This window comes from Phalacrocorax carbo, chromosome 5 (assembly GCF_963921805.1).
Source record: "Phalacrocorax carbo chromosome 5, bPhaCar2.1, whole genome shotgun sequence".
NCBI lineage: Eukaryota > Metazoa > Chordata > Aves > Suliformes > Phalacrocoracidae > Phalacrocorax > Phalacrocorax carbo.
In genome coordinates, this window is record NC_087517.1 from 14873684 (window position 1) to 15017862 (window position 144179).

Below are 144179 nucleotides of genomic sequence, written 5' to 3' on the forward strand. Positions count from 1 at the left end.
CACATGAACAGAGACTCTGCTTTGCAGGAGTGAATACATCTGTTGCACATGAAATGTCAGAAATCACATCCTATATTCATCCATCCAAGTATTTGTTCTGGAGGAGCTGGTACAGTTATTCACTCAAGAAATAGAAAACTACCTTATATTTTCTGACTGCTTGATACCCCATAAAACTCCATTTGAAGGACTCGTAGCAATTTGCTAATGGATGTAATACTTCCAAGTAGTTAGTTACCAACTATTTGCCAACTTATCAAACTGTACAACAGCTTTACCTAATACCAACAGTAGGGTGACCATCAAAAAAGCTCAGAGTGTTCTATATTTCAAATTTCCCCCCTCAAAGTTTTAGCCAAACTCCAGACTCCAGTGATTAAACCAAACCTTTGTGCATCTTTCCCTTCTGGCTGGGAAGCGATACTCCTTTCCCTCCTGTACTTTTTCACATTCCCCAGGGATGTCGTGTCATACCTTTTTGCTGCTGCAACTGCTGTGTGAACAAATCCAGGCTACACCTGATCATTTAACATAGTCTAAGTCCTGCATCCAGACTAACAAAATTATCCTAAATTGTCTGTGGCTCTGGGGTGCAAACAGCTGGTTGCTGGTACTTCTGATCTAGGGCTAGTATAGGTGGAGCCAGAGTGGATGTTGCTGCACCCAGGTGCTATACATGCCACAGCTGAAGCACAGACAGCTTTATTTCCAACCAGAGCTGAGAATACACATGCTTTTCATGTGGCAATATGGCTGCATATGGTCAGAAGCTCTAGGTAAATGCAATTTTTAAATCACTTTCTTTGTAATGAAACTTTAATGCTGTAGAAATCCATGGAGGAAATAGAGGAAAAGATCTTATTAGATACAAGAAAAGCTCACTCGTTTTTGATCTGTCTCTTGTACCCGTTGGAAGTAGATATATTTATTTACAGCACAATCTCAGCTCCACTGAAGTCAGTGGGAAGTCTGCCACCAACTTCACAGGCAGCAGGCTGGTGCCTCCAAGGGATGATCCTGTGAGCATGCTCTCCTCTTCTGCTGCAGAAGGAGCCACTAATGCGTGCCCTTTGGCTGCTTGCTGTGCTAAACCCATTTATCTGAACCATGACAGCATAAGAAGCAGTTTTACCGATTAACCCACTTTTGCTGCCATAAAACTAATCAAGCTGTTTCTTTTTATTTACTAGGGGAGCCTGTCTTAAGTTCCCAGATGCTCAGTTGTAGAGGGGGAGAAAGCAAGTTTTGCATGTTTAAAATGGAGTATTGTGTTCATTTAAGGAGCAGGAGGGGAAGGAAACAGTGAGCGATCCTTTCCCCGCCTGAAGATTGACAGCCTGGCAGCCTCTGAAACAGAAAAGTCGTTGTTTATTCCATCACAGCTACAGTGCCCACAGCTGTCAGGTCCAGCGCTCCCATACTGGCCAGCTCATAATATCAGGAAGAACCACTGTATCCAAAGTCATCAGGGACAAGCTGAACGGATCCATTGAAGCGAGGTACGGGAACCAAGCCAACTGATCAGGCCATGTTTCAGGCAGCGGATAGCTGAAGGTTGGGAGATCCTGGAAATCCAGGGGGGTTAAGATGCTTAACACATCTATAAGACTGTGCAATGAATCTTCAGGGAAAATAACAGTGCAAGAAAGCTATCAGATGCTACAGAGGAGGGTGGCTGGAAGGTCCTGCTTCTCTTTGAAGTGGGTTAGCAGTGTTAAATGTGGACTTTAAAGATCAGTTGTAATCTGAAACTGCAACATATCCCACTCCCAACCTGCCTTTCCTGGCTGGGGGTGATGAGCAGTGACTCCTCCCAGCAAACTGTGTGCAGATGGATGGAGAGGTTGGCAGGTGATGAAGTCCTAAACCATGGGCTTAACCTTCACATGGAAAGGTCTTGGGAGGTGCCAACTGGAGTTATCCCTGCTGCACTGGGAGAACCGTGGTGGGCAGGGACACAGGGGATGAGCGGAAAACACTATTCTTCAAGTTCTGGTGGTAAGAGGTCCTTAAAGCACAACACTTGCTATCCTTTTGATTTCTAGCAAGAACAGTTTAGATGAATGCCCATGGGAAGTACCTGCCCCCTCAGGGCCACAAAGCCCACCTTCCCCTTGCTTTACGGTGCTGAAGAGCACAGGTGATGCCGGTTCGCTGTAGGCAGTGGCCCAACAGAGGGGTTAAAGGCTGCTCAGCTTCCCCAGCCGGCTCTTTTCTCAGCTCCAGTCCAGGCAGACCTTGAGCCAGCATCTAAACAAAAGAGTTTTGCCCACAGCTTCCCTCAGCCAACTTCAAACTGCAACTTAAACAAACAGTCCCCAGCGTGACTCAGAGCACTGCTGCTCGCAGGCACGCAACCAGGACCTGCCCTGCGCCTCCACCAGCTGCCGTTTCAGCTAGTTGCAAAGTCCCCCTTGCTTCTGGTGTTTCCTAATCCACAGGACAAATCTCCTTCCTCCTTTAACTCCTAGGAACCACGACAAGCACCTGCTGGAAATATCAGCAACTCTTTGCTTACCAAAGAGCAACCTCGCTCCACTTGCTGCCCCTTTCAGTAACTGTTTGCACCAGCCCCGTTGCTCTTACCCTGTATTCCAGCTGGTGGACTATGGGAAAAACTAGCCTATGAAATGTTGTCTTGAAAGAATTAAGGTTATTACTGAGACTGGGACTTTTCAGAGGCACTGCAGCAAGCATGCTGAGGCTGGTTTTTACATTGAGCAAAGGTTTGCATTGCAGGGGGGCCAATCAGCCAGAGCTCAGGCAGTAAGGCAAGCCTTGGCCACAACTTCTGGCCCTGAACGAGCCATTTTTAGTACTTGCTAAGAAAATAAAATGAGATAATCATTTTAGTGGAGCAATGGATCAGTTAGTAGTCCTCCTAGATTTGAAACTCTGGAAATATGGGAGACAACTGGTTTAGACCCTATGTTGTTCTGTCCTTGTTAGCTGCAAGTGCCAGCAAAACTGATGAAGGTGGCAGTCAGCAGATTTGTAACAGTAACTGGTTCTTAATTGCTCAACAATTCTAATGGTTTTCATCTGAACTGGGCAAAGGAGCAAGCTGTAGACACTATGGAAAAGCTGAAGCAAAATAGGGGAATGTGAGAAGGAGACAGACACATTATAAACCTTGTGAATGCAAAAAAAAAAACCACCAACCAAAAAACCCCACCATCATTTTTGCAAGGGTTTTCATGTGCCAGCTGGGTGCCCACAGCAGGGAGTGGGGAGCACTGGTAATACTCAGGAAATCCTCCCAGGAGCCACAGACAGAGTCGCAGGAACAGTTTGCCTGAAAGCAGCTGGGATGTTGCTCGCTTTTGGGCTTTGAACCCAGGTACCAAGGATAATGAGGCAATGGGAAAAGCAGTGCACTGCCACTGAAATAAGCCTTCCATGAGCAGCAAACCCAGCGGGGATTCATGGTCCATGCCCCCTGCACTGTCCCACTGCAATAATCCATCTCCTTGCCATTCCCTGGGACATCCCAAAGAGCACACCCAGCTCCTCACCCCTCACTGTGGTCTCTTTCCAATGTGTTTCTCTCCCCTTTCCCATGTGTTTGGGCCCTTCAGTCCTTGATGCAGCCTCTAAACCAACTTCCCAGCTACCTCCCTGCCCTCCATCATCCTTTTTGCCTCTTGGCAGGTCAAAAGCCACCATGGGATGTGGCTATTCTGAAGCTCTGCAGGGCTAACTGGCGGCCAGTAACCACTGAGCAGAAGAGGTGGCCCTTGCTTTTCCCTCAGCGGAGGCATTAATAATATTCTCGTCTCTCCAAGTCATGGGTTTCTGCATTGAGCTTATGGAAACTTTTTCTCTCAGAGGCCTCCATCTGCCTACCTAATATGTTTATATGACCATGAAATTCAGATTACCATGGGCAGACTGAGAAACAGGCAGAGGGACTGTGTGGATGCATCTATCTTAGGGAGCTATGTTAAAAAACCGGAGTGGTACATTTATGTATTCCTGAAAAAAAATAAAGACATCTCCAATAAAAGAAAGGGGTTTTTTACTAGCTTCAAAAGAAAGATTTCTGGGGAACTAACAGATAGCAAATAGCTTTACGTGCATCATCAAATGTCTGGCAGGTGCCCTTAGAGAAAAAAAGACTATTTCTACATGCTCCGTTCACCCTTTGGGAGACACTTCTTCCTCAGACTGACATTTTGGTTACATTAATTCCCTGAGGCATTTTACAGGAGAACACGGCAACCTATTCAGTTGTTCAGGAGGTACTGAACTTTACGTAGATGACATTTGGAAACAGAGAGAGCTCACGCCTGGAAGCTCCAACTGCTTTGAAAGAAGCAAAGCTGCTGGACTTAATTATATAGAAACGTAAATTTGGTGTAGCAGAAATACCGAAACAGGGAGAGACGTTAGCGCAGCTGGGTTGCACTACCCTCAGCTGCAAAGTGTACTGGAAGTTCACAGTAATGTTGCTAAAAATGAAGGTGCAAGAACACTTTTTGCAGTGAAAGGTTGTGGGGAGAGCCACCTTCCTCTGGCTGTCTGAAGTCTGAGTGTGCTGTGGAAATAACATCTTAATGAATGTGAAATGTAAATGTTTTAAGAAACCCAGGATGTTTCCAAGGTCCCAGACTCCACAATGAACACAAAATTAAATAATCTCTCGTGCATTTTAGATAATGCCTCAGTTTAACAGGCTGAGGCTTAAGCAGTAGGGAAGCGCAGGCATGGATACCTTGCTCCTCATTAGCCCCTGCAGAGGAGCCGGTGTGAAGGAGAGCAGGTCCAAATAAGAATATGCCACATATATGAAAAGGTGCTGAGTCAGCCTATACCCTGTGTTTAGCATCATCAAACCACAGAGGAGCACCAGGGAAATAATGTGTCTCATGCTGACAGCAGAAGAGACAAACACGTGCACTGCCAAATGCAGTCGTGGGAGAGCTACAGCAACACAAGGAGATGAGTAAGCCCAAAACCCAAACCTGCCATCATCAGAGCAGCCCCTGGGAGATACTTCACATTGTGAATGTGATGATAAGTGGCCTTGAGTGGGGCCACAGGCGTTACAAACATGAGGCAGCTCTGTGGTCAGAGGAAGGCGAGCCTGTCCTGGGAGAGATGCACCCCCCAGTGCCCAAAGGAGATGACGACCAAGCTGGCCACCTTGGCCCAGAAGATGGGCCATAACCCAGGCAAGATGCTGGATCATCCAGCTCCTAGCCCTGCACTTGCGTAACTGACCACTTGGCTTTCACCTGCTGCTGATGGGAGAAGCTGGAATGCAAGGCTCCAGCCTGGGAAAGGGCACAGGCTCTTGGCCAGCATGAAAGGTCTTATTTGAGCCTGGTGTGCTCCAGCAACCAGCCGAAGCTGGGCATTGGGCCCCATCAGCTGCATTTACCCCATTAGACCTGGGAACAAAAGGGAAGGCATAATGCAATGCCATGGATTTGTAGAAACTGGAGCCAGAGGAACGAGTCTCAAGTATAAAGTCCGGGTATGACAAGTCTGTGTAAAGCAGCGGTTTCTCACTCGCACACACGGTCTCTCTCATTTCTGAGCACATCTTGAAATAAATTCTCCTCCCTGGAAAAATCTTGCCTCCCTTCTTCCCAGCCAGAGAGTGCAAATGGGTTTGTGAACCTTAGTACATCATTTACAGCTGCCATAAATCTGGAACAATGTACACTATCTGATGTGCAGGTCTCATTTATAAAGCAGGATTTATCATTTCACCCCTTAGATCTGCAGATGGGTTTTATTGTGATTTATGCCTGTGTCATGAAGGACCATACATAAGAATTACCTGGTGTTATCAAGGGACCTATTCTTTTTGGCCCTTATCTTTCTTCTGAAAGCAGAGACTACTTAATCACCGTTAGAAACACACTGAGCGCAGTGTCCTCTGTGATTTACCCATATACCTGTTTTCAGTATTATTAACTTGTGATGTTAGGACTAACCCAATGAAATACAGCACATGCTGAATTGCAACTATATATACAATTTACAAATGGCTCTTCGGTGACTGTGTTAGTAAATATAATTACAATCTTTTTAAAGGAGACGTTACATCAACATTAACTGAGTGCCAGTATCAAACTGAGATACAAGAAAGGCGCTTTGGGTCCTCTGAGTAAAATATTTAGGTTTCCACTGTTATTGGTAGAGGCTACACCTCCATAGCATAAACTGTAAGGAAAAATTTCCATTTCTGAGAAAGGTGGAGGCCAGACTTTCAGCATTCAGCCATCTAACCACCACTGATTTAAAAAGACATTAAAACACTACAGAGGATCTTGCCTGGAGAAGCAGAGAGACACCTAGTAGAGTTTCATAATACCCCATGCATTAGGCGCCTGTGTTGTTCACTAAGAGCTTGTCAGAATGCCACTTAGGTTTCCCCACATCTCTTCCAGTGCTGACTTGCCCTCAGAAATCAGGCCGATAACCTGTTCGTCCTTGAAAGCTAGTAAGTCATAGGGTCCTGGAGATGTTTGGTATCTTACAGTAATTGGAATCACCTTTGATGGCTGGGGTCTAACTGCATACAAAAAGATAACCTGTGCCCCTTAGGTGGGTTTGAAACATCTGCAGCAATTGCTAGGAGAGCTGCAGTGTTTCAATAGATCTGTTTACTCTCAAATATACTAACAGCTGAGTGAAGGCCCAAAACATGAAGCTCCAGCATACTATTCTGCAAGTGCTCCTTAGCCATGTAGTTCTGATAGTCCTTTTCTCTGCTTTTGGTCCAGAGAGATGGGGAATTTCTCCTCTTAAAATCTCATACCAGCCTGCGGTGAGACACTGTCTTGATGAGAGAGGTTGTTGAATCTCTTTCAGCCAAGGGGTGAATTAACCATTGGCTTCCTGCTTCTCCCTGATCCCAGCATGAGGAAACTATACAAAATGTGGCATCGCCACTGCCCTGCCAGCTGCTGCAACTGCATGTTGTAAGAGAAGGGCCCAGGCGTATTTGTGGCTCTACCTCTACAAACAGGTTTCGACAGGGGTTGGGCTTGAGCCGAGTCTTGGTCTCAAGCACCACAGACCTACCTACCATAAGGGCAAACCTCACATCTAATCACACGCTTCTTTATATGAGAGGATAATTAGGAAGAATAGCTCTCTTCCTCCTTCCATTTCTACCTCAGCAGTAAGATGTGCTCCCTGGGAAGAGGTTGGGGCAGTCAGAGTACCAAGCCCTCAGAAAGCATCAGGCGGGGAGATGCTACTGCTGAACCTCCTCCCATGTGCCCTTTCCTTCTGCCTGCCAAAAGCAGCAGCTATCTGCAGTGCTGGACCATTTCAGGGAGGGAGTTAAAGTGCTTTCAAGTAGCATTTTCCTCCTTGTGTCCCCTAGGACATTTAGGAGAGCAATGAGATACAGATCACAGGGAGCACTTTCTTACCCCAGGCTCCCTGAAGATTTTTTTTGACTTGCAGGAGAGGAAGTTACCAGGCATACATCCCTGCTCTTGCCTTGCCTGCCATAGTGGTAACTTCTTCCACTCTCACAGAGGAAAAAAAAAAAAGAAACAGCAGATTTCTGGAAACAAAGTTGGGAATTTGGGTCACCTAAAAGATCACACTGGGGGTGTCAGGGCTGGGTGGAATGGTTCACTTAAATGAATTTGGCTTCAGGAAATGACTCTTGTGATTTGAATCCTGGTTATTTTTTACATCCACACAAAGGTATGTGATGTGCTGGGACTTTGATCTCGATTACTGGCACAGAAGCTGCAGAGGGCAAGACATCAGGCACTGGGCTTAACTTGCTGCCAACCATGTGTGGATGCAAGCTGCTAGGAAGTTCTTTTAGGAGCTGGAGAGTGGCCTAAGCTGCCTGTGTAGGCACAGCTGCTTTGTCTGAGGTATTCTTAGTGCATGCCTACCAGGCTGAGCTGTTGCAGGGATTTAGGGAAAGGAATGCTAAATTTCTGGATGCCCAAGAGCTGTAGATGCATGTGACATGCTGAATGGTTCAGCCTGGATGGGAGCACTTCTGAGACCCAGAGGTCACAACTGTAAACATCTGGGGAGCTCCAAAGAGGGAGGTGCCTTTGGAGTTTACCCACCTGAAAGTCTGTAAAAAGCTGAATAGGTTTTTTTCCAGCATCACAGCATTAGATTTAGGCACCTTAATCCCACTTCAGGTTTAAGTCCTTAAGCAGATCTGGTTCATACCACTCAAATGAGCTTCAAGAATTTTCTTACTCTATGTTCAACTTCCCAATGACTCTTCCATTTCCTTTCAGGTTGACAGACACCCAAGTTTAGATCCTTAACTGCTAAGTAATGTACTTTTTTCACCAAAGCAAGTAGAAATCTTAAATGAAGTATAGATTCTTACCAAAATTTCAGCTTTCAGCAGTTCTTGGTCCATCCGTTTAAAAAATGTGTAGGCAGAAGGGTTTTTTAAAAGTGTAGAAATCAATTTCTTCTCAAAGCTTCTGTAATTCAAACAGCCATTTAAGGACTACAAAAATATGACCCATTCCTAGTACTTTCTATCACCTCTCCCTATTTTCTCACACACACAGAAATTTAAGAACAGAAATCTCAGCCCCAGGGGAACATCTCAGATAACACAAGTGCATGAAAATAAGAGGCTGTGATGCTCAGTGTTTTGTAGCTTTCTAAGTAGGCCTAGAAACATTTACAGCCTTAGCTAATCATGTTACATTTGCTTAATTAATGGGACGAGCCTATGCTCTCAGGCTGACAGGCTTTGATAGATGAGTACAGCTGCCCGGGCTTCCAGCAGCATGTGTGAGTGCTTAATGGGAATGGGTGGGGGACAGCAGGGGATGGAAAGCAATAAAGTAAATGTACTATATGCGAACAGAGTTCCCATTCATGCTTGCTCTGCACCTGAGATGGAGAGGTAGCTCTAAGTCACCTTTGTGTTCGCTGTACCTGAGGCTGTGCAGGGATCCGGCCCATCGATGCTGCATGGAGGGGGCAGCCTTTTCCCTGGTACAGCCCATGCCATCCCTGTGCCCTGGGTCACCAGCCTGTGGCAGTGCTCCCACCCACTTAACATCACTTCAGGCAACCTGAGGGAAACTGATTGTAACAAAGAGTTGGCTATAAATGAGAGCTAGAGGATGGGGAGAGCAGCAGTGGTTTCCTAGGCAGGGAAAGAGAAAGCCTGCTGTGGATGGCACAGAAAATTGCCTGCATTTTTCAGAGCTTCTCCTATACTTACATCAGAAAAACAGCCTGTCTTTTGAATTATCTACTCCATTCCTGTCCAAAGGACTTCTCGTGTGCTTGCGTTACAGTACACGAGCCTGAAACACATGATATAAGCAGCTGCCAGGCCAACTGCTCTGATGATAATTGAGCCAGTTGTACATACTTTCACACATCATACCCCATCACATCCGACTCTTACTCACCCTGTTACCAACTGCTTCTTGTCTGTTTTCTCCAGGAAATGGACTTTATCAGTGCAATTTGCAAGAAACCCTCCCGATTGCAGCTGGGGAAGTAGTACTCTTCTTTGCCTCCCTTCCATCGCTTTCTTCAGGGCTTTAAGCTGCACAGCAGGGCCAATTAGGAATTCAAACCAGGTAGAAAGTGAATATACAGTAGCAATGAGAGCCAGTGGCATGATTGATGATGCTTATACAAATGCTTCTGGCTTGAAAAGGAGTGTCTGGGTTGATTCCAGAAGCTGTATCTAATTTCGAAAGGATCTTCTGAAAAAAAAAAAAAAAAAAGAGGGTTCGCAGCGCATGCTACAGAAAGCAACTTCCACAGATTATTCCATTCTCAAAATATCAACCAATTACTAAGAGCAAAGCGTGAGAGAACTAACAAGAGCTTTTACTCATACTGATCCTCCTGCACATTTACTGAAACGGGTGAGACTTTTTTTCTGTGGGCTTCCCAACAGAGTTGTATTGGTCTAAGTATGATTTTAAACTTAGGTTGTTACACATATTGGAATATAATGGCTTAAAATTACAAAAACTTGAGTAGCTATTAGCCACAGTAAAAAAAGCAAACACTGAATTTCCTACTGATTCAAATGGATCTGTGCAATTTTTGGAGAAAACAAGAGATTTCTTACATCAGCCTCTGCTTTTTACTGACATTTGCCAGCGATGCCTGTCTGTGTGCCTGTGCATTCATGCACAGCTTCAACATAGTTAAACCAAAACCCTGCCTGTCCTTCCTCATCAATCAATGGCCCCTCAGTATTGTCCTGGCACATCCCCTTCTGCCAGCCGTGGCAGGAACGGAACAGAAATCCTATGGAAAGACATTGACCCAGATTTACCCTGGAAGCTGCCAAGACCAGGAGAACAGAAGATGAATGCGGGATGGGCGTCAAGGAAGCATGCAGACCTGCCAGCTCTACAGCAATGCAGGCGATGAGCTAGTGGATATCTGGATATCTGCCAGCCTGGGCTGCTGGGCATCCGGAAATCCTGGGCAAATGCAGAGGGATGCTGTGTCCCACGCGCAGCAAGTCGGATGCATTGGGATGTGCTAGCCCTCTTCCACGTGTGCAGAGGCTATTCTGAGCAATCCAGTTTGGAATGCATTAAAACACACTTTTGGACCTGAAGGAGTTGTTAGGTTTGTGTGTTCAGGCTGTAAGAGGACTGGGAGAGCCCCAGGGGGCTGCAGGATGAGTGCACAGGCATGGAAGGGTGGGTAAGATGGGAACGGGGAGCCAAAGGTCTCCACTAACTCTTGGCACTGAGGTGAGTGTTTGCACAACCCAACCTGAGGCATTTAAATTAGGTGTCTAATTTAGGAATGTGGTCTCCAGAGGCTCTTGAATATTCATTGGAGAGAGGCAGGCTTTCCTGCGGGGCTATCTGCAGCAGAGCCTGTATTATGTGGGAGAGGAGCCCATCTCATCCAGCAACTGCAGTGGGAGCAATGGTAGTTTGGACTCTTCACTTGCACACCTAGCTGAATGCACGGAGTTAAATGCTGTGACCAGCACATCTATCCAAGAGGGAAAAGACACAGTGTTTATGTATTTAAACAAGTGTCTGGATGGAACAAGACATCCCTGGCCCTAGGCACAAGACCCCTAACCCTCACTGGACTGTATCCTCATGGTCCAACAACAACCACCTCCTTCTGTGTCATACTGGCAGGACCGTTGCTCCTGGCCTCATCCTAGCTCTTGCCAGTGGTGTAAAACATGATTTCCGTTTATTGAGGTGTCTGAATACTATTGGGACCTGACTGACACCTACTGCCGTTAGTCTGTTTCCTGGACCGTGTGTTGTGCAGCTGGTCCATGGCTCAGAGGTGGGTGTATCATTGCTCTGAGTAATGTTAACCGTGGTAAGACATGGGGCAGCCTGCAATGTCCCACCTCTTCGAAAGCTTTTTCTCCTTTGGTGACTACTACGTCACTGCCTGTAAAGTGGAGGGGATCCTTAGCGTCAGTAGAGCTCTTCAGGTTGGTTTAGGGTTTTCAGGGTGCTGGCTGTTCTTTTATTTTGTAAATACCAAGTGAGCTGCAGTCAGATGGGTAATCGCTGATGCTTCGATTAAGGCATTGTGGCATGTGGCAATTCATTAAAAATCCCCAGGGAACTAAAATGAGGTTTTTATTTTAAAAGCTATAATCTCTAGGACACACACAATGTTCTCATGCAACCCAGATTTGTCACAGCCGGCTGCTATAAAGCCCCATTCTCTGCTGTAAGCCATCTTCAATGCATTGTCATTAAAATTGACAACAGATCTGTTTTTTTCAAGTGACACTCGAGGAGGATTGGAGGATGACAGCACATGACTGAGTAAAATCATAGTTAGGGAAACACAGGAAGAGCCGACTCTTCCCAGAGAGCTTGTGGCTGTCAGGCAGGGTTTTCTTTTTTGTGTCTGAAATGGGATTAAGCCAAAAGGCTCATGGATTTGCTGCCATTTGTGCTCAGATCCTTTATAAAAGCAAGTAAACCAGTGTCTGTTTTGAATACACTGGATTAAGATCTGACCTCACATTTTGCAGGGTTTGGGCATCCGAGTGAGTCCCTGGCAGGGCCCCGTGTGCGCCAGCGGGTCCGGGAGGCTGGGCTGCCCATGCTGCTGCCCTGGGCTTTCCAGCGGGGTCGTGAATGAGCCCCTTTGGCTTGCTGGGACCCCTCCACCTTGCAGCCTGCTGCATGATATGCATGGGGGGGTGTCTCCAAATTTGTTTTCGATGTTTAAATTTAAACAATCTCTCTCCCCCACTCACGTTTCAGGCAAGCAGCATTAAGCCCTTCTTTGTCTAATTACTGCCTCCTTTTCACTTACAAGGTCCCTCTACTCATTCAGCTGACCAAGACTCCTCTTTGTTCAGATGAAGCTCCTGCTCCGGTGCCACCTTACAAGCACAGCCCTGAGCAGCAGGACTACATTTTAGATCCTACATTAGAAAAGTCTTCAGCAAAGAAAAAAGCATTACACACCAGTAAGTCTTAAACAGATGGAGAGTCAGTGGCAAAAACTACAACAGCGAATGCTCCAGGAAGGTAATGCAATGAAGAAAGGCTCTTATACCAGCTATGGTGGAGAATATGGAGGGAAGATGGAAAGGTAGTGATGGAGGAGTAAAGGCAACAGCTAGGAGAATGAAAGGCAGACAAGGAGAAGGAAGGTATGAAAGGAAGAATGATCTGACTGCTGATTTGTGGAGAGGTGGTTTGCTGCTGCAAAGTACAAATGGTCTGCACCAGCTACACAAAGCATTTTCTCTGTGATGCATGCATTTGGTGAGCTCTCTGGATTATGTTGTAATGGCCTGCCATAAGTCTCTTAAGCATAACTGAGTGTACATTTAACTGCAATGGTTTTATGAGGGTAGCAGGTCAAATGGACGACAGCCCCTCTGCAAAACAAGCCTCTTACTGTACTCAGCAAGTATTACTTGTGCTAGGTCTTTGAGATTAAATACATCTTTGTTCAGTTTTGCAGGGCAAAAATGCAGAAAATGCTTGTTAATAGGCTACCTTCGCAAGTCACTGTCATTTTCATGGGGTCTTGTATTGCTAATCTCGGTGAAGATGGGCTCCTTGACTGAGCAGGGCAATGTGCAAAGCGAACAGAAAGGTGATTCTCAAAGCGCAAGAACTATCAAGGCTCAGAGTCCAGGAAAACAAAAATAAGCTTCTGTTTAAAAAAAAAAACCACCCATAAACTGACAAGTGATCGATTTACCTGCATAAGTGTCTTTCTGCCTTTTAGAGAGATGTTACCCGATGAATACAGGAATAAATTATGTAGCAGAATTGAATGTTTTAGGGAGAGGTCATTTCTTAATTGAAATTGTCCAGTATGAAGGATGGCTGTGAATTAAGGCATAATTGCAGAGCCTCATGACTTTTGTACGAATAAAGAAGCTGGTCACAGCTTTTCTGTCAAAATGATTACTGAACTGAAAAATTATTGGTGAAGCTGGCACTTTTTGTGGAGTGCCTCCTTTCACAGAGTTTCTGTTGCTAGAAGCCTAACCAGTGCAAGGTCTCAGCCACTTCTTCCCCTCATGGTTTCTAACTGAATAATATCTGGTTTCTATTTTGGCCTTCTTGATGAAAAGTCAACATTTTTTCTGCATTTCTCTCCATTGCCCTCCCCTGTCCTCTGCCTAAGAAGGGAAAAGCAGAGGAATAAAGCAGCTACAGAATACAGCCTTCCAGTACCTCTGAATGGACAATGTGCTTTAGCAGTGACTGAGGGCTCCTTTGAAACCAATGATAAAAGCATCTTTTCTGTCGAGGAGCACAAGGCTCACAGGGGCAAGAGACTTTAATGACACCATTATCTTTCAGGCAATTAGGACTTGCTGGCACAATCCAGCATGGGTACAGGCACTGTTTTGATTGCACTGCAATGGCTTAGTGAAACGAAGACTGCTGAGACTTAGGAACACCACAAATCGCTTTTAATCTCAAACCACCATGGATAAAAATGTACTAACACAGACATAATTGGAATTCACAGGCATATTTTCTCTTTTAAAAACATATGCCTGGGAACAGAGGTCTCCCCTCCTCCTATCCTCTCCCCACGTACACGAGCTATGTGATGCTTATTCTCCTGCTTCTCTCCTAAAGCATTTGCAAAAATGGGTTTGAGCCTGCCAGCTGCGTGTGTGTTTGTTGTGCATTGTGGATTATATTTTAATGACATAGCCTAAACCTCTTACACTCGAATGTGCATATAACTGTTTGTGCTGGTTTATAAGGGAGAGGGTCAACCAGCTTATCCCCCAGCTTCTCTGCAAGGGCACTGGCCAAGAATTTTAATGGAGGTTTCAAAAGCCTCCCGTTATGCAAGGTGCCCTTAATGGAGAGTCCTCTTGCCTCTGAAAGTTCCCTCTTGTTGCTAGACACAATGAAACGCGAGCCATAATCTCTGCAGAGAGTGCCCGGATTTTTTCGTGTCACAGCGTGTAGCTGGGATGCACGGCACGGCTCCCTCCGCTCTCCTGCCACAACCAGAGGGATTCATTTCATTAGTTCAGAAAGCTATTTTGGAGGGAAGCGGGGTTATGTAGGTCACCGGTTCATCCCTGCTGCCTTGCAAAGAGAATTCATTATGAAATTTCACTTTAATTAATGCGATGCACCGGCTCTTAGTAGTATTTCATTAGGACATCTGGTAAAAGCACATTAGCTACAGTTTAATGTTAAGACATAATTGAACAGAACTCCTGTTGGAGCTTGGCTTTTGCAATATGTTTCACTTCTTCTTCAAGCTGCTGATTAAAGGAATTGTGGGACTCCCTTGTCAGAAGGTGATGGAGCTTGATCCAAAGCCTGTTCGACTTAACAGAACGGCTCTGGCTAACACTCATGGGTTCTGAAGTGGGTCTCCGAGGAACAAACCCGACATCCATTCTATGTTTACATACCAGGTACTGCTGGTACTGCCACTGATCTATAATCCTGGATAAAAGTAACAACTCTGGTGTTTAGTTCCACTTGTATTTGAAAGGCCACCGTCAAAAGGTCTTTATAAACCATTTTCTTTTGGCTTAACTTAGAGCTCTTTCCTGTTCTAATTTTATCTCTGCATAATTGTGTGTTTTAATACTTATTTGATTATCTGCCCAAATTAATGTCAGTGCAGCAGCTTTCCAAACAGCCGTATTAAATATTCACATCCAAATGGGATTTTTTCAGCCCTTTGTTTTACAATAATCTCCTGGAGTATGAATGTGAACTCTCAAAAGATTTTAGTTACTCAGTAAGTACTAGGTCATGATTATTTAAGTCTAACTAACAGGCTAAAGAGCCTTTGGAAGATTAATATATTTAGAAGAAGTTTGTGACCTGTTTGATCCACCATGAACGCAAGTGCAGATTACTTTGTTTCCCTTTTACACCCTCCTCCTTTGGCAATTTTTTCACCATTGTTTTTGGGACAGTTTTACTCCCAACCTTTGCTGAGAAGGGACACAAAGGCCTAAGAGGTGTTAGAGAAGCTCTTTCTGCTGTTTGGTTGTTCCTTGGGTTATTTTCTGCACCAATAGGAAAGCGAATGGGACAGGAGGGGTCTGGAAAAGTGTCGTATGCCCTCACCGAACCCCCCAGCGGGTTTCTAGTGGTGCCCGGCTCCTGGCAGTCCTGCTGGCAGTACCTACCTTGCACACACATGAAGCAGTCCCGTGGGCATATTGACCTCCCCAGTCACACCAGACACGGTACAGCTGGCTGCGTCCAAAGGACCCCGCGCCACCCACCGCATCTGCATTTGCTGCTGGACGTTGTCACAAGGGGCAGGTGGGACAGACGGAGAGCACTGGGACAAGGCCAGGACACACAGCAGGTAAGGTCACCTCTCCTCACAGATGCTCTCCTGGGGTCCAACCTCTCTATAAAACAGCTAATCCTGATTCCAAGTAAAAACACAGACCAATTGTTTCTGTCCTTGGCTGGTCAATGCAGGGGATTTGTTTCTGGGAAATGGTCAAATTGCCCCAAAGAGATGCTAAGACCCCCTTAGTGATACAGGTTGGCAATGAATATGACCCTATCCTTGAAGCTGCTCAATGCTCCAAGCCCACATCATCAAATTCAAGCCACCAGCCTCTCTCCAGGGAGGAGCACCAACTCAGTCCCCACCTTTACAGAGCTCCTGGTAAAAGGCTGTTGGTGAGGAGAGGCATCTGGGCAGGAAAAGATGCTGTGCTGTAGCCAAACTGACTGCCCAGTGTTTTTTTCAATGCTACAAGTCCCATTCTGGTCACAGTAAGAGGAAAGCCAGCTGAGACCATTGCTAGGGCTGAATAAGCCTGCAGTTTGGCATTAGCTGGCACTAAACATAAGAAACATATAGGCAGCCTTCCTCCCTGTAGCATTGGTCAGGCTGATGCTAATGCTGGCCCAAGAAGCAGAAGTAGTTTATTCAGCACAGGCATCAATATCGTTATTTATATGGCCAGTTCTGAAAGTCCTCTGGATGCTAAGACGAACAGCCAGGCTGGCATTAGATAGCATCCTTTCTTTGTTGTTACCTTAGGACAACATTGCCAAAGGGCCAGCCATTTTAATAAAAAATAAGTGTTAGTCTCTGCCCCTTGGGAACTTGAAACAGCAACCCAGCTGTGGGCTTACACAGCTTACGCTTGGTGCTCACAGGTTTGTTCTCCTAGGGCAGCCCATTTTTAATACAGTCACTGATACTGGGGACTCCATGGGACAAGCAGGGTTCAAGCTTTCGTTCTGGAAGAAAAACCAAAGCAGTCATGCAAATAAGTCCAAAGGCATTTTCCATATTTGTTTTATCTCCATGATGTGATAAGCTAGATCCCAAATTAGGAAGGAGATGGATTGTTTAGGGAAAATACTGGGAAATATGCTGCTTCTGGAAGCAGCCTATATCTAGTAGGTATTTACAGTTTGTATCAGGGACTGAACCTCTCAAGATAGCTGGCCTTAGACCTCTTCTTCCAGCATTTAATATTTATCTTCAATTAAGTCTATGCTAATTGTAGTTCTCAGCTTGAAGCAAATTGAACACAAGTCCCAGCAGTGCTAGGTGTTCGGGCATCTCACCAACTACAGCGCTTTCTTTCTCCACACTTCAAATCTCTGTTCTCTCATTTCTGTAGCCTACAGAACAAGGTCTGCTACCTTGGAGAGTCCTGACAGCAAAGTGGTTGGATTGATTCATGAATACTTTAAGATCCTGAAATGAAAAATCATTAGCGCCACTTCTCTATTCTTACAGCAGCAGGTATTGTGTGAATTTTCCCAGAATAATTGTTACGTGTTAGAGTAAAACCACCAAAAACTCAGCAGAGTGCCATCTCTGACTTTAAGTATTTCATGCTGGTGGTGTGAATCCTCTTCCCCATGAAACACCTTCTGCCAAAGGCTGCCCAAACACACCCCCCCACATCAGCGAGCTAACCCTTCTGGCCAAAGGGTGCTGAAGGAAACAAAGAAACTTCACGAAGCTGAGCAAAAAAAAAACGTGGGAATGAAACTCTGTGACCAGCTCTGTGGGAAACTCAATGCCAGAAACCGGCTTAAGCTCTTGTGAAGGTTTGGAGACGGGGATGAGGGCAAGGCAAGGCAGGAAGCTCCCAGGGGAGGGCGGGCAGCACCCTGTCCCCAGCTCACACCATTGTGCTTTGTTCGACCTCCACAATTGTGTGAGCAGAGCCCGGCGCATCAGCCTTCACTTTGAATTTCCTGCTTTTTGTCGGCTCGCATCCCGGGGACTGTTGTTTGAAACACGGCTCTTACTATGGAGCTTGCAGAAAAGAAACCCCTGCCCCGTAAGCATGAGCCCAGGCCTTTCAGCAGCTTCCCAGCGCCAGGGCTCTTGCTTTAAGGGGATGTGGGCTATTGAGATGCAAAGAGGCATGCCAGATACCCAACTGGGTCTTGGACTGGCTGGGCTTGACTACTGCAGTTGAGGGGAGCTGCTGTCACAGAAGCCACAGGGTAACCACCTCTGTGTGTGGCAGTCCAAGGACCAGCTCGTGACTTGTTCAGCTGTGCTGACTTCTCAGCAGAGATTATCCTAATCATGGACCATGCAATGTCTCTTACCCAGATTTGCAGAGGATCTGGCTTTGTAGAACAGGCTTTCAGTTCACGGAGTTCCTTCCTCCTCCTCCTCCTCTTACTCCTGCTCTCTTATTGAGCAAATCCAGGATTTTTCCAAGTCCCCCCGAGACCTGACCGCATGCCCAGTCTGAGCTCTCAGACTACACTGCATGCCCTCGTCTGCATTAGAGCGACCTGGGAGGAAGGATGGAAACCAGAGAAGTAGTAACGCTTGTGGCAGGTCAGACTGCTGTGGTGGGGTTGGAATGGTGTTGCTGGTCCCCCAGGATTTGGCAAAAGGAGCCCTCAATTCAAAAGAAATAAAAAAGCTGTCCCAAAACTGCCAGAAGGATTAGGGGATTTTGCCTGTCTCTACTCCACACTCAGTACTGCTGGACATCCCCATGGCTGTCATGAGCACTAACCCCTGCACTCACTGACCCGGTGGGTCTCACATGCTGACCGTGCGCCTTCCTCCCCCGGCTCCCTCCCTTTGGCACTGCACACAGCAGCAACGCACGTTTCTCCTGCCTCGGGAAGTCTTGGTCTGCCTGACCTGCTGGCCACTTACTGCTGACTTCCTGGAGCTGGAGTGATTTGCCACAGCAGTGAGGAAAAAAAACCCAAACCAGAGCACGCATCCATGCTGCCACTCCCCATCGCAGGATACGGCACACGCAGAGCCATCTCTCTGCTCTGTTCTGCTGCAAGCAAGTCCCGTGTCATCCCACAAACCGTGGCTGTGAGATCATCTATGAAATATTTATTCCTCTCAAATGCAGGAGAAAAATAAGCAAAAAGCCTGCATGGTATCGATGGAAACCCTGATAACTAAATATTGAATTATTTACAGCCTAATTGTGCAAGTGATACTCATGAGATCACTTAGGTTGCAAGATGCAATTCATACATTTCACAAAATTTGTGACTTCTGCTTCAGACTTTGTTTTGATGCATGGGTGAGTCCTTAAAACACAGGTGAGATCCCTTTGTAGGAGAAGAGCTAGAATAGCCATGGACACTTGAAATATCCACAGACTTTTTTCAGAGTGCTGTTGTGAAATAAGAAAGGGGTCTCAAACCACCAACTATATGCTCACCTAGCTGCCTGAAGATAGGCATCTGGAGCCATTTCAGATGCTCAGGTGAATCTTAGCTGGCTGCTAGCTGTTGCTTCAGAAGGGCACAGATCTCCTGTACGTGTTGTGTTACATCTGAAACTCCCAGGCAAATGCCCTGGATACCCCAAGGCATCTCAGATGGCATTAAATACGTATATGCAAGACACAGGAGTAAGCCTATGTGACCGCTGGCCCCAGCAGACTTCCCAGCACAGGGATAAGTGACCAAGAAATTAAACAATCCCTGTGCCATAGCATCCTTCATCTCCTTTTTCCTGTAGTGCTGGATGTGAAGCTGTAATGCAGTACTTCGCTCACACTAACGGTCCTCCTTTCTGCCCAACCTACAGCAGACTGACTAGATTGGCCACCGAACCCCAACTCACAGAACCTGGCTTTCCAGACACAAAGTTTTTCTGCCCAGTCTCAGGTACACGGGTTGATGTGGCTGTTGTCACAGGGGCTTGGATATTTCTCTAATGCCAAACTTCTCTCAAGCTCTCTCATTATAAATCCGTATCTGAACACTGACATCTGGAGTAGTCCACAAGTTGTGTCTCGTAAAACACTCTCATATTCTGTACTCATTATATTCTTCCCTTAGCAGAGCTTTGGGGGGATCACCTCACTCCCAACCACTTCGGCAGTGTTTAGTGATCATCCCTTGAAATCACTGGAGCTGAACAAGGCTCTGGGCAGTGGGTTTTGTCCTTAGGATGGTAACAAGCAAAAAAAAAAAGGAAAAGTCTAAGCCAGTACTACAATGCTGTCCTCTGCGTGCCTAATAATGTTCATTTCCTCTCAAGACGAGACACATCATGTATGTCTAAACCCCTCAGCCTATCCCAATTTAAAAATTCTAGTACAGCCAGAGTTAATTATGACAGATTAAGGAACAGAGAAACATACTGCAATGCCCTCTTGTTAAACTGAAACATCTGATCCAAACCAAGCAATCTCAGCCCCTCATTAAGCTCCTGCTTGTCTTTTTCACCATCTCTGGTGTTTTTCTGCTGAGCACCATCATCTGAACATGGTTTACTCAGATGTACGCAGGCTGTCATTCAGCAGCTTTACCAACAGTAGCACTGGCCTTGGCTGAGACAGCCAAGAAAGCAGGTTTGTAGGTAGCCCACCACCTCTAGGGCTGCATAGTTTGGTTTTTTTTTTTGTTGTTGTTATAAGGCTTTTGTTCCATTTAGAGTTGGCAAGCAGAGAGGAATAATTAAATTCTCCACTCATGCTAAAGGAAAATTAATTTATTTTAGCCAGGTACTTCTTCTCTTCCTTCCCACCCCCCTTTTCTTTAAATGAGAGACAAAGATAGGCAGACAGACAGACGACTTTGCTTGTACAATAAATGCCATACATCTCAAAAGCCGGTAAGAAATCAAGCCTGTGTCTGCTCTATATGCAGAACAACCTGAGGGGGAAACAGCAACACAATTTACCTGAAGGCAGTGGTACAGCTGGGATGAGATCCCAGGTTGGGGAGGTGAATTACTCCTTTACAAAGCCAAAACTTATGTAGCTTGAATTTTTTGTTGTTTTACAAATATTATTCAGTGCCTAAAATAAAAAAAAGGAGGCCATTTGGTTATCAAATACAAGTGAATCTGTAAGGTTTTGCCCTTCTTCTCTTCATTTATTTTGTAGGTGTCTATTAAAAGCAAGGTAAGGCTATGGCCAACTCTATCTTCTAAATTCCTGTTTAGCAGAAGAGGAACCAGATACAAGACAAGGGAAGGCAGATTTACCCAGGGGCTGAAGATGATGTTAGGTCACTGGGACCATCAGTTCTTTGGAAAATGAGCCCCAAGCACACCCTTACAGGATCCTTCTCCAGACTCTCTGACCACAGCAAATAAGTCCCTTTCCATTGGATGCTCCATAGGAAGAAATAGGGCACCCACCAGCGTAGTTGGTACTTTTAGTAGCGTAAGTACCACCAACCAGTGTTTCTCAACTCAGGTCTCTACACGCTGCATATAGCAGGGAAGGTGCTCCTGGCTTGCTGAATATGAAAGGGTGAGTTAGATGGCAATAGGCATTGTATCTCTTCACTGTTTTGGGCACCCTAGACTCATTAGAGAGGCAATCCCTGTTGGAAAATACCTTGCTATAAACAAGTTGCACATAGAAGAAAATGGGCAACCTTTCCCCATTTGCCGCTACCCATATTCAGTTGCTAATCTGCTACTTTCCCCTCCTCCCCGTTTTTCTGCAATATTTGTTAGTTGCTAAAGAAGCTGAAGAAACAATTAAGATGCTTCAGAAAAAGCAGCTAATTTCTCACATGCCGTGCTAAGTACCCAGCAGATGTGACTCAAGATACACACATGCTGTTTTCAAGCAAGTATTCCCAAGGGTTTAGATAAAAAGGATGAAGGGTTTCAGCAGAAATCAGGTTATTTTAAAGTGGAAGGGCTCTATGGGTTATTAGCAGGGGTCCCTGAAAACGCCATCATTTTCTTGTGTGTGGGATCCCATAGCATTAGTTGTGTATATTTAAAAAAATTAAGCCAGTAGCCAGGCTAGACAGGGGTTCTGGCAGGAAAGTGGCAATGGGGGTTACAGCAAATTGGGTTTGTTGGTTGCATGTATCAGCCACTAGAGGCAGAACAAATGAGATGCCTACAGGGAGCTCTTCACCCCCAGAAGATAGCGGCAAGTCTCAAGAGCCAGGGAAACAATATAGTGGGAGAAATGCTGCGATGGTCTGGAGCCAGATCTCCATTGACATAGGGAGCGTTAATGCGTACTGAAGCGTGTGGCCCACATCCAATGCAAGAGTCCATGAATAATATTTCTCCCCAATATCCACCTCCTTAATCCAGCCCCAGCATCTGTCATCACACCAAAGAGGACAGAGGCAGTGCAGCCAGCATTACAGTAAGCAGTTTGCTGAGCCAGCCGCAAACTTTTGCCATCTTCTGGCCGTGATGAAGATTGGACAAATTAGGAAAATGTTTTCATTAGCCGCACTCACCTGAAAAATAATCAGCAGCTAACTCCCATTTCACAAGGTGGCCTGGCAAAGACTCAAGAAATGAAATCTGGCAGCAAATACATTGCAAAGACAAACAAACAATTAAGTTTGTGATGATCCACTCTCTTGAACGGATCTTCAATATCCAATACCAGGATTTTCTGCGCTCAGACACATGAATCTCAGGCATCCATACTCTGCCAATATTTTAAGTCGTGCCCATAAAGCATATTTGAATAGGATTCAAGCTGATGAAAAGCAAGTTGTTACTTTTAAAGGGATTTATTGACCCTGTCAATGGAGCTGATGGCTTCAGTCCAGCAGATGACAATCCATTAAATTAAAGAAAAAATTGCCACTACAATTTTTAGTGCCAGCAAAGGTATCACAGAAAACGTGATGGGCGCAATGGTATTTCTGGTGCCACAGATGGCAGTAGGTTTTTTGCCTTGCCATTTCATAAGGCATAACGATATTCAGTCTCTGCTGTTCACAAGGAGACATTTTAGATATATAAGCTTATGAAGAGACACATCCCACTTGAGTAACTTTCAAAACACCTCCTCCTTTCAAGTCACCAACTCTCAGCAAAGGGGGGGAGAAGAAGAAATGAAGAAACATTGAGCAAAAGCCTATAAACTGATTTTTGTGTGTGAGATGAGCCTGGGAAAAGCAAAACAATTCATCTACCCAAGAGTGGCTTTGCAGGGAAAGGTTAAGGAATAATAAAGAGGGATTTAGATTGCATCACTTTACACACATTTATGAGGGAGAAATTCAACACCCAGATAACACATTCAGTTCAGGTTTTACTTCCTCTCTCCTTTCCTCCCCCTTAAAGATGACAAACCCTTCCATTTGTAAATTACTTTAATTTAAATACTTCCAGGTTAACAAAATGTCTTAACTTTGACATGCCCCAAATTACAAAACAGAAACAAAACCTCTTGACAAAGGGTAAGAAAAAAAAATAATCCAAGCCCAAACCTCCTTTCCTAAGCTGGAGTTTATGGTTTGTGAGCTGGCTGCCCTCCAGGGTCTGACACAATGTCTGGAGCACCCACAGCAGCTGGAATTCATTTTCTTCCTCCAAATCTATGCATTTTCATATGAAGTCGTGTTTTGGCACTGCCGCCTAAGAGAGTTCAGTGCAAAAAACCTAACCCCGGCCATGTTTCTCTGCAACCCAACACTCGCTGAGCAAACAACGAAAAAGGAGAAGAGGACAAAAAAAAAAACAACTAGAGAAAGAAAAGCCCTTTCCCTTCCCCCACATACACAGACAACTGTACCAAACAGGGGGGCTATTCATGGCTGTTCAGAAATGGGTCACAAGGAGAAGTGTTTGCAGATAAAACCAACACTTTTTTTTTCTTTCTTTTTTTTTTTTTTCTTTTTCTCCCACTTTTTTTTTTAAATAAACACCGTGGAGGCCCCTGGAAGGCACTGGGGATGTTCGAGAGTTGAGTCCTGCTGATCCCTTCTGCCTCCCGTTTGCGCGGCTCCCACGCCAGCCCCGATGCGCAGCCCCGCTCTGGGGGGGTCCGGTCCCTGTTGAGCCGCCTCCTCTGAGCCCAGGCCGCCGTGGGGAGCCCGAGGGGGTGGCGGGACCGCGCGGGCCTCACGCTGCTGCTCCTTGCCTGGGTTGGCGGTGGGTCAAGGGGGGAGGAGGGAGGCGTCCAAGACACTCCCAGGCAGTCCCATCACAAAATCACACACTGGAGTTTGTGGGAGCCTGTGGCTCTGTCCCCTCGCCATTTGGCCTTTTTTTTCTTTTTCTGGCTTTTCTCTGGGATCTGTTGCCTGTTTTGGGAGACACAGAGGAAAATAAGCAGGTGAGAGACAAGGCTGGGTTGGACATGAGCATCCAGAGCTCTGGGCAGCCAGGTGTACATATGTATATTTGCATATATATCTCCATATATCCTTCCACCACCATGTGGCCTTTCATGCCACACAGCTAACACCACAACCCCCTGCATTTTCAAGGAAGGAGGAAAGATGCCGTAAGCAAACATTAAGGCTAACGGCAGGGATGTATGTCCTGCCAGGGCACCATGCCTCTGGTTGCCCTGGGTGAACTGCTGCCTCCTTCCCTGCCAGGGGGCTGCTCTGGCAAACAGGGATGCTCTAAGCAATGCAACGTCACCCATCACGCTGCTGCTAACACTCGTTAGGGAGGAGAGTGAAAGAGATACAGAGTACACAGAGAAATAAACCCTCCTGGAAAGATTGACTTTCAGCTGGCATTGCCCTTAGCCAACTGCACTGCTGTGGACTTGGTTTTGGAGGGGGGCACAGAGAGCGAGCTGACCCCAGCAATCCCTTGGTTGCCTGAAATCACAGCTGTCAAACACGCAGCAGAGAGCCCTCCTGCGCTGTGCCCTGGCAGCCCCCATCACTCAGGCGGGTTAGAGCAACCTCTAAAATGTTATGTTGAGGGTTTCTCCCTTTTCATTACGATGAGGCACTGCCCAAATGCCTGTTTGCAACTGTACCTGTTTGCAGCAGCCCCTCAGCTGGCCCAGCGGTGCAAATTCAACAGAAGACGGCTTTGTAGTTCAGACACCCAATAGGCAGCCCATAGACTTAGATTTTATTGCAAGATAAACCAAACGAACACCAGCAGCTTCCGTTGGTTCAAACAGTGTCTAAATAACCAACCTGAATTTGAATACTTCAAACCCAGCCTCTGCTATGTAACATGCCAGGCACTAAACTGAGCGCAGACCAAGTTATCCAGAACAGGGTGAGACGTATCTGGGGGACAAACCATTATGGCTTCCATTTGGTGTTTTTCTTACAGCCTCAGCTCCCAAATGCTTGCAACCACCTGAAAAACTCAGCTTTGACTAATAAGATTTTTTTTCAGCGCATATGAAGGCTGGAGGCATGAAAAATGTAAAACTTTAAAGCTCAAAACTAGAAAGCTGAAATAAAAAAATACTTTAAAGTTAATCTGGATAAACACTAAACGGCCACAAGCTGTTCGCAGTGTTCTGGAACTGTTTTAGAGACCCAGAAAACCACGTCTCGTGCCTGCTCAAGATTTCTGCTGTGACAGTCCTTGTGTATGCACTGCTGCAGCATAAAAGGGATATCAGGAAATTTAAAAGATCTAACAGGCAGACTCAAATCACCCCACTCTTTTCTGGATTACTTTCAGGCAACAGTTTCTTGCATGAAGCTAAATAAACTGGGAATTAGCTAAGTACAAGGAGCACAAACAGTGCCAACCCTGAACGAGTGTCCTTACTCTGCGAACTCACACGGGCTCTGAGGAGCATCTACATTTGCAAAGCACTCCAGGAATGAAACAGTTATTAGGGAGCTGTAAATTTACATTTTATTTGTAAAAGCTTACTTTAAAAAAGCAATTCTTGGTGGGTGATGCCATCCTATGGCTACAGACAGTTTGAAAGGTCCAAAGACCACACGAAGCTGCTTTGTGGCAAATGACCAGCCTAGATCACAGAGCATCTCTCTGCTCTCCGACTTAACCTGAGTTGCAGCTTTTGTGAACATCTCTGGTGCCCTTGGTGCTGTGGAGTGTTTCCCCTGGCTGGCAATGACTTTCAGAGTGACTACTCAGGGAACTGAGGTGCCTCACCTATTTCTGAGGTTACAGAGTGCATTTTCAGGGCTAGAATTCAGTGATGTCTCACTACAACGCTCCTTCCAGCCCATCTGGAGTTGCGTTATGTAGAGAAAGCAAACAGAGCCTCACTATCTTATTTTGGCTACTTTTTTTTTTTTCCCAGAGTAGAAGAGATGGTGGTAAGAGCTCACTGTAACACAAAAGTAATATCTAGCCAGCTAATGCTGAGTTACAGAACAGTTGGGAAATAGCTTGGGACATTTCCAACTCAGCTCTGTAGTTCTCCAAAGACTTTCTGCCCCCTGCTTTTGAGACATGTGGGAAGAGTGGGCAGTACCATCTGCTTTTGATGGAGGCTGACTGGAGGCTGCACTAAGATATTCACAAGTACAGATATGCTGAGAATAAATGCCTCATGGTTTAACTGCCGAGCGAGGCACTTTGACTGCATGGCAGGGAGGAGCATGATTTCAGCTCAGCACCCTCCCAAAACATGAAAAATGAGGGCCCAGAAAAATCTGGCAGACAACCGGTGCCAGAAAAACAAATCTTCTCAGAGAGATGTGAGGTTATCAGCCGAGATGCCGAGATGTGCGTGCAGCTCTTTTCCTGCAGGGCAGCCGGGATTTTGGAAGGCAGTCCCTCCCTGCCGGCAGCGGGAGCAGGGGTTCGCCCAGAGAGCAGGCGTTTGCCAAAGCGAGCAAAGGCAGCTCATGCCAAAACTGGGAACAAACCTCTGCAGTCTGAGGAGGAAACCTGCGGCTTAGCCATTAGGTCATGCTGTTTCTCCTACAAAGCAGCTTAATTTTTTCCATTTAATGAGCAGAAAATGTTAGAAGTCACATACAACATTAGAATTTTGTAGAATTTTTTGCCAGTCCTTTTTAACCTCTGGCAATACGAAACCCTGAGAGGACAAAGCTAAGAAAACCCGAATTACTGGTCCAAAGCTTTTAAAGCCAGCCTTTTAAAGCCGATCATTATAGTAGGCTTTGCAGTATTCACTGAATAACACATTTTTGTCATGGCCACAACTAGTTCTCAAACTGCCTAGCAATGATGTCCAACAAGGGTAACTAAGTGTTAGTAACATCCCTATGCAGATACAGAATAAGAAAGTTTAATACACCTCAGAAATCTCCCACCCCCAGCCAAACCACCTGGCCCCTGCTCCCCAGAAGCTGGCTCCTGGCTCTCCAGGCCAACCCATGCACAACCAGATGCACAACCCATCCATGGGCAGTGAGCAAGTGAAGGGGCTGCAGCTTACCTTATTACCCTCACGAGATCATGGAAGGCCTTGTCAACGTTCAGAGGTGGGTCCTTGGCGCTAGTTTCTATATAGGGAATCTGGAGGACAGAAGCGTTATCATGAAAGAGATTAGTAACAGCCTACATGTTGGTAGCAAACCAGTTTCAAAATGAAAGAACCTAAAGGCTGGAGAAATCGGGTGTCTAAGAGACCAGGCAAATACAGGTAAACAAAGTGTTGTCATGACACTGCTATCAACACCTTCACGCTCACAGCAAGGTCAGCAAGCACTTATAAAAGGTCTGGAATAAGCACTAGGCAAACCAGCTGCTATCAGAGCTCTGGGTGTGGGGAAGAATAATCATAGACTTCATGTCGTCAGATGTTCTCTCCCTCCAAGCTGTGCTAGCAGACATGAAAATAGCCGAAGGTTGTTGAAAGACGAGCACTTGCCAAAAATTCTGGCTTGCCACATTTTATTAGGACTACTGCATGAATATTTCATGACTACAATTCCCCTTCAGTGTAAAATGATCTTCTCCTTCAAAGTCTGACAGCCAGATGGGGCCTCCTAGAGTGCTTGTCCAGCACGCTGGCAGATTTATAAAACTGCCTCTGATAAGGTATTTTCATACATGGCCTTTTCCAAAGCATGTGCATACAGATGGGTGCAACATGTTGCAGTTTAGGTGTCTGGGCTCCTACAGAAACGAGCTGCCTTGGGGAGGGAGTGAACCTGCTGTTTGTTTGCCTTCACCTTTCCATTCATTTCCTCCTACAGGAGCTGTTGCCTCCCTCTGGGTGTTCATGGCTGCTGGCATTTAGAATTGATTAGTGGAGTATCATGTCATCTACATTCATCCAACACCAATTTCTCAGGGTAAACTATGGCATGAATAATGCAGAGCTAAGATGGTGGGCCAGATTTATATAGGCTTAACAACCCTGTAACTTCATTGTGTTTAAGAAGCTCACTTCCTACAGACACCTGAGTGTAATTCCTAATGCCTGACTCTGTCTTTTCACTCCAAGAAGGTGCCCTTTCTTCCCTCATTTTGAACATTTCATGTTTCTCACCGCTTGCAGACACCTTGTACACATGGCTTCGTGATGGCCACAGCTTTGCTACAGCTCTGTGTACAGAGCTCTAGTTTCAACGATGAATTGGCCCTACTGAAAATAAACTGTATATTTACTAATCTGTAGTAGTCGAAAATGTAATTGCACACGTTTGATTGTAAGAGAAATGCTTTAATTCAGCTCCAAGTGAGTAAGGAATTCAATTCTAAATGCCTGTAGTAGGACTTAAAACAACCAATTAAACTATCATGCAAACTTACATTATGTTTTGTTGCCATTTCTCTTCCCTGTTCTCTTGTAATTTTCCGTAAATGCATTAGATCAACTTTGTTCGCTACCAAAATCATTGGAAAGGACTCTCTGGAAAAAAATCAAAACCACCACCCAATTATTAGCAAACTACAATAAAAAATGCTGAGCATAAGTTTCACTTTCTGACGCTGACATCATCTAACATTTTCAGCTACAGACATACCACATACGTGTAAAGAAATATAAAGAAAGACCAAACAAACACACATGAGCCCCGAGACTGTGCAACACATGTTCACAAGTTGCATGCATGCATACATTCATTCTTACTTGCAGGCACTTCATGGACTTAGTGTAATTGCTTTTGCAGTACCTGGTAATAGCTAAGACTGAAGGTCCAACTAAATGAAGAGCTACAGAATTAGTCAGGAAATTAATTGAGACAGAGACAGATCTTGAACAGGAGAACAGAACTCTTTTGCAACAATTAAGGCATCTCAGTAATCCCGTATCTTGGCAGCTGCTAGTCGTTGCAAGGTAATGAGCTATGTTGGAGGAACTGGTGTCAGTTCATGTCCTGGTGGACACTCATCCACTGAAAGCAACCATGGGGGAAGAAAAGACAGACTCTGGGAGAGCTGGCACTTCAGGGGGCACCTCATGGGGGAGAAAATGACTGGGGGCAAAGATCCCCACCAGTTACCCCAAGACAAACTGAAAGACTGGCAGTGGTAGCTGGAAGGATGCTGGAGGGACCCGAAGAGTCTTCCTAACTCTCCAGATGCTATTACCTGCTTCTAATCCCAGAGCAAAAATCTGATGAACAAAGGTCCCTTTGTACCAAAACCATCTACCTCTGTAATAATATTCAGTATTTCTTTAACTTTATGGGGCATGTAAGTGACTGTCTTCAGCCACCACCTGAGAAGAGACCCATCTATCCACACCACGTCCAGTGCAAGGCTCTTCTGACCAGGTGTGCAGGTCAGGCCCTGCCCTGGTAGAAATCCCCGTAGCCAGCGACTAAACCGAACCGAGCCAGCTCATGCCATGGGTGGTCCTCGCAGTGTAGCTGCTGCCCACCCCACCTTCCATACAGGAGCCTCTCCTCCAGCTGCGTGATGCAGAGAGCAAAGTCATGCTGCAGGGCCTCTACCCACTGCTAGGACAGAGAGGGTCCCTTCTGATAACTGACAGTTATTGCAGTATTATTTTCTTATATTTAACTTTAAACCCTCCTAAAATGATTCCAGTGTTCTCTGCTGTAACAGAGCTGATTTTACTGGGGTAAGGAGCAGCTGGTCATACTAATTTCTGTATAAAACACTTCCCTGAGTAACTCAGGATTTTCAAGCAGCGTTTCTGTGTCATTTTTCATCGAGACGGTAAGGGCTCCATCTTCTCTCTGGCATGTTGCCCCTTTGCTCTGGCTGGAAAAATACCGTACTGCACTCTGCATTTTAAATGAGGCTTACAGTTGTTCATTCTGATAATGTGGTTTTGATTTAATTTTAATACCTGAGCATTGATATATCTTGACTCTGATCATTCTGGAGCAAAACACTTGCTTGTCTGGATTATTTAATTCCTTTTTGGCTTGCAGCACATTGATAAGAAAGGGACTGCATTTGGACAGGATCTCGTTTGCCTTGTTTACATCAGAAATAAAAACTCTATGGGGACTTTGTTCCCTCTGGTAAGCTGTACAATTGCTAGCTGGACAAAACTACTATAGTTGGAAGTTTTACTGTAAGGAAGATTATGGAAAGAAACAGGAGGAAGGCTTTGAACAGCTCTGCTAACGAGGCAGCCTGCAATTCCTCTGGATTTTAAGTTGCCAAAACAGCCTGCTAGCTTGAAAACCAGGGCAATGCTCTGCTCCCAGCTACCTGCATGTCTGGCAGGATGGTTTCTTTACTCATGCTGCTCTTATTGCTGTGATTTTCTGAACAGGCTCAGGTTTTAGATGAAGCGTTAAGCCCCTCGCACTCTGTGCTTCGGTGGCGTTGGGCAGGGAAACAAAAACAACCTCACCAGCGTGTTTCACTTCCTGCTTCTCACACGCCGGCTGCAGTGTTTGCACGGCGTATGGAGGGGTAAAAGTTTCAGTCCAGTGCAAAACAATGAATACCACATCTTATTTTCACAAAGTTAAATAAGGTAAAACCAGCATCGGTTTGGGGCAGGTTACAGGAAATGCCGTCCCATCTTCTTCAGCTTTCAGAAACAGATTTAATTTGCCCCAAGCTGAGCTGGCAGTGAAGAAAGGACTGTTGTGATCTGGGAGGCAGACTGAGTGACTGGCATTTTTCTTCATTTAGATTAAATCAAAGGGTGGTTTTTCCTTTACTTTTCACTCTTGTGGGCTCTGCTTTGGATGCTTTACTGGAAGAGCTGTCAGCTGTGAACCTCACATGATACGAGTCCACCCTTCCTGTGGGGAAGTTATTCAGAACTGTGAAAGGAAGCCAGAAACGAGGCCCGAACCCTCTGGTGGCTTTTCTTGATGACTTCCATAATTAAAAGCCATTATGAATGGAAAAACTAAGCGTTTCAAAGCAGCAGACAAATCAAGCCGTGCTTGATTCATACCCCACCCAGTAAGGATGGATTCATCACCTCTTGAACTGGGATGGGAAGAGATAAAACCCTGGCAGCTTCCCCTCGTTCTGTCAGGACACATTTGCTTACCATGATTAAACCCTCAGTGCTACCTTCTCCCACGCACGCACAAGGAGGGTAGCAAGCAACCTCTCTTGCTTTCTCCCCAGTCAATCAGAGATGTTTTATTCATTGAAAATGGTTGCTGCAGAGCACAATGCATTAACTGCATTGCACCCCTTGTAAGAAACACAGCTCCTCCCGATGTGAGGCGTTTTCCCCCCAAGACACTTGTACACAGCCCCATACCATGCAAGACCTTCTAAGGTTGGTCTGGCACAAACTGAAGCCAGGGAAAGGAGGATGCTGCCAGGACACACAAAAGGATTAGGGCTGAATGAACACTTGCTGACTCCCTGCTGGCATTCCCGAAGTGCATGCACTGCGCACAGAGCATCCTTCTCCCTCTACAGAGCCAAACGGATTACCTTCAAAGGTGTCTGCCTTGCTCCGCCAGACTGTTCTGGCTGGAGTTTCTCCCTTCTAGACCCATTTCACTCCATCATAACACTACTGAATTTTTCCACACTGAAAGCACTAGATGCTTACCAGAAAAAGGTAAAATACTACTTCTTCCTCATACATAGGTCTACAAACCCACAGAGAGCAAGAATTCGCCCTGGGACACCCAGGAGGAGAAAGGCAGGGTGAGATGCGCACCCACCCCACAGCACAGTCTCCATAGCAGTCAGGCAGTGCCTGGCTCCACAGCACCCACCTGTCTTTGACTCTGAGGATCAGCTGGTGGAACCGGTCCACGTGCTCGAAGCTAGCCTTGTCTGTCACTGAGTAGACTATAAGGAAACCATCTCCGGTCCTCATGTACTGCTCCCGCATTGCGCTGAACTCCTCTTGGCCTGCAGTATCCAGAACTAGGAAAGAAGAGAGAAAGGTTTTTAGTTCCTCTGAGGACCTGCGGCTCCTGTCACCACTACGTGCCCTACACGGCCCTTCTGCCTCTGCCAGGCTTGGTCCTCTCAAAGGCTGCAAGATTTGACAAAAGCAAGTTGGAAGGACATGGTGGTTTCTTGTTGCAAAGCGAAAAACACCCCCACACCCCACTCATCACTGTGTCTACACTGGGAGCAAACGGAGGGGAGGAAGACTGCGGATTTTACTTTCCTTTTCTAGTATCAAATACTGACCACTGAACTTGGGGTGTTGCTCCGCTGGCAAGGTATGACTCAAAGTATTTTGCAGCCCCCCGTCTTCCAGCTCTCTCTGTTCCCCACATGGAAAAACCCAAGACTGGAAGAGTAAGTAAATGCCAGTTTAAATGTCAGAGACAATCTACGAACTACAGGGTGAAGCAGAGCTGGGAGACAACCCAGGGTAATAGCTACAAACACTTTCCTTTTCTCAATGCCTGGATATTATTTTTACACAATTATGTGCTTTCAGAGCAAGATGGTACAGCCTTGAGGAACTCCCCTTAAATATTTACTCCCAAGTGGTGTTCTGATATTGAGAAGCTAGTTAAAACAGGTGGAAAAGCTTTAAGTGACTTGCATATCCTATACAGCAATCATGTTTCTGAGCATTGACAATGCCTAGATCTATGCTCAAATCCCCTAAAACACCCCAGTTGTGGCAGCGACCCAGATGCTGTTCCCCGCTAGATTAACCTCCTCTCTAATGTGACCATAACTCACTGGCTCTCCATCACTCTGCCTCATGGGGGGTCCCATCAGCTACATCATGGACCACATGTAGAGCAAGCTACGCCAGCTGTCTGGGTAAACACCACATACTGACGCACACCATCAATGTCGATTCTTGGGCCCCAGCTTCATACACGGCCAGGATTTTGACTGGCAGGAGGAGGATACAAGAGAAGTTCATCAGCTTAGGCTATGCCAGTACAAACACGGTGTGAGCTCAGAATGCATTGGCTGCTCAGAAGTAATAGTGCTAATGCATCATTGTATCCTAGTGGCAAACAGATGACCTTTATGATAACTAGGAAAGTTTTCGCATCCCAGTCAATTGGGCTGTGTGGGAAAACTGTTTCCACCTCTGCTGTACAGCCACAGTGTTAGCATCCACTGCCCACGAGTGGTGGGGAAAGCCCAGGGCACCAGTGGATGGAGGCTGTGGCAGGAGCGTACTGCTGACAGCAGCAAGGCTTGATACGGGTTTTTCTAGTCTGAGCAGGCCCACAGTCTTAGCAAGGTGTTCCCTGTAGGGGTAGGTACTCAGGCTGTCCCAATTTCTAGATGGGGCCAGGATAAAGCCCACTTTGCTGCGGGTGCTACTTGCTGAATCAGCACAGGTGGCCACAGGTGGCCACGTTGCATGTCACAGCACATCCCACACCTTCACTGTATGTCTGGAGGAAAGGCAGCTTCACTGGAGGACCTGAGACCTTACTTGGTGATGGCAGGCCCTTTAAAGCCTTCAGCCTCATTCATTTGCCTGCCCTAGCTGGTCCTGAATGCCTGTTTCGAGGCACCTCTAATGTGAAAAGAGCTTCTAGGCTCTTACGGAAATCCTGAGACTTAGGTTTGTTTGCTGAGTAGCTGGAGCTTGCTGGAAAGCTGGAAAGTCATGGGTGTCTTTTCATAGCTTTTTATCCTGCTTCTCTCCTCTAAATCTAGGAAACAAGGATCTCAGCTCAAAGGCATCCAGGCTATTCTTAAAGACTGTATAAAAAGGAGAAAAAGAGAAAAGACAAACAACCCAAGGACACTGCATGTGCTGGTGAATTTCTATGCCCTGGGCAGAATTGCTACCATGGAATAAGGCCAAGACTGTGTGGCTAGGACGGAAAAGGAAATTAATCCTTCCTACCCACCCAACCTGTAAGGAGAGGTTGGGCTACCCTCATCTGACTCCTGCACCAGCTGGATGCGATGTCAGGGCAGGGCTGACAGCTGACAACCAACACATACACACACAAACACACCCTCCCTTCTCCTTTCCAACACACATACCCAACTTGTGGTGGAGTGGGACAGCTTCTCACAGTGGCCAGGCTCTCCTGCCCTCCCTTGCTGGCACAGAGCAGGTACCCAAGCACAAGTTGTGGGCAGGAAGGTAGAGATGGATGTGCCATATCCTGCATGCTAATTTGCTTAGGGACTTCCCCTTGCTCTGGCACATTTGCAAACTTCCCATGAAACACATGAGAAGCACCCAGCTCTGCTCTTGCACCCATCAACCCATGCCCAGCTACTGTCCCCCAAAGCTTTTCATCCCCTGCGAGAGGGCAGGGGATGAACCCTGGGGGGGCCTGTGGGGATACCCAAGGGACAGCACAGGGCTGTGCTCCTGCCACTCCTACCTCTTCTGGATCTTGGCCGCAGCATCGCACTAAACACAGGCACAGCTGCTGTGTCAGCAGCTGCTATTTAAAGGGAATTCACTTGCAGCATTCGTAGAAAGGCAAGCAAGTCCAGGCAGCATTTAAAATGGCACTTTGGAAATGCAAGGGACATGCAGCAGTGAAGGTTAAGGTTAATCTCAGATGGGTTATTCATGCAAAATTAAGCATTATGTGGTTGGCCAGAAAAAGCCTTTGTTTTAACTTTAAATGAGCTTTTAAAGACACCACCACCCCGCCCCATCCTAACATATCTGTGCTACATGAATTTTCAATAATCAGAGCTTCAAGAAAACTCTTATCTACAGAAATAGGAACATAGCAAGGAGAAACCTTGAGAAGATGAAACTGGGACGATGATTTGACTGACTTCCCAAAGGAATGAGGAAATTTAGAACGTTAGCCAGCTTTCGTCGTCTCCTAAAATCCACATTTCTGCAGACCAGATGCCAGAAGACATCGAAATAATCATAAGCAGAGAAGAACTGCAAGCTTTCTCTTCCCCGGGTACACTTTAAAACCGGCAGTTGCCTCTTACTGGCAGTTGCCCCACTGGCAATACATAAAAGCCAATGTGGAAACAGGGCTGGACCAAAACACAGCGGGTTTCCCCTACCTCATCTTCCAAGAACTGCAATCAGATTCATAGGCTGCGCAGCGCATGGCCAGGGACTTCCAACAGCAAACTTGGAAAAGTTTGCACAAACTTGACCGAAGCAGCAGCAAGAAGGAGCATTAGCAAAAGCGTTTGGGTGAAGAATGAGGAGAAAGAGGCCAAGGAGTATGTCTGATGCAGGAACAGACATCTAAAGAGGGCAAAGCCATTTTACAGAGCTATCACGCAATCAGCTGGAGACTAAACTAAGAGCAATTAGGCTTTGAGAGCTCAGCAGGGAGGTCTCTTGCTTCACAGGTAAGAGGTTGCTCAGCAAAGAGATGCCCTTTTCTACTTTCCAGTGGATGTGACCCCAACTGTTGTGATGAACTCGTTGCTAATTGAGTCCTGCCCCCTTACAGCTCTACACACCATTCTCCTGTGAATCCTCATGGGTTAGGTAAGAGTGTGGCTGCTTAGGGAGCACTTCTGAGCAGACACAGGAGCCCAGGAAAACACAGGAATTTGTGGCCCAAAACAGAGGCACTTGGTGCTTCCAGGTATTTTATGTGGCAATATGTCTGCTACTGACACTGCTCCGAGTGCCCATCCAGAGACACAGGCATGTAAATCTAAGACAAGGGCAGAGACATACTATGAAATCTAAGTCACAGCATTGCTTTTTCTAGAGCCAAGGCTGGATTCAGTTCAGATTCAAATACAGCCTTCCCATCCTTCAGAGAGCTCAGATATCATTGTGCAGGTTAGTTCCTCTTCTCTTTTCATACCTATGCAAAATTTCCTTCTACGTATTTATCTTTACATTGCTGGGCAGCTAGGCATATAGATCAACTCAAGATGGTGTCTCCACTGTCCATGGCACCTAGGGGGCCAAAGATGACCAGACAAGCAGGTTAAACTCATTTTCTATCCTTCAGCCCTTGGGTTTCGCTGCCTGGATCAGACACCAGTGGCCCATTCCAAGCAGTGACTCCACATTGCTGCAGCCAGTCCTGAAAGCAGCTCAACATAGCTCTTGGAACACCTTGCCTTCCAGCATCCAGAGAGTGGCTGCACACCACAAAGCTCAGGGACAGGACGCAGTTTGTGCCTACCTTGATCTCCTGCTTGGAAAGGTGAGCACAATGTGTACAATTTGATTTTTGCATGCAGTCTCCAGTGAAATCCCTTTGGCTACATATGTCCAGCACACGTGCAAGCCTTTAAAGAGCTGGACAGGGCAGCAGGCAGAAAAGAACCTGAGTTCACAGCGCCAGGAGAGCACCACAAAGAGAGGAGCACCACAAAGCAGCCTGACCCTAGGTGTTTTCTGCTTCTTCAGTGACTTATTAATGTGAAATACAGGAAAAGTCCCTGGAGCAAAGAGCAGAACTGGGAATGTGGCACTGTCAGGGGAGTGCTGCCATCACGGGTTACAGAGCCAGACTCCTCTTGGCGCTTCTCTCTCTCCAAGTCTTGCTTCCCTCTTGGCACTGCAGCTCTGCTTCAAAAGGTGAGGCCAGAGAGAAACTCTATCCCCAGCTGCCCTGCAGCTTGGTAGCTAAGTTCAAGAGAAACCTTAACTTGAATTGACAAGTCAGACCAAAAGAGTCTCAGGCTGAGGAAAGCCATCCCCACATCTTCATCTTCCTTCCATCAGCAGCGCAATGGGCAGGGCAGCCCCCATCAGACATTGGCTTCAGCTGAGGAATTGGTATTCTGGGCACTGAGCAGATGGGGCACAGGGACCACAGCTTATATTCTATATTCCCATACCCCAAGTCACCCTGAGGAGGTATGGAGTGCCCATGCTGTGCGCAAGGCAATGCAGATGCTTCACTTGGTCACTCTGACGCTTCTGCTCCTTCTCAGATACAGCCACACTGCCCCCAGCACAAGAGCTTTCTGCTGGGAAAAACATGGGATAGGGAAACACTGGGGCTTTTATGAGCCCTTCTTCTGTACCCTAACTAAATACACAGATGTTATAACATGGAAAACCCGAGTACTTGAATTCTTGCCCTTACTTTAAGGAAAAAGAAAAGAGGGGCCTTCAGAAGAAAGGCTTCCACATCAATAACCAGAATAAAGATGTGAGCCCTTAAAGGAGCTCTTTCTTTAACAAAGGGCAAGTATTCAAAGCCTGTGTTTTCCATGTTGCAACATCAAAATTTTCCTGGCAGGAAAAAAATCCCCACAACCCAAGACAAGAAACCCTCTTTCAAAGTTGCAAAATCCCAGCAATTAAGGGAGGGAATATACTGTACACACAAATAAAAGAATGAAAGTACAAACTTAATTTCAACTTTAATTCTTTCAATGGTGCTACCCAAAGTTTAAATAAAAAAAAAAAGTGAGCTGCAAACCGACTCTTCTGCCTGCAAGTTTGAAGTGACCTTTGATCTCCCTTTGGCCTCTTGGCTAAATTGTTCCCAAGCTTCCTGAGGAGAAAAGCAGACAGCCTGTCCTGGGATGACTAGCAGCAAAAACCCGCAGCAAAAAGGGATGCATGGGAGACACGGGTGGAACGGGCAGAGAGGGAGCCCGGGGGAAGGAACGGTGCTTGGTGTTACTCCACAGGGGTGCATACCAGGGCTGTGCAGGTCTAGCCCAATGCAAGGGCACACAGGGATTGAGAGGGGACTTGGGAAGAGAAATAAAATGGACAACTGAAGTGCAGGAGCAGGAAGGCAACTTCTAGGCAGTGAGAGTTTAATCTAAATCATACCAGGGGAAGGAAAGGTAAGAGGAGGGAGACCACAGCCTCCTTTCACCCAACACACAGGCACAGTTCCTTGCGTTACTGGTACCTATTGGCACCTCCCTACTGACAGCTAAAGGGTTTAGCCCAATTCATCAACATGCCCAAGCCATGTGCTTGTGACCATCCCTTCCTCTCTTCTTCCTCACCACCTTTTTATCTCTGTGTGGTTTATGGGCCATAAGGAATTTTGAACCATTGGGAAATTTTTGCTATATTAAGGTATTCCACTTTTGGCTTCATGCCCAGATTAATCATTCCATACCGGCATTTTGCAGCCACACCAAAAGAAATTCTCTGCTAATTGCTAAATTAGCCTGCACACAGAAAGGAGTTTACAAAATTAATGATAGCAACTCAATTGGAGCAACAGCTAATCAAAGGAGATTAACCTTGGCCCCCACTTAATTCTGACCTGATGTGTCTATACAGCACCTGCATGTGAATGCATTTAACCAAGCACATCACCGTCCTGATTTCCATACGAACAGCAGGGAATAAATGAAGATAACATATGCAGCGAAAATTGGAGGCTGATCTTAAAGCCTCATTGGCAGCAACTGAAAAAATGAGCGAGCCACAAATTGCCTGTGCATCCCTTATTCAGGTTTAGTGCCCTGTTCCACTCGATGACACTTGTCCTCCAACAACTGCATCAATGGTCTTATAAAGCTGGTGTAAGGCCTATAATAAAGTATTTTTGTGTAGTGTTGGACTTGAACACACCAAGCACAGGTCCCACAGTCTTCTGCGAGGCGGGGAACTATCCTAGACTCTTCTTTGGTAAGAAAATAGACACAAAGCCAGAGAGCAAATATGTAAAAGGAGTGTGAACGTAGGTTTGGCTCCAAGGTCTAAAATCTGAAATAAAAGCCTATTCCATTTAAGTCTGCTTTCAGTGAGAGATTTCAACAAAGGAAAAAAAATGCAAGTCAAACATTTCATCGCACTGCCAGTTAGTGCCATTGAATAAATGTGGGTGGAGGTCTTTACGGATGGAAGCCAAATGCTTTATGCAAGCTGGCTAGCACAAGGTTGTTTTTTGGGGATTTTTTTTATGTGGTTTTTTTTTTTTTTTTTTACAACGTAATGCCAGTGATGCTTTGTACAGAACTGCTCAGGCAACAGCCTGAAACAGGGTGGGCTGTGTTGTCCTTTTTTTTTTTTGAGTTGTTGGATGCTGATGTATTTGGCTTTTTTTTTTTTTTTAATAACTACTTCTGCAAACTTAGAAATTTATGGAGCCCCTCACACTGTATCCTCACTTGGGAGTCTCAGCTTCTAAAACTAGTTCCTATTTTGGGGGTGGGCAACTACTTCTTCCCAGCAAGCACTGCATGAATCAGCAGCTTGTAAAGGATTTGGCCACGAAGGACAACTGGAAAGTCTAGAATTTATCATGATGCATCTTCATCCTTCCTATCATATTTGTCCCTAATTTTATATCATAAGTGATTCATGCAACCACATGTAACCACAACAAGAGCAGCTGTCCAAGTATATGGTGACCTCTGAGAATGGCCTAGATCCAAAGCCTATGATGGAAAGCTGTAGCAGAAGACACATGTGATAGTCTTTGTGTCCTGTTTCTATTGGGCAGAGTGTAAAGGCTCACATGATTTTATAAGCAAAAATATTGCCTTCCTTCCAAAATTCTGATTGTTCAAAATCTCAAGTGCTAGGAAAGAGAAGGAGAAGCTGCAGTTTCACTTCTGTGGCTGCAGAGCATCTGTGGGCACATGAACTCTGAAATCAGGGATTCCCAACATGCCATTCAAGGCCACAGCTGAAATCAGTTCAGCCCCAGTACAGCCACTAAATTCCATCTGAGCAAAAGAAAGGCTTGTTCATTAAAACAAAGGGTTAAGTTTCTGCTTGTTGGAAAACAGCCTCTTTCCCCACTCCCACCCAGGTCAGGGTTGTGTTCTGGGTTTTTTTTTTTTTTTTGACTAAACAAAAATCCCAAATATTCAGCAAAAGATGCCTTTTCTACTTCCAAATAATTTACAAAACCCAGGCTGTTTCAGTCAACACCCATGTGTACAGCAGCTGGTACTGTTATATCAGAACACGGGGCATACCAGCGAAGATAAAGATTGCTCATTTAGAGGACTGGCTCTGGACTAAAAAGAAAGAATGGACTTCATTTACAGCAGGATTAGATTTTTCTTTTATACAACACTGGCATTTTAAAAATAAAGGTGCACAGGTACATTATGTGATGGTTACTTAAGAACAGGTATCTGATGCAGATGACAACAAGAGACATATTTGGGCAATGATTTCACAAATATTCCCTCATACCAGCAATCAATTACTAACATATTTAAATGAACAAATGTTGGCAAGATTAAGTTGCTTGGGTTTTTTTTTTAGTACTGAGTAAAAGCTGTTCTTTAAGGACCTTGGAGCCATTTGTACTCACTAAATTGTATGTGAATAAATCCTTAAAAGTGCAACTAAAATCTCAAGTTTCTGGACCAAGCTTATGGTCTTCACAGCAAACCCCACCACCCTCCATGTTCCACCACTCATGCCAGTCCCCCAGTTGTCTGTCCCCGGACACCAATGCACATACAGAGACACCAAAGATCTTGAGTGCCTTCATGACAAGATGATGGAGGTAGGAACTCACTGCAAGTGAGGTTAAATTTAGTTCAGTTGTCTTAGTGGCCACATACATGCACTGGGATGATTAAGGCACAAAATATTTGCCTGCTTTTGTGTACCATCTAATTATTGTAGAAAGCCAAATAAAACTTTTAACATTTAACAGCAAGATTCTCATTATGGTTGTGGTCAGTCTCTATCTTGCAGCACAAACTAATAAGGTGCAGGTTTAGGTAATGTAGGGCTTTTTCTTCACCTGCAGAATCAAGATTTTTTTGGGTGGTTTTTTTGGGGGGGTGGGGTTGTTGGTTGAGTTTTTTTGTTTTGTTTGGCTTTTTTTGTTTGGCTGTTTTTTTTTTAAGAAAAAAAAAGTTATTTTTCTTCAAAGAACTGAAAGATCTTGGTTACAGCAGCTCTCCAGGCTAGTACCCTACCCATATTTAAACGAAATGGGTAACTAGATATGAACACATCACGCCTGAATGATGGGAGTTAAGAGGTGTTACAATTCTTCACTGTCAGTGGATGACAGCTTTGATTAAATGTTCTTTCTGGTTACAACCCTCATTCAGTTACCCACTCACTGTTATTTCCCAGGGGATGAACCTAACCACAATGAAGTATCATTAGCAACAGCCACCTCACAGTGCTATAATTCACCCTTTGTAGAAGCCTACCCCAAATGTCTGTGATGATCTATAGGTTTTCAGGCTCCTGCAAGAAACATTTCTGTGCAGAACTGGAACCAACACAACTGGAAGCAGAAGCTTTGCTGGAGGTCAGCTGCAGACCATGTGCTGTAGCTCACAGGCCAGTTTGCACTCAAATTCCCGGCAGCCCACAGTGGAGCAGGAGCAACGCAAGGACACAACGCGCTGTGGGAGGCACTGAGGTCTATATGTGCTTATGCTCAGCTAGAATGGAAAGGGGACCATGCGAGTAGCTTGCTTACCATCAAGAATTGCCCATTGCCCATCTATTTCCGTGTGCTTCAGGTAAGAGTCTTCAATAGTTGGGTCATAGTCCGGCACAAAAATCTTCTGGAAAAACTGAATGGTGAGAGCACTCTTCCCCACGCCACCGTCTCCAACCACCACCAGCTTGTATGTGGGGAGGTTTTCGCTGGGAACGGCACTTGTAGCCATGCTTACAGTGTACTAAACCTGCTGGAGAAAGAGATCATCTCCCATCACTTGTTAGCAATGAAAAGAGGGCAACAGCACAAGGCGACTTTCACCTGGTGCCAAAGAAGTGAGGATGAAGACAGTACTCCAAGGCAGCAGCCCAGTGGTTTCCCTTGGCTTTACCCCCTCCCTGATGCACTCTGACATCCAAAGTCCTTTTGGACAGGAGCGGCAACACCTACCATCCCCAACAGCTCTACCATAACCCAGACCCGTCACTTAAAAGTGCAGACAACCCCACCACTGTAGCTTGTTTACTCCTGTCTCATCTACAGCGATCACTAATTGCCACCCAATGCGTGTGCAAAACTTTTATCATCTGAATACCTTTCCTATAGGGGCTAGGCCCATGCGGGCATGCCAAAAATAACCAGGGGTCACCGTAGCTGACAAGTTCCAGATGACTTCCAGTTGCCAGTGACCAAATCCCACAGAGAAGCCAGAGCCCTGCTACTCTTCACTGCTTATCCTGGGGTACAGCAAACATTATATGGTGTGTTACATCCAGAGGCCAGATCTGCTGGCAGAACTGGTGGTGTTGGATGAAGCTGGAGTTAAAGGTCCAGTCCTGACTATGCCATCAGACAAAAATGCACTTAGCTGCTTTCTTCTCCCTCATTTTCAAGTTTAAGAAATAAAAACAAGAAGGCAGCAGGCCAGGAATGACAGGTGGTTTTTGTTTTGCCTTTTTTTTAAAAAAAAAAACCCAACCCTGGCGTGGCAGGAAAGCTGGTTTCTGTGGCTACGACACAGCCCGGAGAGCCAGGAGAGCAGCTTCCCCTGCACCGTGGTCACACCGCTCCCTCATCTTGAGTGAGCTGTGGAGGAACTGACTCTTCAAAGAAAGAAGAAGAAAATTCACCAGCTGGAACTGGGCAATCGCAAACATGTGTGGAGAAAGGAGAAGAGGCAGCCATTGCTGAACAGCCCATTTCAGCACTCAACAGCAGTGACAGCTTATTTAGGAAGAAGCCAGGTGTGCAGTTTTGTGTGCATGCTGCAGAAGGCAGTGCCCTCCACCCGCCCGCCGCACATGGGCAGCAGTGATGCTCACTCAAATCACATGGGCGATGGGTGGCCATCTCCCAAATTTGAATGGCCACTGCATTTTCAGGGAGGTTTTTCAGACAGTATAAAAAAGTAAAAGCAAAGAGGGCAGCTGATTTCCTTGTTATGGGTTTTCTTGACACAAACCGTACAGCACAGGAACAGCTGTGGTGACACTTTTTGCAGGCACCTGCTCCCACCCATTTTGGTGTTCCCATCCATTTTGGTTTGGTTTTGCTTGTGTCCTTCTGGCTGCAGGCACTGGCTGGGGTAAGAGCTGAGTGGGGACAAGGACTGCTCTGGACTACCTGCTCTGGGGAAGCCTCCATAAACTGTCAGTTTTTTGAGATTTTCCCAATTACCAGAGGGATTTTCCTTCCTTAAGAAGAGGATTTAACGTTTTTGTTCTGAGAGACCACCAACCAAGGCCAGTCTCAGTGCTGCAGGCTGACCCAGGTGGTGCTTAGGAAACAATACTGCATGGCTGCTGCATGCACAGTGCAAGTTGAGCCACCAACTAATATAATTTTATTTCAGCCTAGAGTAGAGAATATTTTTTCCCAGAAATTCTTTCATTTTGATATTTTCCAAAAAACCCACTTTGCCTCTTAATTCCCAAAGAGGCCCAAAAGCCAACTTGGACCATTTTTCAAATAGACAAAAGCATAACCCCCTAAAGGTTTGATTTCATATTGAAAAAGATATCAGACCTCCAAGTTTATTTTCTAGTTGCTCTAGTCCCTTTCTCCTAAATTGAACCATATTGAACCATAAAGGCAACTGTGTGGGGATCCCATGCTCCTTACTATATGCTGGAGACCCCGTCCAGAGAAAGGGCTTTTCACAGTTATTTCACAGCCCTACTAACCAGCCTCCCCCCCCCACTACATACCCACCTTCCCAAAAAGGCAGGCAAGTGCATGAAAGTAGACCAAATAAAACCAGTTGTGAACATTCACATTTGAGTTTTAAGTTTTACTTATGGGAAAAAGATCCTCTGGCCAAAGCAGCTGTATCTGAATTTGAGCTATAATCTAAAATGTAACTCCCCCAAAACATTTGTTTTCAGTAGGTGACCTGAGGCATGCCATGAGAGCACCATTCAAACCAAAGCACGTCAAAAAGACAACGAAATATGAGTGATTCACCCTATTCTTTTTCTATCCACAAGGAAGGCATGCGAACAAGGTTTCCTTGCTATTTCTTGCCTCTGATCACTACTCCATAATCCAACTAGTGCCAGCAGGACACAGCTCTGGGGGTTACATTCCCACCTACAGTCACAGCTCAATGCCAGAAAAGAAAAACCCTCAATTTTTTAAGTGAGGGAATCTCCTCTCCTCCATCCTCCCCAACACCATGTTATGTATGATGACAAGGTACAGCTTGCACTTGAGGGATTTCTGCAAACACAGGAATAACTTCCCATATGCATAATCTGTATGTATGTTGAGCAGGTTAAATGCCTTGACCCCTAATTAAGGTCATGTACTGTACATTTCTCCTTGAACCAAATGTACAGGAACTGTCTTAGTTTCTCCTCCAAAAAGAAAACCCCGTAAGAGGGAAAGAGAGGGTGATCACAGAAGTGAGATCACTGAGGCTAATAAGAACTGCAAAGGCCTCTTGTCCAAGTTGAGACAAGCCAAAATTTTCAAAGCAGGAAGAAACATGATCAAGTTGGCTTGTTTCTAAACTATCTTTGGAGGAATTCTGGAGAACAGCAAGATTTTCCACTGCAAGCAACAGCTGCTGGACAGGGAAAAGGAGACCAAGCACCAGCTGAGATCTCAACCAGTCTTATTGCAGATCCTCACCATAATCCCAAGGAAAAGTTTCTTACTGCCGTTTTAGGAAGAGTAAGTTCCTTTCTCATGTTTATAAGATCACCTCATCAACAGCAGTGTGCTTGTCTGGATAGAAACCAACTATCAACTAAATTTCTCATTTTCCCTTGGAAGACCAAGTTTTCTTTCTGAGTAATCCCGCTAGGGCCGGACGATCCTCACAGGCTCTTTAGGACAGAGACCCTGGCTAAAACCCTGACACACACACCCCCCACCCCCCTCCCATTTGATGACAATTTTTTGCTTTGCCCATCGCCAAGATTTCACCCCATCCTTCTTTACATGGTGGAGCGGCTCCGGCCGGGCGGTATGAAAGGCCCATTGTTACTGACATGGCAGGGGACAGGCTGCAGATGTGAAAACCATACACTGTTTGTGCATGATTTTTGACCTCATCACAAAACCACAAGCTACTGCTCGGCAGACAAGCGTTACATTTTCACTGACATTTAGTACAGCCCCGTCAACTCGCTCCTAAGAAGCCTCAAGCTTATTTTGCATGAAACACTCTCCAAAGTACTAGGATAATATTTAGCCCATTGTACTAACTGTGACTCTGCCCAACATGCTTATGGGCTGAACTGGGGCATTTGCCTCCTGTTGTTTCCAGAAGTTTGGTCATACTGTACATCTAAGCCACCAGTCTGAGTATTATGTAGCCTGGGGAGAAAAACTGAACTGGGAAAAAAATAATTACAAAAAGAGTCAAGCACTCTAGGCTGGTTTGTCGAGCACAAACTCCCATATTTCAGGTGATGTTAGCATGAACAGATGAAAACTTCTATTGAGTGTCAAAAGGCAGCAAGTTTAGATGTTTCCACAGGGCTGTTCCTACTGCTTATGGAAACACTCCTTCTACTGAGATGGCAGGTCCCGTGCTCCTAACAGGCAGGTATGTAACACAAGCCCTCTGAAAGCCAAGTACATCAATCCCTCTACACCTCCACCTGCCTGATAACCAAAGCAAGACGACAGCTCATGCCTTGACGAGATTATAATCTAAACCAGCCAATAAATCAAACCTTAAAAACAACATATGTCACCTCCTGGAAAACATTAAACACTCCCAAAGGTGTGCAGAGCTTCCATGCCAGCTGGTTACTTTGCTATGGGCAAGTGCACAAGACTTGGGCTGATTTTAATGTGTTTTTGGCAAGAGTACTGATACAGTCCTCCTTAGGTGGGGACAAGAATAAGCGTGTTTGCTGCAGATCCGACTAAGAAAAAAAAGCACAGGCATTTTTATCTATTGTCTGAACGCAAAGCGGCATGTGGTAACACACTAATAAGCTCTCATGATAATCATCTTACAATTTATATAGTTGTTTATTTTGAAGGAGCCAAGAGAACGATCCATACCCTATACTGACGAAAGCTGTCAGGCTCTGGTTAAGTCACTGGAAGGAAGCTGAGTTATACCGCTGTCTTCATATGCACTGGTGAGATCTGTGTCCTGACAGCACAAGCCAGTAATGCTGAGACAGTCAGAAATGCGGCTACTTCTGAGGTAGGTGGTAAGGAAAAAAGAGAAATGCTGACCCAAGAGTGTCACTGAGGCTGAGCCTCCTCTGCAAAATGGATTTCTTATGGAGTCAGAATAAACTCTGTGAAAACCCATTTACCCATCTGGACATGGGGGTGGAGTGGAAAGGCTGAGCTATCCCCCCTGGAGCAGCCAAGTAATATAAAAACACCAAAGACTGAGAAATTCAGCTTAGTTGTGTGACTGGACCCTCAAGCCCCAACAGGTCACCACAACATATAGGTAGTGCATCTGATCCTCACCCTTGCTGCAAAACTTGTCCTGAACACAAGCAGGACAGATCTCAGCTTGTGTAAATCATTATAATTGCTGTTCATCTGAGCAGAGGTGTGGCCACATACCACAATAATAAAATTGACCCCGGATATTTGATATTCGGTGTGCGAGCACCCCTATCCCCAGTTCCAGCTCTGCTCTCCTGGAGGCAGAACTCCCAGGGCAAAGCCATTACAGCAGGTAAACGAGCTGAGAACCAATCCCTGGATTTGCAGGGGAGGTTAGTGCAATTAAAGACACTGGCTCCCTGACAGAGACGCCCAGCATGACAGTGATTTATGGTCTCCATGGCAACATGTGATACAAATTGCTTAATTCTGTTATGAAACCTCAAGAAAAAGCTGCAGCAGGGTCTGCGTGGGAACCACCAGCTCCCTCCTCCTCTGCTGCAGCTCTCCAAAACTGACAACTTTAGGGAGCCTGTGACCACTATAGCAATAGGCTGAGATTTAGCATATACTTAGGTATATGTATGTATGCTGACCAATCCCATCAGCCCATGGCCAAGGGAATTCTTCTATCATCAGCTTGCTTTGATCCATGGATAGCTCTTCACATATGCCCTGCCAGAGCTCTGTGTACCTGAAGACACCAACCTCACCTGAGGCCGAGGAAGGCTATCAGCCACTGGGGCTGCCAACTACTCCTACGGTTGGGATTAATAACTCTTCCTCTAGCCACAGCTCACTCAATTACACCCTTTTACCTGGCCACTTTGCAAGCGTTAGCAGCTCCATGCAATGCCTCCAGGGCTGAAACTCTGCAAGACCTAAACACTTCCCTCTCTGTTCCTCTTGCAGACTGCTGGCTGCAGCCATACAACCACCACGACACACCCAGAGACGCTCGCCAGGTACCAAAATAATTCAGCCTTATGTGTTGCAGGCAATCCTTCGGACTGGGAGTTACTGAGAGCCCTTGAAACATGGGACATGCCCTTTTAGGAGGCAGCTACCTCCGTTGAGTCATGCTCAGCAGGACCAAATGAACTTCAGGAATTTCTCCCTCAAGTTGGCATGACCGTGTCCCAAACCTTCAAAAGCCAAAAGACCCATAGGTGTACGAACAACCACTACCACCTATTATTAAATAAAGATGATTAACTCTCAGCCAGGTTTCCTCCAGTCTGTCAGATTTCCTGCCCAGTCAATGCCTCAGAAAGGACACACCAGGCCAAACCTGGGCTGCATGCAAGCCTTCAGTGGGAAGTCAGCATGGAAGAGATCCATCGTGGGAAGCCAGAGCCTGACGCCCTTTGTAATTCTGGCATTAAGTTGTTCAAAACCCAAGTGAAATTTCAACTTTCTGAGGTTTTCTGATACACAGGATCCTGCCAGGTGAGAGTGCTCTCAACTCCTATCAGTTTCCAGGAGATCTGATGGAGCCCAGCACCTGGCAAGACCTGCACAGGGAATTACAGGCATTTCCTTTTGGAGCCGTGATCAAAGCACTATCAAATTGCTACTAAAGAGGAGAAAAAAGAAATCATAAACCAACTGTTCTTTTAAAATAAAATCCTCAACCCAGCAATAAAGAGTCACAACCAGTTGGGTTTTGAATTTGGGGGATGTAGCTGCAGGTCCTGGAAGCAGCTTCATGAATTCTCCAGTGCAAAAAGATGCTGTACCCCAAGGGCTGCACTCCCTGAACTCCCTACCAGCCTCGTGTGCCAGCCAGACCTTTTCTCCTTTTCATGCCAAGACTGCATTGCCTCCCTCACCACACAGATGCTGCTCAGCTTTAGTGTAAGAGAAAGAAAACTCACCGGGGGAGTAGTGAAGCACTTGAGATTCACACAAAAGGCAGCTAAAGGCAGTAGCTGCCTGATGAATACTTGGTAGTTATTTCAGGAAACATGGAATTATAGCCTGAACAAATAATAATAATAAAAGCCACATCACTGGAAATTGCTGTGGTAGGCGGCCCCCCGTCTTCCCCCTGCTGCAAATCCTTAAGTGATAAGGAGCCCTTGCTGTAGCGCTGAGCAGCAGCTTTCCTGTGGCCAGGCTTGGCTCAGGGTCTCTACTGTATTTATGTGGAAGCACGTGCTTGTCAGTGTCCTGATCTGCATGCAAGTGCAGCACAGCATGTGTCAATCATATTGACGAATGTCATCTGAAACAAACTCCGCTTCTCTCCCCCAACTCCTCCTCCACCTCCCACAACCACACCATTAATCTTCAGCCTGTTTCTCTTGGTGATTTAGTACCCTTTTCAAAATACATAAGAAGATCCCTGTCACTCTGACAAGCCAACACTTGGATACAGAAGCCAAAATTTTTTTTTTTAATTAAAAACAACACTTGTCAAATTTGGGTCATCTGTAGAGTTACAGCCCTGCCGCTACCAGTTTTGCTAGAGAACCGAGATATGTGACCAGAAAGCAGCTATGCGAGACCATTCCTGTATCTCTCAGACCTTGATTCACACTGTATGGTTCCCAGATTAGGGGTGTCCACTGGAGGTTGATCCAAGCCTTTTGCTAAGGTGTGAAATGAGAGCATCCCTGCTCATTAGACAGGGGCCTGAGGAAGCAGATGGCTCAGCTACTTTTACTTGCATCACTTCTGTGTGTTTAAATCCACCATCCACTTTCCTTATTTATTTCCAAAGCTCTTGGGAGACATCGGGGGATGACAGATTCCTGTATTACTCTTGAAAATTCTTCGCTAGTGAGGCCAGGAATGCCTCTCCTATGTTATCATGGAACCAGTGAAGCTGACCTAAACATACTGTAGCAAAAGATCAGATAGCCGAGATGTTCCCCTGCCCTGTCCAGCCAGAGATAACGCAACAAGAACAAATTTACAGTGGAGGAAGCGGCTTCAAATTCCAATAGCTGCCCTTCCTGCTCGCACAATCCCTGGAAATGGGCAGCTTCCCTCCTACACATCCCAGTCTGCTGACACACCAATATAAAGACCCCAGATCCACTGCCCTGGGTGGTTTTGCTGCTGTTACACTGCTCAGCAAAGTTTCTGAAGGAATAGCCCAGCACTGCAGCACCACTTGGTTTGCAGCCAGATGCTCTGCTGCCCGCACGTGGCCCTGCTGCTGGTCATGCAGCCAGATGTGCACGGCACAGCCCTCTCAGCCTTGGCTAGCACTGCCCTGGGCACAGAGTGGTCCACATGCCAAATTTGTGCAGTGTGGGGCTGTGGGGGAGATCCTGAGCAGCGCCAAAAACTGCCCAGCATGGACTCACAGCTTCACCCTGCCTTCCCTACCATGGCCCCAACCCCCTGCCAAAACAAGGGGTGCTCCATAGTATCCTTACCATGCTGTGCACCTCACCCACCCCCACCCCCAGCTCCTTGATGGCTCATTGTACTGTGGTTTTATGGACATCATGATGTGCACAGGGCAGGCACGGCTGCGCAGACTTCATGGCACCTACGGATGCCTCGGAGGTGGTTTATGGATAGAAAGGGTACAGGGCCATCTCATTCCAGTCACCCTTCTGCAAATCAATCAATGCATTTGGCTCCAAGCTTGTCTTCCAGTCAGGCTCAATTCGGTATTTAATGCTTTTTACATCTCCAGTGTTGCTACCGGATGTCTTTTGGGATGTAAATGGATTTTTAAAGACTCCCTTTCCTCCTGGCAAACACACTTTGCATCTCTTCAGACAGCTGTAAAGAGCTGCAGGCTGCGAAGGTCCCCAGTGTGGAATTCAGAAGTTGAAGGAACAGCCACCTCCCAGGTTTACCTAAATAGGCACTTTTCAGTAGAATTTCAGGACTCAAAATCCCAGAACCATGTGGAAGGCTATTTTCCAGGCATTTCCTGGGTCCATATCATTACTTTGTCACTTGGAAGACTCCAAGATCTCATCACTGGCCCAGGACCCATAACAGTAATTTTTTCCAGGCTCGTTACAGTGTCTGCCAAGAGCATGTGCCTCTTATTTACGTACAACAAGCTGGGGAGGCAACTCCATACTTGGCAAATCCAACAGGCTTGTCTGAAACAGGAGTGTAGGCAGAGCTCAGGGCCAGGTACTGGGGTGAGGAGCAGGATGACGGCGATGCGCAGCCCCTTCCTCTGCCCAAGTCATGGCAAATTCACAGCTGCATGAGGCCTCAGCATCTCTGTGAACCCCTCTGAGGACAGGGTACACGCACACCACCAGCATCCCAGCCATGTGCCGGGCCAAGCCTGGCACCTCTTCTCAGCCCGTCTTTGGCAAGCTGTGCAGCTGTCAGCTCCCCTCCCTGCTGCCCTCCTACTGCTCCCTGCCAGCTTGGGCAAGCCCTCCCGGTGGCAAACCTTGACACTCAGACCAGAGGGTAACTGGCCTAACCACCCTTGAGGAACAGAGTTTACCCATGCATGACTCAAGTCTTCCTTCCCGTCGAAAGCATTCGCCCTGCGAGGACTGGAGAGAAGCATCCCACAAGGACACCCCTTCAGAAAAGGTGTACCGGGGTCCCAGCCGGTGCTGCTCAGTACCTGCGCTTTGCTGTTGGATGCTCAAGTTTCTTCTCAGGTGTCATGAGTGGACGATTCCATATATCAGAGAGCAGCAGCTGAAAATCAACACATCTTTGAAACACCCTATGGGTCAGCTGACCCAACTTCAGACCCCTGTGGCCACCTCTCGCCCCCAGCTTCAGCACAGACCTGCACCAGGATACCCTAATCCTGTCCCTTCTATGCTCAGTCTAAACCCTCTGCCTCAACTTTTAAGTCATTCAGCTTGCAGCTGCGTGGGAGGGTATGTATGTACGTTCATTAACACTTCCATTATGCCCTGTGGTTTGGCAGGTGGTGCTGCATTATGGATTTAAACAGTGCCAGCAAGCAAGTCTACAGCACTTCCCTGGATTAGCATGCTATGGGAAATCATACCTCAAAAGTGTTTTGCACTCTTGTGAAGCACCTCAGATGAACGAGGCAACAGCAGGGCTCCAACCACCACCACCTCTGTGCAATCACATCAGAAATTCACTCACAACTCCAGAAAAAGATAAATGCCCTCCAAAACCAATTGCTATTTGGGAAAAAAAAAAAAAAAAAAAGAAAAGCAACAGCAGAGTCTCTCCCCAGTTAAAGGAAAAGGGAGGAGCACACCCTCCACTGCCATCGCCACAAAGCATCTTTCACATACACCAAACAACAACTTCTTCTGCTTTTGCCCTATAAAATGGTTCTAGCATTCACATGGGAAAAACACATCACGCATGGTTATACTCATTTCAGAAGTCAGCCCTGAAGGTACTCAGCCTCCCAGTGCCCCCTGCCAAAGCTGATGCCTTCTGTCTAATCATCAGGCTGGCACTAACAGATTACCAGAAACTGTGCAGTCAGATTCCCCAAGGGGATGCAGTTCTAGAGGGATGAGATGTGCTGGGCTACACCTGACCGACCAAGGAGCTCCCTCCCCACAGCAATGCAGACAGCAAACACACAACTCAGTATTGGTGAAGGGGCGGACAAGGACCTTTGGTGGGACAAGGGGATAAAACATCTGTTAAACACAAATATTACCACATTTCTCAACGTTTACTGAGGCTGGACACACTCGCTTTTCGTTAAAAGTGAGTGGTACTACATGCAGTTGTACCTGCTGTGGTACAGAGCGCTGGCTCCCACAGGCGTATGGGACTTCTGCTTTACCTGGGCAATGGGAAGGGTCGTTTCACAGGCACGACCGCACATGAACTGAACAAAGCAAAGTAACTGGACAAAGTTTCTGAGTCTAGACTCTCAAGGTCAAAAGAAGAGCTGCTTTCAAAGAAGAATCCCTGGTCCTTGATTAGCTCTTCCAGAGCATCGCTTTGGTTCAATTACTCTGGTCTCCTGTGTGAACAGGTTTTCTTGCTCAAATTCTCCTGAGTTTCAATCCCCTACAGACCTTGGCTGAGAAGTTTCATAGAAATATTTAGGCTCTACCATCAGAGCCCAGGAAGATGTTTTTTATCTCCATCAACCACACAGCTGTGAAGTACAGCTATCCTGCTGCAAAGTCACAACAGAGTCAAGACATCAAGGTCTCTTCTCAGAAATAGTGGGATGCAGCACTGTGTTGCTCTGACCTTACGGTAGATCGCATACGCCATTCCTATATCTGTATAGTGCCAATATTTTTAAACATCAAGCAAAGAGATGCTAGCCTTAGTCTTGGCAACTCAGGTACACCTCTCATTTGCATCACATTTTAAATATCAGACTGGCAGAAAGAGCAAGAAATTTGGATTTGGTTGTTCTTTGAACTGCTGGGTTCTCCCTAAGGGACATTCACTCCATGTAGAGGTCTTTTTCATGTGCTTCAGCACATTCAAGGACACTACAAAAATAAAATTTTAACTGAAAGGCAATTGTAGATATCCTTACATTTTACCTTGACCTTGTGAGCTACAACACGGGATGGTTTACCCTGATGGTGTCTTGACATGTTTCTGCATATAAAAATATCTCTATTAAAAGCACAGACAGAGATGGCATGGATTGCAGCCACTTGAAAAAATAAATAAATAAAGCCCCAAAGCATTAAGGGCTGGTAAGGGACAAGATTACTTTCATCCTGCCACAGCATGTTTCAATTTAACCACTGCATCTCTCAGCACTTTTGGTTCATATTCTTTTACCACACAGAGACACAAGATGGGTATACGCCCAGCCTTAGGAAGGGGAAATTATATTTTGGGTCATCAGCTCCACCCACTGTGTCCACCCACCCCTCCACTCCACAAGGCTTTTGAAGTGCACCGGTCTCCAACAGAGGTGACAGCACATTAGCCTGGGGTCAGGAGGGCTTGGGATGCCAGATCGCTCCTGAAGCTGGGAGGCATTTCGGGAGCTTGTTGGGGCCAAGCAGCTCCATCGGCAAGTCCCTCACCTCCCGCTGCCCAGGAGAACACCCTGCCCAGGGCTGCCTGCCCCTCTGCTTCCACCACGGACACCAGCAGACACTTCCTCACCTCCTTCCTCAGCTCTCGTTCACTGCCTTGAAGGTGGCAGACTTCCACCTACTGCTCAAGTTCAGCAATCCTTCACCTCTTTGGCTTAGATGGCTCCTCTTTGTCCCTTCCCACCTCTTGGCTAGACCCATCCACCTCTTTGCAAGCCTTCCCAAGTCCATATAAACTACAACCACAGCTATTTTTCTCTTTTTCCCCCCAAAACAGATGGGGGAATCTGACCTCCAAACTAGAGAACTGCTCCCAGTGTTTTGCACAGCAAAGGAATTTATCCTCACACTGCACAGAATCAAACAGGAGCTTCAGCATAGTATATGCCTGAAAATGCAATTTTGCTCCTTTGCTTTGACAACCTAACATTTATTCCCATATTCTTGTGAGGCTGGTATGTAAACAACAGGGAGTGACTTGCTGTGCTCAGGAGACCTTAGAAAAAGAATTGTATTTCTCTGCCCTCCTGGATCCAGTAAGTCGTCCCCCTGAGGTTCAAAGAGTTTCTGAAGCTCCTAATTTTAAAATCCAAGGCATAAAAATGGGTTGCTTGAGCTCTTTTCCAACACAAAAGTAGATTGGAACTGTTGTTATTTAATAATTCAAATCCCAGATGCTTAATTAAACAGACTTGCTACACTGCAAAAAGAATAAGAAATTATATATCCCCTTAGAAAACTTTGCTGATTAACATGAAAGACTTTTCACGCTCCGCAGGTGTTCCTCTCCAAGTCAAACTTTTGACGATGGACTTAACACTCCACAAGTAAATCTCATATAACAAAACGCAGCTCACAGGACAGGCATGTTGCAGTGTCTTATCAGCACTTCTGTGCTGCATGGAGCCATTTTGCAGAATGCGCAGAGGAAACGATGCTCAGCAGAGCATTTTAACAGAGCTTTTCAGACTAGACCAAACTTGAAGAAAAGCAAATGGTCTGCTCAGCTCCTCATGCTTGCTATTTTGGCTGTTCACAGATTAAATCTGAAAGCACCCACAGCATGTGGAGGAAAAAGAGATGTCTCTCACCAGCGACCTGCCCTTGAGCTACAAAATATTTTCTGAAGGAAGAGCTGCAAGTACTCATTCAAGTCCACGTCACCACTACAGCTCTAACCTTTGGAGTTTTAATCCAGAGTTACAATCCTTCATCAGCTACCCCCAAGGTCTCTTCAGGTGGAAGCAGAGCAGGATGTGCACAGGATAGGCTCGGGCAACACCTGCCTTGTTCTCCAAGGGTGGTTATGTCAGATGTAGACTCGTGGCTAGGCGGGTACCTACCAGTGAGATCATATGCTATGCGGAGCCACGGTGCAATACTTGATGTTGCATTGTCGTTTCACAAAAACAACTGGCAACAGCTCGGGGTTTTGCCAGAGCACTAGGGCATGTCTCCTCCTCTCCCTAGGTTAGCTGCGGACTCCTGATACATGTGATTCTGTGATTCTTGTCCCCACCGAATGCCAGCGGCCATGAAACCAACCTCTGATCTGCAGCTTAGCAGCAAGCACTCCTGAGCCGAAGGGAATCCTTCGGTGATCTCCCCCTTCTCAGTTCATCACCCCACAACACAAGCTCTGTGAGTGTCCTTGATGATTATTTCTGGGATTGAGTGCTGGGTACCAAATAACTTCTCTCCCAAGAGCCCTACTTTATAGATAGATGTTCCCCACCTGGCAAGTCTTGTACTTAGGCTGGTGGCACTAATACTTCCATAGAAGTATTACACAAGACATCAGCTACATATTTTCTGAAGATCACAATCTCTACTAAACTGCCAGCTGTCTACACAGACCACTCAAGAGCTATTTGGGTATGTTAAGTACAGGTGACAGACCCGATAAAAGTGTCCGGATGTGCCTGAAAGATTAAATTCCATCTGCATCCTACTACTTTTCGTCATTTCATACCTTTTTGGAGTCTTTGTGTGTCACAACAACCAACTGTTAAAGGAGCTGGCATCACAGGCTTGCAAACTTAGAGAACAAAATCCTTTAAATGCCTTTTTGGAGGGACCCAGTACCTGGAGATATGCTACAGGGGATGTTTTAGTAGCCCTTTAAGTGGGAAGGCCAGTTCAAGAAAAAAATGGATTGGATTCCCACTGCACCAATGTCCATTAACATCCTTTTAAATGGGGTTGGGTGGGTCTTTGTTCCAGCTATTATGTATCAGAGTCACCATTAGGCTTTGTGCTTCCAGCAATGCAAATAACAGATCCCTATTCAAAAGCTTTTCAATCCCTCTCACTATTGCAAGATGAGCAAGTATTTGTTTCCACAAACCAGAATCAGCCTCACACCATTCCAGCCTTTTCTGTTTTCCAATATAACCTTGAAAAATATATCAAAGGAAGCTTAAAGATGCTCATTTTGGTACTGATATGACAGATTCCTAAAGAAGCAAAACATAAAGCCCAGTAAACTTTATTATTTTCTGCTCACTTTGAAAACTCCTCCTCTCAAATAAGGAGGCAAAACAGAGCAGCTGCAGAGCACCTTGTTGTTACCAAATCTGCATCTCCTGGGCACACTGCACTGTCTGGGTGTGTTCACAGTGAGTCCATCTCCATCCTTTGTTCTCGGCCCACCCAGCAGGGAAGTCCCTGTCCCCCCTCTACCTGTGGTCAGAGCTGAGCCATGCTGGCAAGCAGAGACTTGGAAAGCTGATTTCAGTGGCACAGTATTCCATTAAGGAACTTTTAAATAAAGAAACAAACTAAAAAATCCAACACTTGCACTTCATAATTAAGTGCAAGCCAACTGAACTAGCATCAAGGCATGCCATAGCAAAAGTATGCAAACCCTGGCATCCCTGTGTCCCCAGCAGGCTCTGAAAGCAGAGCTCCGGTAGCCTGTACCGCAGCAGACACCGACCTTGTTTCTCTTTGGGACTACAGCTCTTGTAGAGAAGTGAGCAGAAGCTAAGACATACCCAGGCTCTACCTGCTCCCACTCAGGGTGCAGGTACCTGCTCACAGGGTGCTGTGGGCATGGCCTGAGAGGCACAGGGACATCCCTCCCCTGGCTGTGACCAAGGGGTGACTTTCCAGGCGAGGAGCTGTAACATCTGGGAGGGTAAGATCTCTGCTGCAGCCCACAGCTCAGCAACCTCCTGCCCGAGCCCAGGGAAGTCAACAGTGCTGAGTGCTCCCAGGTTCTTCAAGAAGAGTATTTCACTGTAACCAGCACATGGTACATGATACGGGCCCTGAGCGAGGCACAGCATGACTTAGAGCTGACTTCAGTGGGCTTTAGTTTGATCTGTAAATCCTCTAGACACTTCACAAGGGTGTTGCTCAACTCCTGCTGCCTTCAGCCTCACAGGAGGTAGACATAAATACTTAGCATTAGCATAGCTCCCCATGGCTCATTTTTAGTCCTTTTTAAATATAGCATCCTATACACATGGATACATTCTGAGCAATAAAACTCATATTGTTACTGTTCACCATGCAACCGAAACAAAAAATTCCTCCTGCCAGCTTTGCAACAGCTTCCTTGCCCAAAACTAGAAGACCGGTGCGCCTCACAAGGCTGGGATGGAACAAAGGCAGCTCTCCTCCATCAGGGAGCCCTGGCAGCACAGGGGCACAGCGCAGTGGCAGCAGATGTGGAGCCAGTGGCTGGGCAGAAGGCTTCATCGCCAACCCAGCCACTCATATCAACTTTACTAAAAAGAGTAGAGCTAGGTCAGCCCAGGAAGAACAGGGGGTTGCCCAGAGAAGCGGAGTTTCAACAGCTGTGAAGCAGCCTGTGCCAGCATCAGTGAAGCCAGGCTTGCTGAAGAAGTGATAGTGGCATCTCTAGCTGGGGGATGCTCTCCATCTTCCCCCAGACATACATCATCCTCACCCTCCATCACCAGGCTTGAGCCTTCCTCCTTAGAAAAGCTGAACCCCACCTCATCTAGCCAAGGAAATGCCCCAAGCTGCCTCAGAAGCACCAAGGAGGAACCTGATGGGAAGAGCATGGACCAGAGCCTGGTATTTTTCATGAGAATTGAGACCCAGTTTCAGCATCCTCCTGCCCGTCCTGCTGCAGGCTTTCTTGTGTGATCCTGTGCACTGTGTTTAGCCTTACTGAGTACTTCAGATCCCCAGCTGTGTAAGTGAGATAAATAGTAGGTCCCTATCTCACAGGTATGTTGCAAAATAAGCAGATTTGCATTACAAGTGTTAGAACGATGCTTTACAAATTGCTCAAATACCAAGACTAATCCATCACTGCTCAAAAAGAAAAGTAAAATCGATAGCAAAATAAAGCCTTACCTACACAAACATAAAATAGTAGGGTATGCAAGACTGTTCTCTTAGTTTACCTGTTTCTTCTGATAACCCTGTTTGCCCTGGTGACTCGAACCGCTCCAGTCACAAGTTGTTTGAATTCAGTGCACCAAATCGTGTCTGGAGAAATGTATGTTTTCCTCTGTCTACAGTGACAGCCAAGACATCGGTCATCCTCCCAGCTGTTCTAAAGACATAGCTGAAAAGGACATGCTCACATCCATCCTGCTGTCAGGTGACTTTAGAGTAGACATTATTACACCTTAGACCTCTCTAAGATTATCCATGAGGATCTATTTTCCACAGTATTTTTCTAATTTTTTCTTCAACCTCCTTATTTAATATCTGAAACAAGTGGAGTGGCAGAGCTGCCATGCTCCTCCTAGAAACTGTCATTTTAAAGACATAATAACTGAAGCCTTTTCTTAAAACTTCCAGGAGTATGTGTGGCTTAAAAAGCTGATTCCTGTTTAAAATAATGACTAAGACTCTTAGGAATCTAACTCCCAAAGTCACACAGGTAGTTTTGAATATGTTACCCTTTTAGAGCAATTATGCCATCAAAGTTCCAGTCAAAAACTGATGAGCGTTACTAATATATGCCTATGAGTGAGCCTGTAAGTGAAAGACTTTCTTGCTTTATTTACACTCCAGTAGATCAGAAAGCACGCCAAGACTTATTTTTACATACAAGAGTAACCGGCCTGACCCCAGGACACACTTAACGGGTTAACCCACAGCCCAGGGAGCAGGTTTATTGTAAACTGGCTGCAAGCTGATGCAGTTGTACTCATTTCCTCTGGAGATGACGGCAACTTGGAGCAGCTGTTTGGTCTTCAGGTGGACTAACACCAGTCACTACATAAACCAGTAGTGGGTCTGACCCACCATGTTTGCTCATTACAAGTCACCATTGCAGAACAGTCCCCAGGAAGTCCTCAGTGGCACTCACCCTTAGACCAAGAACTAGGTTGCAGTCAGGAGTTGGCAATAACCAAACAGAGAGAGCAGAGATCAGCCAACCATGTGGGGGCATTTTCCCCACCTTTGAGAAAATTTAGACTTTCCCTTCCATGAAATGAAGCGCTTAGCAAGTTAATACGGGAATGAGAACTATTGTACATTCAAAAGGGAGGCTTTGTATGGAACCGTGGAATTTGCAGCCTCAGAAGTCTTAGATAGTGGAGAGCTGAGAGGGATGAACAAAGAATAAGCCATTTTTACCACACTGCATAAAGTTATATATTTGGTACAACATTCTTTCCAGAAGCAGACCTTTTGAAAGAGAAGGCATGGCAGGCATTATGTTATATGGGAGAAGGTGAAGGCATGTCAGCACACTTTAAGGTGCTCTATAGCAGTAGTAGAAGAAACTACAAGAAAGTAGTCCAAGATTTTAATATCAAGCCCATCAATGGCAAACAAATTCTGAAGCCAACAAGATTTAGCCAAAATTTAATTTTAAAAAAATCTCAGTTGTAGAAGCATTGAGCAATTCTGCTGGTCAATTCTGGCCAGAAAAAAAGCCGCAGGAAGGGGAATCCAATCCCAGAGTATCTCAGATGCCTTCTGAAGTATCTCAGCATTTGCTATATTTATGCTCCCAACACACCCCACAAAGAAGAAACTTCTACCACCCCATTAAAGAAAGAAGTGGGCTCAATGAGAGGCAGATTTACAGTTGTGGGTATCTGTAAGAGTTGCTGACCTCTACCTACCCACCTTTGGGCAGCCTGTGACAGAGAAGGTACCTGGAGGAAGGTTTCCCATCTCTTCAGCTAGCTTCAGCCATTGGACTGGTCTCTGATGAAACCTATATATCTGTACAGCACTAACCATCACTTACTGAAGAACTAATGTCGGAAGCAGAAAAATTAGCAGGAGAGTCAGCAATAAGTACCATAAGTACTATAAGTACAGAAAACTACTTAAAAATATCATTAACCCTGCCCCCAGCTCTTCCCTCAATCATTATTTCAGGAGAGATATTTTTGTAAAATTATTTCATCATCTGTGAACAGGTGGCCAGTGTGCCATATCTCTATGCAAGACTTCCATACATATTACTCCTCTGCAGACATTTTCTCACATATACATGCACGCATGGGTCAGCAATTGCTCCACTACATTCTCAAATGGAAATAAGAGTGTCATAAAACTCAAAAAAAATGAGTACGCAAAAAAATTCAGCATCTGAGGTTACAGCTGTTTGTTTCTCCTCTCAGTTCAGAAAGAGCCAGTCGTGGCTTATTGCAGATGTTATTGAAGTTGATGGTCTTGCTCTAGATTTATATTGGATACATACACCCAGGATGTGACCCACTGGAGCGTTGGACTTTTGTTTCCCCATGGCAAAAGATACAGCCAGCAACATTCAAGTAGAACAGGAAGGCTGTACTCTCCTCCCCACTGAATATCTTCTCTCAAGTGCCCCTGTAGGCAACAACAGGAGAAAGAAGCAATAACTCCACCAAGGAGTGGGCTAACCTTCCTCCCATCTGCCAGTCCCACGCTCATTCTGTTTTCATTTGAACCAAGTCCTCCCAGGCCCTTCTGCTTTATACTTCATTAAACTTGGGTGCCTCAGACACCACAAGTAATATCGTTCATCTTTGAAAGGTCACTTTCAAGGCACATTTCCATATCTTTTAACACCACTTCTCTTCCTCAGCCCTGTCTACAGTACTGTCTTGGAAGCCTGAAAATTGATTCCGTATTTTCCATATTGTATCTATCCCCTCACCCCGATCTGCTTATTTATGTCAGCAAAAGCTTATGCAACCACTGCCACCATGCAAAACTACTCCCTTCTTAGTTCCTGTGGATCCAAGTTAATATTCTCCATCTCTAGAGCACTCTCTGCATTAAGGGCTGCCCATGCTGAGCTGCAATCCCTCCTGTCCCCACCTCTGCAAGTAAGAGAGGTAAAGCGATGCGCAGTCATGGAGAAGTTACAATGCTGAGGCAAGAGCAGCACCGCGCCGCGCCAGAGGCCCTGTGCAGGCTGCAAAGGCTGAGCAAGGCTGGAACAAGGAGCCACCAGGAGCGACAGCAGGGCTGAGCAGTGCAAAGCAAACAAACCAGGCAAAACCAAACTAAGACTGAGCCAGTTGAAGTCTGGAGCCTAAAGCTTTCATAGGGCAGACCGACTCATCCTGATGAATTGGCTCACCAGTACCCAGCAGGTCAGCAGGGATGCCGGCTTGGCAACTGTGGGAAGTAGGTAGAGGCTCTTGGCTTGAATCCAGCCACAGAAAGTATTTCACACCCAAAGAGGGAAGATAAAAAGGGAAGGGCAGAAATGAACAAAACCAAACAGCTTTCCTCAAGGAGCCCTCCAGAATTAAGAGCAGAAGGGAGTAGTTTCTGCCCTGATGGTCCCAACAGCAAAACACCACCAGCAGTGTGTGGTGTGAGCTAAAGGGCCGTGCAGGTCTTGGGTACAGGACACTCTTTCTGTCCACAGTTAAAGAGCTCTAAGGAACCACAGCATGATGTCAACGATAATGATTTATCACATTCGCTTGTCCTTATGTTGCCCTCGTGTACTATGCCAATGACAAGACCAGCTCAGGTACAGGTCTCATCCTCCTCCTTCTAGTTCCCCAACTGCAACATCTCCCCCAGTGCCAGGAAGCATGTGGGGAGAAGGAAAGAAGGTCTCTCTAACCACCAGATGATACAGTTTTATTCCTCCCTTTTGTTAGCCTCAGTCCCAGTTTAAGAAAAAACACACCCAACACAACATATACCAAAACTCCCCATGAACATGAAGAAGGCAAGCTTTGTTTCCGTAATTCTAAGTTCCTCTGCAAAAAATTTTGAGCTTGTGAAAACACCCACCAAAAATTCAATAAATAGAAACTGCCTTTCACATCATAGCTGATAACAGATGCTGGGCCGGCTCTGACCCTGGTGCAGCTGCTCCGGTTCGGGGGTCGTGCTGGTGGTGCGTTTGGCCCTCTGCAATCTGGGCTACACACTCGATCGTATGGGGTATCTCCTGGAATGGAGTATCAACATCAAAGGATGTCAAACAAATTGATGCAGAACTATAATATGAAGAACACCTATTTGTCTATATGCACTATTACTTTTAAAGAGACACTATCAGCTTTGTATTTTCAGACTCAAGTACCTAGAAGGAAATCCTATCTTCATTAGGCAGTCCAAAGCTACACTACTAAGAGGTGGGTTTTTAAAAGCTATTACTTCACAATTTCCTTGCCACACCCTTGTTCTCTCTCTTATCTTCTCCTAGGTTTTTAAAACTAATATACTCCATTTTTGCAATGCCCCATATAGATTCAGAGCAACAGACAAGCACCTTTCACAAAGAAGAATAATAACTGACCCATGCAGAGTTAGGCCTTTGAAATGCACCTCTGTCATACAGAAACAGCCTGAGCCAACCCGATAATTTCATCGCGAAAATTCAGAAAGCACATCTACACCCAGGTACAACTACAAAGTTGGTGCGCTTGTTCTTGGTACCAACTATTGTACAAACAACAGCCTCCAGATGAAACATAAAGTTTCCAGTCAATAGCACCCCTTTAAGCCGGCCACCAGAAAACGAACTTAGATGACTTAAGATACCTAAGAAGTTGGCAGCTTAGATTTTCACGCTTTCATAACGTTAGGCAAGTAACGTAGAAAGGCACCAGCTGATGGGTGCAGAAGGGCTGCAGTTACCTGTGCTGGGGGAGAGCCTCGCACGGGACACAGGACTCCACTCTGCGCTTTGCTCTTCTAACAAAACCCCATCCCCTACTCCGGACAGCCACGGCGCAAAGTCCCAGTTCGTTGCTCAGAGTGGTCAGCTCGCCAGGGAGGGTTACTGGAGCAGCCGAGCACAGGATGCTGAGACTAGTCCCCTCAAGGTCTAACTCTCAACTTGCTCCTCAGCTCGCAGCCAGCGTGGCTTTAGCTCAGTTTCTCTGTCTGGGAAGCAGCGTTTTCTAAACACTGTTTCGTAGGCTCTTGAGCCATTTAAAGAAAAATAATAATAAAAGAGTCATAACTTTTCTGACTAATCCCCAGCAATCCCAAGAACAAGTCCTTGTCCTTCAGCTGTGGTTCAGTTGGTTTGGGTTTTTTTTAAGTAGAGAAAAAGTAAAACCAGAAAAAAAAAAAGAGAAGTACCTCCTCCTCTCGTTTCTTTATAATTAAAGATAGCCATCTGTGCCTTTCTTCTGAAAGACTAGCAGATAACTCAAACCCATGAATCTGGAAGCTTTCCCAAAGTATTTAGTGGTCCAAGAGCAGTTTTAGTTCAAGATAAGAAACCTTGCAATAGATGAGAACACACAAGGGGTAGGAAAGTAAAAGATGAGCCTGGCTCTGAATCTGCTGGGGGGGGAAAACCCCCCGACCCAACAAAAATCCAACAAACCCGCAACTTCCAAAGGTCTTTCACTACGCAGGGTAACTCGGGGCGACCGCCCTTCCCCACCACCCACCCAGACGAAGGCAGGAGACCGACAGCGGTCCGGCCATTCCTCATACAGCCCATTTTCAAGCCTTCAGCAGGGCAGGACAGACCCCCGCCCCCTCCCCGGGGCACCGAGAGCCCAGGGCCGCCGCGCGGCGAGACCCGCGGCACAAAGCCACCGTACCGTCCCAAGCCCGGCGTCTGGCGCTGCCGACGGCGGCGGCTCCGCGGCGACAGCCCGTTCTTCCCGACGCCCGCCTCCGGCCGGGGAAGGCGGCGGTGCCCGGGGAGCGCTCCTCCCGGCGTGGGGCGCGGGGCTCATGCCCGAGCGGGGCACCGCGCCTCAGCAGCGATCACTGCGGGAGAGCAGAGCACAGGAGAGCGGGGAAAGCCCCGCCGCCGTTACCGCTGCGTGTCACGGCCATCCCACCCCTCCCGCGGGCTTTTCACGCGTGGAGCGCCGTAACTCCTCGCGGCGCTACCCCGAGCCCCCACGCTTCGCGGGGGCAGAAGCACAAGAAACTGCGATTTATGGTGGGTTTGGGGGTGCTTTTTCTCCCACCACCGCCCCCCCCCCCCCCCCGCTCACCCGGGGCGGCGCCGCGCCCTCACCGCCCGCCCATGCCCGCCGAGCAGCGCCCGCGGCCGGGCAGCGCCGCCGGCCCCGGCCCCCGCTCCCGCCCTGCCCCGCCGGCCGCGGCAGGGACGCCCGCACCCGGCCATCCCTTATATCGCCGCGGCGGCTGCTATAAATAGCCCGGCCCCGCCGCCGCCGGGGGCCGGGCCGGGCGCCGCCGGCGGGGGTTTCTCGGCCGATGGCGGCCGAGACCCCCCCATCACCTGCGGCTCGGTGACGGCGCCGTATTTCGCACTTTTGACTCATTTTGATGCCGCTCTCCGGCGGGCGCGGGGCGGCGGCGCTGCTCCCGGGGGGCCCCGGGCCCGCCGACCCCCGGCGCGGCAATGGGCCCGTCCGCCGCCGCCGCGTTAAGGTGGACCGCGGCGGCGGGAGCGGGCGGCGGCACCTTAAGCCGCCCGGGCGGGCGGCCGGTGCCTCGCCTCGCCCCGCCCGGCATCCCGGGCACCGTGTGGATGAACGGGAGCGGACCGACCCCCCGGGCCGCGGGGCTCTGGGCAGCCGCCGGAGGAGGAGGAGGAGGAGGGTGAATAACGGCGTCTCTGCAGGCGCTGCTAGATGGACGGGGCAGCGACCGAATGGACGGGATTATACAAACGGAGTTCATGCCCCATGAACGCCACACGCTATGCCGTTAGGAACCAGTACTATACCCTCACACACACACGCATATATTCACAGCAAATACAAGGAAACATTATCAACTTTTATCACAATAACAGAATTTGAGCTTAATGCACCAGGGTTCATCCTAGGTGGGACTTCAGGGAACACGCGGGCAGTGGTTACTTTTCCTACCTCTCCTTTGTGCCCTTGGCAATGGGAGACAGAACCAAAGCAGCGATTCACATCTGTCTTGCGGGCTCCTTTGCCACCTCACACCTTCCCCTTGCAGCTGACGGGTGCAAAAGTCCTGCTTCTGCATGTGCACTCGCTTATGTACGCATGCTGCCCTCGCAGAGGGTGCAGGCAACAGCTGCGTGACAGCAATCCATGAGAGTAGGGACTGGTGGGTCTGGCTCTGCCCCATGTCCTTCAACGGGACCACCTTGGGCACAATCCTGCGTGGTGCTGAGGCACATACCAAGCAGCCAGAGCATCTCAGGGGACTGCATTTAGGCACCTGCTAACTTACCTTGCTGGGTCAGGGTGCACCTCCATGCCGGTTTGCACAGCAGATGTATGTGTTTTGAATTGGTTCTTGCAGACAAGTGGACAGCACTGGCTCCCCTTCTGTGCCAAACTAGCATTAGGTACACCCCAGTACACTCCCTGGAAACATACCCGAGGCAGCCTGGCACTGTGCTGTGGCCTGCACAAAACAAGAGAAAGCCTCCATGCTGTCTTTCCCACATAAGTAAGAGGCAGAGAGGAGCACACTGCCATTTTACAAGCAAGATATACAAGCCTCTGCCTCAAAATTTGCATTGGTCCAGTGGCATGGAGGAGGTAAGAGGGAGCAGACCCGCAGCAAGCAGCCACAGCTCACCTGGCCCCTGGCCACGGCACCCATGCCAGCTCACCCTGCAAATTCTTCACTAATCTCACCCTGTATCGAGACAAGAGACATATCCAGGGGAACCCCCGCAGGCTTTCCCAACCAACCAGGGGACCGATGCATTTTGTTCTCATGAATCAAAAAACTGGGTTTGTTAGACATGTTTGTCAACATGTCTTGATGTCCAGTTTGTCAACAGGAGTCACAGGTTTGCATGTGAATTTGGTGCAAAACTCAGCTCCTCTGTTGGCTGCAAGTTTTCCTTCCAGGATGAAATGGTGTCCTCAGTTTCCCAAGGGTGAACTTGGTCAGCAGCCATGTGTGCAGCGCAGCGGTGGAGGTGGCTGGCTACAAGGAATCTGGTTTTTGCTATCAGCACATCTTGCCACAAGCCGAGGGCAGCACTGGCAAAGCTGCAGGTGAGCAGTACCCATTAGTGAGTTTCAAAACACAGCAGGTCATTTATACACTCTCAAAGGTGTGGGAATGTTGTTGCTAAATGCTGGGGACGCGGCAGTCCTGGGACCCATAGGCCAAAGGTTTCAGGTTTAGATCTTTACATCTGATCATCCAGCTTTGTACTTGGGCATCTTAAAGACATCACCCTTGAGAGGAGGCTCGTTTCTGTTTCTGTGGAGATAGCTATATTTCCAATCCAAGCCCAATATTCAGACACCCAAACCTGAAAACCGTTGATGCATTTCATACCAAAGTCAGTAACATCTGAGAGGAAAAGCCCATGGCCTGGCTCCTGCATGACAGGTCTCTCGGGTATTCCTCAGTTCTCAGTAGCCTTCCTCCCCATAAGAAATATTAAAATTATGTAAGGAGGAAAGCCAAAAACTCCTCTTTCAATTCTAGCCACTATCTGGAGCAGCATTAGATTTCTTGTAGTGCGTATTCGTTAACAACATTGCTAAAGGGGAATTGCTGCTGTGGTTGAGCACTTACACAATACAACTCCTATTTAAGTGCATTTTTGTATCCTGCTGAGTCACCCCAAGGAGCCCTCAAACAAAATTTCACGTTCAGTTTGACAGCACAGGCAGTGGCATGAAAAGCACCCCCTTTAGCAGCCCTCCCCGGGGGTATACAAGGACAGGATGGGCAGCACTTCAAACTGTGGAACTTAATACAAAGCTAAAAGAAAACAGTGCCTTAAGATTTCAGGGAACGTTTCCCCCCATACAGCCTTAAGCACACGACATTTCCAGTCTGTTTCAGCTTCACTTAATAGATTAAAGTGACCGTACAGTCTCTGAACTGCTCGGGTCAGACAATACTTCAGGCGAACTGTCTCTAAATAAGAGGACGCATTATTTATATAGCATAATATTTCACTATTAGGGCTAGATGAATGTGCCTGTTTGTTGTCCCATATTAAAGCTGAGTGGGTTAACGCAGTACGAGCCACGTGTGGCCTCTTGGCTTGTTTTGCTGGCAGCTGCCTTTCGGGCTGGCTGGGGACGCTTCCTTTGCCAGCCCCTGGCACGCTGCACGCGAGCTGAGGTCTGCAGCGGGCGGCTGCAACCACAGGGGCTTGCACAGCACGGGAGCAAGGCAGGGACTGTTTGCACCAAAAAATAAAATCAATGTTTTCTCCGCAGGAGCAGGGCCGTGGGTAAGATTTTTGTCTGTAGCCAGGGATAAGAGGTCACTGCAGGAAAGGCAGAGGGTGGAGATGGGGTCTGAGGGCCTGCGGTGGCCCTCCCATGAGCTAACCCAAGGCGCTGCTGGCATTTCTGCCTGGAGGGCAGTTGGGTTGTGCTGGAGCAGGGAGCTGTACCCAACTGCATCCCGCAGACATACATGCACCCTCCTGTGTGGGATCAGATCTGGCTAGAGTGGAGACCGATGCGCCTGGCCTTTGGTGTTGAATTTGGAGAAGAGCACAAGGAGAGCAAAGGCAGGAATCCTGCCTGATGGCTCAGTCTCAAATGAGAGGCAAAGGAAAAAGTTGAGGTGCTCCCATGATGTGCCAGATGGCTCCAAATCTGCATGAAACCCACACAACAGCTTTGCTGTCACTTTAAGTCCAGTCAGTCAGAGGTAGCAGATCACTCCTCCAGGCTATGGATGAGGAATGTTGCTTTGCATCTATGGACTAGGAACAATGAAGCTATAAAAAAGAGCTTAAACAGCTGAGATTCATTTCACTGTACTTCTGTGTGGTGCTTGGCACTGGCTGCAGTAAAGCTACTTAGCAGTAGAGGACATCTAGTGATATTCACGTGCAACTACATAAACCCGATAGAAGTTCACATGTGACTGCTAAAGAGCCAGCGTGGCTGAAGGCAGGATATGGTGTGGCAAGAGGGCTGGGAGAGGCTGACTGCCCAGCACCCTCTATAAAGAGGGCAGAAAGGAAAAAAAAACCTGAGAGGCATTATACATAGAAAACATACAGCGAGGGCATAGACAGAAAGCTCAGGTGAGCTGGTAGTGCTGCACCTTTTAACAAGGAGGCATTACAGGGAAGCAGAGCAGTTTTATTTCTACAGCAAAGGCTCTTAAGTAGGGATGCAGAGATTACAAGAAGTAGTTTTCTTTCAGGAGTCTTTGCTCTTATCTCAGTTTGCCTTTCATGTGATTCACCCTGAGCACACACTGTGAACATCAAGATTTTTTTACTTCTTCTAGTACAAGAGATCAGCCCTTTCTCCATACCCTTTTGCAGCCTGCCACTCTTTGTTTGAGGAAGGATATATAGAATACTTGCCCCCTCCAGGTTATTTATAACAGGGGATTCTCTGGAAATATTTTTCCGTACATATTCCAGGCCTGGGATGAGGAATTTGGTTGTGGAACAAAGAGGCTTCTAATTTGGTTTCTAGAAAGACAAGGATCAGCAGAGCTTTATAAAAGAACACACTTCCCTAAGGAAATAGACTCATCTGATCTGACACTTCCTTTGAATGGAATTATTCACATTAAGATCACCATTGATTTAAGGCCCCACCATCTTGCACTTATTTCAATGTCAGATGCGCTCAATTTACAAATGCTGAGGAAAAGTGGGACTTTTTTAGTCCTAATAAAACTCAAGGAAAGTAAGTTTCTGCCAGCCAGATTGGATCCTTGGGAATAGCTGTGCAAACCTACAGTACGCAAAAGTTTATGGCTCAGCTGCCCGAGATGGCTCAGCAAACAGGTCTGATACAGGATCTGAGTGGTACCTGGCTATTAAATGATGGCAGCAGACCAGCACTGGGTACAGACTCTGACCAGGGCAAGCAGAGAGTGACCACAGCATCAGTGAGTAGCCAGACAAGATTTTTTTCCCTTACCGGATAGTTTTTCTGGCCTGAATTGCACATTGAAGGCCCAATCCTGGACACTCCTGCAAAGAGAACTGAGTACGAATTTGGTACACAGAGATATCTACTCAAAATGCAAAGGATGGTGTTGAAAGGCCATGGGGACAGAGGAAAATGCTGTATTAGCTAGGACAATGCTGCAACAACTGTTGGTTTTTGGACCCTTCAGGCATCTGTGTTATTTATCAATGGATTCTATATTTAGCAATCATAAGACCAGAGTGTGGAGCAGCCCAGCTCCTTGCTGGTGAAGGAGCTCTCCAGAGGGGAGCTGGTGGCTAGCAGAGGCTGGCACAGCTCTGAGAGCTCTGCAGTAGCTGCTTGTACAAGGCAGGAGTCATTTCTCCAGCACACTGAGTCATTGTAGGAAGGAGACTGAATCTTACTCAATTTCCGAAAGCAGAACAGCTCTAAGCTCTCTTGTGATGAAACAAAAGCTGGCGGAGCACATGCTGTTATATAGCAGGCAGAGAGGCCACTTGAGACACATTCAGGAGGCCTTCATATGAGCAGCAGCAAAGGATACTTCAGAGGCTGAAAGCTGCTGGTGTTGAGCAGGGAAGGCACAGTGCTGCTGCATTAGTACTGGAGAGCCGCAAATTAATGCATGATGTGAGTTTTAAGGCAGAGTAGATGAGGAAATCAATGACCCAGACAGAAGGGGAGATAGTGCCAGATGAAGCCCAATGACGACATTTCCAGGCAATTTGTTCACACCGCTGGGTGAGCTGCTTGTGGAGAGATGGAACAGATTAATGATGACTGCATATACTTTGCCCAAGAGCAAGATTGTGAGATTCACAGTTGCAAGGGCCTTGGTGGCCGTACTGCTTCCATGCAGAAACATTAATAACTGATTCTCTTAACTATCAAAGCATTAGCTCCAGCTGATGTTACCATTTCTGCATGTAAAAAGGTAATTACTTTCCCTCTTAGGGATTCCATCTGAGGGATGTACAATGCTACAGTCAGTTACATATTCACTCACAAATAGAGTCTCGTGAAAAAGGCAGGCTTTCAGGGGAATTTGAACCTGAAGGGACATGTGTCAATCAGAACACTAACAAAATTTAACTATGAAAATCTTATTCTGTAAAATACTGTAATTGCCATTTTACTGGAGAGAGAATGGCAAGGACTTCTTACATCGTGCTTGCAGTCCAAAAGCAGTTGCAATGGGCTAACCTGCAGAAATCTAACATCCAACAGGAAGAAAAACTAGCTAATCTATCTAGTTAATGCTCAGGTTTCTGGCTGGACACTCACCACACTTCAAGAGCTAAGGCAACAGAATTAAGTGCAGGAGAAAGACAAGTGGCCTGGACACTGGCTGCCTGCTGTGAGACATGAAGACAGAACATGGCAAGTGGGAAGTGGGGTATATTCACATTGCTTGAGGTTTAATGATCTCAGTCCCACGCATACAAGAGAGCAAGTCCTGTGCATGGGTGACTCTCTGCCCACGTGCTCTAGAATTGGCAGGGCTAGTCTGCCCTGCCACCTGCCATTTACTGAAGGCAATACCTTAATAAAGCAGTTGAGTTTGTAGTGTCTGACAGACCTACACTGGGGCAGGGACCCTGCTCTTGGCCTTTTTGGCTTGTGTACAGAGCAGAATGCTCTAAACAGAGCTATAAATACTCCTGTGCCCACTGCATGCTCGAGGTCAGAGCAAATGATCATAGCAATTCCTTCTGGCTTTAAAAATAAGCTATGAATCAATGCATTCATTGCAGGCTGAGTATCCCCGGAACGAGGCTGATGGTGCTGCTCCAAAACATTGTCATTCTGGGCAAGAGCACTGTAGACAACAAAGTCCATGGTAGTGAACAGCATAGAAGAGGGCACGAAGCAGCCTGGTCCCTAAAACCCACCTCTGGCAAGAAGTGATTCAGCAGAACACCTGGATGCCAAACCTGGAAATACCTGTTGGCTCGAGGAAGTATTTATAACCCTCTGAATGGTACTGATCTGTCAGGTTACATCTCAGATCTCTCTGCTGCACCTCAACCTCCACACTCTCCATTTGAAACTCACTTTATCAGCTCATAGCGGAGGAAGCAGGACAGGTGAGAGGAATGGGAGCTGACCTGCAGTTGGAAAGCCAAACCTCAGCCCTAGGGAAGGCAGAACAACCTTACTGCCAGCACATTAGCTGCCACCCTGCAAGCTCAGAGAACGCAGTCAAGAAGGCAGGATACATCCTATTCAACATTGCCAAGAGCAAAAGCATTCCGAACTCTTTCAAGCCCAAGCTCCCTACACAGGGAAAAGGCCTGGATCCAAACATCTGCCAGAATTATACGGTGGCAGAATCTAGCTTTAGATTAATCCTGCCTTAGCCAAGCATGTGAACAAAGGTCCATCCTCTGTATCTCCTTTATGGGAAAGCCCTGTAGTTACACCTTGAAGTGATGCACCCTCTGAACCCACCTTGGATGTCCCCTGCAGGGAGTCACTTCTCTGATTTCTGAAAGGCAGTTTTATGTGGAAAGAGGAACTGTCTCCAGTAAATTCTTGATGCTACTGGCCCAAAGACTATGGTAGCCAATATTTTTGTAGAAAAGCATTTCAAAGAGGCTCTCCCTCGGATTCTCTTTCCAATTCATATTGCTCTTCTCTCCCTACTTACCAACTTCGCAAACATTTTTGTGGCTGAATAACATTTTTGGTCCACTGCCTGTTTCAATCAAGGAAAACCTTTCTATTGACTTCTGGGACAGTCAGGCCCAGCTATTAGTGAAACATAAAAGCATTCGAACCTCACACTACTGGGACTGTGTGTGTAAATGGCATTACTTCCCTCCTCCTGTGGTTGCTCATGAGATCAGGACACAAAGGCAGCCTGTCTTTTGGGAGCTTTCCTTCCTTTAGAAGCCTGTTTGCCTTTCTATCTCATAATGACAGTGAGAAATCCTTAAGGGTTTTCTAACTCCCATTCCCCAGCAGAGAGCCCCAGTAGGCAAAGGCTTTGTCAGGCAGCATGTTAATGAAACAGAAAACATGACCTGAATTTTTATAGCTTGTACTTAGCAGGTCATTTACTTGTCATGAAAAGGGACATTTTGCATTGGTTGCCAATAATAGCTTCAGAAAAGCAAGCACTTAGTTCTCATGTTTAATTCCCATGAGATGGAAGGGGGAGAGGAAACCCAGAGCTGCTCCCTTTCCCCCACCCCACACTGGTATATTCAAACTATGCAGAGCACTCTCCTAAAATTTAATTGCAGGAATGGGAGTGCTTGTGTGACCTTGGTAGTGAAGCCCACATGTGTGGCCAAGCTGAGCCCCAGATCCTCACCGAGAAGGGTTTCTCATCCTCGCACCCTGCTCTGCAGCAGCTCAGCTGAGCAGCTCTTTGCAGAGCAGAGCTTGCTATTTTCCTGGCAAACCTGCAGTCTTCTGGCTGGCCAAGGCTGGGTCCCCAGACCTAGGCTAAAACTGTAAATCAAAAGTACCCTAGCTGTGGGGTGATTTTCAGAAGCTGGATGGTCAGGCCTTCCTCTTTATGCAAGGGGAACAGTGAGGCATGCAAACGCCCCCACAGATAAGGAAGATGTTCTTAAACAGTCTCTGCATCCAAGCTAGCACGTGTACCAGCTGCAAAACTGAACTGGGCACAAGAACAGTCTAGGCCTGTGCCAAAGAAGCACCTGTCCAAGAAGCACTTGGACAATGCTCTCAGAGATATGGTGTAAATTTGAGGTTGTCCTGCGCAGGGACAGGAGTTGGACTTGAAGATCCTTGCGGATCCCTTTCAGCTCAGGACATTCTATGATTCAATGAAACCTGAATCATTAGATGAGTACTGACAAGCGCTCTCAGTCTCTACAGAAGGGCCACAAAGGCCCATTTCTCTCCTCACCTCTCCATGCCCATGTAAGCCTCAAATAATAAAAAGGGTAGGGATGAAGCTCCTCACAAGACTTTGAGTGCCTTTAGCAGCTCCTGCACTGGCCTAGAGGTGAACAAAATCTTCTTACTGACTCCAAGTACTGCATTTTCAGCTGTGCAATATTCTTTGTGTCTCATGGAGAAACCTTAAATCTAAGACCAAAAATGTTTGTGATTTCCACTCTTTAAATGGGAAGAACTTCAGATTTCCATTGAAAACTCTAGAGAATGTCCCTGGTTGGTACAGACTGCTTTGTTCTCCACCCAGGATCTTAGTGTTTTGCCTCAGCCTTGCACCTCCTGTTGCCCCTGTGGCCATAAACCTCTCCAGCACCTCCTCGATGTCTTCAATTAGTTGAGTCCCTTCCAAAGAAGCATGCTAAAGACTGATGAAGAAAAAGAAAGCAACACTATGACATTTTTTCCAGATCTCTCATGATTCCCTATGCATATATCCAATATCCTCTCCCCATCCTTAGACCCCTTTCAGTGTACACTACGGTGTGAACATTTGTGCATTGTGCAACATGACAGAACTCCTGGGCAGGTTTACAGACTCCTGGAAAAGTATGTTGGAAGGGACCTGTGGAGGTCTGTAGTCCAACCTCCTGCTCAAACTGGAAGTTATTGCCAACACTAGACCAGCCAGCTGTGATTTTGAGCCCAGATACAACTGTAGCATGTTAATTACTGCCTGCTGCACTCTCACATATGTGAGCTATGTAACTGGTGGTCAATGGCAACAAAATTGAGTCACAATATGATTCCATTAATTCCTTCTGTACTACAGCTTAATGCTGTCAGCTGTACTATTAATGAAGACATCTGTACTATTAATGAACTAAGATCATACACCATCTTTCTGGAGAGCATATAAAATTAAAGGCCAGTGTTTTCATGCCCTCACCAATTAGTAGTACCATAGTCCATCATGGATCAACGGGGCTGTTGCTGGACAGCCCTTTGCTCCAAAAAGAGCCAGGTGTCAAAAGACTGTCCTCACCAAGAGGTAGATCCTGCCCTCAAGAGCTGAAGTAGACCGAGCATAGCTGAGAACACATGACTGCATGAGGTTGGAGCCAAGAGTGCTGACATGGCGCTGCTCTAATTCATGTAGGTCCACACGCTTCATCATGCATTTGTCTCCGAGGGACAAATCCACACAACTGTCAGGCTGGTCTGACTGATGTCTTTCACACATGAGCCATCAAACAGCCAGACTTGCCCCTGTGCAGGGTCTTTAAGACCCTGGTATCCAACTCTATTCACCAGGGCAGGATCATTGAATTACTGAGTGTGCTCACTATAGGATATTTAATAAGGGCATGAAAAAGCTACCAAGAAAGAGAGATCATGACCCTGTTTCTGCTAAACCAGTTTAATTTTAAAATAAAAAACCCTCTAAATAAAAATTTGAAGGGACCTCTAAACATGGATAGCATGGCTCATCAGATTAATTACAGGACAGAGTGCATTTCAGATATTGATCTGGGTCTGGAAAGGATTTAATAAGATTAGTTAGGAGTTACTAGCACAAGATGGAGATATCCATCTAGTTCATAGCTTTGCTGAAGTCAGGGTACTTACACTAGACAGTAGTGCAGCCCTTTGAAATCCCCAAGCAGAAACTACCATGAGCTTTACAAGCATCAGTAAATCAAGCCTCAGAGGAATCGTTACCTCATTTCACATATGAGAAATGGGAAAACAAAGGCTCTTTGCCCCACTGTTGTAAATGTGGTTGATGAGAAACCTTCAAGCACAGCAAATTTTAGAAGGAGAAAACCTACTCATAGCTCAGTGAATCTGCCAGGCATTAATGAGGTCAAAACCAAGCTTATATCACTTACTCAAAAAAAGATCATCTGGAAGTGGAAAGTCACTAAAATTGCCATCATGGTTGGTACAAGTTAGCTTATTTTTTGGTGCTTCCTGAAAGGTGAGTTGAATTTGGAATGGTTTCAAAGACAGACTAATGATTTCAGCTTGAAGAGTCACTACTTGTCCAGCATCCAGGCACCATGTGGAAACCTTATCAGGATGCTGCTTGGACTGTGCTACCCTTCATGTTTCTTCTGCTTGCTGCCAAGTTCTGATAGAAGTCAACTATTTCTTTTCAGAGGGAAATCTATGATCCTTGCCTGAGTGAGCAAGGACTCGGCCTGCTCTCCCCATCCTGTTGCTCACCAGGCCTGGGTGGTGTTTATGGAAGGCCATACATTTTTACAAATATCTCTTTGCAAGAAGCAATGCTGAGGGTCACGGGACTTCAGCGGAAGCCTCCTGATGAAGGCTTCTAATGCTCTAAGAACCTCTGCTTAAGTATAGCTGCATGGATGCATGCAAAGTTACTTGCAGCATCGAGGCTCCATCTCACCCTCAGCATACTGCCACTCTGAAATTCATTTGGATAACGGGTGTTGCTTGCACAAGTCTTGATATCTGAGGACATAATCTTTTGAATTCTGTGACAGCTTGGGTTCTAAGGAATAATCCAAAGGGTGTCCTGAATGAGCATGTGGGTGTTGTTTGCACTGACAAGATGGTAATTTGATCTAAGGAGATGCTTCAGCACGCTGCAGTAATTCAAATTGCATGCTAATTCAATCCCTGGCCTCTTTTCTGTTGAGTGTGTGTCACCAAAATTTCCAGCATCTCATATCAGCCGTGCCTCTTTAGAAAATGGAACCTGCCAGCTCATTTAAAAATCAGCTGTCAAGTAACATCAGCTTTTACTCAGACCGCAGCCAAGATCCAAATCAGCAAGACTAGAAATAAAAGGCTCTGAAGTGTGCTACTAGCTGGGACCTATTCATTCCCCAGACCTGTGCAAAGATCATGATCAGTTACATTATTTGAGAGCCTGAGGAGCATTTCTTAAGCCACAGAGAACCCACAGAAAAGAGAAGTCCAAGTGTCAGGACTTGAGACATTTGAAGAATCATCATAACAGAATATGAGGAAAATTGAGTCACTTATAGAAAGAAAAATAATTTCTAGGCCACAGGGACAGGGTACCTAGTTCACCCATGGGCTGTGGAAAGCGATCTGGGCCATTCACGAGAGATTTTCCTTTCTTCTGCCACAGGAGGATGACACAAGCAATCGAGTGCATTGCATCTTTGCCTAGAAGTAGAGATCCTCTAACAGGAGTGAGAAATAGAAGACTTAAGAGAAGATGGTCTTGAGGTATGATGGTATGCAGGTGTTGAGTTTTAAAATGTTGCAATTAAAAGAAAAAACTCTGAGGAAAGCAGGAAGTGACACAGCAGACTGAAAATAAAATCCTTGGAAGAGTACAGATTCAGGCAGAATAAAGGGATTTAAGGAGCTGACATATCACATGCACTTCAGTGAACAGAAAAAAAGCTACAAATAAAAGTAAGCGTTCCTTTGTAACTTGCACTTTTATTTTGGAGTGAAGGAAAAAACAAAAGCCTGGCTCTCTATTGTATTGGGGGGAAAAAACATCTGATTGTGTTCCTCTCTTAAGAAATTAAGCTAACAAGGGGTTTAGATTTGAAAGGAAGAAAGACGATCATTTCTGCTTTCAGGTTAAATGCCTAACAATCACACTTCTGCCTGGAGTGCTTAAAATTGGCGGAAGTGCTCACACGTATGCTAAATCCACAGGAGTTAGATCTCAGAGGCTGAGACTGCAGAGGCTGGGTGAACACCATCAGTCAGCTTCCTCCTCCACCTCCCCAAAATCTCATCTCTCCTCCTCCCACTGCCCTTTTCAGCTTTGATGTGAAATCGCCATTTCTAGGATGTGTTCTTGGAAGCTGACAATCTGATTTTGGGGGAAATCCTCTATCCATGATAAGCCGTTTCCATGGGGATTAAATATTTCAGTTTCATTTTTGTGCTGGGAGCTTCTATAGATTTACTTGCCAGTTTTCATGCCACTAAAAAGATAAGGAAAACATCATCATGACAGAGGTCAATTTATACTCCCTACATGTAGGAGATACTGGGTAGGGTGAAGTATGGCATATCAAAGCTGTTTGATTTTGTACGACAAATCCAAATGTTTTCTCATTATGGAATAATCTCAATATACAAATGAATGAGAAATTTCAAGAGATCATTTTGAGTAGGTGCAAGTCTCCCAGTCCCTATTGGCATTTCAGAAGAGGCAAAAGGAAAACCAACCCCCTAAACCAAATTTGCCTGGAGTAAGCTGGGAAAACAGGTGGTAATGACATATCTAACCAGGGATTTCTCATTTGCTTCTTATTGTATTAATGATAACTGGCCCCAACCTGAATTCTGCAGCTATGCAAGATTCCCAGTGAAGCCACCAAGAGCTTACTGGGGCAGGAAGGAGGCAAGCCTCTCGGCTGCACCTTTGATATCTGGAGTCACTCCACCTGTGCCTGGAAAGGCTAAAGCATCTTGGCCATATCCTTTTATACTTGGTGGAAAAGCTCCTTAAGTTGTACAAAACTTAGCAGCACCACTTCACTGATAAAAAATACATCTTTGATGCATTTTTTCCCTCTGCTTACTAGATTACAAAAACACTTAGAAAAGCAGACTGTCCCATTCAGTATAGATTACTTATTCATGTTTCCTGATTGCAAAACAAATATTTGTGTGGCTTGGCAGGGCTTTGGTCCTGCTCCATACCTGCCTATTTGCAGGAGTCTGAATTGAGACTAGATTCTCACAGCTTGGGCGTCTCCTTCATATGTTCCCAAACTTGGTCACTGAAACCAGTTGTGAGGTCTGTCTGTGGGGTAAAGTCTCCTTTGCTCATGTCTCCTCAGATGGGCCTTATGAGTAGAAGTCTAAGTAGCATCCTACTCTCAGAGCAGTGTACTCGTGTCCCCATCAAGAAGCATGGATCCAAACTGGTCCACGGCAGAGCCAGAGCAGACAAAATCCAGCACAGTAAGAGCAGGCAACTGAGCCATGCAACAACTCAAAACTGAACACTGGCTTGGCACTGGTGACACCCAAATGGGTCCTTCTTCAAGGCAGTTCTGCAATGCAAGTGCTGTTGCTTGTGCCATTCATACCTGGATGGCCCCTGCTTAAAAATGATGATGGGAGACACTGCCAGACTATAATCAGGACCTGAAGGATTTGTCATAGTCCTGGAGCTGGTCAAACAGTGGTCAGAAAAGTTGGGTTGCTTTCCTCCAGAAGTACCATTTTCTGTTGAAAAAGTGTGTGTGTGTTTTGGGGGGGAATCCTCAAAACAGATTTCTTCAAGAACTCTCATAATTTCACTCGGCCTCTTTTACACTTTTAACCCCAATATTTTTCCAGGAGGGAAAAAACCACAAAAGTAGATGACAACAACATCTAAAGAGAACTTCCTGTCTGTCTTTCTCCCCTCTTTCACATTAGTAATGGGAAAATAATGAAAGGTGCTTCCTGGACAGCTGTGATGGTGAGTAACCTGCAAGGGATATGGGACTTTGAGAACACAGAAAAGACTTATCTTATCCCCTCTCTACATCTACCTGTCTGGGAAACCAGCTGCAGTGTCTGCCCCCCTTTTTGTTGCCAAAAACCACCAGACGTTAAGGTACTTAGTATGATGCTGGGTTTGGACACCAAAGAGTAAGCAAGCACTGCATGAGCTAATCTGAGCAGTGAGAACGGACGGGGAGATCCTTGCTTCCAGCTGTTTTGTTGTGTGCTGGCTCATTCACTTTGTGATTTGTAATTTGTTGCTGGTGAAGCAAACCAGAGCTCCTGCCCATTGCTGCCACATGAAAAGCAATGGGGAGAAGCCACCTCTGTAGGCTGCCTGTGACACAGACCTTCCCATTGCCTCTCCTAGGATCAGGAGCACATTTGCAACACTGCTTAAAGGCTGAATTTGACACCATCTTGTCTTTTAAAGAAGCTTTAAAGCCCCTTTTTTCTATTTAGCAACTATCATTACCTTGAAGAAATACAGTTCTCAAATTCAGCTTGTAAAATTAATCTATTTCCCCCAACCCCTGTTACCAGCTGGAGTAAAATATCCATGCTGTTTTCTTGATTAAAAGATTGTTACCATCAGCAATGAATGAACAACTGTTCATGAGGGTAAAATTGAAACAAGCCCTGATGTGAGCACATGAGCTGTTACACATTTTTCCATGCTGAGCTTTCAAAATAATTATAGTAACCCTGCATAATTCAGCCTTGGCTTTATTGTATTCCACATCAAATCAAACCCAATAATGGTTATTTCTAAAATAGCAATATTCTTTCAGTACAACTCGCCCAAATAGAATCAGTTCTCTCAAGTGGGTTTCCTCTTCTATGAAGAAATGCAGCGTGATTTACAGTTACACGGAAATTGGCCCATTGATGCAATCCTATCACTGATACCATGGATAACAGGCTCTGCTGTCAGAGATTCGCCTAGTTAAAGATAGCAGGTATTTCACACCTAATACACTAGTGACAGCCCAAGTGTTCCAGCTGCTCTCAGACTACACCCTGGAGAAATAAATGTGTCTGTTTTTTCAGCTCTGGACCTGATCTTGCCCACAAAAGCAGCTCTGCCAACTGGCTCCCAATAGCCACAAGCTGGATCCTAACAATTCATAAGAAAAAGGATCAGGTTAGAGGCCTGCATCCTGAGATTTGGCTGGACAAAGAAAAAGAGTCGAAAATTACATAGCAAAGGAGAAAGAACAAATTAAACTGGATTTAAATAGACTTAAAATGTTGTTGGATACAATTGTACAAGTTAATGCTCAGTTGGACAAAGGTTGGAAGCCCTAGAAAATAATTAGAAGACTTTGGACTGATGAGTTTGGGGAACAGGAATGGGAACTGAAGGAGATAATCTTATTATGCTACTAAATTGTTGGTGGAATTACCGAGTGAAAGTCCAACTCATGAATTGATGCATTCAAATATTCCCTCTGGAGTTTACCCTAGCAGGGAGTGGCAGTACTTGAAGAACTTGCTGAAAACTGAAGCTGGAAAAGTTTCACAAAAGAAATAAGACAAAGTATTCTAAATGAAAGCAAGAGTTTATAATTGGAATAAATCCCTGGTGGAAGGGCTAGATTTTCTCCCATTTGTGATTTTGTATGGAGACAATATCCCTTTGTATAAGATCTGAAAAAACAAACCCCACAGTTTTTGTCCTTAAAATAGGGGAACTTGGTAAAATTAGGATCATCTGAGATACAATGTTGTTCCTTCATGAGAGACTTCAGTTTTGAAATAGATTTTTCTCTTCTGCCAGCTACAGAAGTAAAGCTTTCAGGACTCCCCAGTCCCAAGGACAGAAAAGAAAGATTCCCCACAAGAATTAGTGTGCCAAAGCCCAGGGCTGATCTGCGATATGGAGCTCTGGTTCAATCTCTTCTCTGTCCAGGCTGGTGAAAACTTTTGGATCTCCCTTTTTGCATAATAATAAATGCTACAAAGATGTTTCTTTAAGGTAAGCACTAATTATCCTATGAAATTACCAAATTAGTAATAAATTCATCAATTACATTTATTAAAATAATTCCCATTACAAAGAGACCCATTTCAGTTTTAAGCAATTGGGCAAGGAGGAAACGTGAAAAGATTTCTCTGCAATTCCACATGGTATTAAATGGCCTGTGATGTGCAGACAATCATAATACATGAGGAAGTGAACACAGACCTTATTCTTTCCAGCTTTAGACATCTAGGGATTCAGATTTTATTAATGAGCTAGGTGAAGTTTAAAGGTAGATATGCTATAACTGGCTTAACAGGGACAGCTGAAAAAATCAGACAGGTAGCTCTGCTTCTGTCTGGAATAGAGATAACTATGTGAGGCTTCCAACTGACCATTTAGTTATCAGTAAGCATGCGAGGGGGGAATAGCCTTCAGCATGAAGCACGCACTGATATTTTACAGAACCAGGACCCAAAATAAGACTGATATGGTCTGTTCAGTAACTCATTAGCAGATACGATATGAAAGCATTTGCACTTGCTTATCCGCAGTGGGACGGCTGCGCTCTTTGCATCAGGAGGGATTGATTCCCAGGGATTTTCAGCTCTGTATCAGGCCCTACATGGTAGAGTTTGCCACACTCCACGTGCTTCAGAAGATCTAAGCCAAGCCCCTGAACGTAGATTACACTGTCAAAGCCATTCAAAGCCATTCAGGAGAGATGCTGCTAACCCCAAGGTGCACGGTCAGAGCCTGGAGATGGCTTAATTTTGAAGATTAACTCCTTACACAAAAAATGCAGTTACTCAGGTCTTGCTTTTTAGCCTTTGCCCCTCCTGAAACAAGAGCCCTCCCTTTTCCTAACTGATCCAAAAAGTAAGCGAGCGAGGACACTAAGTGGACAGTCCTATAACGACACCCTCCTGCCCGAGGCAGCTTCCAGGTGGCTCTCGGTGGAAGGCAGCTCCCCTATTCAGCAGGGGGCCAGGAAGCAAAACCTCGATTTTAGTGGCCACTGGAGCTTTCCCGGGGCCAGACCAGATAGCAAAATGGTCACACAAGTGTTCACACACGCAGCAGTAGCACCGCTGACCTCCGGATGAGCACACTAATTTCCTGCTGAAGTTCTGTACAGAATAAATGACAAAACTTGATCCCCTTGCCAGGCAGTGTAATCACTGTAACCCTCGTTCTTCCATGCTCCAAGCCTTGTTCCTTCATGCTAGCTCAGAGCTCTGGCCAGCTTAATATTTCAGTTTATTCAGAATAACATTATAAGGCACAGCATTGACTTTTACATGTCATTTATGAGTGGTGAGGATCACTATGCTGTTATCAGGAAAAAGACTTTTCAGCACATTCTGGTGGTGGAACTATGAAAGGACCTTGCATCACCTGGGGGAAAAGATGCCTTATCATTCACTAGTAACTGGAACAAAGTAATTTTCTAGGAGAAGAATGTGGAGTAATTTACTTAGTTACTCTGAAAAAAAACCAAATCTGACATCTGTATTAGATACCAGGAAGCTGAAACAATACCCAGATGTCTGACATTGTTTAAATATCTGGCTGAAGCATCCTACAGAGATATATATCACCTGTTTTCTTACCCTTGTTTTTTGGTTTTTTTGCCACCCTGGCTGTTTTCACTGCAAGTTGCAACAAGAACTTTTCTCTAACCTGTCCTGCTGCCATAGATCTGAGATAGTATAAGAGGTAGGATAATAATAGTCTCGGACTAAACCAAAGGTTTTTCTCCCACACAGGTTTTCCAAGGCTATTATCTTTGCAGACTCTGCTAACCATGTTAAAATTAGGTTGCGAACATTTTTTTCCAAGAGAGATCTCCATCCATAGCACATAGGGCATTTGCAACAATGCTACTAAAAATAAGAGCATGGTCTGGCAGAGCATTCAATTATTTATGCTTTCACAAGTACAAGACAGGCAGGCTCGCAGCCTTCAGATCTGCTACCACATCACTGGTACTGGCCGGCTCTGATAACTGTCAGTGCAGCATCTGCTGGATGCACCGCACCCTTCTTCTAAGAACAGGCCAAACCTTTATTTAACAAAATGGTATGGAAGTCCAAGGACGAAAATCCCCAAGTTCTGAGAAAGCTGCCTCAGCTACCAGAACCTTCACAGTCTGCTCCTGCGGGCACTCAGGCTGTCACCGCCACGCCAGCTCCTTCCTCTCAGGGAGACATCTGCTAGGAGGCCAGCTCATGAAACATTCACTCTGCATCAGTGTCACATACTGTGCACTCTTCTGTCCAGAGCTATAAAAAATGCAGTGTGCCTCCCTGCCTTTGGTTAAAGGGAATGGTTTTGCAGTTAGCTGGTTAACCTTTTCTTTCCCACCCTCCACTTGAAGATGACTCCCTGATGTTTTATCTTAATTCAGAAGGAACCCAAGTGTTTAAGGCAACTTGCAGGGCACTTCTATTGGGTGAACTTCCTTCAGAAATGACTGGGTTGGTAGGAATTTCTGTGAGCAGTGGAAGTGGTGACAGGGACACTAAAACTCTTCGACTGAAGCCTGGGGTCCTTTGGAGTGCATTTGGGAGAGGCTGAGAGAAGGTGGATATGATGTCTTCTCTCAGGCCCCTCTGAAACACTGTTCATCCTGGGTCCATCTTATGATTAGTAAGATGAGGCACCAAAGCTTGTCATTCTACCTTTCCCCTCTAAAAGGGAGATTAGTTGAAGGACCCAAGATCTGTCCAGGGAGTTGTTAGGTGGGATGCGACCAGTCTCCTGGGTCAGACTAGATTAGCAGGACAAACCACAGAAAGCAGGCCCTGGTGGGTTGAAAGGCTGTTGTTTTCCTACCCAAGGCTTAATGATCATGCAGTGAGATGGAAGAAGAGGTTATAGACCATCCAGCATTAGCAAGGTAAGTTTTATGGGTAAGGAAGCTTACCTAAATTCTGCTCTGCCAATTTCTAATCTAGCTGGAACTTGCTATCCTAATGTCTCAGGTCTCAGCTTCGAATGGGGTAAAATATTAATTAGTGACTGTATTAAGGAGCCTCAGTGGAAAGGAAACTGCCAGGTACTGCAAACATGCAGAGCACAGAAGCCATCGCCTGTCTGGCATACTTTGAATGAGAGCTGCCCTGGTCAAGGACAATCTAATAAAGACCACCCATGTCTCTGGCAATGTCTCTAACTTATAACGATAGCAAAGGATGAGAAGTGCTGCCCATTGTAAGATTAAAATGCAATCGCCCCCTGTTAACCACACACTAGTTACTTTGTTGGTGCTGCACCGCTGAACAGTTCTGAAGTTGCCAAAGAGAAACTGTGCATCTGTAAAGTAGGAGCCAAGTAGTGAGCAAACATCCCCTCACTGCCAGAACGAAATGGTACTGTCCTCAAGGTATGAGCTAGAAAGTCAAAACAGATCCAACCTCACCCTGTTATATATTTAAAAGCTAAAAGTAAGACTGTTGTGGTTTGTAGCACTTCATATTTAGGAATTAGGCATTTTTCCCCCAACAAGTTTCTAACCAATAGTTCATTAACTGTTTGGGGCTATGGAGTGCTAATTTACATGCAACTTAACACTTAAGTTACCACTAAAGATTATAGTGCTGTTGCAGCTCTCTTGATGCTTGGACACAAACTAAAAGCAAAAACCAGAAGGCCAAAGAGCTTAGGACTGCTTGAGAAACATCCCCTGCCCAGATAACATGTAAAGCTTTTAAAATGGGCACAGCAAAACTTCCCAAGAGCTGAGATGGTAAAACAATAGATTCAGGTCCTACTTTGAAAAGTGATGTCTGCAGTACAGACTACAGCTGACTGAACTCACTTGGCGGAGTTGCACTCAGGAGGGTCAGGCAGTGAGCTGGGATGGGAGCTTAGAGGCCTCAATTGGATTTGCTGAGGTGGAAGTGAATCAGCCATGTTTTGTGCTAAGGAATCTGCAATTCAAACAGGAAGGAAAATTCTCTTTCATCTCAAACTTCAAAGTGGTTTCCAGTAGTCTCATTGACTGGCTTATTGATTCTGCCTTTTGTTCTCAGAGGGGAAAAAAAAAGTCCAAGAGAGGTAGCTTGCCTTAAGAAACAAAAGGCTGTACTATGTGTCTCATTTAAATTCTCTGTGATTATTCATTTTTGGCAGCTTGCTTCAAAGCATCTCTTCAGATATTTTATATGCCTTCATTTCTAATGCTGTCCACAATTATCCTATAAGGTCCTGATCTCCTAACTCAAAGCTTCACCCATGCAATAGAACTCAAAAGAGCCCTTCTGTGAATCTTAAATGTTTTAACAGCGAACTCTGGTGGGTGGCTGCAAGAACAGCGTACTCCGTGCCAGCCCTCACTGCATCCCATGCAGCCTGGAGACAGCTTATGCAGGTATGCACAGAGCATGAAAAAAGGGTGCTTGGTAGTATGCAGAGAAGGCCATGGACACCTTCCTCTCCTCACACTCTGCAGGACAGTTTCCAGCTCTGCTGCGTACCCAACTGCAGACTCACCCTTATCTTGCCTCTCAAATGCAACAGAGGTGTAGCTAGGAGAGTTCAAGCAGGTAGCCCTTAGTCAGGTAAGCATGACAGCATGTCCTACCTTTTGAGTATCTTCCTCGTCTGGCCCAGTCATTAGAATAGATCCTCTGTGATTATCCCAACTGACCCGAAAGAGCATCATCATCTGTAGATTTTTTTTCCTTGCTACTTTCAGAGCCAAAGGGAATTTCCATTTTGCTTATGCAGGAAGACAAGTATAAGGGTAAGTTTTCTACCCATCTGTTGCACATAGAATGGTGATTTATTCAACAAGTGTCTGGGAGAAGTTTAAAGCAAGAAGTGACAGGGTTTTGGTCCAAAGAGGGACCTGACAGTGTTACCTTCAGATCCCATTCAATGCGTATGAGAGCAGCAGTAGAGAAGTGACTTGGAAGTGTGAGGCAGCTCCTGAGAGGTACCTGTTCCCACTATAGCCCTAGGTTATCTCTGATAGCTAAGTAGATTTGTTAAAAACGTCAATACAGAGTAGTTTTGAATGACAGTTGTAAATTTTGCTCAGTGGCAACTTAACTAGGATCCCCTACGACAACTCAAGTATCTTCATATTCCTACTCATTAATAAGGTTTCACCCCCACATCCATTCCAAGCTTTTCATTAGGAACCGAACCTACATTTTCAGCCTTTCAGCCTTGTACTGACAAAAGCAGGTGCATGAAGGCCCTGCTTGCACACTCCTTTGGAAATTATAGGACCCATCTGCAAGACTGACCCCTCAACCCTGTACCTGGGTTAGGAAAACATTGCCTGACTGGGGCTAGAATTCAATGTCTATTCCAGTTGCAGCTGGTGACAGTTTAAGTGTAGCAGCCAAAATGACTGCCTTCTCTGGGAAGGACAGAGACAGTTGTTTGTCAGGCTCTGACAGGTTGGAGATGACATGCTTTACCCAATTTAACCATTCCCACCATGGGAGCAGCCCTGAGAAACATTAAATTCAGGTTCCTATGTTTGGTGATATTGGCTGTAATTCTAGAAAAATAAGTAGTCAGGAGACTTTTTGTCTACAATTGTTTGATGGCAAGTTTAACTGTGGACTGGCAAGCCTCTGAACTGGCTATCAGTGCTGCAGGACAGCATTCACAGGACGAAGATGATGAAAAGCCTTGCCAAGTGCAGCAAGTAGGATGGGTAACTGCTCCAGTAATCACTTGGCCTGCATTTATTAGAGTTTAGCACCACCTAATGTGTAAGTGCTTCAACTTCAAGCACTTCCAATGCAGGCAGGATGGGAACAGCCTAACTGGAGCTACAGAAAGCCTGTGGCATTAGTAAGGATTAAAATTTAATCCCTTATCTACTCAGCTCCTTACTCTTCCCTTACTAGGGGAGAAGGCTTTTTGAAGAGGAGCAGGCAGCTCTGTGTGAGCACACCTGGGAGAGTCAAAAGGCAAAGAGCCAGGAGAGCAGGGAGCCCAACCACACTGATGGTGACCGTCCACAGTTCAGACATACAGTGAAAGGTCATTTTTCATTCAGCTGACACATACAGCTGGGAAGAGTTAGCAGCCTTCTCTCGATCATTTTCATTCTGGTTATTTGACATTTGTAGGCTTAAACATGACAGATGGCTACTCCAGCCATTTCAGGAGCAGCAGCTGGCAAGGGGACCTGGAAGGGATTTCAAGACTGCTCTGAGTCCGGGACCAATTCAGACTCTCCAAAAGCTGCATAAATTGCCTTAGAAACAGGTTTGCAGGGCTTGAGAGATGGAAAAAAGTACTTGCACTTCTAAATTAAAGCAGCAAGCGTAACGATTCACAACACCCTGCAGGAGCACAGGGCTAATTTCCAGAGTCTGCTTAGGAAAGAACTGTTTTAGCACAAGTAATTCAGTTGAGCTCTGGTGATATTTCTATGTTTCTAGCTTTTCTTTAGCCTCAAGAGATATGTGTGCTGGTTTTGGCTGGGATAGAGTTAATTTTCTTCACAGTAGGTAGCATGGGGGTATGTTTTGGATTTGTGCTGAAAACAGTTTTGATAGTGCAGAGATATTTTAGTTGTTGCTAAGCAGTGCTTACACTAGTCAAGGACTTTTCAGCTTTCCATGCTCTGCCAGGTGCACAAACAACTGGGAGGGGACAAAGCCAGGACAGCTGATCCCAGCTGACTGAAGGAATATTCCTTACCATATGAGGTCACGCTCAGCATATAAAGCTAGGAGAAGGAAGGAAGGAAGGGGGGGGACACAATTGGAGTGATGGCTTTTGTCTTCCCAAGTAACCATTATGTGTGATGGACCCCTGCTTTCCTGGAGGTGGCTGAACACCTGCCTGTTGATGGGGGATGGTGAATGAATTCCTTGTTTTGCTTTGTTTGCACATGTGGCTTTTTCTTTACTTATTAAACTGTCTTTGTCTCAATTCACAAATTTTCTCACTTGTACTCTTCCGATTCTCTCCTCTATCCCATCGGGGAAGAGAGAGTGAGCAGCTGTGTGGTGCTTAGTTGCTGGCTGGGGTTAAACCATAACACTCTTTGGGAAAATATTGCCTCCAGTAATACTTGGGGAAATAAAAATGAATAAGCTAATAGATAAATTGTCTTGCCCTTCCTCCATTTAAATTAAATTGCTATTACAGTTAGGATACATGGACTACAAGGATAACTGATAACTTCAGCAAAACAGAATAAGAATATTAGAAAGGATTTGGGTTTCTGACAGTTAGCTCTAAATACATAGAAAAGAGGGACTGAAGTGCTGCCCAGGTTTGCCAAGGCTCCTTATAGAATACCTGGGGAGAGGTAAACACCTAAGACACCCACAGCAGCCAGCTCTCCACCACCTCCTCTTACACAAAGCTCTTACCTGCAGCTGAGCATCTCATGACACCTTTCTCACAGAGTACAGACAACAAACTTTCTGTACCTGTACTTTGAACAGTTGGCCATTCCTTAAGGCTTAGCACTTGGGTCACACATGGTGCAAACAAATGGTTTGGCCTCTGGCCTGGCTAGAAGCCACTCTTGCCTACAGAATTCATTATTTTGTTAACATACTATATGTAAAAAATGAAGCAGCCCAAACCTTCCATCTGCTTCTCCCCTGTGACAGGGAGAGGATACGAAGCAGGCCAAGGTGACATCTGCTTCTCAAAAGACCCTGCAAGGAGTGTTGCCAGGATCAGGAAATAAGGCCTTAAGGTAAAACATCAGAGTGTCAGGAAAAAGATGAGACCACATCCTGTCCAGCCTGCGCTGATGTTTTTGAACCACCCATTTAGAAGGCAAACTAGCAATATCTAGCCATGCTTGCAGTTTTACACTAGGTAGGCATCCCTTAAGACATCAGGATGCTGTTTTCAGTCACAAAAGCAGTGTTATGAAAGCACACAAAGCTCAGTATCCCACTGCCCAGAGCCATTTGTCTTCACTTGCTGCCATTTCATGCAGTCAGGAGGCTGGGCAGCTCAGCACAGCTCAATGCATCTCTGGAGCATCTTGAGATGGTGTCCTAGACAAAGCTAGGGGTTCCCCAGCTCCCATTTAACAATCTCCTTTGGGGCCCCCAAAGTGACACGAGTCAGTCTTGTTATGATCATGACATAGGCTCTGGGTTTAGTTGGGAGCTGAACCAGGATAAAGAATGGGCTTTCAAATAAATATAGTGAGTCTCAGCCATACCAGGGTCATTCTAAGTCAGCTTAACCAACAGACCCTGAATACCCCCCTTTGAGAGCACCATCTTTGCTTGACCAAGTGTACTTGCTAGCAAGGTGACTTAGAGATAAAAAGGGTGCTTCAAAAGAATTGCGGACTGAGGGCTTACAGGGCTGGGACTTGTAGATCTCCATTACTTGCTAAGATTCAGTGACCCAATCTTGAGAGTCGTTTCCCCAGGAATCATTACATTTGGAGGCATCAGAAACTTTAAAATTAGATGACCTCCTAGAATATATGCTGAAAAGCCCCCATATCTGTTAGTGCTAACACTGTAGAATATATGGTGTTATAACAAATTAAAGGAAAATTTCATCTTTGTTAGGTCCAAAGTCAAGTGATTTCTAGCAGTCAGAAATTAACATCTCTAGAGATATTATCTGTGTGCCATTACCGTTCTCTATATTCCTACCTCTTTAAAAAAAATGGATCCAACCTAATAGAATAATTCAGGAGTCCCTCAACCATTTAGGTCTTGACAGCTCATGGTTTTCACCTAGATTCTTATAAATATTTTGATATTTAAAGGGGCTAATCAGTTATGATTCACAGCAAGATTTTAAGCAACTTTTCAAACAAATTTCAGTGACCAGGCTTTTCTGAGGTGCAATGCTCTGGACCTTTTAAGTAATTGATTTTTGGTCACCTTATCAAAGTATGTGAGAAAAATCTCTGTGTCCATATAGAGCTTGTCCTAACTGTAAATAATTTTAAGGGACTAGTTTTAACATCTAGCAGAAGGCTTCAGCATTTCTTGTTTATACCACAGAGAAAGCCTTGTGAAATTTCAACCTGGGCTGACTTTTTTTCCCCGCTTTAAAACAAAAGAACAAGTTACAAGAGGTTCTACTTAATGAAAAAACCTTTTTAGCCTAAATCCTTTTAAAGAGTTTAGTTGCCCATAAAGAAACCACTGTAATTTTGTTAGTCTTTTCAATCAGCTCTTTAACTACTACCCTTAAAAAGCAGGACTGTGGAACACCACTCCAAGTCAATATAGCCAGAACCAAATCAATTAGTGGATTTATAATACTGTATTAGAAAAGCAGTTAATAAAACTACCAGCCTGAACAACACTGGTAAAATTCAAGCAGCACAGGGCCAGTTCTTACAAACATACCAGACCAGCTCATAGCACGTTCTGCTCACCAGCCTAAGACAGTAGGCAAGCCTTTCCATTCCTACTGAAGTTTCATCTTAGCAAAGCTTTTCAGTGAAATATTAAACAAGCTGAAGAAGTGTGTTAAATCTAAAGGTGTTACAGGGCATATCAATAGTCTGGTGCAAGGTTAGCACATTAACTCTGCCTGCATTTCCCAGCTGGCAGGCTCCAAACTGGTTCAAAGTCCAGTAAAATACCTCAATGCGTTGCTGTGTGCATCATTCCCTGATAGCACAGCCTGCAACTTTTCTTTATCTTACTATAAAAAGGGGCACCCATCTTTGTACAGAAGTGTGCATACTCCCTGCAGACCCCATTGCAAGCCTCCTTTTTTCCTCAACCATCACAACCCCAAAGCCACCGTTGCAGTGACCAATACCTCTTGCTCCAACAGCATACTCTGCCAACATCATCTCCCTATCAAGCTAGAAACAAAAAGGGGAAATCAATAATCATAGGACAGGCAAAATCCATGTGCTAGGGATTGTGATCACATAACACACCCTCAAACACTTCTATCTCCTACAGATGCACAGGATCGTTTTCCTCCTAAAGCTTGTTTTCCCCATCAAGCTCCTTCCTATTAAGGCCTCCCTGTGCATGACACACCCACCAAGAGCAACACAAGGTGAAGCTAATGGAGATGTGATGGCCTATTAAGTCCTCCCTAATTAGTGTGGGATTACACAACGCATGAAAAGAATTTAATAAAATGACACAAATGAGAGGAATGTTGTAGGGAAACATGACCTCACTATACAGCTGCTTTGAAAAAAGAAAGAGGGAGGGGGATAGCATAAGGACTGGATTAATATCTCCTTCCCCCAGAGCACATTATCAGTTCTTCCTTCAGAATGAGACAGAGTACTGCAAAGCCCTAGCGTGAAGGGGAAGCTCACACCAGACGTACGGCACCTGTACAAAAGCAGGTCTATGACTGCACGTTCTCTCTTGCAATTTAAATGTGCTCCAGACCAACTCCCCAGAAGTTTGAAATTCAAGCTTCTTCCAACACATAGAAACCCAAGTATTCTCCTTAAAGAAAAGAATGTGTGATCTTTTGTGTAAGGCTTTTATTTTTGTCTTGCATCAAGAGAGAGCCTGGATGGAGTAGAATCAAAAAGACAGATCCCTTTTATGATATGGCTATAGATGAAACTGGAGACAAAATTATGCAGGCACAAAATTGTGCTCATGTTAGTCTCTGTACAAGAGAATGGGATGTAAAATTAGGATAACAACCTTTAAGAACAGCCACCATGAATGCAGTTCAGCCCAACTGATTTTTGAAAAATAAGTTTTTTTCTTCAGAAACTATCAAATCAGAAGGCCTTGAAACTTCAGAATAATCCTAAGGAAACTGCAGCAGCATGTTGCAGAACACCACTGCCTTTAACAGCAGCTTGGTGGGTTTGTTTGTTGCTGGCAGCGGCTGGAGACCAGAAATCTCAGTTCTCCAGATCACTACAGCCTGGCTTGTAAGGAAAGAAACCTGCCCCTTGCTGCCCCTTTAGTCTGACCAGGTAGGAAGTGAGTGCTGATGGCTTTGGCACTTCTTTCCTTGGCAGTCTGGCTAGCGCTACCAGTAACTGTTATAACGAGTATATTTGGCACATGGGAAACGGTACCAGAATAAACTGACCCTAATACTGCCTTCAGTCAAATCTAGTGTCACTTCAATTTTGGGGGCTGGAAGGTTTAACTGAAGGTGGAAGTTGGCTTTGCCTCTATATAAGGGTGTATTTTTCCCTCATAGAGAATTTTTTTACTGTTAATTCTGTATTCAAAACTCATCATTCAAGTAAAATGTAAACTTTCCCAACTCAAGAAGATCATGGACTGAAATCCCGTGTAAACATAAGACATTGATATCTGCATTCTTCTTTTATGCACTTCTGGCATAACATGCTTTTTAAATTCTGATTTAGTAACTTCATTGCTGCACCTCCAGTAACAACGCAGAACTGCACTGTGCCAGGTGCTGTATAAAGAGGAAATAATTCCTAGTCTAAATAAGTATGAAGTGCAGTTTATGTAAAATATCGCATCTCCCTTTCCCTGATTGTTGTTGCAACATGCCGGGAGTCAGCAGCAGAGCCCGGAGCAGCCCCAGAAGCCCCTGCTCCCCCTCTGCCAACTGCTGCAGCAAATGCTCCTTTCGCCTGAAAGGGCTCTTGTCTTTCAGGGCTGCCGTTTTCTCATGGCTCGGCAGTGCCAACGATGATGCATTTTACAGTGTAAACCAGAGGATTGTTCTGTGCTGAATATTAGCATATGGCTTTTGACATCTGGTCCTCTAAAAGCGATAAACTGCCAATCAGGAGGCATATTGGGTACAAGCATATTTTTATCACTACCCTTACTAATCACCAAGATTAGTCCCTGCTTGGCGATTGTGACTGACGAACACACTGAACCTATTCAAATATCCTCATCCATATTCATTTCCATTTAAACAAATTAAATTCTCATGTAAAATAATCCTCAAAATCTCAAAAAAGCTGTTTGTTTTTCTACTTAGGTGGCACAAGTTCAAAGACATGCTGTTAAATATGCATAATTTCTTAAGAGCAAAAATTACAGCCTTTAATGGTGTTTGCCTTCCACTTCATGAAAATCTCTTTTAATGTCACTAGAGATCTTTGGAGCCTGGACAGAAGTTTCCTCTTCCAGCCCAGGGGGGTAGAAACGTCATCATTTTCAGAGCACAGCTGCTTTGTCACGACACATTGGCACACACAGTTCAAATAACAAACGCTGAACCCCAGCAAGCATTTTAAATCTCCTTCAAAGAAACAAAAAAAACACAAACGAACCAAACCCCTCAAACCTAAAACAATGAGCTATAAATGAGAAGGACTGGATAGTCCATCCATCCTGAATTTTTTGACTTTTGGGGGAGGAAATGGGTTTCTCAGAAAGTGACCTTCAGCAGCTAGTAAATATACATCAGAGGCAGCTGCTTTTCAGTGGTTGTCTCTCAGAGGTGAGAGATAAGGACATGAATTTTAAGCAGAGATTAATCTAATGAGCCATTGTATTATTAATAAGAAAAAAATCTTCAAGGTAAACTGGATTGTTTCAGGGGTCAAAAGCAGATGAAATTGAGAATATGCAACAAAACCAAAAGTGAAAAGATGTAAGATGGATTTGACTGAATTGCTAATTGGCATGGAAACCTTAGCCCCTCATCACTTGAAAAAAAAAATAAAATTGCCAGAGAACAGAGATTCTAAGAAAAACTTCATGAAGGCATTTAGTGTAGGGAGGAAGAGGTGAAATGAACCAAGAGGAACAGGTATGGCTATGTAGGAATAACTTATGTTTGCTTGCGTATAGTATGGGCATGCTCTTCCTGTTATATCATGACTCACAAACCTATGGTTCAAAAGATGTGAATATTAATAAAAACTAATCAAACTATGCAGAATTATTTGATACAGTTGGCTCCTTTTCCAGTCTTCTGGTGATGTGTCACCTCTGTTTCTGGTACCTGGTTTTGTTCGCAGTTTTGGGGTACTTTTTTTCTGAATTGATTTCAAGATTTCCCTACTACCTACAGGCAATAGGTAATTTTATTCTAGAATTGTTTTGCTGGCTTGATGGTGATGACTCAGAAGACTACTCGTCATTAGGAACATGGACATTTGTATCTGGTCTCACGTGAAATAATTTTATGTAACAGATTAATTGTCTGGAAGAGTTCTTTCTTCGTATGTTTATAAATATTCCTGAGGAACAAATATGGGACCATGGATTTTCAGGGTCTGTACTTTCCCACTACAATAAACTGTAAAACAGAACTGATATCAGAATCGTCTAGAACAGAAAGGCAGCCCAGATGCCATTCTGACAATTTCAGGGTATTGCCATGACCTTATGAAAATTACTCAGGTTAGGAAATTGCACCAGTGAGAAACACCTGTGATGTTCACTTTCTGTTGCTTTGTCTTCGCATGCATAGGGAAGAATAACATGTCATTTTGCAAGCAGCACATCAAAAGAAGGTGGCAATTCTGTGGGCTTACGTCTTCCAGCTGCCCTCCCAAGTACATACTTTGATGTCTAATCAAGGGTCAGTTTATGCTCCACTTTTTATTCTGGGTAAAAGCACTAATGGAGTCTCCTCTGATCTTTTCTTAGTTTTGCAAAATGTATGGGAATTTCAGGTCTTTGAAACTTCCACCGTGTCAAACATTCAAACAGAAGGAAAGAATGGTAGAGATACATTCCTGCAAACTTTGCTTCTACAGAAAACCAGGATAAACTCTGTAGGTTCAAGCCTATGAGACAGCTTATTCCCTGGTGAAACCTTCTGGAAAACGTGATGCAATTTAGAAAATATGTTATAATGTCTTTAGACACATTTCCTACACTAATCAGCTAGTCACTAGTTACTAACTAGTGATGGTAACATTAGTGACTAATCAATAGTCACTAAAGTAACCATCGCTTACAGAGTAAGAAGGACTAGATAAAGTTTTCCCGAACTTAGCATGAGCCAGAGCGCAGGAGAGAACTGTGCAGGACATTGCCCACATCCCTGAAACTGTCAAAGGGCAAGACAAAGGCTGCTCACTGACAGTGGTAATGAATGTTTAAAACCAATAGTTTCCTTGTGTCTCTCCCAGATCCAAATGAAAACAACAGCTCTGTAGAAAAAATACGAATCCCCCCATTTAGGGTTTTCGCTGCCTTTCAGTGTCAGGACGAGCACAAGCCCTCCTTTGGGCAGAGGTGGTGCTTCTTCCTTGGCCACTTGCTAATTTTCCTGTAAGAGCTTTTAATGCGCCGGTCTGTAGGACACTTTGCAGGCTGCGGCAGCTCACAGGGGTGAAGGCAGGCTCGAAGGCTGTATGTGCGGGTCATTAGCCGCCGGGCAGGGCCGGGCAGGGCGGGGGTGCGGCGGGTCAGGGCAGGGCGGGGGTGCGGCGGGGCAGGGGTGCTGCGGGGCGGCAGTGCGGCGGGGCAGTGCGGGGGTGCGGCGGGGCAGGGCGGGGGTGCGGCGGGGCGGCAGTGCGGGGGTGCGGCGGGGCGGCAGTGCGGGGGTGCGGCGGGGCAGGGCAGGGATGCGGCGGGGCGGCAGGGCAGGGATGCGGCGGGGCGGCAGGGCGGGGGTGCGGCGAGGCAGTGCGGGGGTGCGGCGGGGCGGCAGGGCGGGGGTGCGGCGAGGCAGTGCGGGGACGCGGCGGGGCGGCAGGGCGGGGGTGCGGCGGGGCAGGGCAGGGATGCGGCGGGGCAGTGCGGGGGTGCGGCGGGGCGGCAGTGCGGGGGTGGGGCAGGGCAGGGGTGCGGCGGGGCGGCAGTGCGGGGGTGCGGCGGGGCAGGGCAGTGCGGGGGTGCGGCGGGGCAGGGCAGGGGTGCGGCGGGGCAGTGCGGGGGTGCGGCGGGGCGGCAGTGCGGGGGTGCGGCGGGGCAGTGCGGGGGTGCGGCGGGGCAGGGCAGGGGTGCGGCGGGGCGGCAGTGCGGGGGTGCGGCGGGGCAGGGCAGGGATGCGGCGGGGCAGTGCGGGGGTGCGGCGGGGCAGGGCAGGGATGCGGCGGGGCAGTGCGGGGGTGCGGCGGGGCAGTGCGGGGGTGCGGCGGGGCGGCAGTGCGGGGGTGCGGCGGGGCAGTGCGGGGGTGCGGCGGGGCAGGGCAGGGATGCGGCGGGGCGGCAGGGCGGGGGTGCGGCGGGGCAGGGCAGGGGTGCGGCGGGGCAGTGCGGGGGTGCGGCGGGGCAGGGCAGGGATGCGGCGGGGCGGCAGGGCGGGGGTGCGGCGGGGCAGGGCAGGGGTGCGGCGGGGCGGCAGTGCGGGGGTGCGGCGGGGCAGGGCAGGGATGCGGCGGGGCGGCAGTGCGGGGGTGCGGCGGGGCAGGGCAGGGATGCAGCGGGGCAGTGCGGCCGCAGCACCGCGCGATGGCGCAACACGCACGCGAGTGCGGCTGCCGCCGCCGGCGGGGCAGCACAGGCAGGGGAAGCCACCTGCTTCCGTCCCCTGCTTCGGCCGCGGTTCGTCAGGCTACGGAGGGGAAAACGGTAATGAAAGAACAAGGAAATTCAGTCTTCCTAACTGGGAGAGGAAGAATAGCGCTAAAACTGTCGGAGAGGTGGGGAGCATCAGCTGCTACGGAGTGCGCAAGTGACCAACATGGATGTTCTGATTTCAGTCCTGCTTTTAAATCCAGAAGTAGCAATTTTATTTCCTCTTCCATAAGGACAAATCTTGGGAGGCTGAATTGATCCCTGCCTCCGTCGGAACTCCTACGTGGGAGAGAACTTGCTAGCCAAATGACTGTTTGGTGGTTAAGGCAGGGGGGTTTGATTGACAGCTGGCACTCAATCAAGCATTATACTATTCCCATCAGTCTATTGAGAGGCAGACAGACAAAAAAGGCAAAGGGAAAGGTAGATATTACAGAAAGCTACACGCCAGTGACTCTTTAAGTTAGTAATTGGAAAATAACTAGCAAAAGATGTAGAACATTCAACCAGAAAGTCTTGAAATGCTCTTGCTTTTACTCATGGGTTTTTTTACCTTGCAGAGAGGAAAGGTAGAGGGCATCTGTCACCGATGAGATTGACTTCTGGGCATAAGGCAACATCATCAGAAGAGTGATTTCACCTGCCTCCCCGCTAACCTTGAGGTGACCAAATCACACTCAGTTTTCCTGACTTCTTATAGACAAGATCTGCACATCAAAGATGGCCTTGCTGTCTAATTGTTAGGAAGCTAACAATTGTTAAAGATGATCAAGGTGAAATATTTAATACTAAGTAAAATGCAGGGTTGTTCATTCTGCCTAGTGTAACAATCCATTCCTGAAGCTTCTAAACATTTAATGAAGTGTCTCTTCTCCTCCTTCATACTTTGCTTTCTGTGGAGGACAGCCTCCAGCAGGGAATGGAACTGGGAATGTCAAAATCAATGGTTTCTCAATAATTTCAATCTAATTAAACAGGTACAAGAGGTTGAGGCAAGTTCTGAAGAAAACTGGTGCTCTGATGACCCTACCTGCATCACACCTTGAAACTTCATACTCTCTCCCTGCCTCTGAGAGAAGCCAGTGCTGTTTTTGATCCTGATGCATGTTCAAAGCACCATGAAGCCCAGTGTCATGCTCCCACAGTGACAAGGTGAGAGCTCCTGTTTGTAGGGTGCATCATTTTTTCAAAGAGCATAGTCTTCCTTCCTCATCCCCATGGATTTACTGAGAGATCAGATAGGAACAGCATGCAATTTCTGCAAACGGCACTGTGACAGCAGGGGAGTCAACTCTCGTTGTTGCTGTAAATCTCAAAGCCTGTGTGTGTACCCAACTCACTGCTCCACTACCACTTCCCATATGTGAAGAACCAGTGTTGCATGCTCTCTCCCTGGGAAATGAGACTTGTTACTAGCAGTAACCTTTATCTCTGTGTAACATTAGAGCTGCCAGGAGAGGATGGCAACCCTTTCAGTTCCTGTGCTTGCGCCTTCCCTTGGCAAAGCGTCAGTCAAACCTGGCATGTGCTCCTTCTGCTGCGGTTCTGGTATACTTCACAGGAGGCACAGAATTACAAGGTTTACAGGATGATTTATCACTGCAGACAGTATTTTCATACATTACCTCCTGTATTCCTCTCCAGTTAGTATGAAAGAGAGCAAAAGCTCCTATCTGCTTATGATGGACATGTGACTGATCCTCTCACCTTGCTTTCCTTAAATTCTTCAGTGACCTTGATTTCACACAGATCACTAAGGCTGTTACGTTTTCTGTTTCAAGGCTTGTCTGCCTGTGCCAGTCCTGAAAAGCTTTCAGCTCTGTCTCTTCCTTTTTACCGAGCACCAATCTATTTTTATGAAAATAAAAGTCCCTTTAAAGTAAATATTTTTATATATTTGTAAAAAATGTAACAGGGATTATATAATGCAGGTATTAGCAGGGGACTAAACTTTGCCATGCAGGAAGTTCCTTTTACATTTCTGTGCAGATGACAACTCTTTGTCAAGCTGTATTGTAATCGGACCTTCATCCTGAATCTGAAATTTGCTCCATCCAAAGTACAATTAATTCTTAAATTCTTGAGCCCCTCATATCATACTCACGTTTTCATTCTATTGAAAGGGTTGAAAACTCATCCAAATTACTTCAGTTCTGTAAAGCTTGGCCTGTCTAATGCGGCTGGCTCAGATTCTGAAACGGGACAACATTCTAAAATTTTGGGTTGATAAGAAAGCTTTAAATAAAGTTACAGTAAATTGATAGCATGCTTATTTCCACTGTATCTAATGTTTGTCTATATACAAAGTGAAAACTGCTGTTGGTAGGAAAGGCAGAGTCCAGATGTGCAACGGGACGCCCATTGCTGTGTGATGGATGACACTTCAGGTGTTCCACCTCCATGTTGCAGAAAGTCTTGTGTGGGCTGTCAGATATGACTCTTAGGGTTATGACGATCTTGCAGAAAAAAATCAGAGCTTCTGTGAAAGATTCCCTCCCCGCCCCCCGAAAGCCCTGGGAACAGCATTTCAATGGACTTGGTTAAAAAGTACACATTCTGATTTGTCCTTTCTGACACACGCCACATTAAGGGCCTGTCCCTGGGAATGATGTTTCATTATGAGATTCCCACCTTTTGAAGCTAAAACTCAAATGCAAGTAGCTGATACAATGAATGTTCCTGAGCAAGAACATAATAATAGAAAAAAACCAAAACATTAGAGATCCAGCTGAACTCATACTACTCATGCTGTGGGCTTTGAGCCTTGAAATATGTTGTCATTTTAAAGCCCCCACTCTTGAGCCAAATAAGCTTCAACTTTCACTTGTTTTTAAAGTTCATTTTACACAGCTGTAAAGAGAAGCTGTAAGAATGTGACCAAATACAGCCTAGAAGTTACAAGACAAAGCAAAATGCAAATGGAAGGAAGCCAGAAAGGATTTGCTTTCAGAAACTACTTGTGTGATTTTAGTACGGCTGGAATTGGCAAAGCAGCTTCAATTATGGAGGTGCTGGCCAAGGCACTATGAACATGTGCTTTTCAAATAGTCATGTCTTGGAGAGGAGATTCCTCACGGACCGGCATGGGAGGACTCTGTTTGGAAGGCAACAGCTCTGTTGGAAAGTTGATGCCTTGGCAAGCAAATGGCCAATCTAACCTGATTTCCACATCTCCAGAGGCCACCCAGGGATTTGCTTTGGCCCCACCAAGTGAAGGAGCAAGTGGGTTTTTCACTTTGACATCTCCAGCAACAGGACTTCAAGGACCACACAGGTCCAGCTCAGTGCATTTCCCTCCCATACACATGGGCAAAGGTTTCTTCTTTCCCTTCTTTGACTCTCCCAGAACAGAGTCTCTGGGATAAAATCAAACCAAATATGGTTACTGGGACTGCTGCTTTCTGACTAGCAAAGAAAATCCAAGCTAGAGGAAATTCTTTCCTCTGTCACTTCAAACTACACAGACTATCACTTCTAGAAAGCTTTGGTGGCAAATGAGGAACAAAAAACCCACCTGTCACAGAAAGTAACCAAGAAGGGAGAATAGTTCAGTGTACAAGTTTACCATGTTGATGGGTTAAGAAAGGACCATCCCTTTTTTTTGGGACCATAGGCTGATTTTCTGTTAGCTCAACAGGAGGCCTGTCAGGAAAACTGTTAAGATGGACAGCAAATAAAAATACCCAATCTTATTTTAAAATCTCCTGAGTTTCAGGACCTGATTCACAACATGTATTTGCCTGCAGTTGGTCACGCTTTATTCTGACACATCTCTGGGTCTGATCTCCTTCCCCTGCTCACTTTGGAAGTTGGGTCTCTGCCTGCAGGCTGGGCTCAGGTGCCCTTAGTCCCTATCTTTACGCTTCCTTTCCTTGCCATAAAATTGTCCACTCTAGTCCTGGAGAATGTAAGCAAGATGTGGCAAAGGCCTGCAGTATCAGACATTAAAGTTTAAATAAGGATGTCACCGTTGCAGCACATGGCAATTTGGCACCTAAGCAGAGTGGGAGCAAGAGGTACAAGTAGGGCTGAAAATAGCCCCCGGCCACTGGATCACATTGAATCTGAGGCATCATACACAGAAATCTTTCAGGCCATTGCTGTAAGAGTCTGCCTCCTTCCCACCTGCTACAGCATGAAGTATCTCAGCAGAGCTTTACTGGCAATGAATATTACCATGTTGTTTTGAGCCTCAGGCCAGTGCCGTAAAGGTCAATGTAAATAGCTTCTTAGTTACCCCTCAAAGACTTCGATAAAGCACTTCAATAATGAAGTTGCTCTCATTTGTAGCCTCTTCCCTTAGAAATTCAGGCCCATGTACCAGCCTGCTGTAGAACAGAAATGTCACTGACACCTGGCAAAACTGATGAGCTCTTCATAATTCTGAATCAATTCTGTGTTGTATCATGGCAACCTTCACTGATAAACCCGCAGCCCCCCTTCCCCTTCCCTCTAAAAAAAAGGAAGAGGAATTTGGCTTAAAAGTTTATAATATCTGTGTTTCTTGGGAAAAATAATCCCCTCCTTTACAGCATAAGGGAAATGCAGCAAGATCAGAGATAGCTGTGTCTGTAAGGGAAGGCCAAGAGATACATGCCATGTATTGCTGTGCCGAGTTTGAGCTTCCTCTTGAATAGCTGTGTGGTTTTTTTAAAGCTTCAGTGGTGGGATTTCTGTATTTATGATCTGATCAGTGACTATGACCCATTAAACTAATACCCAGCGTTGCTCACTGGAAGAAACCTGGGAAGTTAGCCACAAAGCTGTTTAAAAAGAACTGACGTAAAGGCTCAGACAAGTCACTACTCAGAGCTCTAAAGCATCTTTTGTCCCCCTCTTCCTGAATCTTACTGCAAAGCGTGAGGAGTGGGGAAAGGCTTTAAGGCTGCCTGACTGAGGGAATGCCACATTGGAGATGCTTCAGGTTTTTGTTCTTATTCAAACTAATCGACCTCAAGCCCAACACAGATGTTTAATGCTTGACGTTTTATAACCAGGGACTGAAATACAGGAACTATGTTTATCTAGGATCAGCTCTTTTGAAATAAGCAACTGATCTGTTTTTATGATGTGGAATGGGAAGAACTCTAAGGAGATGCTGTTGCGCTTGGAGATTTGGGTACCTTGTATAGAAGGCTGGTAGGTATTAATGTGGATAGATACTTATCAGTTCTAGCTGCAAAACTGGCTATTTTATATCACTGGTTATTCCTGCTTTTAGCTGCAAAGATTTATTGGAAGACGTATCTTTTTCAAGGTATTTTAGATATTGCCAATTCTAATGCATGCCAGAAAACAGAACAGCAGATATATGGAAAATAAAAAAATAACATCAAAAGCAGAAAACCATATTAGTGCAACATTAAAGGTGTTGCTTTAAATTTTAAAATGCTCAGGAAATGTGAAATATGCGTAAGCAGAAGAAGTGTTAGACAGTTAAGAAGAAACTGGTTTTGTCAACATTTGGACAAAAAAGGAACAAAATTTTAATGAAAATAAACTTCATCTTTCTGTAGCTCTATAGAATTAACTCTATCATGTCACACCTGCACAATACAGTCTCTACTAAATATAACCATCTCAGTGCAGTCTACAAATGGATTAATATATTAGTCTGATAACACCCTCCTATGACCCCCCCAAAATGTGGAAATCCTAGTCGAAGACAATCTGTAGGGAAACTGTAAGGTAAAATCCATGTGCATTGGAGACCACAAATCTCCATGTTGAAGGGTCTTTAAACATCTAAGTCAACATCTGTAGATCAGAGGTTACTCCCTGGTGACTGTGCCCTGTTTGGAACTTGGGCCACCACCTCTCAGGTGACATCTCTATCTCATGGAGGCTGGAGTGTAGCAACTGAAGCAAAAAAGTAGATGTTTAATTCTGTGTAGTTTCCCTTTCAGTTTCCAGTCCTCCTCACTTTCTGATTCTTGTGCCCTTTAGGGATGAAACTAAAAAGCTTTCAAAATGCTTCCTAAACCTTTTTTTTTTTTTAAATTTACATTTCAAAAGTTCATGGGAAGATGTTGACCTCACATAAAACTTGAGAGTACTGAGGGATAAATCTGAAGACGACTAATTCCACAAAAGTTAATAATGAGATGAATTAGTCCTAAATCTCTGACAGTGATGCTAAAGTATGCTTCATTAATGTTATTGACTGTGATTAATGGAGTTAACAAAGCTAATGGGGTTTATTTACTTCAATGTATACACTATTTGTAGGCTTCCCAAACAGCAGCATGATGGTAATATCTAACAGCATTTGGTATGTGCAAAGTAATTAAAAATACATTTGAAATATCTTTTAAGAAAGAGAAGATGAATGATCTGGTTTAAGGAAAAAAAAGGAAGTAAATGAGAACAAATAGTGGAGCTGAGTAAATAATTCAGAATGAATAATTTATTTCATATATTTAGCCCTATTTTTTTTTGCTCATGGGATCCACAGAAGCAAAGAGATTTCCTCAAACCTATTTATCATACGAACTTGATAGCTTAAAGAAAGCCTATACAACAGTGGGACCAGGAGCACTGGAAGCTCAGGCTTCATTGTGAAGGTGTGAATGGCTGGGGAAGTCAGATTGTGTTACTTATGTTCTCTCATTAGCTAAACATCCAAAGATTCCAGCACCAGTAATTCTCAACTTGGCAGATAAATGCCAAGTATTATCAGTATTTATTGTCAAGCCTAAAAAAGCCTCTGGCTGAGACTGGATCCTACTGCTCCAGGGTATTTGCAAATACATAACAGAAATACCATGTTTGTCCTCAAGGCTGTCTACACTGATAGGGTCAATCCTAGGATGCCTTCAAATTCTATATCCCGGTCTGCTCAAATATATCCAGTAAATCCCTTTTCTCTCCAGGCTCAATCCCTCTTTTGAATTCACGGTTCTGCTCAGTTGCTGCTGATGTACATTGCAGCATATCTGGAGCTTTCACCCATTCTTCAAGCCTCCAGCTCAGGCAGAACACTGCCAGCAATGACAGAAGTCTCTGTTCTGATTTCTGTTTTACACCTCATTTTCTAAATCTGCTACAACTAAGTTAAATGACACCTAGAAGAAAAAGCAAATAAATATGTAGACTGATCCTTTGAACAGCTCTTCAAGTCAACGTGAGATATACTTATGCAGTACTTAAGGCGGGGGGTGGGAAGCCCTAAAACACCAGGGAGAATAACCTCTAAATGAACCCTAAATACCAGCACAAACTCAGAGTCTACAGGCTAAAGCACTAACCTTCCCCTTCAAGGTGACCCTAGCGAGAGTCCTTGTGGTTATGGCAGTTTTCTCAGAGGAAATAAACTATAGGAGCAAAATTTTGGGAAAAAAAGACCAAAGCCTGCATGAAGCCGAGCATTTTTGTTTGCTAGTGATGTTAGCGAACGTTCATGCTCTCAGCATCTCTTGGGCACCAGGCTCAATAGATGTACAGTGAAGGTAAACAAGGAAGCTCCCGTAAATACTCATCTGCAAAAGCCTTGGAAATTCACTTGTTAAAAGTGCATGTGGGCATAAAATTGGACATATATGGCATGATGATGTAAGCGGTACGTGAGGAGGGTGAAAGTGAGTAATGGAAAAGGCATACTGCATTTGCTACATTTATAGCTGCAAATCATGATTACCAACAAATGATGAAGTGGTCTATTTGGAGAAAAGAAACTAGAACAAATGCAAAACAAAGACAACAACAAAAAAATCAAGGCTTCATTGCATCAAGATCTTTCTTGTTCCAGCTCACTCTACTCTAAACAATTACCTTCCAAACAAATATTAAGGCAGACATATTTCACTTTGGTTTGAATCAAGCAACTGCACTCAGCCACCCGAGGTGGGTACTGTCCTTATAATATAAATCAGACCACATTGAAATCAATGGGAGAATTTCCTTGGCTTCAAAAAAGACAGGGCTGCTTGCCTGTTATTAAAGCAACTGCTCCATTTGCTCTGCACGTCTAAGCCTACCCCATCTCTGCACTGTGGGAACATTGGTCAATTGACCTCAGATGCCAGGCTGCTTCTCTCCTTGTACATGACGTATCTTTTGTCAAGGGACAGTGCAAATCAATCATTTCTTCAGGTCATGTCACAGACTTTTGAAATTGTCCTGGGTAGCTATCAGTTCCCCTAATCCAACTAGTTCTTGCCTGGAGCACAATCAGCCTGAATAACAAAGGTGGTGTGAAAAATCTGTGCTGAATTTCCCCTCCCTATGGAAAATTGCATTTAAAATAAAATTCAGTCTTAGTTAAAAGTGTTTCTTTTGTGTGAAAACCTAAACATTTTCCCATAAGGAAACTTCCGAATTTTTATTTTGAGGTAGCTTACATAGTAAACTAAAACAGAATTACAAATTTCAAAATCAAGAGAGCTTTCTTCCCAGGTTTCAATGAGAATTTTTTTTTCCTGCTTGATCATTTGCATAGGTGACCCAGGAATATTCATGGTCTCAAGGAGCTCAGTGTCTACTAGGAGTTTTGCAAGTACCTGCAGAAGCACAGGTGGGACTGATGGGCTGTACTGCTGGAGAGGAGCTTGTGTGGGGAGGGATGATTCAGCCTCCCAGATTGAGGCACCTACATTTGGTGTTCTACATAAAAGTGTCTAGATGTGTACTAGGTGTCTGAGCTCTCACTGCAGTCAATGGGAATGGGATTCAAGTGCCAAACATCTCTAAAGTCTCCACATGCCGCTTCTGAAGGGCTTGGGTAGCCCAATGCCCTGGGTCATATCTGCCAGGCCCACGGGGTGTCTTAGATACCCTGGAGCATTTTGAATAATTCTAAATTTTAGGGCTTTTGAACTCAGGCTGCAAGTAATCACATTGAAGATGCTAGTAAAACAGACATCCTATATTTTATAGATTGCTTCACCTATATTACATACATTACTTCCGCTTGTAAAAATGGGTAAAATAGATTAATGTTACCAAATGCAATGCACATCTCCATCCCTGACTCCAGCCCGACTCCCAGACCTTCATGAATGATGGTAGTGTTTGGGCAGATTGCAAGAAGAATCAGCATTTCTAGAGGTTCACTGTGAGGTTTCTACAGTAATTTGGGATTGCAATGGCCTGGTATGTGATAAACCAATTACAATATGGTGGTACACAAAGAAAAGACAGACAAAGAAACAAAGTGCAGGGAAGCTAAGCTGTGATTTTCCTCCCTTTTTGGCCCCTTTGGTATGTGTTCACTGTTAATCCACCCAAAGCATTATTAGATCTCCACCATCAGGTGTTTCTGACCTGGGCCACTGTGATGTCTTTTGCACTATCTGGAGGCCCTGCCATGCTCTACAGCCTGTTTACTTACAAGGGGTTTTTTTTTTTTTCGGGTCCCTGGCCCTCTGCCCATTCTCCCTTTATAGCTTCTGCAGCAACAACATGTTGGAGGTCATTGTGAAAGGAACTGGTCAGAGCAGGGCATGTTTAATAACAGATTTCAGGAAAACAGGCTGAAGTTTTTAAAAAGCAATCCAAGATCTGATTGATTTATCTGGGTCTGTCAGTGAGCTGCTGCCTTCCATGAATTTTTGCTAAGACAGGCCTCGCACAATTTAAGGGACAGAGGCTGTAGGCAGCTACTGAGATTAGTAATGAGAGAAATTTCTTGGTCAATACGTGCATTTTTTTCCTTACCCCTTTTTTTTTTTTTTTTGAAGTTGAAGTAGAATGAGTCCCCTGGTCTCTGCTGATGGCAAAGGACAGCAAGATCACTCATGGCCCATTCTTGCAGAGCACCCATGCCACCTGCAATAAGGCTTCCCATCATATTTCCCCAGTAAGAAACCTGGTACTTCTGGCACTGCTAACCCTGTTGTTTTCATGGGTACTTCAACAAAGTTTAACACTGAAATGCAGTATTTCATCTGGAGAAATGTGCAGCAAAACTTCGTGGTGGGTTGTGCAGATGCTTCAAGGAATTTACATGAGCTTAATCTCATTAAACTCTTACAAGATCCTACAAACTGCACCATGGGGGAACTTCTCTGCTGGCAGCCTTTTATATTAAAAACACATCTTTACAGAAAGCCTTTCATTTGAATCCTTAATCACATGAATGAGCTGACTTTTTATTTTTTTTTTTTAGCACTCAGACAGTATTGCAGCCTCTTGTCCATCCCTAGCCTTGGGGACCACACAGCTCAGCAGAGGCACAGTGCAGGACTCTGAAGTACAGCCTGTGCGTCTGTGCTGTCCTTGTTGGGAGGATGGGTTTTATGGCAATGTCAGCTTGTTGTAAGGAGTCGAAGGGACAGCACTGATTTCAGGAGGCAGGAAAGTGCTAACAAAAGCCCTTGAAATCCCCCCCCAACTTGAATGAAAATCTTGTCCACATTATTCCCCTTCTGTCACTTAAACTCCTCTACCTGCTCTAGTTGAACAGAAAGGAAAAAGCTGTCTTAGCATATGTAGTAAAAAGGGTTTTCTAATTGAATAGGAAAAATGGTGCCTTATTATGCTAAGTGAAGACCTTCTGGTTGGGTACAACCTTTTGCTCATTTTGCAAAGGGAGAAATGAATCCTCCAGGTGCATCTCAGTAGCACAGTGAAGCCTTAAAAGGTTTGGCACCTACTGCATGCAGATTTTCAGAGGGACTCAGAGATAAGCATCTTCCTTGCAATGCTTTTAGGTAAATACTCAGTAAAGCACTGGACTGCATCCAGACCTTAATTTGGCACTATGGTTGTGGCTGGTACATTCTGAGCTGGCTGTGATGGTTGATGCTGAGCTCTTGAAAATTTGGTCTTCTGTGACTTGCCCAAGGTCACAGTGGAGGTCAGTGGCAGAGATAAGAAGTAGACTCAGATCCTGAAACAATTTGATCCTGGCTATTAACCAAAAAATACATTCTCCTTCATTAGGCACATAGTGCTGAGCCCACAGGAGGCACCCAAGATAAAACCTGAAGCAACAGATCCCTATTTGGGTCTGGTCATCTCTAGCAGAAAATGAATTGGGCGCATATATACAGAATCTTCTGTTTCTTCTTTAAGGTTTTGGCTGATTAAATGAAAGCCATGTGAGAAAACCTGCCTTAGGCCACATCATCTTTTAGATCTGTGGAAGGAAAAAACCCTTATAGGTTTTAATGAGCTCATGAGATTTTACCCTCTGTAACCATTAAATCCATCACTTTGCAACAATGAAGATAATTTACGATTGCCTCAATTGTTTCTTTTATTTATGGGACATTTTTAGTATGGAATTTAATCAAAGAGATTAAATGTCATACTACCTATTACCTTGCTGTTAAGATATTAATCCTATAGAAAGACATATCAAACTCTGGTTTAATCATAAAAAGAAAGAGGTATGATGGCAATGCAATTGCTTTAGGATTCGTGATATTTTAACTTGTTTAATTGGGGCAGAAGTTGAGATGTCACTGCCTCTTGTAACATCCATGTTGTTTTTCAGAATTAGGAATGGATATGAAAATAAGTAGAGTTAGGTCTTGATTTAACAAAGTGCTTAGCATACACTTAACTTTAATGTGCTTGCCTTGACTTCAGTGAGACTTATGACAGTGTTTAAGAACTGTGTAAGGCAGGATTAAATCACCTGCTTAATTTTAAGCATCTGCTTAAGTGGCTTTTGGTAGGTAGGGCTTCAGTAAGCTAAGTTACATATTTGACAGGTTTGCCAGCTTAATAGTATAATTTCAAAGCTAAGAAAAAGGAATAAATATGCTGCCTATATTTATATCTCACTTTCTATACAAAATGGTTTCCCAAAGTCCTTTATGAACCATAAACTGAACTACATTTCAGCAATTGATTTCAAAGCCTTTCCTACAGTAAGAGCATAACACTGAGAAGAAACGTGATGAGAGAGAGCACAAAGACAAAAAGTTCAATATATACTGTAGAGCTATTTTAAATTGAGGGGGAAATCTGAGAACACAGGAGCATAGGAACATGGTGCTAATTTGTAATTTTAATCTACTGATGCACTTTTTAAAAAGACCTGGGTCAGGTTTCTTCAGTAACAGTGTGCTATTTGCCATCACAGAAAGTAATCATCATCACTGTATTATTAGGAATAAAAACTCATTGGTGACCATATCTGAGATGCACTTGCATTACAAGTACCATATTCTTTTCACTGAAAAGTGAGTAAACACTGTATTGTCCAAACCAGGAATGGGTAAGCCCAGTTCACAGGCACTTACTCTTTGTCACACCAGTGATGTACTTTATGGATAGTTCTAGTTTTCAGGTGCTCAGATTAGTCAATTTACTGTGGTTTTCCACAGCTAGCCAGACCTCCTTTTCAGAAGTTGTCAGGTAGGTCACAGTTTTCACCACATCTCCCCTCAGTTCTATCCTTTGCTTCTTCCCAGATAAGCACTCTTCATCTGTGCTGACCTAGACTCAGGCAAATGTGGTCTCCTGGAGACCATGCACAAAAAGCATTCAACAGCACCTTCAGAAAACAGGTCAAGTGGCAGCTGCCCAAAGTGTAACCTACAGATTAAAACTTTCCTGAAAGAACATGTAGCCAAAGTAAGCTTTGTATGTGTATAGGTTGTGCTAAATAGCTAATTAGTTTTATATATCCAGTCTGACAATACCAGCCAAGAACTCTTCCCCTAGGAAATCCTCAGGAGCCCCTCTCCACCCAACACTACACAGGTAGATTGACCTTGTGCTGAGACCTAGTAATTAATGGGGTCAGAATTTTTTTTAAGTGAAGGCCAAGAAGAATTATCAGTACCTACCCATGATATGTATTAATTTGTGAATCCCTCAAACTTCCCAGGGAGTAGACAGGAGGATTTGAAAGGTTTTCAGATGAAAACAAGACTGATGTACCACATCTGTAACACATTACCATCTGCTGAACGGCTGTCTACTGAGGATGCCCTTGACATTGCTCGAGCCACTCCTGACATCAGCTAGGTTGAACCTGACTGGATTAGAGTCGAACAAGTAATGAACAAGTGCTCCCTGTTTGCAGTTCCCTTTGCTCCTCCCTGCATAGACTACAGAGAAAAAGTTTTCTAGGACAAAGCCCCAGCCACTGTCTAGCTTTACCCTGGCTTTCCAGCCTCATCTGGGCAAGGAGCACAGGGACTATCTTGCCATGTCATCCAGGAAATGCACAAAAAGCCTCAACAAACAACATCATCTGGCAACAATGAAATATTCAGACAGATTTGCAGATGACAGTGCCTGTGTCTGATGGGAGAATATTGTCTGGGAGAAGTCATTTGCACAAGCCAGTGAATGATTGATGTGAGGCGAATGAAAGATTGATGTGTGAAAATGCAAAGCACATCTGCCCTAATTGAAAGTCCTAGGCTCCCCAGGATTATGGCAGGGAAAAAAATTCATGCCTATGAGATTCACCCTGTCATCCTGTCCTCCAGAAATTTTCTAATCGCTCATCCTACCTCTTATTTTAATGCTGATAGCTCCTTGATGCCTTCATCAAGATTATCATGGAGTGACAAAACCGTGCATACATAAAGGACTTGGTAAGAAGTCAGGTTGGAAGCAGAGTAGTTCTGGAAAAGGAAAGCAACGAAGTGAGGGGAACTGATAACGAAATCCAGGGCTTCTGGTTTGTCCTTTAGCACTCAACTCACTAGACAGTGTCATAGATGTCATACAAACCAAAACACCGGAATGGATTTACGACCAACAATTGATTACATAGAGGCAGGAGAAACTTACTATACTCTCTTATGTGCTTTGCTTCCCCTGCTCTTAATGCTTAGGAAACTCAGAAAATTCTAAGAAATAACTTGAAAATCATGCCTATGCATGATCTGTGCAATTCAGACATGCCAAAATGGCATCAGATAGGTTGTTCCTGTGGAATTCTTTGCAAGGCCAGAAAGATATAGTTCAGGGACTTATCAGATAAAAAGAAGCCCAATATAGGCTTCCTTTTGCAAATCAAAAGGCTTTAAAATTTTGGAGGTTTAGTTGCACAGAGCTTGCAAGCTTCACAGTCAGATCCCACTGACAACATAGCCAGGACATGGCCAATTGAAGCCCCCTCTGAACCGCTGTGTTGCCTTTTACAGCCAAATCATGCCCAGTACATGCCTTTTGGTACACACTAACACATAACAGCACATTAAACAACAGTGTGTTCTTGGTCTCCTTTTCTTGCCACAGTCTGAACATCTCCCTTCAGTGCTTCCACTTCCACTCACTGACCTCCTCTAACAGACACCAGCATCAAGTGCCCTTTTCAGCGCACACACGGTCTGGCACCTTCGAGGCCAGGAGCACCATTGGGAAACACAAGTGAACCTGCCCTAAAGCATGAAGTTACAAGCATTAACTCTCAGCCAGGGTACACTGGTAGTTCACACCATTCCTTGCATCCAGAAGCTAATTAAAGAGAGTGGAATATATTTAAAACATTTTAAATCTCATTGTTTTCCTTCTAACTCTGCTGGTGGCACAGAGCACCAGCAACTAAGTAGTTAATGATACTGCAATAATGGGCACAAACTGAATCACTAGAAAGCTTCAGTCTCACCCTGGAATGGATTTGCTACTATTTTCAATATTTTCTTCTCCTCAGAGCTATAGGATGATAGATGGCAAGAGACATGGTTCTAAATCCTGGAAGTGACCTATCCATCCACAAAGAAGAGGTGCATGGAGACTGGACTTCCCACAACCTTGCAGACTAAGACAGAGAGCAACAAAAAATCAAGTCAGAAATAATTGCATACATGATTTTTTGTAAAGTAGTCAGTAATCTCAAATAATTAGTTTTTGGAAAACTACTGGGAGACTTTCCCGATATCATTATGCAATTTCCAGTAATGCCTGAGCGCTCTGTTTGAACCCTCCCTCCCCAGAGCAGACTCTGCACAAGCACACAACAAAAGCATAGAACAAAAAAATTTCTGGTCCCAGTGATCTTTCACTGGACAAGCTTTGTCAGACTGGATCCAAATTTTAAATCAGTTTTTCCCCAAAGAAGCCCATACACGACACCCAAGGTTTCAAAACAAAGTAAATGCCTTATGGCAATTCTTCATTTTTGTTCTGCTAGCAAACTAAAAATAAAGGGCGTAGGAGGTCACAAGGCAATGGGAGAAGGTTTAAACATCTTTAATTTATCTGTAACATGCACATTATACTGTGATCCAGGGAAAAAGTTTCTATTCAGGTTGTATTAGGGTGACGTAGCTGTCATTGAACTGGTTGATTTGGGCACCGAGCAAGTACTGATTATATTCTTGCAGTTCAGCAGAAGTACCATTTATTTGCATGGTCAAATAATAGAAAGTGACTTTATCCCTTCCCTGACCCTGCTTTGAGCAAGGGGATTGGACCAGAGTCCTCCAGGGTCCCTTTCCAACTTCAGTGACACCATCCCATCCATAGTAAATGCTCTGTCTCCAGTCTCTAAAATAGGCTTTCCCTTCCAAGCATCCTCCGGAGCCCCCATAGCTCAGCTTGTGTCTCAAGACAGCTCAGCCTTTGATTTTCCTGTGCTTCCGGTCTCTAATTTCACAGGTTAAAACCAGAGCATTTATTTTCAATGCCACTGTTTTTAAAGGGGCTTTAGAGTGCCTGAGGTGTTGCTGCTGCAAAAGCTATGATTGTGAAAAGAAAAAACAAACCCACTTTGGGGAAATGGGAGCTATACTTGTTCTCCCACTGAGGACAGCAGTTCTGTTTTAGGACTATATTATCTGTTGCTTTTTACACAGCAACAAAAGGAGGACTGTCATTGTAGCATCTGCTCCTGATATTGGACTGTTATACAGTGTAAATCCAAGCTGAGTACACTATAAATTGTATTATATCATTGCTCCTCCTGACCCTATAGTCAGCCAAGTTTCCTATTACACAAAGACCCTATATTCAGGATTTTATAACCTGGCTATAAAAGTTTAGTCTAAGCTGAAAGTTGGCATAAAATACCATAACTCCAAAGAGAATGTTTTTTGTAAACTTGATAATAGCTTGTAATACACCTCAACAATATTTTTCATCAAAAGAATATGGAGTGTTTAAAAATCACTTCACCTCCCATAGAAGCAGTTACCAGTGGAATTGCCTTAATAGGTTGAGTCAAACAGTGCTTCTAGTTAATCTGCAAAGAAAAGGCTGGGCTTTGGTGCTTGGTTTGTTAAACTGAGAGGAAAGGATCAGACTTTTTTCTTTTTTTGCAGTAGACTGTCACAGTCATTATAAACTACTTTTAAAGATTTTTAAGTTCCGAGCTGGTTCTAACTTTAGCTATCAATACTTCAAGAAACAGAAGCTGTAAATTAAGAAAAAAATATATTTGTATTTTTAAAACACACTGGGTAAGAAGTAGAGAAAGGTTTTAATTGAATTTTCCCCTTTTCCTACTTGCAAGCTTCCAGCCTTTAAGTTTCATCTCAGTTCAAACATTTAGGTCAAATCTGTTTCCTCCCCCTTCTTGATTTTTAGCTCAGTTGATTTGATCACCTAAATCCCTTATTATTGTTTGTCCCCTTTTTCTGCACAGATTAACATCACTTGAAGCACCAGCAGATGAATACAAGAATTCCACTGTTAACCCATAAAAAGCAGACACCACCCAATTTCTTCTCAACAAAAATAGGTTATTGGGAGCATTTGCCATAATAAAAATCAAAATATCCTCAATACATGACTGAGGGTGAATGACAGCCTGTCCTGTTGCTCTGGATGTGAATGTCCAGTGTCCCTAACAGTGTCACATTAAATAACTCAAGGCACAAAGTGGGCTCAGATTGGGGTAAATCTAACCCAGGCCGGCTTTGGGGGCTTATATTGGAGCGAGACGTTATTTCAGTGCTAATCACTTTGGTTTTGATTACTTAATTTTGAAATTCTCACCCCAAAGCTCCTGTGATGGAAATACTCCTTGAAGAAAACCGTCCAGGACATAAAGCTGTGATCATTCAAGGGAGAAGGATGCTCAGGGACACCAGCTTTCCCTGTCTCTTGCTTACACACATGCCTCTTGTGGAAGGAAGCAAAAGCTGTATGTACAGCTGACAAGATAATCTACCATAAAAGCTTCCTAACTTGATAAACATCCTCCTCTCCCAGGAGGATACATTGTTTCTTTGCTGTTTTGGACTAATGAGTGTTGATTGTGATACAGATCTTAACATGACCTAGTCACCAGCCAGGTGAAACTCTTGTCAATTTTTTTCTGTACACATGGAAGAGGCAGAATTAAAACCTTCCTGAGACCTAATGATCCACGAGGTAAATGGGAGGAAAGGGGAGGAGGAGTGATTAATGTCCCACTGTTTAGCATCACCTCATTCTTTACAGAGAAACACCTCTTAGCATACGAGTTTTATAGATTATATTGTCATCCAACACCTCAGTATGCACATCCCCAGTGCCTGTGGTGAAATCTAAGGTTTCCTGATCAGTAAAAATCTCCTAAGTTTTACTCCCTGCAGCATCCAGAGCTGTTTCACATAGTATTTCCACCTGGGCTGACGCAGCTCCATGCAGGCTCCAGGCTGGCAGCACAGCAAGACAAGCATGAGAAACCTCCAAAAGATATTTGAACAACCTCCTCTGAGCTGTGTTAGGAGGACATGAGTTAGGCTTCCCCAAACCTGCTCTTCAATGCTGGGGGATATAGATGGCTCAGCAGCACTGAAGAAAGGCCCTACCTTATGGGGCAGTCCAGCTATCTCTCCTTATGCGTGAAATATACAGTCTGCTACAGTCTCTGATAGTCTGCAAGGCTGACAAGGGCTGGTAGCCATTTGACATATAAAGTATGCAAAGGGAAGTGAACGCATTGGTTCCTGACTCTTCAGTGCCTGCAAATACTTATTTTTCACTGAGTACTGCTATCTTTAGTCCCTTCCCAAGATAAAAAAATAAAAGGAACAAAGTTTGCAGCAAGTGGCATCACCTCCTGCAGCATAAGCTTTAAAACACACTGGGAACCGACCGCCTCTGAAGATTAAAATCCTTTGTTATTTACTTGAAATTCTTTGCTCTGGTGTTTTTCCTCCTCCATTAATCAAAATTATTTCTGAATGTCATCGCAATCTTAAGGGCATACCTGCACTACTAAAGAGAACATAGTGCAGCCTTTTACCAGTTAGGAATGACTGGTGATCAATGGGGCAGAATCTGGATGGAGGCCTGTCACCAGCGGTGTTCCCCAGGGGTCTGTGCTGGGTCCAGTCCTGTTCAATATATTCATCAATGACCTGGATGAAGGGATAGGGTGCAACCTCAGCAAGTTCGCTGATGACACCAAGCTGGGAGGAGTGGCTGATACACCAGAAGGCTGTGCTGACATCCAATGAGACCTGGACAGGCTGGAGAGCTGGGCCGAGGGGAACCTCATGAAATTCAAGACCAAGTGTAAGGTCCTGCAGCTAGGGAGGAACAACTCATGCACCAGTACAGACTGGGGGCTGACCTACTAGAAAGTGGCCCTGTTGAGAAGGATGTGGGAGTGCTGGTGGACAGCACTGTGCCCTTGTGGCCAAGGCGGCCAGCAGTATCCTGGGGCGCATTAAAAGGAGTGTGGCCAGCAGGTGAGGAGAGGTTATCCTCCCCCTCTACTCTGCCCTAGTGAGACCACATTTGGAGTACTGTGTCCAGTTTTGGGTCCCCCAGTTTAAGAAGGATGTGGAACTGCTTGAGCAAGTCCAGCAGAGAGCTACCAAGATGATCAGTGGACTGGAACATCTCCCTTATGAGGAAAGGCTGAGAGACTTGGGTTTGTTCAGCCTGGAGAAGAGAAGACTGAGGGGGGATTTCATCAATACCTGTAAGTATCTAAAGGGTGGGTGTCAGGATGATGGGACTAGGCTTTTTTCAATAGTGCCCAATGACAGGACCAGGGGCAACAGGACTAGTTGGAACACAGGAAGTTCCACCTCAATATGAGAAAAAGACTTTCCTGCGAGGGTGCCAGAGCAGTGGCACAGGCTGCCCAGGGAGGTTGGAGTCTCCTTTCCTGGATGTGTTCCTGTGCTCCCTGCTCAAGCAGGGGAGTGGGAAAGATGGTCTCTAGAGGTCCCTTCCAACCCCTACCATTCTGTGATTCTGTGACTGTACAGACACCACAAGCATGTGCCTTGCTTCTCAGGCCAGGCAAAATGAGAGGTGAACTCGGCTAAGCTGCTGTTAGCACTCTAACAACTCCAGAGGTGGCTTTGGGTACACCCAGAGATGGACTCCTGGGTCTGGTGTTTTAGAGCTCTTGCTTGGGACTCCACTGTGAAAGGAGTAGTAGCCCCCTTATCAGATCAAGCCCAGGAGTGGTCAGATGTGATGCAATGAAGTCATTAGACAAGAATCAAAGATGGATCTGCAGCAAGTGCAACCCACTGCTGTCCTTGGCTACCTGTCCTAACTGCATCCCAGTTAACTGCTGGCATAAGAGGTGGCTGTGCACACCCTTTCTTCTCTTTGTATACTTACCTGAGGGACAAGGAAGCCACAGGTAGTGCCACAGTTTCCTCCTGCCCGTCCTGTGGGATGTCGACTGCTGAATACGCTCTCCTCACTGCAGGCACACAAGGATGGGCTTTATTCTTTGCTCACTCCCTCACTCCTTAGCAGTGGCTCCTCCAGTGTTCTTTGTGCTGCCATAGTCAGTCCTTCCTCCCAATTTCTCTTTGTCCTGATATCAGGGAGCAGCAAGGGCAGGGTTGCTTTACAAAAGAATGCAAACTGGGCACTAAGGAAGAGCACAGCATTGGTGATAATACAGTCTACCAACAATCCCAAATAAAGCAAGATGATACATCAGGTGCAAAGGCCATCCAAGGAATCCACACAGGAGCAAAAGGAGACAGAGACAAGGCTATAGCATGGGTCCAAGGTCCATCCATGGGGCTGGAGACAAGCTATCTGCAGCACAGGGCCAACTCTGTCTGGAAAGCAAGTTCTGCAGCAGGGCTGAAAACCAGCACATCCACAGCCTAGGTTAGAGGAGGACTGAACCCCCTGGCCTGAGCTTAAATAGAGCCCTTGGGCCCAGGAGAAGGGTGTGGATGTGGGTCCCAGGTGAGGCTACTCAGGGTCATTAAGTCCTATTAATGTCCTGACACCTAATTACGTTTTTCACACTGCTGGGACTGCTTCTCCCTCTTCTGTGCACTGGGGTCCCAGCAGTAGCTAGGGCATGATGATGTTATTGCAATGCAAATGACAAAGCAGTTAATCTATGATGTGAATTAAATTCATGTCAGGTGTTACTTGATGGGTGCCCACACAACCTGCCAGGAGGAGTGTAGCTGCTAATTAGCACCCACGTTGGCTGTTGGGGTAAGGATGCCAAATATGTGAACAGAATATAGAGAATAAACTACCCATGCTGGGAAACTGCAAGTTGACACAGTCTTTCCCATGCTAGGTTTTCTGTGGAATAACAACAGATATCATCAGAAGACTTGGGAACTCACAGGGCTGTAGCATTCCCAATACAGGGGACTCTGAAATAAGATTTTGGATTAAAAAAATATTAAACTTTACAGGAAAAGGTACCTTAAGAGATAGGTGTAAACTATACAGAATCATTTAGAATTATTACAAAAAAAAAGGCAATACAAGAAAAAAAAAAGGAAACAAACCTGTTTTGGTCATTTATACTGGGTAAACGTAAATTTGAGAGAACAAATGTTCTCTGTAAATGACCACAGACCATTAGTTCTCTGTTGCTCTGTAGCCTGATTCCACTGGCAATGCGGGTAGTTTCTAGGATTCTAACTGTATTGATTTTCTTAGCAGAAAAAGCCCAAGGTTATCTAAACAGTTTAGTTTCTTGCTTCTTTGTGCTGAATTAATTATTTTCTTTCTGCCTGAATATAATACTCTATGTTGCACATATAGCTTCGATCCATAACCTGAGCAGAAATTGTCCTCAGAATCAGCTAACAATCAAGGCTGGTGTGTGCTTTGGTGATTAACAGATCAACACTCCCGTGACCAGAACAGATTTCCATAAAAGCCAGTCAGAGGGACAACGGGCCAATTACTGGTGGCGTCAGTGGGTGCATCTCCTGAATTCGGCCAAATTTATTTACTTCTTGAGCTGCATTCAGCCTTGCAGCACTAGCAAAAGGGACCCTTTGAAGGTATTTCCCACCAGGGCAGCTGACTGGTACTGACTTTGCTGAAATGCTTTCAGTGCTTTCATCCCAAAAACAGAACAAAGGAGAAACAAGAGGAGTTTCCAGGTCAGGAACATAATAATTTGCATACTAGGTCATCACATCTGTGTCAAATCCCTCTCGTACCTGAGATTTCAGAGGGAAGTAAAAATCTCCTACCAGGGCTGGTACATACAGACAACCTGGGTTGTCTCACCACATGCAGCACGATTCCCCTGTAGCTCAGGCAACCATAAATCATCGGCCAAGCTACTGCCTTGAAGAAGTCATTCAGGGCAGAGTAAATCTACTTCTCCAGGGAGGAGATGAGCTGGAGCAGCTGAGGATGGGGCATTCTTGTGGGCAGAAGGGTTTGAGACTCCTCAAACTCTGCTCAACATCTCTGGCCCTGCATCCCTCTTTTGTCTGGGCTGGAGCCAGAGCTGATGGGAAAGCAGGTTTTGGAGCTGAACGTCTGATGGTACAGAGTACGGGGGGGGATTTGGCTGCTGAGCAAGGCACATAACCCTGAACAGCTCTTTTTCCTTGCCCCAGGAGGAGGCTGAGACCTTTTCAAGTCAGCTCCTGATATTCTATCTAGCTTCACTGTCCACTGCAAACTCCTCTCCTCCTCCCCGTGACCAGCAAGACTGTTGCATGCCATATGTGAAACACATAAATGGAGGGGATCAGTCATGCTTGGGTGCTGCTTGCCACCCCACTTCACATCTTGTGACCTGTGCCTGCTTAAACACCAGCAAGCAGCCACTCCGTTTCAATACATCCGGGCCACCTCTCCACTGCTGCTAGTGCCTGCTGTAATTACCATGGAAAAGCCCAGCTTGTGAAGGACCTCTCCCCACAGCCAAGGCCCTCAGAGGTGGCCTTTTTATGGACTAATAAACAGATTCTAGATTAATGACCACAGTCCTGCAAGACTGGGGAGAAATCACCACAGGCTGTGCAGGGCGAGATGGGGCAAGCTGTACTCTGGCTGCTGGGGGGAAGAGTTATTCTGCTTTCCATGTGTGTTATAATCAGGGAGATATTAAACCGGCTCTCTTCCAGCATTGTCACGGATGCTGCTCTGATCTGCTGCATTAAGTAATTTGTGCTTCTCCCCCAGAAAAGAATTTATTTCCTCTCTGTGCTGGTGTCAAAGCTAATATTAGCGAGTGTTACTGAACCATTTTACATCTGCTCTAACAGCAGCTGCTCCACAGGAGGGTGACTTGACAAGAGGACAGGGCAGAGGAGAAAAGTCACATTAGGCACTTAACAGAAGGGGTGGGAGGGAAGGGCTGGACACTGTGGGGCAGCAGGAGGGGGGTGTGCAGCTCTCAAGCACTGGGATGAGAAGAAGAAGGGTATAAATACAATATAAAGAGCCCTTTTCCCATAGGCATGTCTGAGCTATGTGAAATGCCTGATGTGGGAGGGGCCTGGCTGTGTAATTGTCACCAGGAGGCCTGCGAGGATAAGCCAAATTAGCTCTGCGCAAAACCTGCCTGGGAAGCAGTCTGGCAAAGAAAAGAACAATTTGTGGATTTTCTTTTCACTTGCACTTGGAAAAAGCAAGCTCAGACCATCCTGATCCTGAGACAAATATATCAAAGTTCATGTTTGTGCTTCAGCAAAATATAGGGGGCCACCAGCAGCCAGCAGCTCTGCAACCAGATAGTCCTGCTCCCAAAGGGGGACGAACAAAACTGGGGAGCATCTCTTAGCTGGACATTAGGGTGAGACAGACCCCAGCTAGTACAATGTGGTGCAGGTCTGCATGGCACTTAGTGGGGTTGGAGATCTTTGCGCCAGGGACAGTCCCCACACTGCTGTTTCCCTCCACGGGGAAACCTGGTGCTGTGTGGCCGATAGTGGGAACTCTACTGTTAACTTACTTCAGTGATATGAAGCGACTTTAAAGGGATATGGTTCTTGTGTTTTGTTCTTACCATATTTCAATAGCTCAGCAGGTAGGTGCAGATGAAATGGAAAGCCATTTGTCTACAAGCCAGGGATTAAACTGGGAAATTAAAGAGGTTAAGAGTGTAGCTATATTTTTTTTTGTCCACCCTAAACTGCCAGCCAGAGCTGGAGGCTGTAACGGCATCTCTGGCACAGGGAGGGGGCAGACCAGTGGAGAGCCACATGGTGGTCACTCTGCACCCAACCTCAGGAAGAGTTTCAGGTTTATCAAAAGCTCTAGAAGTTTTCTCTTCCCAAATATTAGGGATACGACAAACTTCCCTCTCCCTTCAGTGTTCTGGCCTCTTACACAGGCCACTCACACTGTGGCTGCCAAGAGCAGAAAGGCCCCACTGGGGTACATGGGCTCCAACAGAAATTGCATTTTCCACTCTATGAAGCTTTGAAATTTCAGAACAAGTTTTCCATCTCTGCAGAGATGACACCAAGAAACAATATGAAACTGGTATTATTAAACCCTGCATATAAGTGCATTTTACTCTTTTAAATCCCAGAAATATTCATCAGCAGAGCTGGATGTGTGCCCCTCGCCTTGCATGCAGACTCGGAGTCTGTCTTTTGGCGAGGATGCTGCAGGGGGTGCTGGAGATCGCAGTTTCCTTCCCACCCAGAAGCCAACAGCTCCACCGCCAACTCAAGCAGTATGTGCTGGAGACTTGTTTACATCTGAAAAGATTTATTTATGTTGTAAAACTATCTGCTGGTGAATAGATGAAAAGAAATATGTGAGGCAAACCATAATCATTTAATACTTATTCCGTTTATTTTCTATTCATTTAGCAGTGTTGGCATTCTCATCATAATTAAAGGGAGCTGGGTGGCTTTCTAATGCTTTTCCACATGTGTTTCTTCCTTCCCTTTGAAGGTGCTTGGCAGATTTAGGTCATACATTTTCTTCCTATCATGCAGCATGGGGAAGAGGGAAAAAAATTCCCAGCACCAATCTTTTCTAATACTTCTACATTAGTTCTATCCAGCAGAGGTTTGCTCTGCCTCAAGCTAAAGAAAATCTATTAGGCTCTTTAAAGAAGCAAGTCAAAGGGGATGCATCCAGGATAAGGTCACGCAAAGATGTGCACAGCAGAGAATGATAGTGCTCAATATCATTGCTTTGGCTGTCAGGAAAAGTTCACCCCATGGGATGCCAAACTCCACTTAAAGTTCCTCCTGTCTTCAAATGCCTCTGCAAGCTGCAGGTGAGCACTTTGCACTTTTTCCTGGCACTCACCTGAGGTAGGTGGGAAACAAAAATTTGAGGACCAGATGCCCTGTCTCAGCAATGCGAACTGTGAAAGGGTTGATACTGGAGCCATCCAAAAGTCACTTTGCTGCTGTCTTGTGGGCCATTTTAGAGTGTGCTTTATAGTGTACACATATTTAGCAGCTAATGTTTGTTCAAATTATTACAGGTAGCTTTTTACTTAAAAAACAACACGTGCAGACCACTGGGGCACATGTTTAATTTTAAGCAGATGATTTATGGTTAAGATGGGTGGTTAGACATCTATCTTCACAGCCACTACTAGGGATTTTTGTTCGGAGTCTGAGATAGCAGCCGAGTCACTGAAGGTTTCTGCTACACATGGAGACAGTTGCATCCAGAACAGCTTCAGAAACTCAGATCCTTCAGAGTGTGACTCAGTCCACACAAGACACCACCACTTTGTGGAAGGTACTATCTGTGCCAGCTGATGGTAGCAGGGCGTGAAGGTGACAGCTCAGTTAGACCCCTCATGTCAGAGGGAATGAATCCAGAAAGTGCTGCCAAACTGCATCCTGCCTGCTTTTTTTGTCTGGCAGCTGATGCAGTTGTGAGTTCAGCGTCAACCTCAGCATGTCTCTCTGATGCTATCACAGGCAGGTACCAGTGGCTGCTCTTGCCTCAGTTTTGGTAGACCCGTAAGAAGAGAAACAGTCCTTTTGTCTGTCTGGGGAATGAAGAAAAGACAGAAGGGGGAGATGGGAATGCATACCTTTCTGCCATTTCTCCTTGGTGCACTCCAATCCAGCTCCACAGCAGGTCGGGGCAATGCCACTTTCAAAACACCCCCAGCTTTGGCAAGCGATACCTTTGCTCCTACTCCTTTCCTTTGGCTGTCCCTTCCCTCTCCAAATCTTGGAGCCCTCACACAGCTGCTTGGCTGGATCTTTAACCTCCTTTTATTTCAGGTGCTGCCTATACGCTTCTAAAGCACTGCAGCGAGAGAGGAATGGGGAAAACTGGTTTCATTTTGAAATCCTGGTCTGTAAATGCCTTTTACATAGCAGCATGCCAGGAGAGAAAATGGAACTCCAAAGAGGCAGGATATGTTTTAGAAGTGATTCCACTTTCCCCAGTTCAACAGCTCTAGAAGGTTGGAGCAAGAGGGTGCTGGGGGGAGGGGGATAACCCTTGGTGACATAATGCTGCCTGGCATTTTACAGTCAGCATCAGTTTGGACACCAGGTTGGATTATACAGTGAACACTGCATGGCCACTATGGACTGAAAAATTAAAGGCAGTGGCCAAGAATACCATAAGCAGTGGTGACTGAGGGGTCTGGCACCAGTAATTTAAAATACCACAAAGTGGGATTTCCAAAACCTGAATCCCTGAAGTGCTCAAGTTACCAGGAAGGGTTTACAGTGGCTGTTGGCTGGCCAGCCCTGACAGCTGACTCTAAACACCCTGCCAACCTTCTGCCCTCATTGGAGTCACCAGCCATGGCTTGGGGAGACATGGAGAACTGCTCTGAGATGCACACAGGGCCCATGTCTCATGCAGCCTGACTGCAGCCATTCTGCCACTGCCCTGCTGTCCTTATTTCAGCTGCTGAGCTCTGCTAATTGTTCTCCAGAGGAGTCCGATGGCAATGGGGTGTGCTTTGCTAAGATAACGGCAGTTATACTAGCTGGGAGCAAATGACAAGGGCTATCAATCCTCATGCTTCAGGGCACAAACTGAATACCATTTCAGGCTAGGAATAAGCCTGTGCAAACTGTTCTCGACAAAAACAAAAGCATGCAAAATTCACTTGCTTCCTTATAAATTCTCAAACCCAGATTGGCCCTGTCAAGATGATTGAGATTTTGGGGCACAGGAAGGAAGTTAAGCTGAATCCCATCATAGTAGAATCCCCTGAGTCCTTAGTTTCCTTGTGTTTCCTGTGCCTTGGCTTTGGGAATAGCTGCAGAGTAGAATGGGTTTTGGTTTGCAAACCTGGCATTGCCTGGGAGTGAAACTGGGGTGTGAGGGACGAACTCTGTGTGGTTAGCAATGGAAGAGTCAAAATATCGACTGGCAGTGCTTCTGCCCCTCTCACTTCTCCAGCTTGGCTCATAAAATAAAAATTTTTCATTGAATCATGTCAACGGCAGAGGGTATCCTAATTGCCTCTGCTTCCACCCAGCAGTTCTTATTCCAAGCTGACATCTCCCAGCAGCTGATTCCAGTGTTGCTTAATCTAATAAACTACAGAGAAATCCCAGTACCTTTTAAAAATCTTTTCTTTGGAGATAGCTGTATCTGATTCTCTAATAAGATTCTATTAAGGGAAGCCTCTGCTGTGCTTTGTTAAGGAATTGATGCAATTTGATTTTTATTACATGAACAGAGTAACATGGATAGTAGTTGTCTCTGATACAGACAGTCAGTGCAAAAAGTATTGTGCTACCTCATGCAAACCCAGATAAAGTAATTAACTTTATATTAAAAAAAATCTCTGCTGAGATCTGTTCTGCATAATTCAACACCTTGTGCCAGTTAAAGACAACTTCTTTGGAAAACGGTTTAGGCTGTAATTTTATATGTCTTCAGATTTGTGTGTGAATATATGCAGCTTTATGAATGTTTTGATGGGTGTAATATTTCTTGTAGAGTTTATACATTTATTTGCTTTATTCATCAAGTGAGACTTTGTAGAAGAGCTCCTGGATCAGGCCTAAATGTCAGACGATGTCCCTGGCAGGGACAGAAGAATTCCTGCCCGAGATAAGAAAACTCGACACCAGGATACCCCCTCTGCCCTCCTCCCTTCCCACCTTCCCTTCCCAACCCCTCAAAACTGACCTGGGGTTTGGCTGCCAGGGTCACGGTGGGTAAACTGACACAAGGACTCTGGTGATTCATTGGGGTGTTCCTTGGTGCCTTTCTGAGTTGCAGGATAAAATTCAGGAGAAATTTGGAAATACCAAAGTGAGCTGAGGACCAGTTGGGAACCAGCTGAGGCCCACTGAGGACATCCAGACCCTTTCTCCGGTGGCCGCACAGCTCCTGTGTGTTATTGCCTCTGAGGGGATGGATTCTTCAGGCCCATGCGGGCAGCAGGGTGAGTCTGGCACTGCATGTGCGTAGCTAACCCGCTCCCCACCACTTGTGGGGAACAGAGCCTGGGTGGATGAGAAGAGTCCTGAGAGAAACTTTCAGGGTAAGTGAAAGTTGCCTGTCACCATTTGAAAGCCCATCCCAGTGCAGCAAACAGCTCATGCTGCTCCCCTGTGAGACAGGTAACTGTTATCCTTAGTGCTGCTCCGACTTTAATTTGTGGGAGGGCTCAAAACAGCTGAAAAATATACAGTCAGACCGAGGCATTTCTTGTTATCCTGGGACGCAGCAAATCAGGGTGGTTACTTGATCGATGGGGCTTCCCCAGAAGATGTAGTGAGGATGGCTGTGATAAATACGGACAGTCCAGTATTGGCAACAGTAAAAAAAAATCTATGGCGTGGATGGATTAGGCCAACACTAAGATATTAGGTGGCGTGCAATCAACTATTAAATAGGCTAAATACCATGAACAGTAGGTCTAAGCTTTTAAAGGAGAAATTGCCAAATAAAGGTCAAAGTGAGAAGTAAAGACAGTTTCTTCTCAACAGCCTGTCTACTTACCTGGGCTGATAAGCTGCACATGAGGGTGACTCAGTTAAGAGGATAATAATTAACAATCCTTCAAAGCAGGCAAACTCAGTCACTGAGCCAGTCAGGAGTCTCATTCCCCCTTTCATATCCTCAGCCATGCAAGTGCTATAAAGTCACTTATGCCAGTGTTAGAAAGCTATGGTAGAACTGCAGCTGTTGTTTTAGCTGACAATTCTTGAAGCAGTTTGAATTGACTCAGTTAACATCTGGAGGCTGCCCTGCTGGGCTTTGGTGTGGTGGCTCCCTGTGCCACAGATGAGTACTCCGAGACTCAGATTTCTATCCCAGCTTTTGGGCTTTCAACACTTGGAATTTTTCCCCCCTCTTCTATCTGTGTCTATATAATCTACATCTATATCCATATCTTTATTCATATCTTTTTGCTCCTATATCTATCTAGATATAGCTAGACTATCGTTAAGATTTTTCCTAGGATTAATTATTCTATTATCGTAATATTGCTAAGTGGCCCTAATTAAATAAGATCCAAATCATACAGTAGTTTCCATTACAATTGTCTACAGTTTGTTTGGGTATTTCTCAGACATTTGTCTCTCAGTCAGTAAATTTTACATCAAGCCCGTGACCACTGATTAATCCAGGGTGCACCTTTTCAGTTTACTTCCAAATTGCTTCAAAGAGGTTAAATGGGGCAGAGGCCAGCGCATCCCTTCACCAGCTTTTCCTGGGCAGTTTGCACTGTACCCAGGATGCTTAGCACAGAGTATATGTATATACACACATGCTCACTTTAAATAAAAATTCTTATCTAAAGAAACTATATATTTAGACAAGTAAGACGTGCAGTGGGTGGAACAAAATTACAGTCATCTTCACTCTAAGCAGGAGAAAAGAGGGAAAGATCTGAAGCACAAGTATTAAATAACATTAGAAAAGCTTTTTATAGCACAAAAATGATGTTGCTTTCAAAATTCTGGTAAAATAAAAATGGCACAGCACCATAAGAGTAGAGGCATGTATATCTGTATTAAGGTACCTGTGGTAATAGATCTTACATCTGTCCAGAAGGACAATATATTACCCAGCTACAAAGAACTTTTACACTGAAACAATTTATAAAATAGTATTGATTTAACTCTTCCCGTAGAAAGTCACATCCCCTGCAAGTGAAACAATGAACAGGTAAAAATATTCTGATTAGGTCAGAGTGGTCTGTAGGACAGCCTGAAACTATGTTTAGATCTTCCAGAGATGCAAGAAAGTGATAATTTCGCACTTCCATTTCTTTTTTTTTCTACATCTTAATATTTAGGAAGAAATCTGCAGAAAAATCAATCCACTAGTGAGTCCATCTGGGAAACGATAAGGACTGTTAAAACTAATGTTATGCATTCTTTTAACCCATCTATATGATCCAAAGACAACTGGAAATCTCGCTCACAGAGGCTGCTTACCAGAATCTCATTATTTTCTTTTGCTGTTATTAATCAGTTTAGTAATCCCACAAAACAAGTGTGTTTGTTAGGCCAATAAAGGAAAAGTCATTGCCTATAAAACAGATGTAACTTCCCCCCTGCCCCACCAGGTTGCCTAATTCTTTTTACCTAATATTTGCTGTTTGGATCAGGCCCAAGAGTTTTGTTAAATCTTAGCTTTTTTTTTTTTTTTTTCTATTTTGCAAACCAGCCTGTCGGTCCCCATTAAACAGGAGGATGAACTTCTGCTTACAGCTATAGTTTGTAAATCAGTAAAACTAAGTGTTGCCTCTGGCTCTGCAACAGACTATTTACACCTAGGATTTTTACTATATTTGTTAAACACTTCTGAGTTGTTTTTTCTTTTTTTTAATAGAATAATTATTGTACTACGGTGCCTGGTGAGAATTAAGAGAAAGGTACACCTACTTCAATGTTATTTACTATTAGTCCTACACGTTTTTCCCTGTCTGTACTGGAATTTGGATTGCTTTATCTGTCCCAGTATAATAACCTGGTCCATGAGCATTCTGGCTAATGAAGATAGTCTGTTGTGGATTTGTGTCTTACATCCTTAGAGCTCTACCACCATAATAGGTTGAGTGCTGAGATCCATAGATTTTTTAAAATAAAATTCATTAGACCACCTGTGAGGTCTCTTTTGCTATGTCAAAATTGCTTAAAATTCTTCATAGATTCGGAGTTGGAGGGGGAAAGGACACACTGTAGGATGTATAGACAGCATGATCACATTGCCTTTTCCGCCTTTGAGACCTGAGCAAAGCCAGAACAACATCTGCATGCAAATGGATGCAGAAAGGCCGAGTCCTGGGGCTGTATCCATGGGATTATGAGCTTAGAGATTCACTGGGCACAATCCTTCACTTCGTGAAGGTCAGAAAGTATGGCCATGGAAGGTCCTTCAGACCTAACAGTATCAAATAATCCATCAAATCTATCAATAATCCATTAAAAATCCCTTCATGTGAGTAAGAATCTAACCACTGAAGTGGTTGCCTTTGGATACCAGCTTTGTGACCTCCTCTTGCAAGAAGGTGGTGTAAAGGGTTCTGTATTGCAGAGGGATGTTTCCAGGGTTACATATTAAAGTTATGTTAATTTTCCAAAGCACCTGGAAATCCTAGGAGGGAAATTGTTGAAGAAATGTAAAGCATCATTTTTATAACAAGCATTAGGAAACTGCCAAGGTTTTCTTGTCAAACAGGAATAGCAAGGTTTTGATTCTGAACTTTCTAAAGTAGCCTTTAATAAGCAAATACTTTAAAATGCGAAGGCTATTGACTTACGAACATTTGTAATGCGCTTTCTGTCTGGGGAGAGCTGTAAGCTTCTTCATCCAAACGATGTGAAGAATAGTCTAAAGCCATAGATGGAATGCACCAGGGTAAGCTTTTTAATATGAGAAGCACCAATGAGCTTGTGAAACACATTTTTAATCTTTTTTTTTTTTTGAAAATGGATTAGTTGTCTTTTGTTATTTTTAAGCCTTTTCTAGAGATCAGCTGGTGGCACTGATAAATTATCCATGGAGCTAGACAATCTCTGCTAATTCCAAGCACCCTTTCCATCAGGGAGATTGGTCTGAATGGAATGTGTTACTTCCCATTGACATGATTTTATGAAAGATTTCCTTATGGTAATGTACTTGCTTCACTTACAATGCATTACTTTAACATAGCATGTCATGGAGATGGAAAAGAGTATATGCAGGGATGTGACACCAGGGATGTAATGCCGAAAAAAAAAATACATGTGACCTCCTACACAATGTGCATCCTGCTGCTGTCCCCTCCCCACACTCATTTATATGAGAACTGGTGTATTTTGAATGCTAATACAGAGCCAGATCTGGGTCTACCTTCTGTCCTGTTGTGGAAATCAGCTGGATTACCTCAGGTATTGCACCTTAGCAAGCAAACTTAGCACACAGCATTAAGAGAGTTATCAAGCCATCACGATTATTTTAAGCACATTAGAATCAATTTTGACATACCCATTAAAACATACCCCTTCTTTTACAAAGGGTGCCAATTTCTACTGTAAAATTGTTATTGTCAGAGCAGACCGTAATGCCAGATTATTCATAAATTCTGTCTCTAGCAACGGCTGATACAACCTGCAAACAGTGTGGGAGACCCCACAGTAGTTAATTATGGAGGAGGTTTCCCACAAAAGTTGTTTTAACCTCTGGTAGTTAGAGGCTGCACTAAAGCCTGAGGCATGTGGGTTTATATCCCTTTCAAGACTTCTGTATTTTATAAAATTCTTCTCAGAGGATTTTCTGGAGGCTAGAGATTTTCTTACCCAAAGGATGCCAATTCTTTCACCAATACAATGACATTATTGACTTTTGGGAAGAAGCTTCCCAGGACACCTGTGCAGCAATAAGAAAATTCCTTCCTTAGTGGAAACAGTTAATAAAATTTTCTTGCTTCCAGAGAAACAAAACATGAAGATATATAGTGTATACAAAGCACTCATGAAAGGGTTATTTTTAAGTTGCCAGAATATTAAAGATAACTAACTTTCATTTAATTTTACATGCTTCAGAAAATGTGATATATCATATGGCAGATCAATGAAATAATTTTTTTGGTGGTAAAAGGTCCTAGATTATTTTGGCTGATGCTGTTATCTGATATTCTCCTCAGGCAAAGACTAGAGCTCTGAGCAACCTTAGATTTTTGTTTTTCTTTTAGGGAGTTCAGCTGAGCTGGAGCAGTAAAGATGAGTATTGACACAAGAAGTAATTTTGCGATGTTGTACAGCAGAAAGGGTAAGTCATATTTCCAAAGGTTGTGCTTAGATAACTCAGATTTGGCTTTGGATACTCATCAGCCTGTTCACAGCCCAGTTGTATCTTGGTTTAATTAGCTCAGCCATTACTGTTACATGTGAGCATTTTTTTCATTACAACCAAGCTGCCAAACTAGACATCCTGCCACACAAAAGGGGATGATCTATGACAAGTTGTGGGGAAGGGAAGCAGCTCTGCCTCTTACTTTTCTTAGTAAGGAAAAGTAGAAAAACATCTATGCAAAAGATAGGTAGAGGTGCAAGCACGTCTCCATTAACATGCAGTGATCCTTGTGCATATGGACCTAAAGTAAGAAATGCCATTTTAAGAATGGGAAAAGAAAATGTGTTTACCCAGATTCCAGCTACCAGTTTCTTGATCTGTTTCCCCACTTTTTTTCATACTTTACATTTCCCATAATTCCTGAAACCAAGCAAACAAATGTACAGGTACTGCACATGATTTCATGGCAAATTGAAATTACAAATGTGTAGGTAATCTAGCAAGCTGAGGAAGCAACTAACCCTGCGAGGATTTGATATTAGAGCAAAACCAGTAGCAAATTGCACCTGGATTTTCCTCCATTATTCTGAACCCTTTAACTTGTAGGGCTACAATCCACTAGTCTGATAAAGCACAACCTGCACAACTTGACTCTAACACCACTGTTAGGCTCTTATCCACAAAGTGCATTGCCAATGTAAAACAAGGTATGAGTGCTAATTACTTTTGTTAAGGCTTGTATTTTCACAGTAACTTAATATAGCTAATATCCAGGGTAATTTACCACATTACAAATACTTAGGTTCAGATTTGAAATTTCTCTTTATCATGCTAAAGCTGCTGGAATTATGTAAGGCCACATAATGCCCACTGTAGCGTTTAGACTCTTCCTCAGATGACTTGAACTGTGTCTCTTTGAAGTCCATAACACAAACAGTATCTGAGTGAGCTGCAACTTTTGCTCCCTGGTGCATTCAACTCTCTTTAAGAGCCGGCACAATATTAACTCTTTCTGTTTTTTCCTGATTTTTTTCAGTTGTAATGACTAGAAAATGGGATTCTCCCTCCTCTATATGGTAGGATTTTTGGCATTTCAGGGAATGACAGAGCAACACCTCACAAACCATGAAATGGCAACATTTTTCTTTGCTAGGACAGTGCTCAGAAGTTGCAATTCAGACCTATCATGTTCCTCCTCTCATCACCAGGCTCCCAAGAGAGATTTCATTTTCTGGGATAACTGGACCCACTGTGGGAGGCAGCTCATCGTGGGAGCTACATGGCCCTGGTAATGCGATGTCACCTCCCTCCACAAAGATGTGGATCAGTTAAAGGGAGCCCAGGAAAGTGGACAGAGAATGATCAGAGTTTTTAAAGGTATGAGCTGTGGGGACATAACCTGGTTTGGTTAGTCAGAAGGAAAAAAGCATGAAGATGAAGGCACAAGGACAGTCACTGTATATGCTAACTTAAATCTTTTCTCTATGTGTGCATAAAGCAAGAAGTATCAGGCTGACATGGCCATCAGGGATGTATTTCAGTTAGACCTAAAGGGACAAAAATCTGTTGTGGTAGAAACAAGTAGGGGACATTGGTTGACAGTTGGACTTGATGATTCTAGAGGTCTTTTCCAACCTTAATAGTTCTGATTCTATGATTTCATTGTCTTTATCACTGGAGTCCGTTAAGAACAGGTTGGTTTAATATAGGCTAGTTTAAAGCAGAAACATACTGAAATGGCTTTAGGATGGGAGAATAGACTTCTTGGGGTCCATTACTATGAATCTTTTGAGAAAAATGGACAGTTTAACAGCCCCTTTCTCCCCTGTCACTTAATGGAAAACTGAAACTTTTGAAGAAAGCTGAAATTTCCCAATAAGACTGGTTGTTCATTTTAGACTTTTAAAGCTTTTTTGTAGCCAATTTGAGGACCAAATGGACAAAATTAGTCCTACAAAGGATTTTTTTCAAAGTAACTTAGACCCTCATTCAGCACAGACCTTAGTTCTTAATGTACTTAAATTACTTTTCGTGGTGACACCGTTGTAGTATAAATACTGTTAAAGATGTAGTACCACACAGAGATGCTCTGAAGTGCACAGCATCAGCCTTCGGTGAATTTAAGCCTAACGCAACCCTGGTTACTGCACTAGTACTAAAAGAATGTGTACATTTTTAATGGGAAAAATACTAACATTGGGATATGCTGTAGCTTTCCATTTGAAATAGATTTTCAGACAAAAGAAACATTTCAAATCCTCTGGATAAGGAAGAAGTATTACCTTCTTCAGTATGCATTGAGCATAAGAATCTTGCTAAAATTGCTAGTTCCAGTCTAAGAAAGAGCAGTATCTTATGGTGTTTGAGAGCCTCTGAAGCAAAAGAGATCAAACAGGCATGTTTGTGCTCTGGTCCAGCTGCAAGATCAGCATTTTTATTAACCTATTTCCAGTAAGCACATTTAGAGAAGTTTCATAGAAAGTCCATATGGAATTGCATGGGCTTTGCAAATGGAGAAAAACGGGCAGGAGAAGGTGATGAAGAGAGCAATGAGTGGAGAGAAGGCAGAAATAAAAATTAAAGTAAGGATTTGTCGCATTTTAACTCACCACAGAGACATGTAACTACCTTGGAAATACCTGGGCCAACAGACATGGGAAGAAAACAGAAAAGAGAAGAGCAACTGGTTTCTGGCCTGTTTGTGTAGCAGTCCCATTATGTAGCCTGCTTGTGCAGACCTCTTTACGAAATGTACGTACATTTGCAACACTTTAGTTGAATAATTTATCAATGGTTAATATTTCAAAAGAGTGAAGTAGAAAATCAGATAAAATTTTTATACCTACTATTAAAAGTCGAATGGAGCATTGAGAGACAATCCAAGCAATCATCCCTGCAAATCTATCTACTGAATCAGCCTGGCTTTGAGCAAAAAGGAAACCTTACACTGTATTTTGTGCTGGGTGTGACTGTGTGTGCCAGTCTCACAGCAACAATGGCCTCTCCCAGTCATAAACTTCCAGCTGGTCACCAGCTCCTGGTCATTTTTAAAAAGACCCAAAAACTTGTCACCAGATCATCTTTTCTTAATTACTTAATATCGTTTGTTATTGCTGTGGTACTTGATATATCCAAGGCATGATCTTTCAGCCTGTGTAATGCTGAATCATGCAGATTAAGCCTCTGCTGCTACTAATATCAATGGCACCAGACTGATTTGTAACATTTTTCTGCTTTCATGGGTCATGGGATGGTTGAATGAAAAATCTCTATGTGGCCATCACCTTATATGGAAACTGATGCTCCTGACATAAAAAATATTAATACAAAAACAAGTTAAAAAGAAAGAAAGGAAAACATAGAAACCCCATAAACTGCTTAAAATGTTAACTCAAGCAATATTAAAAATAGATTTGAAGAAGTTTTAGAGGCTTTTTTTTGGTTTTCTTTTTTTTTTTGCTTATTCAATAAAAATGGCAGGAGTAATATAATAACCAGTATGGTATTTGATAGCAGATTTAATGCAGTCTAGGTCCATTAAGGGAACATTCCTCTGCTTTTTTGAAAAAGGTTTTTCAATTTTCATTTTCAAGGGAAACTCAGTTCACTTTTTTCCAGTTTTACAGCTTAATGAACTGAGCCAAGCACAAGGTGGAGAGCAACTTGCTTAGGAAGTCAATAGACTCTTACTACAATAAGTCAAAGCAAACTTGTTGATTTTGGTGGGAACAGAAGCTGGGCAAAGACAAGACTATTGCTGCATGTATCTGTGGCTGAAGAGGAGCCCAGGATTGTGAACTGGTAAGCAACCCACAGCCATGGTCAAACATTTTAGATTAGGAAGCAACAGAAAGTAGAGTAATGAAAGAAGATAACTGATGGAATTGTATCTAAAAAAATTGGACCAAAGCTAAAAGGTTTTTGGATTTATTCTCAAAAGGTATGGTAGAATCATAGAATGGTTTAGGTTGGAAGGGACCTTTAGAGTTCATCTAGTCCAACCCCCCTGCACTGAGCAGGGACACCTTCACCTAGATGAGGTTGCTCAGAGCCCAATCCAACCTGACCTTGAATGTTTCCAGGGATGGGGCATCTACCACCTCTCTGGGCAACCTGTTCCTGTGTTTCACTACCCTCATGGTAAAAAATAATTTCCTTATTTCCAGTCTAAATCTACCCTTCTTTAGTTTAAAGCCATTACCCCTTGTCCTGTCATAAAAGGCCTTGCTAAAGAGATTGCTCCCATCCTTCCTATAGTCCCTCTTTAAGTACTGAAAGGCCACAATAAGGTCTCCCTCGAGCCTTCTCTTCTCCAGGCTGAATAACCCCAATTCTCTCAGCCTGTCCTTGTAGGAGAGGTGCTCCAGCCCTCGGATCATTTTGTGGCCCTCCTCTGGACCTGCTCCAACAGTTCCATGTCCTCCCTGTGCCGAGGGCTCCAGAGCTGGACGCAGCACTGCAGGGGGTCTCACCAGAGCGGAGTAGAGGGGCAGCATTCCTTCCCTTGACCTGCTGGATATGCTGCTTTTAATGCAGCCCAGGGTACGGTTGGCCTTCTGGGCTGCAAGCATGCATCGTAGGCTCATGTCCAGCTTTTCATCCACCAGTATGCCCAAATCCTTCTCTGCAGGGCTGCTCTCAATCTTTTAATTCCCCAGCCTGGGCTGATACTGGGGGTTGCCCTGAGCCAGGTGCAGGGTAGTACCTTTAAATTGTGAAAGGCTTTTGAGAACCTTTTTGTAGTATGCAGAAGTAAGCATACAGTGATCTGGATGGATTACATGCAAATGGATATTCACACTCCCTAACTTCAGGCATATTTGCTATGTAGTCAGTGGAGCCTTGCATTGTACGACTTAGCACGCACAAGTCAGCTTTCTGCTTCTCTCCATTAGCAACAGAAGGAACCATGATCTGTTACTTGTACATGAAAGTTAGATGGTGTGACTGTGGCCTGCTGTCTAATACAGCGTGTGCATGGTGGAGAAACATTGTCTTCTCTTTTCTTCCATCCAAAGAATGTTTTGTATGTGTTATTTTCTGGAGTTAAAACTGCGATTTGTGGCTTTATCTAAATAGCAAGTAAGCAAACATATAGCCTTGTTAAGTCACACAAGTGTGCCATCATTTATTTTCATGGAAGGGAGAAGAGGGGAAACGCAACATTACATATCCTGAGTCTTTGAGAAGCCTTTGTGTCTCACAACATCCATACACACAACAGCAATGCATCCTACAAGAATAACAAAGGAGATGGCTGAACTGCTGTCATACTGGTATCAACTAATTCCCTTTGTCCCTAACCAGTCTAAAAATATACACACTTATTCAGTAAAGAGATGATCTAAACCCCTTCGATATTAATGGCTCTGTTTCTATTGACTGAAGTAACTTTTGGATTAGGCCATGAAGATTTTTATTTTTGCATGCTGCTTGCTTAACTGGTCAAACAGCATTTATTATTACATGCCTGTGAGGGAAAATGTGCCATCTTCTCACTAGAGCATTTACTAAGTTCAATCTCTCATGTTTAATTATTTACTAGTGATGTGTTTTAATCGTCCAAAACCAAGGATACCAGAGAGCTCCATCTGAAATATAATATCACACAGAGAATATTTACTTAAAAGAACCAGATTCCATAAACTTTAGAATAGCAGTCAAAGCTTATAGCTATTAGAAGGAAAAGAAGAATTATAAGTACACCAAATTGTTACCAATTTAACATTCATCATTATTTTACGTTGTTCACATTTCTAATGTTATTTGAAAAAAATTAGTTTATTAATTGTTAATGCCAACTCTGCCATTAAAAAAAAATCTGTGATTTGAGTGAATGTTTTTACTGAAGCTTGAAGGATATCTTCCAGTCTCCTTACTTTAAATATTTATGCATTATAGACTGCTGGAGAAAAAGAGGTTCTCATATTCTTTTAGGATTAAGAAATTTTTCACAAAAGGACAATAAGAAAGAAAGGCTTGTGGTTTTTTTTTTTTTCCTAGACTTAGCTAAGAATAATATAAAAATGTTACAGTGGCAAATACTCAAATGGTAAAGTAATATGAAGTTACATTGTTGTCATTAAGAAATGGGATTAGCTCCTGGGATATTGTTAATTTGAACAACAAGATAAGAGTATTTCCCAGAAAGTAAAAAGGCGTGTGTGTGCGTGTGTGCTGCCCACAGCCAGCTGGTACCTATCAATTCCACTGGACTCAATATCTTGCCTCTGGGATAGGGGACTCAGTGTGGTCTTGCTTCAGTGATATACCAAGGGGTGGGAGAATGAAGTCGAAGGAACTCAAAGGTTTTGTCACCTTTAAAAGGGTGGTTCAGCTCCATTCATATGCCTATTCCGGATCCTGAAGATGAAAGGGCTCCCTCCACAGAAAAAAGCTACCCAAGGAAGGTGTCAGCCACAGCAGAGGACCCTTTTGACCTCTCTGTGGAGATACCTTGAGCCAAGAGGTCCTCAGGGATCCCATGAGGAGAAGGCACAGTGGCAGGGTCACCCCCAGGGTAGAAAGCATGGGGTTGCAAGAGCTCTTTCACGGCTGGGTCCTGTCACACCACACAGCTGATGGGGCTCGAGGCTGGTCCTTGCCTGGAGGCTTTAAGCTGCGGGTAAAATGCATAATCAACCTCAACAGCTCTGCCTGAGGATGCAACAGAGTCACTGTAGCTGATGTTTGGGGTCAATATAAGATCCTCTCCCTTCTCTTCACATGTGTTAAGCAACCACCTTGACACACAGACCAGGCAAGAAGATAAAGCCAGGCCCACTAAAGAGTCCTACTCAGGGATTTCTGGAGCTCAGAACACAGTCTTTTGCCTGTTGGGTACATTCGACTTCTTGACACACATAGTTCAACTTATTTGTAGTTAAAGATTCATTTTTTTCTCTTGATAAGACTCCCAGTTCAATTTTCTATTTAGACATTTTGTATAATTAATGTTTTGCTGCTGGGTTTTAAATTTTTTTAATAAGCTCTGCAACTGTTGACATAATTTAGCAATGTACAAATTGCATGTAACAAATTGTCCTAGGACAGATGTATGACAGAAGACCTCCTTTGAAGGAGTGACCTTTCTGCAGTAAATAACAATGTTGTCTTTCCTTCCCTTAGCACTAATTTACTGTTCATGTAGCAACAAGTGCAATTATACATAAATGTCTAAACTTTTTAGGGAGCAGTTCTGGAATGTTGAAAAGTCAGACTGTTGACCATTGTTGTGTGTGTTGCTCACTATTCCTTGAGGTGTGGAGTACCCTCATTTAATCACACTACTTACAGTGACACCAAAGTGTATATGTGTAACAAGTAACACTGCATGGTGTTCGGAGAATATTAAATCCCACAATTTTGGAGGGAGGAGAGCAGCGATCTTTCTCTCTTCTGGGGTTTTTGTCTCACCTCCTTTTTCTTATGGTGTTTATTTCTCCCTAGTAAGACTAACCAATGGCTAGAAAGACTTTCCTACAATACTGATTCTCAGGCAGGGCCTTGAAAAACCTGACTGGATTCTCATTTATATATTAAAGCTCTGTTGCACTGCCAGAAGCGTGTAAATCACAGTAAGACCCATCCTTGACTACTAGTTTTGATGTAAATTGCTGCACATAGCAAGAAATGAACTAAAGACTACAAAGCAGCCTTTAAAGAACATTCTCTGAGAGACATTTTCAATTTTATGTTATTCAGAAAACACACGTCCCTTTTACCAAATCCCCAGCTGTTACAACTGATACAGTAGTCTGGGAAAGAAGGCAGATGATAGTTTCTATGCTATTAGCATCCTTAGGTATTTAGAACTTGGCAGAGAAATTTGCATGTGAGGCTCTACGTTGGCATCATCTACACCTCAAGCTGTATGCGTGTTCCTGAACATTTGATTTCACCACATGTTGCCAGGGTTGGAGATGACAATGAGGGAGGTCATGCTTAGACTATTAAACTTGAATTTCTTCTCTCCTTTTGATCGCTATTTTGGGAGGAGGGTGGTGAAAGGCACTTCAGTAGAAGATGGTCTCGCCAGAGCTCTGGATACAGAGATTCATCCTTTGTGTACTGTGCTGGTAGTAATTTGGCTGCAGTTCCATCCACTGTTGCCAGTGGAAAAACTTTACACGCTTTCCACAAACCTGGGGAAGATAGTAGTACAGTTTGGAAGAGATTGCTAGGACACACTGCTCAGAGCCAAATTCAGTTCTTGGTATGTTCAAGGCACTGGCTGTGAAGAATAAGAAACCACATGTATAGACAACAGGGGAGAAGAAAATGTTAGCTGTAAGCTAAAGGAAAAAGAGGCAAAGAGCTTCTTCCAAACAATGAAAGAAAACAGAGTAGCAAAAGGGAAACCTTGTCTGCTGGCTGTGGTGTAACAGTTGGAGGAGGCAAAGATGAGGTCTTACAAGTTTCTCCACCACACACAGAGAAGCTTTGTTGCTGCCAATGCATTTTCAGCCAATTCTAGGTTTTCTGTGCACAACTGAAAATTTTCTTTGTCCTAGGCTCATGAGTACAGCATCCCTCTCCTTACCTCCTAGCGGTTCCACCTTCTCCCTGGCTCCCTTTGCATAGGCACTGAGTGCTATCCATTAGCATCCTTCCCTCAGACCTTATAATGGTGATTTCTTGTTGCTGGCCTCACATCAGCGGCTTTCCTTCTGGCTCTTCACAGCCCTCTGCACTTTATAGGAAGGGATTACTAGCCCTATCCATTATTAGAAGCTAATAGCAATATTCTTAACCCATGCCACTATTAGACATAAGATTAAAACCCAAGAGACTATACCATCTGGCTAATAATGGACACAGTATTTACATTGTGAATGAAATAAATTCTGAACAGTGGTAAAAATTCTAGGCATTAATACCCTAACACTGTGCAAACCCCAGTCGGCAAGTGCAGGAAGGATAGGAGGAGGTCAGGGCGAGTGACCAGACCAGCCATGAGCTAGGTGAATGTCTCCTGAGTACATCAGCTTTCCAATTTCATTGATTCCACTGTCTGAATGCAGAAATGCTGTAGCATGGAAAGGACAAACTTCAAACTGCCCAGCTCCAAAGTTATCACTGTAGGTATGCCCCTGCATATTCTTCTGCTTCTGCAACAGCCAGAAATGTCACTGATAACTTCACTAGCAATGCTGGGAACCTCCTGTGTCCCACCAGGATACCAGTCCCAGTCAGAGAGGTGTTACTGCCCTTCATGAAGTTAATCTAGAAGTTTTGCCGTTCCTTATTCTTTGGTAGATGTCTCCTACGGTCTGGATGAAAGTTCTTAGTGGTACAGCTCCAGGAAGATAGAGATGCCTCTCCACCTGACGGAGTCCCCTCTCTATCTCAGCCTGCACCCAGCCTTCTTACACACTCCACAGCATCCAGGAGAGGAGGTCACAAAGCCAGTACGCTGAATGGGGAAGGGGGGCCCTCCCACCCAGGTTGCCTGAAAAAAGCAGCCTGAGTACTTCTGTAGGGCTCGCTCAGACTCTCCTGTTGACTCTGTTTCACTATTCATGGAAAAAGAAATGAGCATAAGGATGAATCCCTGCCTCAGGTATTAGGGTACTGGCCAGTTTTGAGAACTAGTAACCTTTGGAGGGTTCAATGAATTTTAGGCATCTACTAGCTTGGACAAGTACAGCACAGGGCACTTATGTATCCTTATGGGCTAAAGCCTTAACTATGCAGTTTTGACAAGAGGTAGGAAGTTCAGAGTGTACCTTGCAGTAGAAAGCCATGGAACTCTGACTTTCAGAGAGCTCACAGACCCACAGAGGTGACTTGGGTGGAAGCAGAATTAAGGTCTAGTTCCCTGTTTGCAAAATGGGCGTTAAAGGCTTATGGGGAAAACCCCACTAATGGTTACAAAATGTTCAGACTAAAAAGGAACTATGCATGTATCTGGCACCAATAAACCTGATTCGTGAATCTGTTTTAATATGTGCTCCCACAGAAAGAGCGCATGGTCTCAACATTTTCTGTGCAGTGATGGGTGTTCTTGGGGATGGCATAACATGACAGAGTACACAAAACTACCAAAGCTGAAGATTAAAAAAAAAAGGCATCACCACTATTAGGTTAATAAGTGAAAGGAAAGCCTCCTAGAAACTTCAGTGGCCTTTTTAACTTTAGTGGACCTTGAAACAGACCTTTTGCCTTTTTGGTGTTCTGGGACAGTCTAGTTTAGAGTCTTAAGCAATGTGTTTCAGCCATTACCTAAAAATGTGTCTACAAGTCTTGTGATATTGTCAGAGCCAACATCCCCACTACCAGAATTTTATCTGGCAACAAGCTTGGACTTTCCAGTCCAGAACTGCAGAAGCCCTAATTATTGGAGCAATCAGATTTGAGTTAAATATAAGTATCAGTTACAATTAAGTTTGCATTTTGTCTGAACTTTTGGCAGTTGTGGAACTAAACTGGCAGGTCCCTCAGCTTGAATTTGTTCACTTTTGGTTTGCCTGGAAGTCTGAAATGGTTCATGTGGGTCTCCACTAAGCCCTTGCTTAGACAGACCTAGTTTGCCAAAGTCCTAAATTAGGTTCCACTGCCAACTTCTTCCACTCATCCACTTTTTACAATGTTGAGATGGTGCAGCTATTTAATATTAAACTTAAAGGCAAACAATTTGTATTCATTTCTCAAAGGAGAAGGAAGAATAAGCAAATGTTCTATTACGATTGTGTGCATTTATATTTGATAAAAATGGTTGCAATTTATATGCAAATTAAGTGTGACTCAGCTTCCTGGCAATTTGTCAGTAGGACTCTCAGCATCACAAACCATTTATGCCCTTACCTAAGCAGCCCTGGGCCCATCTGGTTGTAAACACATTCAAGCAAGGTACAAGCCTGGCTTACCACCTCCCCCCAACTCACTGGATCATCTTTCCTGAAGATGTTTTCTTTTACAGTCCTGCTTCTCATAACCTCGTATTTCCAATAAAGGCCCAGTGGTAAACATGTCTCTGCTTTAAAGCACAGATCTCCACGGCTTTATTGCTATACTCACAATGAATTTGGGATTGAAAGCCTCTTCTTGGTCCACATAAGAGCTGCTGGTATTACTAGATCCCTCAACCCTCTACAGCCCTGGAAGATGGCACCAGAGACATGTGTACCGCTTCCCTGATCTATTGGAAACTGTACCTTGGCCACCATCTGGATTTACTTGTTTTTTCTTCTTTTTTTCCTGTTGGTTTCCTGCCCTTAACCTACTGCTTCCTTTACCCCTCCCATTTTTCTGTCTGCCTTCAAAAAAAAAAAAAAAGAGGAGCACAATATTTGTCTTGTTCTTTTCTCCCTGATCTTCCTGCCATCTTAGCTGGGCACCTCGTAAGTTGTTTGGGAAAAGAACCATTTCTAATGTCTACATGCCCTTCTTTAATGATCACTTTGGGTAGGTACATTTAGGGGTATAAAGACAGGATATCGCATACTTCCACAGCCATCTGTCTGATGCTGATGTACTTTAACATGTGGACACCGTGAAGAGGAGCAGACTACCCTACCGGCAAAATGGAGACTTGTGCTAGGCAGGTGACCCACACATGGGCTCAGGAAGGGCTCTCAAGAGGTGTTGCAGAGAAAAAAGCAGTCTTGGCAGCCAAAAAAACCCAGGAAAAAAGACAGATGAGGCCAGCTCCAGGGAAGCCCTAAAGTGAGAGTCAGTAATGCAATACTGTCAGTAACAAATAACCCATCTAAACAATCCACAAAGCAGATGTACAAGGCGCAGTAATAACAGAGCTCTTCTCTAGACTAGATTTAATTTTGTTAAGGGATGGCTGGAATTAACTCTGGTTAGATAATGCATTTGTAAATGCTAGTATACACAGTCTGCAAACATTTATTCCAGGAGACGGATGTTTGTGGCTTACTGAACTGGCTGCCTAACACAAGTTAACTGGCAATCAATTATAGCAGTGACATACTGCAACGGGGGGAACCCAAACCACCCGTGACTTGGTTTGCTATTTGTGATTGTTAATGGATTAAAAAGTGAGCTCTTAAAGACAAGATGAAAAAATATATATGTGTTTTAGACTAGTTATTTAGTGGCCTTTGTATTCCCAATAGCTTACAAGCACAGGTAGAAGGAATCTTTGCTTTGTACAGATGAGGAAATCAGAGCAGGAAATTACTTTTTATTATTGGCATTGTTATGCCAAAAATAAGGGTCACTGAAAAAGCCAGTGGGCATTTTCCAGATCACCTTATCTTTCCAAGGAAGAAAAAAGGCTATTAATGAAAGAGAAATTAAAAAAATAAATCAACATATATAGGGAACCTTGTAAAAAATATAATTATAGCATGTCATTTATGATGGGAATGAAAGTTTGCAGCTGTAGAATTCAGTAGCACTGGTGCGAACATTTCAAAGTCAGCTGCAAGGTATTATTTATTGGGTTGTTTCATTTGAATTAAACTCACTTTAAAGTTCCAGAAAGAGCGCTCACACCTACATTTTTCATCCAGGGTTTTGCAATTCTGGATGACATTCTCCTTCTCTCCTCTTCTCTCCACCCTCTCAGAGATGAGAGACTAATCCTATATAGAGCTGCCATAGATGTAATTGAACCCCAGGGTGCCGGAGCAGTACTGCTTTGACATGAATTCCATATAAAAGTGTTTCTGTTACTCTACATTTATTCTGTCTGTGGAATTTAGTGGTCATTTACAATATTGATTGATTACTATCTATCTTCCTTGCTATTCTGCTTTGCGTTCCACTTCAGATAGGCAGAATTAATCACTGACAATGCTTGCAGTCTTAAAGTTATATCCTGAAGCCACATTGTTTTAGGCATATGTTCTTGTAATGCATTGTTTTTAAAAATTACATTTTTCCTAGGATCCAAGCAGTCAAACTCAAGGACCTCTGGATAAACCAAAAAACACCCTAAAAAGCATCAATAAAAAAAAATCCACATTAAAATTTAGTTAATCTGAACTGATTTTTTTCTCATAAATTAAAAAAAAAATCCATTCAGGTGTATCTTAAATGGAGTTGCTTCTATCCTGAACTTGTCTGTTGTAATTTTGCAAATTGAAATGATTGACCTAAAAATCCTGGGAAAAAACCTCTTAAAAATTACAAATTTTGGTGGTTTGTTTCAGCTGAAAAATTCACCATGATTTATGATTAACTTCACCCTCACAGATGTGCTTTAGGCGTATTTTGACAAGCCAGTCTAAAGCAACTCAAGCTATTAGAAATCATTTAACAATTTCTTATAGATATCATGCATATTCTTTAGAAAGGCAGACCATATGGATTTGCTCTGTCACTGCAAAATTATCTTGGCTGATCAGTGGCCCTCGCTTGTTCTACAAAACCTGCATGCATTACTATACATGCTGGTAGTAACATGTACTATGGACTTGACCCAAAGCCCGTCAGAACCAAGAGCTTCCACTAAGCTCAGTGAGATTCAGATCAGGCTAATAATCGCTCATACTTGTGTAGTAGTAACAAGAAAGGTGAGTTGATGGACTAATTGCCGCCACTGGTAACAAAATTCTGCAATGTCCTGCCCTTCATCTTTCTGTCGCATTTTATTCCTTCTGGGCTCATTTCTCTTTCCACTGTGGAGGGTTTCTGGTTGGGAGTGAATGATGGTAAACAGGTAAGCTGCTTAATGTAAGGAAACTCCCTTTTCTAACCTGTCCCATTACATTTCTCTGTGCCTTTAATCTGTACACATTGCATGGGGTCAATGGCAAAAGTGCCCTTGGCTTCAGCAGAGATAGGGTTTTACCCTTCAATGGTGAAACGGTTTTCTCCTGATGCGTTCCCATGCACAAAGGCTCTGTTTGTGAGACAGACAGACCTGAGACTTTGGTGTTGCCAAAATAGAGGAATAAAAAGTCGTTTGTGATCAAAGCAGCAAATAAATCTCCTTTACCAGGCTCTGTCTGAACCCTTAAATTCTTTACAAGGTCTTGTTCTAACTTGCCAATGTGCAAATAAACCGGATACTCCAAACAAAGGTTAGAAAGGGTTGAAAAACAAAGCCTGGGGAGGTAGGAGAGTTCCGGGGTATCGTCATTCATGTTGAAATTCAATCAACAGCAGTGATGTTTAGCTGCCAAACACTTCAATTATATTTCTGAAAAGCAGTACCACTGTAAGGATAAGATATGACTTGTCTTGGCCAGAAGAATTTCATGGTGTATTTTATCCCTGAAAAAGCAGGTAAACATCTCTGAAGTGTGCATTTTGCACCAATGAGCGGGTAAGAGAATATGACTGGCAAAACTGCAGTATGTGCTTTGTGCTATTAAGCCAGACAGCCAGTTGACTGTGTGCCCCAGGGCCAGTTTCTAAGCTGTTTCTACCAAAGTGGAAACCAAAATTCAGTTTAATTTCATTTGACTTCTAAGAACTGATGTGCACATAATTTGGCAAGAGCTAATTTGTTGGTGAGCAACTTTTAACATTTCACATTAGATTAGAAGAGGTGTTGTGTTTTTGGCTGGGATAGAGTTAATGTTCTTCCTAGTAGCTGGTATAGTGCTATGTTTTGGATTTAGGATGAAATAATGTTGATAACACACTGATATTTGAGTTGTTGCTAAATAGTGCTTACACCAAGTCAAGGACTTTTCAGCTTCCCGTGCTCTGCCAACTGAGAAGGCTGGAGATGGACAAGAAACTGGGAGGGGGCACATCCAGGACAGCTGACCCAAACTGGCCAAAGGGATATTCCATACCTTATCACAGAATCACAGAATGGCAGGGGTTGGAAGGGACATCTGGAGATAGTATTGTCCACCTCCCCTGCTTGAGCAGGCACACCTAGAGCAGGGGGCACAGGAACGTGTCCAGGTGGGTTTTGAATATTTCCAGAGAAGGAGGCTCCACAACCTCCCTGGGCAGCCTGTGCCACTGCTCTGTCACCCTCACAGGAAATAAGTTTTTCCTCATATTTGGCTGGAATTTCCTGTGTTCCACCTTGTGGCCATTTCCCCTCGTCCTGTTGTTGGGCACCACTGAAGAGAGTCCAGTCCCATCCTCTTGACGCCCATCCTTTAGATATTTATGAGCATTGATGAAATCCCCCCTCAGTCTTCTCTTCTCTTCTCTAGGCTAAACAAACCCATATGATGTCATGCTCAGTATACAAACTATGGCTGGCCAGGGGGCCACTGCTTGGGGACTGGCTGGGCATTGGTCGGTGGGTTGTGAGCAGTTGCATTGTGCATCACTTGCTTTGTATATTCTGTTGTTGTTGTTATTATTATTATTATTATTATTGTTATATTGCACATACTAAACTGTTCTTATCTCAGCCCATGAATTTTCTCACTTTTACTTTTCCAATTCTCTCCCCCACCTCACTGGGGGGAAGTGTGGCGGTTCTGTGATGCTCAGTTGCCGGCTGGGGTTAAACCACAACAACGGGATACACTCTAGAGGTGTCGGATGATTATTCAATAAACAAACAAACAAACAAACATCTGTAGCATCTAGAGCTGAACTGTTTCAGAGGTAATTAAAGTTAAGAGAAACAAAGAATTAGAAGGCGATTGCTGGTGGAGGTGAAACAAATACGTGGGGCATGTAAGTAAATGCAATTTCATGTAGTTTTGTATTGATTCTCCATACAGTTTGGCAGACAGACCTGTAATATAATTATCTCAGTTTACACTCTTTTTGTGGTGTGCCCCAATGGTCATTCCAAGAATTGAAGATGGTTGGAGGGAGTTTGGAAAGCACCTGCCCAACATATGAACATATGTTGCATTGACTTAAGTGGAACTGTGTTCCTGAGTCTCTTATGTGCTCCTAAAATTTAATATATTATGGTAATTTATTATATCACCTGAAGTTACCAGAAGTGCCAAAGGCTCTAAAGTCACCTGTACATTAATCATTGAACTAGTCTATTAGTCCTCCCATCCCCACTGTGTTCACTCATGTATTCCTGAATCCCTCATAAGACTCTTTGTCATCTCACTATAGGAATTATTTTACTCAACGGCTTTTCTCCACAAAGCCCATCATCAGTCTCACCACCATGCTGCCTCCAGCTCCTGTGGCTGCCTGATCTCTGCCTCAGTTATTTTCATCAAAGTGGTTTACTTTTGTAAATTTAATCTTTCCTTTTTTATTGTGTTGAAATGGCAATTCCCAAAGTCTCAAATGTCCTTTTGATCACATTCCAGGCCTTCTGGTCACCTTAATCCTCTTTATCTTCTCAATTGTTTTTGACAGTGCCTCCATAGAGATATATTTTCAAGTCTTTTGAGATTCTTCCAATCTCTCAATGTGCCCCCCATAGTGTAAGAGTTCTCCCACTCACTCAAACTTGTTCAGTTGCCATTTTCATTGAAATGATTACGATCTCTTTTCACTTCTAGCCTGTCTGCAACCATACCTCCTTTCTTTCACATTGCAGGTTGGTCCCTGTCATATGGCTCAGGATCAAACAAAAGTACCAAGCCCCAATTTTTCCTGCAAACCTCCTTTCACTGTCCATGACCTCAAAGATTTAACATTTTTGGCCAGTTCCTACTTCAGTTTTCCCATGACCAAATCTTAGATCAAAGAGTATGTGCATGTGCATGTGTGTGTGCACTTGAGCTTTCTCTACATGGGTGAGAACTAGACGACAATTTCTGTGAAGCAACTGAAATACTGTTTTTCTGCAGTTGTTTTCAGATACTGATTTACCAACTCTGGAAAATACAAGAGAAAAATTCAGAAGGGAGAGACAGATCAACAACTCAGGGGAGAATAACTGATTACATAAACAATTTAGACTTTTCTCTTTCCTTTGATTTTTGCAAGCTTATTTTTACCTGTGTTTTATTACAAAAGCCTTTCCCATTACTTGGCTGTTTGTATAGCTTAGATTCAATATATGAAATCTGCAGCCTCTCTTCATAGATAACATCACTGACAGCTCAATATATTTTTCCCCTTTGGTGGAAAAATGAAATGAGGCAAACTTTGGAGTTAATGAAGAAACACAATGGATATTGAACAATGAACCGCTTTTATAAATTAAAAGTTTTTCTTGCAGGAAGGAGAATGGCGTACACACAATTCTTGACTCATTTTAAATGGTCATAGGACTT

The 144179-nt window shown here is 44.6% G+C and overlaps 1 protein-coding gene and 1 long non-coding RNA gene across 6 annotated transcripts; one reads left to right on the forward strand and one right to left on the reverse strand.

Annotated features, from left to right (window-relative positions):
• Nucleotides 1-22970: 22970 nt before the first annotated feature.
• Nucleotides 22971-63750, reverse strand: MRAS (muscle RAS oncogene homolog). Of its 5 annotated transcripts, none has more exons than XM_064451277.1 (7): nucleotides 63621-63750; nucleotides 62965-63136; nucleotides 41202-41415; nucleotides 31680-31833; nucleotides 28309-28408; nucleotides 26987-27066; nucleotides 22971-23921 (listed from the first exon to the last, which is right to left on the reverse strand). In XM_064451277.1, exons 3-7 carry the CDS (start codon nucleotides 41392-41394, stop codon nucleotides 23822-23824), a joined length of 627 nt encoding a protein of 208 aa, XP_064307347.1. In that variant the 5' UTR covers nucleotides 41395-41415; nucleotides 62965-63136; nucleotides 63621-63750; the 3' UTR covers nucleotides 22971-23821. The 5 variants fall into 5 exon arrangements, with proteins under 5 accessions (XP_064307347.1, XP_064307348.1, XP_064307345.1 ...); XM_064451278.1 differs by lacking the exon at nucleotides 63621-63750 and adding an exon at nucleotides 63370-63492 and having other exon boundaries at nucleotides 41202-41412; XM_064451275.1 differs by lacking the exon at nucleotides 63621-63750 and adding an exon at nucleotides 63370-63492.
• Nucleotides 63751-128082: 64332 nt separating this feature from the next.
• On the forward strand, nucleotides 128083-129886 carry LOC135313671 (uncharacterized). The gene is made up of 3 exons (XR_010373214.1): nucleotides 128083-128162; nucleotides 128295-128463; nucleotides 129701-129886. It is a non-coding gene; the product is annotated as an uncharacterized LOC135313671 (long non-coding RNA).
• The last annotated feature ends 14293 nt before the right edge of the window (nucleotides 129887-144179 follow it).

Coding starts and splice junctions, on each gene's coding strand:
- MRAS (XM_064451277.1), bottom strand. CDS start 41,394: ATGGCTACAAGTGCCGTTCCCAGCGAAAACCTCCCCACATACAAGCTG. Junction 27,067..28,308: donor AAATGGCAACAAAACATAAT/GTAAGTTTGCAT, acceptor TCTGTCCTCCAG/ATTCCCTATATAGAAACTAG. Junction 23,922..26,986: donor GATCTCGTGAGGGTAATAAG/GTAAGCTGCAGC, acceptor CTCCCAAAACAG/GCAACAGATCCCAGAGAAAA.